Consider the following 144179-nt stretch of genomic DNA (forward strand, 5'->3'; position numbering starts at 1 on the left):
GAGGCGGTGAGCAGCGGGGCTTGCAGGGCAGGGGGGCCCTGCCTTCCTGTGCCATGAGCTGCCCCACACCTGCCATTCCCTCATCCAAAATCTGATGATCTGGATCCACATTCCTGCTCCCCCGTTACCAACACTGCGACTTGGGCACTTTCTTAACCCCAAGCGCTCGCTGTCCCCATGTGCACAGCAGAGCCGGACACTAAGGGCACCTGCTGCACGGGGTGGCTGTGCCGATGAATGAGGTGGAACAGAGAGGAAGTTGGGCCTTTGGTGCAGGAGGGAGCTCACTGAAGTGCTGCCAGGTCCTTGGGCCGATCACGCGTGTGCCCAGGGGGCCTTCAAATCCTCAGCACACATCAGGCATGTGATGTGTACTGACTCCAGCGGAGACAATCACACAAAGCCAGTGCTTCTCCCTGCCTCGGGGGAATGTGCATGGGAATGGGGAGTGGGACCCGAGGGGGACTGTGATGGGTGGAAGATGTCCCTTGGGGTGGGCCGGTGAGGGCTGTTTTCCGGAGCCTGGAGGAAGTGAGATGGGGCTGGGAGCAAATGCCCTCCCTTCTGCACAGCACTGTGTCCCAGGTCATCTTGTGCTGACACCTTCAGTGGATACAGATAAAACCCAGGGAATCCCACACACCTCAGAGATCACATCCTCTGATTCCTGAGCTCCCGCTCTGTCCTCAACCCGCCTGGGACTGTGGAGGACCATGGAAGCCGACCTGGGGTGAGGCAGTGCTGGCTACACTCTGAATCTTCTTCAGGAGCTGTTCAAGAAATTAGTGCCTGCCCACTGCCTGGGCTCCATCTGGTCCCAGCGAGACCGCAGGGACCACAAGTACCTGGCACCCACCATCCGTGACACTGTGGCACACACGAACACCTTGGCCAACAGTGTCATCGCTACGTGCCTCGGGGCCCTGGGCATGACAGCGCAGGACAGGGCCAGGATGGTGAAGCTGTGGATTCATGTGGCCAAGGTAAGTCATGGGAGGCCCATGGAGGCCCTGTCTGGAGTCATGGGAATTGCCTCTTGTTTCTCAGCTGTCGATATTGAAGTCTGTGGTCTGAGTCCCTGCACTGGCCCTAGACACTCCTGCCAGGGCCACACTGACCTTGACTTGAGGTCCTGGTGGTGGCAAGCTCACTTCCTTCCTGTGCTCCTTCCTTATGTTCAGCTAAAAATCCTTGTGCCTGGCAGTGTTACTCCTCAGGTCCCAGGTGTGCCTTCCCTGGGTTTCCTGGGCATCTGTCTCATCAGGACAGGAGAAGTCCATGAGGGGACAGAATCCAGAGCTGGAGAGCTCCAGCCCCCACTCACAGCTCAATCTCTTCCCTTCCCTAGGGGTGTCTAGGCCTCAGAAATTTAGCATCCTTCCACACGATCCTTTCTGCTCTGCAGAGCCCTGCCATTAAGCGTCTCAAAGACACCTGGGGACAAGTGTCCAGGTGGGTAGGCTGCTCTCCATCCAAGCACCACGAGGGTGGGTGGACCCTGCACCCGGCATTGGGTGGCCATGGCCCCCGCAGTCAGCTGAGACCACCTGGGAGACAGTGAATGCCTGGGACACGGACTGATCTGGTTCCTGGGTCTCTGAGCCTCTCAGGGCCCTTAGGCCAGCGATTCTGCCCAGGAACTCATTTCCTTCAATATCAGATCCTGACTTGAGCCCAGTTGGAGATTCTCAAGTGTTTCCTTTGCAGCAACAGAAATCTCCATCCAACTGAAACCAAGAGTGTTCCAAACAGATCTGTGTGGTAGATATGGGAATGGAGGCCCCAGGTGACAACAGGAGAGGCCCCTCCCCAGTCCCATGGGGACCTTGGGGCTCAGAGCAACCCAGTGAAATCCCTCATCCAGGCCCCAGGCTGTTTGGGTCTTCTGGGATCTCAAACAAATGGGATTTGCCCTTCAACCACCCCATAATCTTTCTTTCTTTCTTTCTTTCCCCACTCCCCCAGGGAGAGATCCTACACCTTTAAGAAGTGGTGCAGGGGACAGCAGCACGTGAGCAAGAGACTGTTCCTGAAGGTAACCTGGGGCTGGAGATCTGGGAGGAGGGGTGGGCGAGGGGGCCGGGAACATCCTGAGGGCATCCTAGGAAGTGAGGCTATGGTAAGGCCATCCTGGGGTTCAGAGACCCCTGTCGGTGGGGCAGGAAGGAGATGCCACACGGCCACCACCAACACCCTCTGCCCTCTCCCTCCATGTCTCAGTTTGGCTATTGTTGGGACACACTGTGGGAGTGCAGAGGTCAGGACCATGGTCAGTGGTGGGGCAGGGCGAGGGGTGAAGGCAGCGGGGACAGGGACTCTGGCTGGGACAGAGAGTGGACTCTCTTCAGTGGGTCCTTGAGCAAGTCTCTGCCCCTCTGTGGGCCTCGGTCTCCTCCTCTGGGAAATGGAGGGAGATGACGTGGTGCAGGCCTCACGGTGGGGTGATACCGTCCAAGGGCGGACAGGAATGGGAGGAGATTTGTGCTGGCTCCTCCGCGAGAGCTGAGGGGAGAGCAGTGATGACAGTCAGATGACAGGGAGTCCTCAGGAGAGCCCTGGAGGCAGGTGGAGTTCTCCCCACTGTTTCCTGATGAGGAAAGAGTCTCAGGGAGGCCTGGGCAGGCCCAAGGTCACACAAGAGTGAGTCCTGGAGCCAGGACTGGTCTAGAATCAGAGCACCCTGGAGGTGGGAACAGCATGGGCAGCAGGGGACTGGAGCCAGATGGCCAGGGTCTGAGGTCAGGGGCCTTGGGGGACATGTGGAATGGAGCAGGGCCTCTCTGACCCTGTCCTTGGCACTGACAGGAGGCGACCTCCGTGTTGGCCACTGCACAGAGGGGCCGTCATAGAGCCCGGGAGAGGCGGCGGCAGCAGGTGAGGGTGCCTGGGGGGGAGGTGCCCAGGAGTCAGAGGCGAGGGTGCTCCCCCTCCCAGCTAGAGGCCTGCCCCAGGAGAGGGGCCTTCCTCCTCCAGCGCATCTGCTGTGGCTGCCGAGCCTGAAGTGCCTGCACTGGCAGTGAGCAGGAGGAGGCCTGGAAGGGCTGGGAGCAGGATGGTTTTGGGGTGGGGAGGGGAAGGGGCCACACCCCCTGGGATTGGCCCACAGCCAGCCCTGGGACGTGACTGGGGGAGTTTGGTGTTCCTGGAGGGGAGGGGAGGAGGGCATTGTGTGTGGTGGGTGCTCCTGAGGGTCCTAGGCTACTGTATGTAGGAGCCAGGGGTGGGCAGGTGGCTGGGGTAAGGGGTTTCAGGGGAGGGTTCATGGGGGCACCTGAGTGCTGGAACTCATCACCATCCCCACCTTGATGGAGCAGGGTGTCATCCCCTCCCTGGAGATGATCTTCAGTTACCTGGAGCTGCTGCATGATGAGACGGATTATTATGTGGAGGTGAGTGAGCCTGGAGGTGGGGCCCTGGGATCAGGCTCCTGAGGGTTTGGGAGGAGAGAGTCCTGCTTGAGACCTGAGCTCTCACACTTGGAAAGGTCCTCTGCAGAGCCTCCCAGCCTCCTGTGGAAGCCAGGGCATCAGGCCCATCTCAGCAATGAGTGATGGGAGGCTCTGCCTAGGCCGCCATCCAGGCTCCCTGGGCTGCTGAGGCTCAGAGCTGCCTGGCTGTGTGGCCACAGGAGGTGGTGTCTGAGCTGGACTCAGCGTCTCCCTCTGGCCCTGCCCATGAGGGAAGAGAAGTCGGGCCCCTCCCAGTCAGGAAGCACATCAGTGGCTGAGCTGTTCCTTCCTGCCTGAGGCCTCAGTCTCCCCATGTGTCATCAGAGAGCATTAGATTACAAGGTCTCAGCTCCTCTGCCCCAAGGTCTGGAGCCCAGAGCCTGGCCCAGGTCCAAGTCCGGTCTCTGGAAGGGCCTGCCCACAGGCAGCAGTGCAACACTGGAAGGGGTGGGATGGGGGCTAGTTCTGGGCTAAGGGGGCTGTTTCTGATGGACTTCGGCTGTCTGTCTTCCAGGGGAAGGTGCTCAGCTGTCGGAATGAGGTAAGGAGCTGTGGCCTCACTGTGGTGAGTGTGGGTGTGTGGGAATCAGAGAGCCCCCCTTTCATAACAAGCCCTCTAGCTCAATCCCTGGGGTCGGACATTTATTTGCAGAGTTTGATATACAGAGCTGGGGTCCTATGGCGTTGGCGGGTAGGGGAAGGGCTGGCATCAATGACCCCTTCCTGGTACAGGATCTATTTCAGGCCAACTGTGAGAACAGGCACGTCCTGACTGGATTTGCAGGGAAGGAGAGTTCCCAAGTTGGCAAAGGCCCCACACTGGCTCCTTGTCCCCCTCCTCACCCCCTCCAAGAGCCCTGCAGGGTCCCCCACCCAGGCCATGTCTCCATCCTGTCCTTCCTCTGTCCCAGGAATTCAAATTCATCAAGGACATCGAGCTGGTCCAGAAGGCTGCAAATCTGTACACTGTGCAGCCCGATGAGCACTTTGGGGCCTGGTTCCAGGCCGTGGAGCCCCTGAGTGAGGAGGCGAGGTGAGGCGGGGCAGGAGTTGGGTGAGGGCAGGGCAGACTCTCTCTGCAGACCAGCTCCAGTGTCCATGGCCGTGGCTCCATGGTCAGCCTCAGATCTGGCTGCATGGTGACCTCTGGGGCCCTGGGACTCCAGCTGCTGAGAGGCTCTGGGAGGCACAGCTCAGGTGTGGCTCCTGGGAGCCAACAACTCCACTCTGTCCTGTAGCTACAGCCTGTCCTGTCAGCTGGAGCCACAATACCAGTGGACCAGAAAGATTCGACTCTTCTTCAAAGACAAGAAGAGCCACTCATCTTCCCGCCCAGGGCTGAGTGAGTGTCTGGACTGGCAGTGGCTGAATCCAGGGGCTCAGTACAGATTCAGGCCAAGTCTGGGCCAGGGGAGTCGGACAGCTGTGGTGCTGGGGCCCCAGCTCCACCGCTGAGCAGTCCTGTCACGGGTGATTCCCCTCGCATTTCTGGGACTGGTTTGTTCCTCTGTGAAGTGGGTGACACTAAATATCAGCCCCTGTGTCGGGGACAGATGGGGTGCGTTGGCTGACTGAGCACTCAGCACTGGGGCTGGGGCACAGGGTACAGTGGGTGCGGGGAGGGGGGAGAGTATGCTGCGTTTCTGGGGGAGGCCCCCTAGGAAATTCCTCTCTCTATCCAGACACCAGGTCCCCAAAAAAGAGCCCAGTCGTGGTGGCAGATGACGCTCCTGAGACCAGCTGAACTACAGCAGGGACACAGCGGGGACACTCAGGTGCATGGGGCCACCTCTCAGATGCTGATGTGCATGAAAACTTTGTGATCCATTTCCTGGGGTCCCTGAAGGCAACAAGGGAGTGGATGATACCCCCATCTCCCTCACACATTTTCCCCAGCGCCTATTTCCCTCTTTGGAGGGGCCATGTTTTTGTTGTCAATGATAAATGCTAAGTTTGGGTATTCTATTAAATTTCTGTTTTTTTCTCAGCCTGGGAGTGGACATGTGGTTCTTTCGCTCTCTGTGGTCATGAAAATGATATCCAGAATCTCACATTCCTCCTTGAATTCAGAAACCTCGCAGAGTCCTCAGCTCAGGGCATGTGGTGAAGAGAGAAGTGCCAGTGTCGTCCCTGGCTGCTGAAGGACAGTCCCGTGTTCCCCTCACTCAGAGGACAGGATCATTGCAGTGTGGTTCACCTGGTCCTGGAGCAGAAGCGGCCTCTCCGATCTCCCGGGGCTGAGACGTTGGAGGGATTTTCTCTGGCAGAACAACAGTCACGGAAACAGGGGTGTCCTTAAAAGTAGCACTTGCTTGGGGCCAGCCCAGTGGCGCAGCGGTTCAGTTCCCATGGTCCCCTTTGGCCGCTTGAGGTACGCTGGTACAGATCCCCAGTGCAGACCTAAGCATCCCTTGTCCAGCCACGCTGTGGCAGGTATCCTGCATATAAAGTAGAGGAAGATGGGCACGGATGTTAGCTCAGGGTCAGTCTTCCTCAGCAAAAATAGGAGGATTGGCTGCAGATGTTAGCTCAGACCTAACCTTCCTCAACAGCCAAAAAGCTGCCCTGGCCTGTGCCTAGCACAATTCCTGCCCAGGACCGTGGCTGCCTTGCTGCACTTGGAGGACGAGGGAACATTTTCCCAGTTCCTCTTGCCCAAATGAGGAACTTGTTTTCTGATTCAGCCCCTGGAATTGCATCCACTGTAAGTGGGGAAAATCCTGTAAAACCTCAAAATGTGCACGTGGAGAGGGCGAGGCTGGAGGAAGGTCCTGTGCAAAGGGACTAAGGGTAGGCAGGACTTTCCCTCTCTGGGCCCCTCTAGGGTCTCCCTGTTCACCTTTGACCTGGGCTTGGTCCTCCTGGGATTCGGGTCCTTGACTCTGATTCCCACTTCCTGCTTCTTTTCTCTCCAAGGGGAAAGATTGGGGAGGCAGCTTTTAGCGCCACTGCCGGGTCTCCCTCCACGAACCTGGTGCTCCCTGTGAACTAGGATTTTCAGCATCCCTGCACTTCCACATGCAATTCTTTCTTAGGGCAGAAATTCCCTAGATGCCCCTAGCCTTTCTGTCAGGTCCATCGTGGCCACTCCTTCCAGGCTGGACCTGATGGATCCCAGGGGAGCTCTGGTTTTCCAGGATAACAGACCATCATCCTGACCAGGAATGACCCCACAGTGTTCCTTGCTGCCCAGGGTGACCTCTGGGCCTGTGTGGTTCTCAGGTCCATGGTCTTGGACAATCACCAGTTTACACACTCTGGTGTAATTTGACTGGCTTTTCCTAAAGTGGTAGCTGGGCCCAAGCCCATGAAGCACATAGCCCCTGGGGTGACTGGGGTCTTTTCCACAGTCTTGTGCGGTGGTTCTGTCATCAAGGTGTGAAACTTTCCTGTTGGGAAGTTGGAAAGATGAGGCCTAAGAAGGGTGTGAGTTAGGGGTCCTGCGGGCAATGCCACCAAACTAATGTTCTGTGGATGTGCATGGACACAGCCTCACCAAGTATAATGTGGAAATGCTCCCCGTGTGGGTGTCCAACAGATACTGGTCTGGCTCAACCGGAGAACCCGCCTGAGAACCAACAGCTAAAGGGTGACCACCCGGCCTTTTGAGCCTCATCCCCAGGAAACACCATGTAAACAAGGACTAGATGAATCGCTTGTCACTTCTGAGTTATCCCCTCCTTCCTGATCACTGCAAGTGTCACTCAGACACTCTGCAGGCCGGACTTTGCCAGGGAGGCCGTCTCTGGACAGCCAGAAGCTGAGGATAAATCCTGGTTCCCGGCAGCACAGGCCCTTGCTGATGCAGCACAGCCACCCAGGAAAGAGACTTGCCAGAGGAAGGTGGGGAAGGCTGTGCTGTCCCTCCAGGGAGAAAGAGTCGTGGCAGGTCCCAGGGCTAGTCCAGGGCCAGGATGAAGGCACGGGTGTCCCACGAGTGTCTCCTCCAGGACTGGGATGCTCCTGAGAGCCTACCCGGCAGGTAGCAACATTCAGTAAGTCACGTAGGTACAGCTGTGACAGAGAAGGGACAATTTATCCCATCTTTGGGTTTCCAAATTGGAGATTGTTTGCTGAAGTCCATGAGTAAAGCAGTTAGAAAATCTGGATGACAGGTTTATTTTTGAAGGAAAGTATGAGTTACCAAAACTGGCTTCCTCAGAGCTAAGTAAAGGGAAGAGAAAATAACAATGTGAATCTCTTGAAATCCCTCAGGTGCATATAGTGTCAGAGAGAAATTGTCAGAATATTTGAGGAACTGGAAAGCTGGGTTCTGTTTAAACTGTTGCTGGTGTAAGGTGGGGATGGGTGCTTGCATCTCGTCTTCCAGTGTAAGTGAAAACAAGATCACATTAGGAGTGAACTCAGTCTTTCCAAAGTGGTGTAAGACATGGGTGTACTCCTCACTCACGTCCCTCAAGAGTATCTTGCCACGTGGTCCATTCATTGAAGCATCTTCCATTTACAGGAGCTAACAAAAAATCTGCCCCATTGACAGCCATACCATCCAGCTAAGTTCCACCTCACCCCACTCACAGTGCCCCGCAAGCCTCTCTTGGTGATCTGTCTCATCACAGTGAGGGATTCATGCCAGAGTATTCCAGAACCCTGGGAACCATATTCATACCACCTCCAATTGCCAAGACAGGAGGGTCTCTGAATGGGAAATCTGACTCTCAAACACTGCCTTTCCCTTGAATGACATGATTGGCCCATTCACCCGACTGCTGCCCCCTCGGTTTTGGTGGCTCTGGAAGAGGTACCAAGATGTACTGGCCTTTCCTTCACCATTGAGGAGACCAATGAGAACCCTTCTTGACTCCTCAACCTGCCCTTAGGTTTTGATGTGTACACTGCCTGTCCCAGTGACCACAAGACCTTGGAGACCACTCTGAGTCTCCTTAGGGAATTGAACTCTCTCTAACTACAACCACCAGACTAGAGCAAAACTGGGGCCACTGTTTTAGGAATAACTTCAGCATTTGCAGCTAAGGTTGGAACACTTCTGGAGATCTACCAAAGCCCCTGGGTAAGGGGTCTGGATCCTGGAGAGAGAGATTCCGGTCTTCACCAATCAGTTCTCTCATCCAATCATAGGGAAAGGCAGAAGCTCTACGTATGTCATCCCAAGGACTTCTCAGTTTGTCAGATTATTAACTGGGTTGGGAAGGAATATAATGGCGAAGGAGAAGTGCCATGGAAACATTGAGACTCAGCCCAGGGTCATGCTCAAGGCCAATGCATCCACCACACTGCTCCTGGGAACATTGGCTGAGGACAGCTCACAGCTCTTTCCCTCACAGGACATGCCCACAGCATAGGGAACCACCTAACCTTAGGACACAGCCCTCTCGAGGGACAGCCAGAGGCCCATGTCTGACTGATAAGGGAATAAGAAGCCTGGTCTCAATTTGGGACAACACCAAAGGGCTGTCCCAGCTCCAGAGATCCTTGAGAGTTGGCAGAGACTCAGTGGCAACTGTCTTGGCCTTCAGCTTCTCCTTCAACTATCCCCGCCTTGCTAACTTCCCATAGGGATATCTCCCCAGAACGCTTCCCTAAACCTTCCACATGGAATCCTCCCCCTCACAGTCTCTTTCCAGGGCCCCATCTGTGTCAGGCAGCAATCGGGAGACATTAATGCTGAACACAGCTGCATGAGATTCGGCAAATACTGTTCTGGAAGAATGATCTGTTAGACAATCTGAGAGGGTAGGTCATTGTAATCTCCAGGATAACTTAGGTAATGCTCTGGTAATAAATGCAACAATTGAGAAATTCATGACTAAAGATGTATTTCTCCTCAGATTTACATCATACATTGATAGTTGAGGTGAAGGGACCCCTGGTTCCTAAGTCACGTGGGGCAAGGCTGATGGAGGCCCCACGATCTTGTTGGTACACCATCTGAAACTGATGCCTTCTTCAGTTGCCACCAAAGGACAGAAAGAGCACCTAGTGTCTTACACCTCCTCTTTTATTCTCTGGCTTAAAAGTGATGCCATTGGTTGGAAGGTGCCACACATCCTTTCCAAAACCAAGAGGTCTAGGAAACATAGTCTTCTGTGTGCGAGAGTGAAAGCAAAAGTGGATGCTGGCACCACACTCTCTTTCTTTTCACCAAAGGATATGATTGCTTTCCCTCTCACATAGAGAATTCACTCACCCTCTTTCCCAAGGAGGACATCTGAAGACCCGGTAGACTCAGAAACCCTAGCTGACCCTTGGGCTAATGGGACAAAGACTTCAGGGACCACACATGACAAAGAATACAGAACTCGCAGGAGTGGATCAGAAAATTCACTAAAGAAATGAACAAGGACTATTGTAATAAGCAGAAACAAGAAACGCTGGGGATGGGGAGAACCTGACATCCTCAATTGTCACATCATCCTATTCCAAATACTCAGTCTCCTGCAAGAAGTTGCAGGGCATACAAAGGGACAAAGAAGGATGGCTCATACAGAGGAAAACTTCATGATTAGAAGGGGCCCTTGAGGAAGCACTGAGGGGTTACTGCAGAAAATCTTGTCTGCTTGTTGCTATTCACATTCCTGTGCTGAGCCTATGTCTTCATAAGCTTGTCGCGGGGATGCTGAACAGCTCTGTTTCAGGGTAAGACAGAGTCAGAGGTCATGGATACCAGCACCTGATTTGTCTATTCTCTTCTGTCTTTCTCCATGACTATATCTACTGTCTCATCTTGCTTTACAAGCAAAACCTGGAAAACCTACCAAAGCAATTGTTTTTGGGTTTTTCTACCAATAGTACAGAAAATATGGCTGTTACTTTTGGTGCTGAAACTCAATTTTGTGGAGCAAATTTCAACCTGAATTTGAAGTTTGTTTAAAATATTTAAACATAGAATAACCATATGACCTGACCCTTCCACTCCTAGATATTTACCCCCTAAAATCGAACACAGGTATACAACCAACAATTTGTCTAGGAATATTCACATCAGCCCTGTGCGTAATAGTCCAAGGTGCAAGGTCCATCAACTGATGAAGGGAGAAACAAAAATGGGGACATCCATGCAATGGGATATGAATCAGCCATGGAAAGAAGTGAACTGCTGATGTGTGTATAATCTTTAAAAACATTATGCTAGTGAAAGAAGGCAGGCACAAAAGGAGAAATCTTTATGTTTCTATAGATACGAAAAGCCCAGAAAAGGCAGATCAATAGATAGAATGTCCCTTCCTGGTTGCCAGAGGCTGGGCGTAGGGTGGAATGGGGAGCGACTGCTTAATTTGTATGGGGTTTCCTTTAGGATGATGAAATCTTGTGGTCCAGATAGCAGTGATGATTGCACAGCACTGGGAATGTCCTAAACCCCACTGAATTGTGGGTCATTCACCTTTTCACAGTGAATTTTACGTGACGTGAATTTTACCTTAATTTAAGAAAACAATACAGAGTTCATTAGCTCCCACAACAGAATGTCAAGAGCCCCTGTGGCTCAAGGATGAAAGGGCTCTATCAACAACCTCATGACTACTCCAGGAGTGGTAGATTTTCATTTTCTCTCATAGTGAGAGTGTTCTGTCCATTGTCACAAGACTATTCTATTCTTGGCCCCAAATGTCCAAAGACAGTGAGAGAAAATATGCCCTGTCATACCCCTTTTCACTAGACAGGGCTTTCCTTCCAGAAGCCCCAAGGGAACTTTCTGGGTCAGTGTTGCAATCCAGCCCATCACTAAGCTACACTTTGAGCAGTGACAGGATTGCATTCAATTCCTTCCCCACTGTTCTCAGGTAAGAAGAAAAGGTCATGTTTCCTGAGTCCATGAGATGGGAAACACCCAAACCAAACTTAGGTTCTAGCAAGGAGAAAGCCATCAGTACACAAATAACTCCCTGTTCTAGGATTTAATTTTCTTATTAATAGACTTTACTTTTTAGAATAATTTTAAGTTTACAGAAAAATTCAGCATGGGGCTGGCTCAGTGGCATAGTGGTTAAGTTTGTATGTTCCAGTTTGGTGGCCCGGGTGTCCCAGGGTTGATCCCGGGTGCAGACCTATGTACCACTGATGAAGCCATGCTGTGCTGGTGTGCCACATACAAAATATAGGAAGATTGGCACAGATGTTAGCTCAGCAGCAGTCTTCCTCAAGCAAAAAGAGGAAGATTAGCAATACATGTTAGCCCAGGGCCAATCTTCCCCAGCAAAATATATATATATATATATATATATATATATATATATATGTATATATATATATATATATACAGCAGACAGCGCAAGTTCCAATATTCTCCCTCATACCCCAGTTCACACACACTTTCCCTTGTCATCAATATCTTGCATTTGTGAGATACATTGGTTATATTTGGTGACTGATACAATATAAAGTAAACAACTTATATTAGGGTTCACTCTGTGTGTTTTATCTTTAATGGGCTTTGAAGAATGTATAAGGACATCTATCCACTGTTACAGTATCATACACCATAATTTCTCTGCTCTAAAATTCCTCTGTGCTCCTCCTATTCATTCCTCCCTCCCTCTGCCCAAGTCCCAGTAACGACTGAAGTTTTTACCATCTCCTTGGTTTTGCCTTCTCCAAAATGGCACATAATTGGAATCATACAGTGTGCAGCCTTTTCCAATTGGCTTCTTTTACTAAGAAATGTGCATTTAAGATTCCTCCATGTTTTTTTCTTGGCTTGATAATTCATTTCTTTTCTATTGCTGAATAATATTCCATTGTTTGAATAGACAACAGTTTGTTTATCCATTTACCTCTTGGAGGGCATCTTGTTTAGTTGCCATCTTTTCCAATAATGAATAAAGCTGACATAAACATTCAACTGTAGGTTTTGTGTGGATATATGTTTTCAATTCATTCAAGTATGTACCAAGGAGTGAAATTGCTGGATCTTAGGGCAAGAATGTCTAGCTTTGTAAGACACTTCCAAACTCTCCTCCAAAGTGGCCGCACTGTCTTGCATTCCCAACAGCGATGGATGAAGTTTCCTGTTGCTCCATGTCCACCTCAGCATTTGCAGTTGTTAGTGTTCTGGGTTTTGGCCGTTCTAATAGGCCTGTACTTGCATCTGATTGTTATTTCTAATTTGCATTTCCCTGATGGCAAGGATGTTGAGCATCTTTCTGTGTGCTCATTTGCCATCTGTGTATGAAAGGGCAGAAACAGAATGGACTGCAGGAAAAGAGATGGCTGGGATGACAGGAAGGTGGAGGCAGAGATGATCTTCAGGGCTGACTAGGCACTGACTATGCCCTCTGTCAGATAAATTGTGGTCTACCTAACATTGAGTTTTGAGTGAAAACTCCATAGTATCTGGTTGTGCACACATATATCTTATTGAGGCTTGAGTTTTTATATATGTTTTCACTGAAAGATGCCGTAAGCCCTATGTATAAACAGGTTGCTGTACAGCAGGTGATGACGGTGTCAGAGATGATGAGAGTCTATCTTGAGTGGATGGTGTCTGCCATGCAAGCGGCATGTGTTGCCTATCACCAGAGGCAGAAACCCAAACACTTCTGCCACTGCGTCTTAGTATTGGAGTCTCCAAGGAAAACACAACGCAGCCAAGCACTGGGTGGAACAATGCTTTACTCACATAGAGGAGACAGAGCAAGATCAGCTTCAGTGGTAGGCATTGGTCCCCCATGGCCAGCGGGTTCCTCCTGGCAGCTGAGGCAGGGCAGCTGGCCTGCACACACCCCTCTCATGCCGTAGAAGAAAGAACCTGACCCCCTCTGCAAGGGACAAGTATAGCAGTGGAGTTGGCCAGCTGCCATGTGACGCCCAAGCTTAAGCAGAACGAAGGAGAACACATTGAGTCTGGAATGGGAAAAGATAGTCCCACAAGAGGTGACAAGTCCAGCACAGGCTGTGCAGACTCCTTACCTCTTGGTGAGGAAGTGTTCCCCACCCAAGACTCCTTCCTAAGTGGCCCAGTGAGGGTCCACAGACCACAGGCGCTGGATTGCCTCTCCCGGCAGTGTCAGTGGCAGCCAATGCCTCTCCCATTACGCATTTTCATTTTGCATTTGCCACCAGAGAGAGCCCTGAGAGGAGCTACATCTGTTTTATCTCTTGGAGGACACTTCATTCCTGAGAAGTTTCCGTATTCTTGGCTACATTGGGTTCATAATCTAATCATTTTTATATTTGTGTATGTAGCATGCGCAGTATCCCCTCTCTAATGTTCAGTTCACTTGCAACACTGGAGGCGCTTACTATTATATTTCTATTTTAGTGCTGAAGATTCTGAGGTCAGAAGAGACTACATAACATCTACGAAGTTATCACGTTTACTAAGTGCTGAAGCCATGTTACCAGGTCAGACAAGCTTCCTTCAGAGCTGACCTTTTAACCTCTAATGACTTCTTGTAGAAAAGAGAAGAGTAAATGCAAGTGCTTTCTCAAGATCATTGATTGCAGGAGTTCTTTGAAGAGAAAACAAAAAGCAATGCCTTCGTGTTAGGAGAAAACCTTACAGTTCTCCTTTACGCAGTGTCTCATCTTAATTTTCACACGGAACACCTCACTTCACCAAATCTGTGTGGGTTTTCCCCACACCAAGCAATTCCGTGGACACCAGCTGGGCGTTCTACAGTTTAACCTAATTCTGACACTCTGTAGCTGGAGATAGCGTCAGATCCCACTGGTTGAGGGCTCAGTCCCATGACACTGCCCCCACTTCAGATGCCAATGGCAAGTGGTAGGTCCCCAGGTTACCCACATTTTCTGTCCAATTTAGCTACAAATCAGAGGTTACCACAACTTCCTCCTCAGGTTCGATTAATTTTCTAGAGCAGTTCACAGAACTCAGGGAAACATTTATATATGTTTACCAGTTTATTGAAGGATATGATGAACGATACAGATGAACAGCCTAATGAAGAGACACACAGGGTGAGGTTGGGGAGGGTCCCGAACATGAGAGCATTTGTCCCTGTGGAGTCGGGATGGATCACCCCCACTGTAGGCAGATGCGTTCACCAACCTGGAGGCACCCCAAAGCCCATAGTATTGGGATTTCATGGAGGCTCCCTCACATAAGCATGACCGATTATTAACTCCACTTCCAGCCCCTCCTCTCTCTCTGGAGAAGTTGGAGGAGAAAGGGGGGATGGAAATCCCAAGCTTCTAATCACAGCCTGGTCTTTCTGGTGTCCAGCCTGCATCCAAAAGCCACACAGGAGCCCACCCAGAGTTGCCTAGTTAGAACAAAAGAAGCTTCTATTGCTCTTGGCACTTAGGAATTTACCAGTGTTCCAGGAGCGCTGTCAGGAACTGTGGGCAGAGACCTATCTATATTTCCTATTAGCTCACAACGTTTTTTCCATTTCACATTACTGTCTCCAGATACTGACTGTAGATACAGCACATGTTTGCACCCTTCTCTGCTGTATTAAGCCTGGGTGGGCTTGACTGCTCCCAGAGGCCGCAGACGGGGAAGCGTCCGTAATCTGTAATGCCTGTTCATGAGTATCTGACTACAAATGCTATGCCCCTCAGGCATATGCAGACATGGATAAACTGCAGCCAGAGGCTCAAAATCCGGAAAGAAGGGGCTATTAGAAGCTGAATCCCTACATAGGATGGGGGGAAGAATTTTCACTCTAATCTTCTTGGTTCTTCTGGTTGTTCTAAGAGTTAAATTGACATAAGACAGAAAAAAGGAGAAAAAGAAAACAAAGTTTAATAACATGTATGCATGGGAGAAACCTAGGAAAACTGAGTAACTCACCAAAATGGCTGAAGCCACCACCTTAATTACCAACTCAAGCTGAAGACATAGGGGATGTTGGCGGTGGGGGTTTGGGACTTCCAGGGGCAATTCATGTGGAGATGGAAAAGCAAATGTTTGGTAAATAATTGTTTGCCGTACCTGGCACAGACTTTGGATACAGAGAGGACTGTGATCCACCGGGCCTTTCTAGGTTCCTCGCTGTCTGTCACACCTCGTTCATATCACACTGTAGTTTCCATGGTAAGAGTTCCCTCCTGGAACAGGCCTTCCATCTAGAATTCTTTTAGGCAGTTATGGGGAAGGTCAAAGTCTTTGGCTCTTAAAATTGATCAAGCCAAAGAGACACATCTTGGGGTAGCAAATTCTGCTCCACTACAGTAGTTAGATTCATGAGGAACTGGAGCAAATGGGAAATGTAAAGTTCTCCTCAAAGGAGGCCCACATTTTAGTTATCAGCATTATTATATATTTAAGTATGTATTGCATACATAGCACAACCGTTCAAAAGGCAAACTTTCCTTCCAAGTGCTCAGACACACAGTAGTTCACTTCAGAGAGAACAGAGCTTTAATTTTGGTGTGTATCCTTGCAGAGAAGTTACTTTCATATACAAATAGGCAGATGCTGAAAATACACACACCTACCTATATGCGTATATAAATATATAGGTCTATACTATGTTAATATGCAATCTCAAATACATATATGCATTTCTAAGTATTTATCTATTTCTTCACACACATGTGGTTCCAAATCAGTACATTAGACGTGTCGTCATTTCCCACAGCTTCAAGTTAGGTCACAGTATGTGTGGCTGCACCCTAGGCTAAATAACCCGTCTTCTAGTAACACGCGTTAAGGATTTCCCTGTATTCTTACAAGCAGCGCTCCAATTATTAAACCTGCATAAACTACAGTTTGCATCTATGTAGGCTTACACGTAAGTTAAATTTTCAAAAGTGTATTTTCTGTGTGCATTTTCACTTGTGATGAATTTTCACTTGAGTGTCTTTTCACTTGAAAAATTTCTCACGGTGACTGTACCATTTTGCGTTTTCACAGCAATGTGAGTGTCTGTTTCCCCAGCCCACAGTTCCTACTCTGATTCTCCATTCTTCTTGCGCTAATGCTCTACTTTCTCCTCACCTCAAATATCATTCAAAGAGACATTTTCCCTCTGTGTCAAGGCTCAGCGAGGATTCCACACTTGTCACTTTAGCCACATCTGTACTACAAACAGGAGAAGACTGCAATATTATTCTTTTTGTAGGTTCAGCAAAATAAAATCTCATTCACACACATATTTCTAAGATCACTTAGGGTATTTCAATCTCTGACAATGGATAAAAACTAGGCTGAGAACATGATCCAGTACCTCTATAAAGAGTTTAACTGTTTAAAAAAATGTTACATTTTGTGGACACTGAAAGCTCATGGAATAGGAGTAAACATGAGTTGGGAACTGTGAAATAATAAGAAATATATATATTGATGTCTTCCCCTGGTTCCTGACACAGAGCTCCTCAAACCCTTGTAAAAACCTAAGTGGTGAGAGCAGTAGGAGCATCTTTTGTCCCAACAGGTGACTCTGGTGGGCCCCCGGATGACTCCAGGATGGGAGCGGGTTACCAGAAAGACCAAGTCTTGACTAGAAGTTTGGAATTTTGAGCCCCATCCTTCATCCTCCAGAGAGGGAGAGGGGCTAGAAACGGAGTTAATAATTGATCATGCCCACGAGAGAAAGCCTCCAGAAAACCCCAACAGTACAGCGTCTGGGGAGTTTCTGGGTGAACACGTGGAGGTGCTGGGAGAGTAGCACGCCTGGAGAGTGCATGGATCTGTGCCGGTTCCCCATGCCTTGCCCTAGGCATCTCTTCCATTTCGTTGTTTCAGAGTTATATTCTTCTATGATAAACTGGTAATCTTAAAAGTAAAACATATCTCTGAGTTCTTTGAGCTGCTGTAGCAAATTAAATTGAACCCAAGGAGGAGGTTGTGGGAACGTCTGATCTATAGCCTGTCGGTCAGAAGTGTAAGTGACAACCGGGGCTTGGGATTGGAATCTGAGGTTGGGGGGGAACAGTCTGGTAGGACTGAACCCTCAACCTGTGGAATCTGATGCTGTCTCCAGGTAAACAGTGTCAGAATTTGGGTGAATTGAGTTGCATTGTAGGACAGCCAGCTGGTCCAGGGTCCTGGGTCCAGGAACCTCAAAGAGGAACAGAGAAGGAAGTGACATGAAATAGCTGTTCTTTAATAATTCTATTATAAGAATTAATAATATTATCTGAGGAAATGTGGAAATCACACAAGCCAGGAAAGGAGAGACAAATGGCCATAAGATGCTTGTACAATAAAAAGAAATGTGAAAATTTGTTTGTGTGCTATAGAATTTTGCGTGTGTGTGTGCATTTTAAAGTATTAAACTTAATATACAATTATAACCCAGTTTCAGCTATCAGTATCATAACAAAATAATTTCCCCATACAAAAAAATAAACACTTAAACATTTTAACAGCTACAAAATTATATTGAGCGTGTTTCATTACTTACTTAACCATCTCAATCTTTGGGAAATTTAGTTGTTTTCCATAATATGCGATTATAAATGATGCTGGTATTAATCATACTAAAACATTCTGTATATTTTTTATTTTCTTACGCTAGACGTATAAGAGAGCATGAACTGAGAAAAATTTTAATTGCTCCTAATTTATATTTCCACCAGCACTACATAAAGTTTCTTACCTCAACAGCGTTACCATAAGGGATTAGTATTTCTTTAAACAATAATTTTGGAAAGGGAGCCTTGGAATGCAATCACAAAGGTAGGCATTGTAGGACAGGAATTCTGAGTTTCCTTCCTATACAGATTTTAAGAACTCTGCCTAAAGCCAAAGAGAAGCCCGATCTTCTTTTCTTTATTTTTTTATTTTTCCCAAGGATTGGCACCTGGGCTAACAACTGTTGCCAATCTTTTTTTTTTCTGCTTTTATCTCCCCAAACCCCCCCTGTATAGTTGTATATCTTAGTTGCACGTCCTTCTAGTTGTGGGATGTGGGACACCGCCTCAATGTGGCCTGAGGAGCAGTGTCATGTCCGCGCCCAGGATCCGAACCCTGGGCCGCCACAGCGGAGTGCACGAACTTAACCATTCGGCCATGGAGCTGGTCCCTGGATCTTCTTTTATTTTATATGAATTTTATTTTCTTTTTTACCCCTTTTACAAAAGAAAGATCCAACATCAAGTGATGGAGCCATTGGCCTCCCCAAAGATGTTCACAGATCGCTGCATCCTTTGTCTCTCTTTTCTGGGAGGGGTACATATGATCAGGCTGTGTTAAACAACTTGATCACGAATATCATGTTGAGCTAGCTGATTTAATTACTCCTTCCCTGAGACTCCAGTGCCACAGGGACTGCTGGATTTGGAAAAAATGACCCAAGACCAAAAGGGGATATTGGGTAGGTTCCAGAACTTTTTAAAAATCTCTACTGCAGCAGAATGAATGACAACAGAGAGAAACTTTATTAAGCTGGATTTCAGGGTCTCTCAGCCTAGGCTTCCACTATAGGGATAACGTCCTGAGCAGAGAAATTTTTCTGTTAACCCTAGATCACTTAGAAGAACTATTACTTACTTTTGGAGTGTCAGAACTGACATGTTGAAATAGGACATTGGAAGAGGGAAGAGTTAACAGTGGATGTCTGTGGAGTGTGCTGAGGAAAACTTTGTCTTGCCATGTCTCCTTAATGGACACAAGAAGGTTCATACGTATAAGGGAACTCCATTTTCCTGTGAATATGTCCTTGCCTCATTGAAATACAGGAATTTTCTATAATTCAAAGGATGGAATGTATCTTCAAGAAAATTCTGAATGAGAATCAAAGCAAACAATGCTTTATTTTGATAAAAAACAACAATAATAACAAAAACACTGAAGCAGTTATGCAGGTGCCATATCCCTCTGGTGTGCTGGGTTCCCTGCCCTGGTCTGAAGAGGAGAGTCCTCGCTACGACCTCACACAGCATTCCCTTCTGTATGTCTATGACATCTTCCATGTGTTTACTCCTGGAACACAAGGAGAGATCTCCAACTCAGTGACACCACGCCAGTTGATGCACGCGGGCCATCTGGCCACTGAGGGCTCTGACAGTCTTCGTTGATGATCATGACCTCATGATGCATGGCACAGAACAATCTTCTCCACTTTGCCAAGTTTTAATATCCTCCACGATTACAGTGTTTAGCCAATGAGTTACATGCTTATACGTTACAGTAGCTGGGAGAGGTTTCCTTCCAACTTCTGGTATTGGAGGGAAAGAAAGGACAACTTTGGGAGTCAGTCAAACCATAGGAGACACACAAAGGCTGTTCACATTGTAGGAAATAATCAGATCTATTCTTTCTTTCAAAATAAGTCTGTTGAATGTTGAAGTCATTCTCTCCAATGTTTTGTCACTTGCAGAAATTCTTGTATGAATTCATTATAGGAGAAACTGAGTTTCTTCTGTCTTTCTTATTATAATTAGAAACAGTGAGATGAAGGTGCTTAATAGGATTACTCCAGGGCAAGAGGGGTCCCTCTCTGAAGGGTCCTGTAGATGTGGATTTCCTACATACAATAAGTAGAATGATGGGATTTCATCTTTAGTTTGAGAAGAGGTCTTTTCATTAAACATTGTTCTTGGAAACAAGAGGGCGAGATGTTGGCAGTAGCGGGGATAATGAAACTATTTTGAAATAAGCAGAACTTCAAACTGAGGAAACCTAGGGGATTGTTCCAGTGGCAATGAGGAAAGCGGGAACTGGAGAGACTATGCCACCAGGTTGGGGTAACAGGAACCTCACAGCTCCAATGGTGATCTGTCAGCATGAAGGAGGGTTAAGTGGTCTGAATCATCAGAATATGAAGAAAAGGACAAAAAGAAGACACCACAAGTCAACTCAGACCTAGGAAGAGACCCAGAGGTTTCACTTTGGGATCCTCCACGGTTAATAAACCTGTGTTCTTTCATAATTGTGAAAGGAGGCTCGCCTCCCCCAACAGTCACATTCAATTTCCATTATTAAGTTGACAAAATTAAGAATTTTCTTCTTTCTTCTCCAAAGCATACTGACAAATAAATACTAGATTTGCTGAGGCAGGATTCCTGTTTTGAGATCCACAGAAAAAAGAGCCTGAGTGAATTGTAGCTCTGTGAAAATAATCTTTGAAAATGTCCAGTTAAGCTTATTTTAAGTACTGAGGCAATCAGATTGTAACCTACGGACTCAGAGGTCAGTGTGAGCTGGTCATTGACGTGAAATACATTTACAAAGAACAGTTACACTTGTCCTGAAAACAGTGTTTGTGCTTTCACTTTTTTAGAATCTGAATTTGGAGAAGAACCTGATTGACCAAAATTATAACTTTAAGAACTTCATGAATAGAGAAATTTCTTTCTTTTCACCTTCCTTTCTTCTATTTCATTTTCATGGTGAAATATACAAACACAAAAATGGATACATAGTAGACAAGGAGAACTGATCGTTGGTTACCAGGGGAAAGGGGGGGTGGGGAGAGGGCCACAAAGGGTGAAGTGGTGTACCCACAACATGACCAACAATAATGTACAACTGAAATCTCACAAGGTTGTAAACTATCATAATCTTAACAAAAAAATGGATACATATAGATGGTTATTAAATAAACAACTGTGTGACATCAACCCAGGTCAAGAAATAGAGTACTACTACCACCAGTAGGTCTCCTGCATGCCCCCTACTGTTGCTAGACTCCACTTGCCCCCAGGATATCGAATATCCAAATTAGCATAATAACCCTCCCTTGTCTTTCTTTATACTCGTATCCTGTCTATTTCTATGCCAAAATCATAGTCTGATTTTTGCCTGTTTTTTTTCCCTTGTGTAATTAGGGTAACATATATATATACTGTTGCATCTGATTTCTTTCATTCAATATTAAGTATTTAAGATTCATACTCAGTGTTGCAAGTTAATCCTATTAATATACCATTTTGTTTATTCCTTCGATTGTTGATGGAGGTCTGGATTGTGTTCACTTTTGGCAGTTACAAATGATGCTTCTGAGATGATTCTTCTGTGTGTGTGTATATATATATATACACATATATATATATCTGGTTACCATTCACATGGATTTACTTATGGTATTAAGCAGGGATCATAGGGTAACCATATCTTCAGTTTTACTGGGGATATTGTCTTTTTTTCCTTCAAAGTCAACAAACCAATTGATAGTCCCACACTGTAATTCCCATATCTTCACATTCTTGCTGACACTTAATACTGTCCAGATTTTAATTTGAGGCTTCTGGTGGGTGTGTGGTGATGACTGTGGTGTAAATTTACTCAGCCTTTTCTTTTCTGTAATTCTGTCCCTGGTCAAGATTTGTGTGTGGGGGACAGGGTAGGAGGGAACCCGGGATTCCTACATCATCCTACGTGAAAATGTTTGTGGGGCACTGATATCAGTTATTTCTTTTACTTTACTTGGTATTTCAAGTGCACTGTCCAGTAGTGTGGCCAGGACACAGAGTCATTTCTCAAGGACCCCACGGAGTCTAAATATTAGACTCTAAATATTAGGTCTTCTTGTTTCCCTTTGAAATAGCTTCTTTTGTCCATCTGATAAAACAACCTCGAGTACTCTTTTTAAAAACAATAATTAAGATATAATTGACACATTATATTAGTTTCAGGTGTACAACATAGCGATTCAATATCTGTGTATATTGTGAAATGGTCACCACAATAAGTCTAGTTAACATCCACCACTATACATAATTACATATTGTTTTCTTCTGATGAGAAATTTTAAGATCTACTCAGCCACTTTCAAATATACAATATAGCGTTATTAACTATAGTTAATATAAATATAAATAGAGTCAACAAGTGCGTTACATCCCCAAGACATTTATTTATAGCTGGAAGTTTGTTATTCAACCCTCTTCATCCCTTTCACCCCCCATCCCGACCCCCCACCTCAATTACTCTTGAGGGAGCATAAAATCCTCATACTGACTAATCTGGGTACTTCCAAATTATTTGTCGGCTTCCACTCAGATCTTGCATTGAAAATCTCAAAGAGAGAGTTTAGATTTTCTTTCCTTCTCACTGCCTGACCTGACCAAAATGTCATGCATCGCTACTGGCCTATTGCTACATCCAGGAGAGTCACTTGAGGAATAGACAAAACTGGAAGAAAAAACACATCGATAATTTATCATTACATTGTCATCAAAAGCATGGAATTCACCAATGATGCCTAGGAAGAAATTGGGATCATTTATGGAATAGTGTAAAGAGAATGTAGGAGATGTCTCAGCTGAAGAGAAAGAAGCTACAAAAAACAATTATGAAAAAGATGGAGCAATAAAATGCATCAGGAGATTCAGGAGCATAAACAGAGTTAAGGGAAAAAAATGACCCATATTTTCTTAGTTACTCATTATGGAGAGCAGGATCAATTCCTAAAAGGTCAAGTAATTCTGATTCTGATGTATTTGATGATAATGTTTATTACTAATGGTAATTTGTATTTTCAACTATCATCATGTAATGCTGATAATTTGCATATATAATTTATATTTCTATAGTTATTGCTACTCTCCTCTTAGACTAGTGACCATTATTTTGAGCGACAAAAACACAGTGCCTTGAGATTATCTGTCTGTTCATTATATGAGTCAAGTTATTGAATTTTTGTCTTGCATCAATTTTTATTTCATTGATTGATTGTCATTTAGATGATTCGGATGTTCACACATAATTATCAAGTCAAATCTCAGTATTTATTTAGCATTTCTCTCTTCAGTTATGGTTGGAAAATCTGTCCCTAACTTAATATTACAAAAACATATGCAGGTGTATCTCCAGATCGCTTTTACATTTAATTATTCATTCCATTTTGACTATTATAGCTTAGCCTAGAGAATTAAGTAAATGTGTATTACTTCACTCCTACACACCATTTAAACGGATCAAGAGTTGCTTGCCCCTTATGCTGTCCCCAGGCTGCAGCCGCCTGAGGGGACTCGCCCGGGGCCCCGCCCTCAGAGCTCACACCCGCCGTGCGCTCTCGCCCCGGGGCCGCCCCGCCGATCCTCCCCCGCGGCTCTGCGCGCACAGGCCGGACGCTCGGAGCGGCGCCGGGCTGCCCTGCTCGTCCTCCTGGGCGCAGCGGCACCTCTGGACCGAGCACGCGCACCAGCGGCCTCCTCGCAGGCTCCGTGCCCGCGCACGCGCCCTCGCGTCGCGCTCCTGGCGGAGAGACCTGCGCTCGGGCCGGGCTCCGGGCGGTTCTCGCGCTGCCGTTCTCGCGGGACTTCCGCGCTTCGGCGGCCTTTCTGACAAGCCGCCGCGCCCAGGGATGTTCAGGTTGGAGCGACACTTCCCAGAGGGCAGCGGTCACGCCAGATCTTCGGCTTCCATTCCGTTTTCGCGCGCTTCTCCCTCTTTGCAGGGTGAGTGGAGCTCATTTGTGGATGTATTAGCACAGGATGCGGGAATCCTGTGAAGCGAGTCACTTCAGAGCCCGACGTGAACCAGGAGGGGTGACGGCGGAAGCGCTCACAGTGTGGCGGCCCGTAGTAGGGACACCAGTCCTCACGGGACTCTCGGGCCTGAACGGCAGAGGACGGTGTGTGTCTGTGGGGACAGACGGGCAGCGTGTGGCGGGGTGTGTGTGAGAGACGCGAGTGAGTGGTGGGATGCGCCTCCGTGCCGTGGGTGTGGCTGCGAGGCTGTGACAGGTGCGTGGCTGTGCTGGGGTGACGGGGATTTGGTTGCATGTCCTTTACCTGTGCAGGTGTGATGGCTGTGGCTCTGTGGCGTCACTGTCTGGTGGCTCTGGGCTGCCTGGCGCTTCCTCCTCTTCTCTCCTCACAGCCGCTTGGCTGCAAGAGGGAAGTAGGACATTGAGCCCTAAAGGAAGATTTCCAGCCAGGGGGCACCGAGGTTAGTTTGGGAAAGCCTGGGGAGTTCTCTACTTGGGAGCTCTGAGGGGCAGCTACTGTCTCAGAGCCTCGGGGTTCCCAGAGCTCGGACCCCAGGAACGTGCTGTAAACCTATACCCGTAGTCCAGGCTCTGTCGTCTTTTCCATCTGTTTATGTGTATGAGCAGGGCGGGTGTGGACCTGGAGAGTGTCGTGTAAGGGAGTCATTCTGTGCCCCAAGAAAAGCCTGGTGCCTCGTGACTTCCTCCTCAGTCCTGCCATACCCCAAAGAAGAACCTTGGGGAGGGGAAAGAATTGTTTTACACACAAAAGTCAACATTGAGGATGGTTGATTTTCTTTCATAAAATCATTGATTTTAAATTATTGATATAAGAAAAATTTAACAAAACTTAGCAATAATATCTGATTTTTAGTTGTCTTCCCAAAAACATGTCCAAATACTAAATGAAATAGAAGAAAATAAGGAATCATTTTATTTACCCACATGCCTTTTGTTGCTGCTTAAGGGCACTGTCAGTCTTACTAATGTTCTCACTTTATGAGACGCTTGATCACATCGGATTTTTTGAGCAGGTTATGATTCACAAATGTCTCTTTGTTTCTGCTCCATTTCGGTGGGAGGGAAATTTCTTCTTTTCTAGAAACTCTTGATTTATAAATTAAAAATGCAATCTCAAGTAAAAGTCCTGATTCCCCCCCTTTTTTTTTGTGAGCATTATCAGAGCAGGGCTGATAAGCACAATTTTATAGTAAAAAGGCAAATTGTTTCTTTTATAATACCCAGTTAGGGGACATGCAATGTTCTTCAATAAAAATAGCTAACATATTTATACAGGATTACAACATATTATTAAGTTTTTATGTAGATTATATTTCTCTAAGATATTCATGCTTAAGAAGTGATCTTCATGCTCCTGCCTCTACTGATGAAAAACCCAAGACACTAAAATGTCATGAACTCCAAGAGCAGTTACATTTAGAAAATCTGAGAACAGAATCTATGTCTTAAGTTTCAACTGGATACCTTTCCCCAGTTATGAGTGCGTACTTCACACTGGGACCAGTATCATCGTGATTAATAATCCTGTACATGCCATCACATAGCAGGACCAAATTAATTAACCTGTTCCCTGTTAGATTTTTGTGTTTCTGGTTTTGGTTGTCAAAAACTGCGTATTGAAGATACTCGTATCTCTTCTAGCCCAGTCTCTTCTAGCCAGTGTTTACGTATTCACTGACCAGATTATTCTCTCCTATGTGCTCAACTTAGTAATATTAAGAGCTATAATGGAGGAAGGAAGAAATTAAGTCCTATAAAGAAATGACTTGAGCTTCCCATGTCAGGACTGTAGTTGGATGAGAGATGGAGATCCCATTTGGCCAAGCAGGGAAAGACTGACATTCTCACAGACATGAGTTTTCTAGATACATGTGATAAAGCCCAGCAATGAACGGTCTCTGGAGGCTGAGATCCAATGCTCTGTGAGGTTTTTGGAATTGAATAGCAATATGAATTAGTGATTGTAATATATGGATCATGGTTCTTGGTAAGGAATTTCTGAATGATGAGTACAATGAATATTTTATTATTGACTAGGATGTGCTGAAATTGAATGACCTTGGTATAATTCTGCATCATCATACATCGAGTATTCTCTAAATCAGGAACCGCAAAAATGTTCAGTGAAGGATTGTTAATGGCCATAAAAGAGAATAAAAACATAAGCTGTTTAAGTTATCAGAGATGAAGAACAGAAAAGACCTTAGATATGTTGTCCAACCTAGTGTATAGAAACCTAGTCATCTGGAGATGATTACATCTGTTATAACTGTAAGTTTGAGTGCTATGCAGCCATTCAAAATATTTGTTAAAATAAGAAAACTATGTGGCATAGGATTTAACATAAAGAACTTGAGGATTGAAGACATCCCTTAGTTTATCAAACCCTCTTATTTTTCTGTCCCTTGTGACAATGTCTTTCTTTCATTTGGAGTGTTTAGCCCATTTACATTTAATGTAATCATTGATACAGTTAGATTAAGGTCACCCATTTTATTATTTTCTGTCTTTTCCATCTGGCTTTTGTTCCCATATTGCTCTATTTTGTCTTCTTGGGTTAATTAAGTATTTATTTAAAATTCCATGTTAATTTGCTTCTTTGCTATACTTTGTGATCATTTTTAGTGGTCACGGTCTGTATTATAATATATATTCTTAACTATTCAGAATCTACTTAGAGTTAATATTGAACTCTGCTCTTACTCGTCAAGTGTAAGAACCTTGCAATTTATAGCCCCATCTTCTATATTGCAGCTGTCATATATATTACATCTATCTTTATATAAAACTATAATACCATGTTTTTAATAACATCTGTATTGATATAGAACACAGCACATATTTAAAGTATACACTTGGATTCGTTTATTTAAAATTTTGATATAATAGACATATAACATTGAAGGAGATCTGGCCTAAGAACATGAATGTGCTTGCATACAGGACATTTCATGGAGCTGAGTTGCGGCTGAGCTGGCTTGCAAACAGGATGTTCTGCCCATTCCTCTTATGGCCCTTCCGGGGAGAACATTGCCTGCAAACAGGAGTGTTCTCAGATCCTGGAATTCAGCCTAGGGCTGGGAAACAAACACAGCATTGTAAGCACGTGAGCGTGCTTGCATAGAAGCATGTATGATGAGTCACCGCCTTTGGCTAGTTGCCGGCTTTGTCTAGGGGGATATAAATATAAACAGCCCGTGCCAGACGGGGCTTTTTTTCTTCCACTGTCGACACCGGTGTCCGTCTCTTTTTTGGGGCCCCAACTTTCTTCATTTCGTCAGCAACATCACATTATATTAGTTTCAGGTGTACAACATATTGATTCAATATTTGTATATATTGAGAACTGATCACACTAAGTCAACAGTATATTTACCTTTCGCCTGCCTATCCTTTGGATTATTTTCATCATAAGCTCACTTCTGCCTATAATGTACATCATACAATGCATCATTATTATTTTTGCTTTATGCATTTAGTCCTTTTTTAAAGAAATTTTAAAAATTCATTCTTCCACCACTTCCCCTCCAAAATTCTTACACCTGGCAGACACAAACTCAGGAGATCTCTGAGAGCTTTTTATCTATTAATTTAAACCAAGGGGTAAGAGAATTTGATTGGAATACAGCCACACCCATTCGTTTATATATTGTCGATGGCTGCTTTCCAGCTACAACAGCAGAGCTGAGTAACTACAAAAATATTTATTATCTGGCCCTTTATGAAAAAAACTGCTGATCCTCAGTTAACGGCAGTAGAGGAATTCCTGAATGAATGTCACTCAGGGGGATGCACTGCGGTGGTGCTCGAGGCTCTCTGCCTTGGGCTTCTTCCCTCCCCCTTGGCTTTCACTCACCAAGTGGACACAAAGTAGAGAGCAGCTTTGGTCTTCCTAAATATACGTTAGTGACAAGGTAGCTGGCATATTTAGGGGATTAAGAATTCCTTAATAACCAGACACCGAATAGCCAGACAGCTGAGGAGGACCGTGCAATAAAACCGCATATAACAATGAATAAAACCGCATATAACACTTGAGGCAGAGTATAACATGCTTGGCCATGGCATATTATTCTCTTGAAAAACTGCTCAGTTTTTCTTGTGAATATTTTATTCATAAGTTTTGTACAAATATTCAAAATTGGTATTAATATTGATTTCATACATTAATACTCAAAATTAAGAATTTAATAGTCTTAAATTTTTGTTATCGCCATTACATGTCCATTAAAAGTTAGAGGTGCAGGCCTGGTGGTTAAGCTTGCATGCTCCACTTTTGTGGCCCAGAATTCACAGGTTCAGATCCTGGGTATGGACCTATACACTGCTCATCACAGCATGCTGTGGTGAGCATCCCACATACAAAATAGAGGAAGATTGGCACAGGTATTCACTCAGCAACAAACTTCCTCAAGCAGAAAGAGGAAGATTGGCAACAGATGATAGCTCAGGGCCAATCTTCCTCACCAAAAAATAAAAAAAAAAAAACGTTCAACTTGATTGCAAACCCATATGGCTCTGTTTTTTCATTTCATTTCCTTTCTTGCGATTTTAATATTAGAGTGTTAACCACTTTCCCAAATTCATCTGACAGACTAGTGTTTCCATTTCTACTTTGTTTGAAGCCAACAGATTACCTGGGTACCTGCCCCAGCCCAATTCCTTTGAGCACTTCTCATCCTGGTAGTACCGCTGGGTCCCACATAAAAGGAGCATCTCTAAATGAGCCCCTCAGTGAAAATCAGGTATCATGTGTTCTTGGCCAATAGTATGCTGGAGCTCAGGGCCAGTCTACGAGAGTATAAAATGCCATGTGGCTACTTAGCCGTGTTTCGATACTTACCAGCAAACTTAACAATAGTGCAGATTCTTTAATGTGTGAAGGTTTTAAAGCAGGGTGAGAAATATCCACTAATGGTTTTATTTGTTTAATGTATCATGCCTAAAGTTATAATTTGTCAAATAATTGTCATTTCATTAAACTATCAACATCCCTCTAGATTTGCACTGTCAGATACAATAGCCACTAGCTACTTGTGGCTATTTAAATTTAATTGATTAAAATTAAATAAAATTAAAAATTGAATCCTTCACGGGTACTAGCCATAACAAAGTGTTCACTAGCCATGTGTATCGGACTTTACAGATAAAGAAGTTTTCTATCATCATAAAACTTTCTATCACATAGGAATATTCTGAATACCTACATTTTACATAAATAAAGAGAATTTTATGGATTTAACTAATTAAATACTGCCACACATTTAATCATTTGCAAAATTAATTGAGTACTGTAAAGCATATGGTTAAAATCATAAATCTTTGTCAGATATTTGAAAGCATCTTAATTCTTGTCTAGTAGAAACAATATGCAAAAATATTGTTTAAAAATAGTAAGTTGGAAAAATGTTGACTTACATTTTGTTATTACCATTTTTATGTTTATACTTACTCATATTCTCATTTCTTACCGTATTTCCCCTGTGATTATGATAACTGGATGATTTTAGATAATTCCTGCAGTTTCCATGTTTTTGCCTGACACACACACACAAAGTGTAATCACAAAAAGTGAATGTTTTGGATCTAGCTTATCAACCAAATATTTCTCAGTCAGGGCCTAGGTGTTGGTGACCTTGCGATGGAGGCCCCTAAATATCTTTCCTTTATTTCCTTCTTACAAATACGTGATTGAGATGGGTTAAGTTATAGTTTCAGACCCTTCCTCCCCTATGATAGAGTAACAAGGATAGCAGGCACTCTTTCACCTCAAACAACTTAAAAATATAAAAATATGTGTGAAATGACAGTGTTCAGACATTAGTCAACTGCTCAAGACTAAGATCCCTGACTGCATAAACAGTCAAGGTGAACCCTATTATTTCTCCAAACGTAATGAACCAATAGCCACAGTGGAAAAACTCCATAATATATGGAATATTGGGTAAAGTACGCAAAAGGAGACTGGCTTAATAGAGAGGAAAAATTAGACCTATGACATAAAAAAGCCCTTAACTTTTTAAAAGCTATTCTGGTCTTGCCTAACAAAGCTTCAAAATGCACCTTGAAAGGATCAAACACTTTCCAAGTTATACCACCTGCAAAGAAGCAGGAAAATGTGATACACAATCAGGAGAAAAATCAATATTCAAAACTGACTCAGATATAGAATTAGTAGACAGGTTATTAAAATAGTTATACCTATGTTTCATATGGTGACAAAGGTAGAGCAAAATATGAGCATGTTAAGAGAGTCATGGGAGATTTTTAAAAACCCAAATTAAACATATGGAAATGAAAACTACAATGCCTGAAATGTAAACTACATTGGGGAAATTAACAACTGATTAGGTACTGCAGAGGAAAGATTATTGAGGTTGAAGGTATACTAATCAAAAAGAAACAGAATGAAAAGACTGTAAACTTATCAGTGAGCTGTGAGACAACTTTAAGTGAACTAATATTGTCATTAAAGCTCCCAAAGAATGAAGAAAGAGGAGGGGACTGAAAAATTATTTGAAGAATATGGTAAACAATTTTCCAAAATTGATGAAAATTATAGACCTAAAATTAAAACTCAGTGAACTGTAATCATAGGAATGTAGAAATATAAACCAAGGCTGATCATAACCCATGATTTTGAAACAGTGATGAAGTAAAGAGGAAGTCAGCAGAGAAAGGAGACTCATTATATAAAGAACAAAAACAAGAATAAAATCAGATTTCTATTTGGAAACAAGAAGGTAGAAGGCAATTGAGCAAACTCCTTCTGCAGTGCTGAAAAGAAAAATATTTCCTTGAATTCTATGTAAAGTAAAATATTTTCGTAAAAAAGTAAAAATTAGTGTATGTCCAATTTTCTCACAGACATAAGAAATGAAAGAATTGATTTAACAGCATACCTGCACTATAAAAATGTTAAAGTCCCCCAGACAGATAGAAAATAAAATCAGATGAAAACTTAGATCTACACAAGACATGATAAAAATGTGTGTAAGTATATTTCTTTCTTATTTTTTAAATTAGTAAAAAGATAACTGAGTGGGACCCTCAGAATGGTGTAATGAGGAGCTTGGCAATTTTCCCCACAAAGCAACGATGAAACTGAATAACGTTATTAAAACAATTACTTTCACTCTGTGGAAATTGAGCAAACACATAAATGAATCAAGAAGCATTTATTCAAGCAAAACTACTGAACTCCAGGAAGGGACAATGGGAGTGTCCAGAGTTTTAGCCTAGGGATGCTCCCATCTGCCTCTGGCTTTGTTTTACCAGAGTTGAACAAGCTCTGAAAACCAGCAGCATTGAGCTCTGGGAGACTGACATGAGTTGGAATGGAGTCTGGAAAAACCCCATGCCTGGAGGTGTTGTGCAAAAGGAGTGTGAACCTCAGTGCAAACAACTGGGGATGGATAGCCAACACAGACGGTCTGAGGGTGCAATATCATGAGACTAACCAGAGGTTAAGACAATTCTGGAAATGAGAAAGCCAGAGAAGTTCTTAATAAGATTTGACATATTCGTGGTGGTCCGGAAGGTTGGTTTATGCATAAAGTTGTGAGAACCCTAGCCATCTGTTCATCTCTGGCTGAATATGAGGCCTTGAGTATGCAAAGAGGTGACAGGAGAAGGCCCTGCAGAAAGTAAAAAGCCAAGGATTTGTTTGTTTTATTTTATTGAGGTCATAATAATTTATATCATTGTGAAATGTCAGTTGTACATTATTGTTTGTCAGTCACTATATAAATGTGCCCCTTCATCCCTTGTCCCTACCCCCCAACACCCTTCGCCTCTGGTAACACTAAACTGTTCTCTTTGTGTGTTAGTTTATCTTCCACTTATGAGTGAAATCATATGGTGTTTGTCTTTTTCTGTCTGGTAAAAGCCAGGGATTTTAATGTGTTTCCCAACCAACACTCAGAGCCATTGCCAAGGGGTAGAAGGCTCACCTAATCAAGGGGCTTATGGACAACATCTGAGCATTCATTGGCTGACCACTAAGCTATGCTGACCCAGAAGTGACGCTGTGAAGCCAGGCTTAAAGGAAAAAAAGAATTTAAAAAATAACAATAAAGTGGTTGGAGACATCAGCATCTCCACGTTGCAAAGGAGACAGATTACAGAATTAGCCAAGTCAGTACACAAAAAACAATATCAGTTCCTGGGGGAGTAGTAGATCTAAATCCAGAGTTGGTGCAATATATTATCTAACATGTCCAGTTGTCAACAATAAAAAATGGGAACTGCAAAGAAATGGGAAAGTGTGAACCATACATGGGGAAAAGTCAACAGAAACTGTTTCTGGGGGAGGTGAAGATAGTGGACTCAGGAAAAAAATACTTAAAAGGAGCTACTACAAATATATTCAAAGATCGAAATGAAACCATATTTGATGAACTAAAATAATGTGTACAATGGCTCATCAAATAGAGAATCAATAAAGAGAGATTACTTTTTAAAAACATAATAGAAATTCAAGATATAAAGTGTTGAATATCTCAAATGAAAAGTTCCAAAGAGAAGCTCAACAGCAAATTGAGTTGTCAGAAGGAAGATTTTGTGAACCTGCTGATAGGTCAATGGAGATTATCCAGTCTGAAGAAACAAAGATAAAAGGAATAAAAATTAACAGAATGTCACAACCTGCTGGGAAAACAATCAAGCATAGCAAGCATACACGACAGAAGTTCCAGGAGTATAATAGTTACTTTGAAGGAGAGTAGAGAAAAGGACAGAAGAGTTCTTTGAAGAAATAATGGCCCCACATTTCCCCAAATGAGGAAAAACCAATCTACAAATCCAAGAAGGTCAACAAACTTCAAGTAGGATAAACAAAAGGAAATTCACATATAAACACATCATAGTCAAGCTACTGAATGCCAAAGACAAGTAGAAAATCTTGCAAGAAGCAAGAGAAAGAGGACTCATTATGTACAAGGGAACCACAAGCAACTGACAGCTGACTTCTCTTCAGAAACAATGCAGGCCAGATGACATTGAAAATGCATTTTTCTCTTTCTTTCAACTGATTGTAAAGATGATTGCACAAAACGATGAAAAAACTGTAATATTGGACCTATATAAATATGTAATATATGAAAATTGCACAAAGACAGGGAAGAATGGAGCTATATCGAAACAGTTTCTAAACCTTACTGGAAGTAAATATTAATCTGAAGAGTATTATGTTAAGATGTATATTGTCTTCCCTTGAGTAACTACTAAGAAAATAATTCAGGCTATTAAGACAACCAGTAAAATGTTTCTCTAGAAAAAAATATATTTGATATGAAAAAGCAGTAAAAAAGGCACAAAAACACATAAGACATAGGAAACAGCAAAATGGGAGATAAAAAGTTAACAATATCAATAATTGAATTAAATTTGAAATGTATGAAGTACTCCAATTGAAAGCTGAGATGGTTGGGGCCAGCTCTGTGGCACAGTGGTTAAGTTCATGTGCTCTGCTTCGGTCACCCAAGGTTTGCAGGTTCTGATCTCAGGTGGGAGCTATCAGCTCTCATCAGGCCACACTGCAGCAGCATTCCCACTAAAGCAGAGCAAGATTGGCACAGATGTTAGCTCAGCAACAATCTTCTTCAAGCAAAAAGAGGAAGATTGGCAACAGATGTTAGCTCAGGGCCAATCGTCCTCGGGGTAAAAAAAAAAAGCAAAGATTGTCAGTCTCAAAACAAAACAATATACAACTGTATGCTGTTTACAAGAGACAAACTTTAAATTCAAATAGACAAATAGGTTCAAAGTAAATCATAGTAAAGTACACCATGCAAATAGTAACAAAATAGCTGGAGTGGCTATATCAATATCAGGCAAAATACTGTTTGATGCAAAAAATGTCACTAGAGACAAAAAGGAATATTTTATAAGGAGGAAAAGGGAAACTTACATAAATATTTAACAATTATAGACATAAACATATTTGACAGCTGAGCAACAAAATATATGAAGCAAGTCTGGCAGAATTAAAGAAGATATAAACAAATTGTCAACAATAGCTGGGGTCTTTAATATGCCATTCTCAGTCTGGGTCCAATGAAGGAAGAGAAACCTCACAGTAATTTGAACAGGAAACTGTTAATATAAATGACTAACTATTAATTAATACTTACATAAGGGGATTAGAATAATGAGAGATTAGCAAGTAAGTAAACAGTACGCTACAGAGTATAAGACTACAGATATAAGGAACACTAAACAGGGGTGAGATTGAGAGCCCATGGGAGATCCACTTGACAGGACTGAGATCCAGACCTTGTGGGAGAGGGCAAGGCCTTTACTTACTGAAAGGACTCTGCGAGTAAGCCATGGTAATGGATCTTCAAGAAGCCCACCTCCTAGTGTGCTGTGTAAAGCTGTCCGTGGGGCATCTCACCAGAGATACTTAAGTGCGAACCTGTGCAATGGAGGACACACATGGAAACTGCTGATTACTGTGAGCTGCTGGCACCAGGCACTGGAGATGCTCTGAGTGACACAGGAGCCAAGGGGATACTCTGCCATAAAATAACCCAAGGATGAGTGTGTGATTAAAGAGCACAGATGTATTTACAGAGCAGCCAGAATGAATGAAACTATAGCTGAGTCAATAATTTTTTAACTGTCACACAGCATTCCCAATAATGGAGAGAAAAACTAGATTAAAAAATGAATATGAACAATCTTATCTGCCAATTTGATTGACATCACATGTGTAGAATAGAGGCAGAGACCATATGCTAGGCTATAAAATGACTCAATATATTTAAAAGAACTGAAATAATGTAAAGTTCTCCTATCACAACATAATTGAATTAAAAAGCAACAGAAAGAAATGTGGGAAAAATCTCAAAGTTTGGAAATTAAACTACATGCTTCTAAACCGCCCATATGTCAAAGAAGAAATCACAATGGAAACTAAAAATAATTTGAATGAATGAAACAAAAACAACATCTCACAACAGATTAGAAGTAAACGAGGATGCAGAGGAAAATTTATAGCTTTAACACCTATATTAGAAAAAATTATTTTAAATAAATACCTAATTGTTCTAATTGAAGGTAGAAAAGAGGAGCAAACAAAACCAAAAGCAAGCAGAAGGAAGGAAATGATCAAGAATAGAGCAGAGATGGAAGTCTATTAGAAATAATAAAAAATTACAGCAAAGATACAGGGTACAAAACCAACTTACAAAGATCAGTTGCATTTCTATACTCTAATAATGAACTAAGAGAATTCAAGAATACCATCCCATTTACAATTGCAACAAAAAGAATAAAATATCTAGCAGTAAATTTAATCAAGGAGGTAAAAGACCTATACAATGAAAACTATAAGACATTACTGGAAGAAATTGATGATGACATAAAGAAATGGAAAGATATTCCATGAACTTGGATTGGAAGGATAAACATAGTTAGAATGTCCATACTACCTAAAGTGAGCTACAGATTCAATGCAATCCCAATCAGAATCCCAATGACATTCTTCACGGAAATAGAACAAAGAATCCTAAAATTCATATGGGGGAACAAAAGAACCCAAGTAGCTAAAGCAATTCTGAGGAAAAAAAAAAAAAAACAAAGCTGGAGGCATCACAATCCCTGACTTCAAAATATACTACAAAAATATAGTAATCAAAACAGCATGGTACTGGTAAGAAAACAGGCACACAGATCAGTGGAACAGAAGAGAAAGCCCAGAAATAAAACCACACATCTACAGACAGCTAATCTTTGACAAGGGGGCTAAGAACATACAATGTAGAAAGGAAAGACTCTTCAATAAATGACATTGGGAAAACTGGACAACCATATGCAAAAGAATGAAAGTAGACCATTATCTTTCACCATAAACAAAAATTAACTCAAAATGGATCAACTACTTGAAGGTAAGACATGAAACTATAAAACTGTTAGAACAAAATATAGGCAGTAGACTCTTTGACATGGGTCTTACAAAGATCTTTTTGAATACCATGTCTCTTCAGGCAAGGGAAAAAAAGAAATAACTGGGACTTCATCAGACTAAAGAGCTTCTGCAAGGAAAAGGGAACAAGGATCAAAATGAAAAGACAACCAGGGCTGGCCCGGTGGTGCAGTGGTTAAGTTTGCATGTTCCATTTTGGCGGCCCAGGTTTCACTGGTTCGGATTCAAGGTGTGGATCTGGCACCACGTGGCAAGCCATGCTGTGGCAGGTGTCCCACATATAAAGTAGAGGAAGATGGTCACCGATGTTAGCTCAGGGCAAGTCTTCCTTAGCAAAAAGAGGAGGATTGGCAGTAGTTAGCTCAGGGCTAGTCTTCCTCAAAAAAAAAAAAAAAAGAAAAGAAAATATACTAAGGCAGCAAGGCAGAAGAAAATAACTTGCAAAGGAACCCCATCAGGCTTTCAGTGGATTTCTCAGCAGAAACCTGACAGTCTAGGAGAGAGTGGAATGATCTATTCAAAATCCTGAATGACAAAACTTCCAGCCAAGAATACTCTATCCAATGAAAATCTCCTTCAGATATGACAGAGAAAAACTTTCCCAGATAAACAAAAGCTAAGGGAGTTCATTGCCACAAGTGCCCCCCTACAAGAAATCCTCAAGCAGGCCCTCATATCTGAAAAAAGAAATAGGAAAGGCGCTACAAAGCCCTGAGCAAGGAGATGATAGGCAGGCAATAATCAAGAAGTGGCAGATCTCTATCAGATAAGGTTAGTAAACAATTCTAACGTCAAGGATAATATAAACAGAAAATACCAAAACAAAAATGACCTCATCTTTTTATCCATAGATGCACAACACAGGTTGGAAAAAGATATGACAAAATAACTTAGAAGGGAAATAGTAAAGGGATGGAATCAGTATAGTCTAAGGAAGTAGGAGGCTGTCAGAAAATGGACTATCTCAACTATGAGATTGTTTATATGAACTTAAGGGTAACCAATAACAAATAATCAGAACAGACATCTTTACAATAAACGAGGAGGAAAAGAAGAAAAACAACAGAGAAAACTACCTAATCAAATTGGTAGTCCAAAATACATAGGAAGGAAACAAAGGAAATGCAGAAGAACCAGGAAATGTGTGAGAAGATGGGAGTGTTAAGCCCTATATATCAATAGTCTCTCTAAATGTAAATGGATTGAATTCTCCAATCAAAAGATACAGAGTGGCAAGATGGATTAAAGAACAAATGCCAACAATATGCTGCCTCCAGGAAACATATCTCAGCTCTAGAGACAAACATAGGCTCAGAGTGAAGAGATAGAAGACAATACTTCAAGTTGATGGCAAACCAAAGAAAGCAGGTGATGCCATACTTATATCAGACAAAGTAGACTTCAAGATAAAACTGATAAAGAGAGACAGAAAGGGGCAGTGTATAATAATAAAGGGGACTCACCACCAAGAAGACATAACACTTATAAACATGTCTGCACCCAACAGGAGCACCAAAGTACATAAAGCAACTATTAACAAAGCTAAAAGGAGATATTACCAACAACACAATAATAGTAGGGGACCACAATACTCCACTTACATCAGTGGATGGATCATCTAGACAAAAAGCCAACAAACAGATACTGGACTTAAATGAAAAACTAGATGAGATGAACATAGTAGACATATATAGAGTCCTCCATCCCAAAACAGCAGAATACACATTCTTCTCAAGAACGCATAGAACATTCTCAGGGATAGAGCAAATATTGGGAAACAAGGCAAACCTTAATAAATTTAGGTAGATTGAAATGATATCTACTATCGTTTCTGACCATAATGCCGTGAAACTAGAAATCAACTACAAGAAAAAAGCTGGGAGAGGAACCAAAAATGTGGAGACTAGACAACATGCTACTGAACAACCAAAGGGTCATCAAAAAAATAAAGGAAGAGATCAAAAGATATTCAGAGGCAAACAAAAATGGAAACACCATGTTGACTCTTATGAGATGCAGTAAAAGCAGTCCTAAGAGGGAAGTTTATAGCAACACAGCACCACGTTAACAAACAAGAAAAAGCTCAAATAAACTATCTTAATCTACACCTAACACAATTAGAAAAAGAAGAAGAAACAAAGCCCAAGCTCAGGAGAAGCAGGGAAATAATAAAAATTAAGTGCAGAAATAAATGAAATAGAAACAAAAAAGACTGTGAAAGGATCAATGAAACAAGGAGCTGGTTCTTTGAGAGGATGAACAAAATTGACAAACCCTTAGTGAGACTAAGAAAAAAAGAAAGAAGGCTCAAATAAATAAAATTAGAAATGAAAGAGCAGAAATTTCAATGGATAGCACAGAAATACAAAAGATTATGAGAATACTATGAAAAACTATATGCTAACACACTGGACAACCTAGAAGAAATGGATAAATTCTTAGACTCTTACAACCTCCCAAAACCGAATCAAGAATAAACAGAGAATCTGAATAGACCAATCACAAGTAAAGAGATTGAAACAGTAATCAAAAACCTCTCCAAAAATAAAAGTCCAGGACCAGACGGCTTCTCAGGAGAATCCTGCCAAACATTCAAAGACAATTTATTACCTATTCTTCTCAAACTATTCCAAAAAGTTGAGGAAGATGGAAATTCCCCTAACACATTCTATGAGGCCAACATCACCCTGATCCCACCACCAGACAAGAACAATACAAAGAAGGAAAATTACAGGTCAATATCGCTGATGAACATAGATGCAAAAATCCTCAACAAAATATTGGCAAACTGAATACAGTAATACATTAAAAAGATCATACACCATGATTAAGTAGTATTCATACCAGGGACACAGGGATGTTTCAACATCCACAAATCAGTAAATGTGATATAACATATAAACACAAAAGGAGGAAGAAAAACCACATGATCATCTCTGTAGAAGCAGAGAAAGCATTTGACAAGATCCAGCATCCATTCATGATAAAAATTCTCAATCAAATGGGTATAGAAGGAAAATATCCCCACACAATAAAGGTCATATATGACAAACCCACAGCCAACATCATACTCAGTGGGGGAAACTGAAAGCCATCCCACTGATAACAGGAACAAGACAAGGATGCCCACTCTCTCCACTCTTATTCAACATAGTACCAGAGGTTTTGGCCAGAGCAATTAGGCAGGAAAAAGAAATAAAAAGAATCCAAATAGGCACTGAAGAAGTGAAACTTTCACTCTTTGCAGACGACATGATTTCTATACATAAAATGTATAGAAAACTCTAAAGAATCCATTGGAAAACTCTTAGAAATAATCAACAACTACAGCAAAGTTGTAGCATACAAAGTCAACGTACAAAAATCAGTGGCATTTCTCTACTCTAATAATGAACTAATAGAGCAAGAACTCAAGAATACAACCCAATTTACAATTTCAACAAAAAGATTAAAATATCTAGGAATAAATTTAACCAAAGATGTGTAAAACCTATACAAGGAAAACTATAGGACATTACTGAAAGAAATCGATAATGACATAAAGAAATGGAAAGATAGTCCATGTACACGGATTGGAAAAATAAACATAGTTAAAATGGCCATACTACCTAAAGCAATCCACAGATTCAATGCAATCACAATCAGAATCCCAATGACAATCTTCACAGAAATAGAACAAAGAATCTTAAAATTCGTATGGGGCAACAAAAAACCCAGAATAGCCAAAGCAGTCCTGAGAAACAAGAAAACTGATGGCATCGAAATCCCGGATTTCAAAACATATTACAGAACTGTAGTAATCAGAACAGCATGGTACCAGTACAAAAACAGGCACACAGGTCAGTGAAACAGAACTGAAAGCCCTGAAATAAAACCACACATACATGGACAGCTAATCCTCAATAAAGGAAGCAAGAGGGGCTGGCCTGGTGGTGCTGTGGCTAAGTTTGCACATTCCTCTTTGGTGGCCCAGGGTTGGCCAGTTTGGATCCTGGGTGTGCACATGGCACCACTTGGCAAGCCATGCTGTGGTAGGCATCCCACATATAAAGTAGAGCAGGATGGGCACAGACGTTAGCTCAGGGCCAGCCTTCCTCAGCAAAAAGAGGAGAATTGGCAGCAGACATTAGCTCAGGGCTAATTTTCCTCAAAAACAAATAAATAAATAAATAATAAAGGAACCAAGAACATAGAATGGAGTAAGGAAAGCCACTTCAATAAGTGGTGCTGAGAAAACTAAAGAGCCAAATCTAAAATAATGAAAGTAGACCATTATCCTTCTCCATAGACAAAAATAGACCCAAAATGGATCAAAGACTTGAATGTAAGACCAGAAACTATAAAACTTCTGGAAGAAAATATAGGCAGTACACTCTTTGTCATCAGCCTTAAAAGGATCTTTACAAACATAGTGTCCACTCAGACAAGGGAAACAAAAGAAACAATAAACAAGCGGGACTTCCTCAGACTAAAGAGCTTCTGGAAGGCAGAAGAAACCAAGATCTAAATGAGAAAACAACTCAGGAACTGAGAGAAAATATTTGCAAATCATATATATGATAAGGGATTAATCTCTGCAATATATAAAGAGCTCACGCAACTGAACTATGAAAGAATAAATGACCCAATCAATAAGTGGGCAGAGGATATGAAGAGACATTTTTCCAAAGAAGATATACAGATGGTCAATAGGCAGATGAAAAGGTGCTAAACATCACTAATCATGAGGGAGATACAAATCAATGCTACAGTTAGATATCATCTTATGCCTGTTAGAACAGTTACAATCACCAAGACAAAAAAATAACAAATGTTGGAAAGGTTGTGCAGAAAAGGGAACCCTCATCTACTGGTGGTGGGAACGCAAACTTGTGCAGCCACTTTGGAAAACAGTATGGAGATTTCTCAAAAGGTTAAAAATAGAATTACCATATGACCAGGCTATCCCACTACTGGGTATTTATCCAAAGATCTTGAAATCAACAATAAGAGATGTATGCACCTCTAAGTTCATTGCAGCATTATTCACAATAGCCAAGATGTGGAAGCAACCCAAGTGCCCAACGACTGATGATTGGATAAAGATGATGTGGTATATATATACAATGGAATACTACTCCACCATAAAAAGCACATAATCGTCCCATTCACAACCACATTGGTGGAACTTGAGGGCATCATGTTGAGAGAAATAAGCCACACAGAGAGAGAAAAGAACATATGATTTCACTCATATGTGGAATATAAACAAACTTATGGACAAAGAGAACAATTTAGTGGTTACTGTGGCAGCAGGAGAGTGGGTACAAGGGGTGAGGTGGCATATCGATATGGTGTTTGATAAATACTGATGTACAACTGAAATTTCACAATGTTATAAACTAGTTAGACCACAATAATTTTTTTTAAACTGGTTTTTTGGAAAGTTCAAAAAAGGTGAGACAACATGAGTGACATCAGCCTCATGGTGGAATTTTCCCCCTTGTCACTCCCCTCTAAGTTACAGCCAAATGGACATGCACTGACCAAGAGAGGATTTCCTATACAGCACTAGAGGATGCCTAAGAGATCCATGCGTCTATACATCTGAAGGTGGGTGGACTCAACCCCCAGTAAGCAGTGGAACTAGGGGAGAAGCCCCCACCACCCTCCCTGAGTGGCAGCAATCCAGGTTGTGGATCCTCACACAGTGGCTTGCACAAGTGGTGAGGACAGCCCAGCCTGGCCTGTGTGACTGCTGGCACAGTGGAGGTGGCCTGGCCCACACAACTGTGAGCAAACGGGGTGGGGGCAGAAGAAATAGCCCCTTTGCCCCAGCAGTGGCAGGTGGAACCTGTGACCAGAGGCTTCAGGAAACACAGCAGATCTGGTGACCTAGCCCCCACTGGTGGCACCCCCCAACACCAGCTCAGCAGCAGCAGGAGATACATATAGTTCTCCAGGTCCCTGGCAGGGATAGTGACACCTGTGAACCCAGCACCCCTGGCAGCAGTGCAGTGAGCACCTTCAGACAACCCAGGACAAGCATCACCGGTCATGATGGGGCAGCAGCATCCAAGCCTATGGGAGCCAACAGAAAGCCAGGGGGGTCTCAAATAGACCAGCCTCACTATACCTGGAAGACCTAGAAAAAGAATAAACAAAGCCCAACATCAGGAAAAGGAAGGAAATAATGAAATCAGAGCAGAAATAAATGAAACAGGAAGTAGAAAAACAATAGAAAGGATCAATGAAACTAAGAAGTGGTTCTCTGAGAAGATAAACAAAATTGACAATATCTCAGCCAGATTCAGAAAAAAAGAGAGAAGACTCGAATAAATACAATCAGAAATTACAGAGCAGTAACTACAATGGACACTGCAGAAACACATTGGATTACAGAAGAATACTATGAAACACTATATGTCAACAGACTGAATAGCCTGGAAGAAATGGATAAATTCTTAGAACCATATGACCTCTGAAAACTGAATCATGAAGAAATAAAGAATCTGAATACACCAATCACAAGCAGAGATTGAAACTGTTATCAAAAGCCTCCCAAAGAAAAAGTCCAGGACCATACAGCTTCTCTGGTGAATTCTAACAAACATTCAAAGAAGATTTAATTCCTATGCTTCTCAAACTATTCTGAAAAATTGGGAGGATGGGACACTTCTGCATTCATTTTCTGAGGCAAACATTATCCTGATATGAAAACCAGACAAGGATGACACAAAAAAGGAAAATTACAGGCCAATATCAGTGATGAACATAGACGCAAAAGTACTCAACAAAATATTAGGAAATTGAATACAACAATACATTAATTGGATCATAGACCACAATCAGGTGGGATTTACTGTAGGGGTGCTGAAATGGTTCAACATTAGCATATCCATCAATGTGATGTACCACATTAACAAAATGAAGAATGAAAATCACATGATCATATCAATAGATGGAGAGAAAACATCTGACAATTTCCAATATCCATTTATGATAAAAACTCTCAATAAAATGGGTATAGAGGGAAAGTACCTCAACATTACAAAGGCCATATATGACCAACCCACCGCCAACATCACACACAATGGTCAAAAAGTGAAAGCCATTCCTCTGAGAACAGGAACAAGACAAGGGTGCCCACTCTTGCCACTCTTCTTCAACATAGTACTGGGAATTTTAGCCAAACAAGTAAGGCAAGAAAAAGAAATAATAGGTATCCAAAAAGGAAAGGAAGAATTAAAACTGTCACTATTTGTGGTTGACATGATTCTATATACAGAAAACTGTAAAGAATCCAACAAAAAACTATTAGAAATAATCAATGAATACAGTAAAGCTGCAGAGTACAAAATCAACATTCAAAAATCATTTGCGTTTCACTCCATAACGGGGGCCTGCAGTTTGCCAGTTGGGATCCTGGGCGTGGACCTACACACCGCTCATCAGGCCATGCTGTGGTGGCATCCCAAATAGAAGAACTAGAACTATTTACAACTAGGATATACAACTATGTACTGGGGCTTTGGGGAGAAAATAAAAGAGGAAGATTGGCAAAATACGTTATCTCAAGGCCAGTCTTCCTCACACACACAAAATCAGTTGCATTCCTATACACTAGTAATGGACCACCAGAAAGAGAAGTCAAGACTATAATCCCATTTACAACTGCAACAAAAAAGAATAAAATACTTGGAATAAATTTAACCAAGGAGGTGAATGCCATATACTCCAAAAACTATGACATTAATGAAATAACTCAAAGAAGACAAAGAAATGGAAAGATATTCCATTCCCACGCATTGGAAGAATAAACACAGTTAAAATGTCCATATTACCTAAATCAATCTACAGATTGATCTACAGATCAACCTACAGACTTAATGCAAACCCGAATGGAATACCAATGACATTCTTCATGAAAAGAGAAAAAAGAATCTTAAAATTTATATGGAAAAACAAATGACACTGAATAGCCAAAGCAATTCTGAGGGGGGAAAAAAGAAACAATATTTGGATGTATCATGCTCCCTGAACTCAAAATATACTACAAAGCTGTAGTAGTCAAAACAGCATGGTACTGGCATAAAAAACCCGGATATACAGATCAATGGAACAGAATTGAAAGCCCAGAAGTAAAACCACACATCAAGGGACAGCTAATCTTCAACAAAGGAGGCAAGAACACACAATGAAGAAAGGAAAATCTCTTCAATTAATAGTGTTGGGAAAATTGGACAGCCACATGCAAAAGAATGAATGTAGACCATTGTCTCACATGATACACAAAAATTAACTCTAAATTGATTAAAGACTTGAACGTAAGACCTGAAACCATAAAACTCTTAGAAGAACATATAGGCAGTACAGATTTGACGTAGGTCTTAGTAGTATCTTTCTGAATACCATGTCTCTACAGGCAAGGGAATCAAAAGACAAAATAAAGAAATGGGATTACATCAGACTAAAGAGCTTCTGCAATGCAAAGGAAACCATCAGCAAAACGAAAAGACAACCTACCAATGGGAAGAAAACATTTGCAAATCATACATCTGACAAGGCGTTACTTTCCAAAATATATAAAGAGCTCATACAACTCATTAACAAGAAAAAAGAATAATCCAATAAAAAAATGGGCAGAGGATACGAACAGACATTTTTCAAAGACGATATCCAGATGGCCAACAGGCACACGAAAAGATGTTCGACATCACTAATCATCAGGGAAATGCAAATCAAAACGACAATGAGATATCACCTCAGACCAGTCAAATGGCTATAATTACCAAGACAAAAAATAACAAACGTTGGAGAGGATGTGGAGTAAAGGGAATGCTCATAAACTGGTGGTGGGAATGCAAACCGGTGTGACCACTATGGAAAACAGTATGCAAATTTCTCAAAAACTTAAAAACGGAAATACTGTATGATCCAGCCATTCTGCTACTGGGTATTTATCAAAAGAACATGAAATCACTAATTCAAAAAGATATATGCACCCGTATGCTCACCACAGCATTATTCACAATAGGCAAGATGTGGAAGCAACCTAGGTGCCCATCAAGAGACAAATGGATAAGAAGGTGTTGTATATATATACAATGGAATACTAATCACCCATAAAAACAGACAAACTCCTCCCATGTGAGACAACATGGATGGATCTTGAGCAAAATAAGTCAGACAGAGAAAGAAATACTGTATGATTTCACTCCTATGTGGAATATAAGCAAACACATAAATGAGAATAGATTAGTGGTTACCAGAGGAAAAAGGGATGAGGGAGGATGAAATGGTAAAGCCACATATGTATGGTGATGGATAAAAACTGAATTATTGGTGATGAACACAATGCAGTCTAAAGAGAAACTGAAATATAATGATAGACACTTGAAATGTATACAAGGTTGAAAGCCAATATGACCCAATAAAATAATTATATATATATAAATACATATATATACATATATATATATTTAAATACAGACACTGACCACTAAAAATAGGCACATATAGAAAAAGCAAGTTAAAATGGAATTTTAAATAAATATTATTAACCCCAAAGAAGAAAAAAAGAGAAAGGGGAACAAAAGCCAAACGGAAAAAAAGAAAACATATAGTAAAACGGATGACCTAAATCTAACTGTCAATAATTACATTAAATGTAAAAGGATAAAATTCTCCAATTGAAACTTAGAGTTTGTCATAACAGATAGAAAAACAGCATTTAAAAAGAAACAAAAGAATATCTTAAATACTCAAATTCTTTGTTAAATTCTATCATATGTAGTTTCATTATTTTGACAAATATTTTGAATGGCTGCATAGCACTCTAACTTATGGTATAATAGAATTAATCATGTTTAGATGATTATGATTTTATACATTAAGTTGGACAACATATCTAAGGTCTTTTCTGCTCTTGCTCTCTGTTAATTTAAGACATGATTTTACTCTCTCTTATGGCCACTAGCAATCCGACTTAGTACTTCTGTGGTTCATGAGTTAGAGGATACTAATGTAGGATGATCCAGAATTATATCAAAGTCATTAAAATTCATCGCATCCTAGTCAGCAATAAAATAGTCATATTTATCATTCAGGAATCCCTTACCAAGGACCATGATCCATATATTTTCAAGTCTTAAATCATATTGCTATTCAATTCCAAAAACCTCACAGAGCATTGGATCTCAGCCTCCAGAGATCGTTCATTGCTGGGCTTTATCACGTGTATCTAGAAAACTCACGTCTGTGAGAATGTCAGAGTCTTTCCCTGCTTGGCCAAATGGGATCTCCATCTCTCATGCAACTACAGTCCTGACACGGGAAGCTCAAATCATTTCTTGACAGGACTTAATTTCTTCATTCCTCCATTATAGCTCTTAATATTACTAAGTTGAACATATAGGAGAGAATAATCTGGTCAGTGAATACATAAACACTGGCTAGAAGAGACTCGGCCACATAAGGAGGACTAGGTTATTTGGAACCATTGTTCAGTTCACTGGAATGGGAGGAACTGGGAAGCACATAATAACATGGGGTTCTTTTGGGTAGGAAGCTTCAGAACAATTAATGAAAACATTTACGTCCCACTATTTCAATGAGAAGGAAACACTAACTTACACATACCATGGTTGTGCACCTGCCAAAACGGATCAGTCCTCCTTGGGATTCCTCTACTGGGAAAGAACAAAGAGAATCCAGAGCTGGGAAAGGAAAAAGAGACCATGAGAGCAAGCATAATTTAGGGTTACCATGAGAGGAAGTAACATTTGGCTCCTCCATTCCATTTTGCATAATACCTCTAACTGTACAAACATAACAATATGAAAAAATTAGAAGGACTGTAGATAAACCCAAACTCTTCCCCTAATGCCCAGGAAACCCAAACACTTCAGCAGACAGTTTTCTGGCCAGACCTCCACTTTGGGGAAGCTGCTCTGCACCTGAGACTAGGCTGCTCAGCCCAGCCCTGAACAGGTCCTCCTCCCTCCATTCACACCTTCCAGGACTGAAAAGGAGCCACGCCATCCAGGCACACCTAACCTCATGGCCTTGGGGTCAGGTGAGGTTGAAGAGGTTAGAAAAGACATAGAACTGGTCAGGAAATATTCAGTATTCCAATTCCAGAAAAACTGACTGTGATTAAACACATTACAACATATCCACGTAATAAACGTGAAGTCAGGAAAAATATCGTGAACATGGAAAGCATTCCGGAAACACTGTCAGTAGAAAAATCAGGTTATAAAACTATAGGTACAATATGATACCATTTGAAGAACATATGTGTATCTCAATATCAAACGACTGAAAAATCATCAGACTTCAATAGACAGAAAAAATCTAGAAAGTTTTACATTTACATGTTGACAGTGCTTATCTTTTGCCCCTGATGGGGGATTTTGTTTGTTGAGTATATCTTAACTTGCTGATTGAATGTTCATTTGTTAAAATATCTATGCATGTGAAGATTTGTTGTGTGTTAAGTGGAAGCTGTTTTCCAAAATGTGGAAAGTTCATTCTTCTAAACAGAGTTTAGTTGGTCTTGGGGAAATGTACTAAATTTGGGTTGTTTTATTAAATGGTTTTTGTTTCCTTCAGTTATCAGTGACACAATCTCCTCTCAGGTTTCTAGGCATGCTCACTGTTGGATTACTGTCTAGACAGATGGCTGAAGTCCCTGAGTATAGCTAATATGTATTGTTGCTGGTCTCGGGGCTACATCCTTTTGCAAGTTCTCTTCATGGAACCCTTTCCCATCCTGTTAGCCACGTCCTCCAGAAAGCTGCTCAATTATCTTATCCCATCAGTCTCACTCAGCAACCATCATCATCAGAAAAAAAATGTAAAGTAGGAGTTACCATGTGACCCAGCACTTCTGCCCTTAGGTATATACTGAAGAGAATGGAAATATGCATTCACACAAAAACTAGTACACAAATGTTCACATTTGTCACAGCCAAAAAGTGGAAGCAATACAAATGTCCATCAACAGATGGATGAAGAAAATGCCATTTATGGATATAAGGGAATATTACGCAGCCAGAAAAATAAGGCTATTTTGATACCGACTCCTCATGGATGACCTTGAGGACACTGCACTAAGTAAAATGAGCTAGTCACGAAAGTATAAATTTTGCACGATTGCTCTACTATGAGGGTCCTAGAGAAGTCAAATTCATAGACACAGAAAGGAGAATGGTGGTTGCCAGGACTGGGAGGAGAGGGGAATGGGGAGTTAGTGTTTAATGGGACAGAGTTTCAGTTGAAGATGAAAAAGTCCTGGAAGTGGGTGGTGCTGATGGTTGTACAACAGTGTGAATGTACTTACTGTCACAGAACTGTACACTGAAAAGTGGTTAAAATAGCAAATGTAATGCCGTGTATACTTTCCAAAATAAAGTAAAAGAATGATGTGCTTATCTACCACATGGACGAACTTTGAAAACCTCAGGCTAAGTGAAAGGAGCTAGACATAAAAGGACACATACTGCATGATTCCATGTAGACTGAATTTCAAGACTCAGCAAATCCATGGAGACAGACGACGTGTTAGTGGTTTCCAGAGTATGGGAGGACGAGGGATAGGAAGTGACAGCTGACAAGGACAGGGTTTCTTACTAAGGTGATCAAATATTTTGGAATTAGATAGTGGTACTGATTTGTACAACCTTGTGAATATAGTAAAAAGTTTTCTTTTGAGTACATTTTTACAAGGTGAATTTGGGGCTGGCCCAGTGGCGTAGTGGTCAAGTTCAGCACATTTTGCTTTGGTGGCCCGGGTTCACAGGTTTGGGTCCCAGGCATGGACCTACACCACTCATCATGCCATGCTGTGGTGGCACCCCACATACACAACAGAGGAAGACGGGCACAGATGTTAGCTCGGGGCCACTCTTCCTCAAGCAAAAAGAGGAAGATTAGCCACAGGTGTTAGCACAGGGCCAAACTACCTCACCAAAAAAAAAAAAAGGGGGGGAATTTTATGATCATGTATATATCTCAACTGAAAAAGTAAGGTAAAAATTTACAACATAAATTCCTTACCATCATGGTGCTCTCATAGGTCATCATAGTTTGATCGCAACCCGACAGTGGTGGCTGCAGTCAGAATGACATCACTGCCTTATCAAACACCAAGTCACATTATCTGAATCTCCCTAGTGGCCTTCAATGCATCTATTCCTATTCAGGGTTTACTTTACCTACCAGAAGGAACATAAGAGTATCAACAGTGTCATTTGAGTCTTTTTATCACCCCAAATACTAAGATGGCATGGTCTGGCATATGATAAGCATTTACTAAAAATCTGATTATTTTACCCCAAATTCTAGTTCTAGACATTTCTTAAGAAAATATTGAGATAAAGAAATGCATGTACGAGTATCTTCAATACAGAGTTTTTGACAGCCAAAAACTAGAAACACAAAAATCTAACAGGGAACAGGTTAACTAATTTGGTTCTGCTGTGTGATGGCATGTACAGGATTATTAATCAGGATGATACTGGTCCCAGTGTAAAGTACACACTCATAACCGGGGAATGGTATCCAGTTGAAACTTAAGACATAGATTCTGTTCTCAGATTTTCTAAATGTAACTGCTCTTAGAGTTCATGACATTTTAGTGTCTTGGGTTTTTCATCAGTAAAGGCAAGAGTACGAAGATCACTTACTTAGCATGAATATGTTGGAGAAATATGATCTACATTCAAACTTAGTAATATGTTGTAATCCCATATAAATATAAATATGTTAGCTATTTTTATTGAAGAACATTGCATGTCCCCTAATTGGGTATTATAAAAGAAACGATTCTCCTTCCTAGAGTAAAATTGTGCTTATCAGCCCTGCTCTGATAATGCTCACAAAAATAATGGGCAAAATTAGATCTTTTGCTTGAGAATGCATTTTTAATTCATACATCAAGAGTTTCTAGAAAAGAGGAGGAGGAAATTTCCCTCCCGCCGAAATGCAGCAGAAACAAAGAGACATTTGTGAATCACAACCTGCGCAAAGAAGCTGATGTGATCAAGCGTCTCATAAAGTGAGAACATCAGTAAGACTCTCAGTGCCCTGAAGCAGCAACAAAAGGCATGTGGGTGAATAAAATGATTCCTTATTTTCTTGTATTTCAATCAGTATTTGGAAATCTTTTTGGGAAGACAACTAAAAATCAGATATTATTGCAAAGTTTTGTTAAATTTTTCTTATATCAATAATTTAAAATCAGTGAATTTATGAAAGAAAGAAACAACTATCCTCAATGTTGATTTTTGCATGAAAACAATTCTTTCCCCTCCCCAAGGTTCTTCTTTGGGGGATGGCAGGACTGAGGAGGAAGTCACCAGGCACCAGGCTGTTCTTGGGGCACAGAATGACTCCCTTACACGACACTCTCCAGGTCCACACCCGCCCTGCTCATACACATAAACAGATGGAAAAGACGACAGAGCCTGGACTACGGGTATAGGTTTACAGCACGTTCCTGGGGTCCGAGCTCTGGGAACCCCGAGGCTCTGAGACAGTAGCTGCCCCTCAGAGCTCCCAAGTAGAGAACTCCCCAGGCTTTCCCAAACTAACCTCGGTGCCCCCTGGCTGGAAATCTTCCTTTAGGGCTCAATGTCCTACTTCCCTCTTGCAGCCAAGTGGCTGTGAGGAGAGAAGAGGAGGAAGCGCCAGGCAGCCCAGAGCCACCAGACAGTGACGCCACAGAGCCACAGCCATCACACCTGCACAGGTAAAGGACATGCAACCAAATCCCCGTCACCCCAGCACAGCCACGCACCTGTCACAGCCTCGCAGCCACACCCACGGCACGGAGGCGCATCCCACCACTCACTCGCGTCTCTCACACACACCCCGCCACACGCTGCCCGTCTGTCCCCACAGACACACACCGTCCTCTGCCTTTCAGGCCCGAGAGTCCCCTGAGGACTGGCGTCCTTACTATGGGCCTCCACCCTGTGAGCGCTTCTGCCGCCACCCCACCTGGTTCACGTCGGGCTCCGAATTGACTCGCTTCACAGGATTCCCGCATCCTGTGCTAACACATCCACAAATGAGCTCAACTCACCTTGCAAAGTGGGAGAAGCGCGCGAAAACGGAATGGAAGACAAAGATCTGGCGTGACCGCTGCCCTCTGGGAAGTGTCGCTCCAACCTGAACCTCTCTGGGCGCGGCGGCTCGTCAGACAGGCCGCCGAAGCGCGGAAGTCCCGGTGGAACTGCAGCGGCGAGAACCGCCCGGAGCCCGGCCCCGGAGCGCGCGATGCGAGGGCACGTGCACGGGCAAACGCCGCTGCGCCCAGGAGGCCGAGCAGGGCAGCCCGGCGCTGGTTCTGAGCCTCTGGCCTGTGCACGCAGAGTCGCACTGGAGTGTCGGGGGGCGGCCCCTGGGGCGCGAGCGCAAGGCGGGTGTGAGCTCTGAGGGCGGGGCCCCGGGCGAGTCCCCTCAGGCGGCTGCAGCCTGGCGACAGCATATGCGGAACCTAACTCCTGATACCGCCGGGGGCGGGCTGGTTTATTCAGAAAGCCTGTTAGCTGCGTTTAAACGGTGTGTAGGAGTGAAGTAACACATGTTTACTTAATTCTCTAGGCTAAGCTATAATAATAAAAATGGAATGAATATTTAATTGTAAAGGTGCTGTGGTGAATATTTTGTATATACTTTGCAATATTGATTTAGGGACAGATTTTCCAAGCATACCCAAAGAGAGGAATCTTAGTAAAATTCTAAGAGTTCACTGGATAATTATTGTAATCATCCTAATCACTTGAATGCAAATCAATTAATAAAAGTAAATCCTAGACAAAGATTTGATAGATTTATTTTAACAAATATAATGAGACTGCATTACAGCCCGCTGAATTAGAATCTCTGGAAAGCTTTTGTTTATGTCTGTGGAGGATTTTGACACAGCCAATGCATGGACTAAGATTTGAGAGTCAGTGCCTAATAACAAGTATAATAATGCAAATAATAACTAATGTATACTTAATCCATGCCATGAGCCATGCACCAGGCCAAGCACTTCAGATTATCTCCTTTAACATTCATAACAACCCAATGGTGTAGGTACTGTTACTATTCCTGTTTTATATGTGAGGGAATGGACGTTTAGAGGGGTCAAGTTACCTGCTTAAGGTCACATGGTAGGACTTGAGCTCATGAAACAGACAAACAGCTTTTCAGCCTCTAGCTGTAACCATCAATTATATACAGAGGGCCAAGGAACATGTTAAATGGCACCATGGGGATTCAATCAGAAAACTCCAGAATGTGGGAAATTCCATGACATAAATGACTTGGGTTTTTTTTGACAATCAAAATGGATGAAACAGAGAGGGAAGAGAGACTTGTAGATCAGCACTGTCCTATAACACTTTGTGCAATCGTGGAAATGTTCCGTATCTGCACTTTCCATGCGACTATTTGGCACTTGAAATGTGGCTGTTGCAATGGAGGAACTGAATTTTTAATTTTATTTAATTTGAATTAATTTGTGTTTAAATTTAAATGGATACATGTGGCTAGTAGCTGCCATGTTGAACAGTGCAGTTATAGATCAGACTAAAGAGACAGGTCAGTCAAATGCTATGTGTAGACCTTATTTAAATCCTGAGTCAAACAAAATAATTCTAAAAAGATTTTATGAGACAACTGGGAAATGGCCACTGACTAGGTATGTGTTAAAATTTTTAAGTAGCATAATGGCTTTATAGTTAGGCTTTTAAAAAAGAGACTTTACCTTTTAGAGATACACACTAAAATATGTAAGCATGGGGATGATATGACATCTGGAACTTGCTGTATAAGATTCCTTTGGGGGCAAGAGAGAGTACTGGTTGGAGTATAGATGAACATCACTGACCGTGAATGGATGATTGTTGAAGCTGGGTGATGGGCACATGAGGGTACAACTGTCTTCTCTCAACCTTAGAATAGGTTTGAAATTTTCAACAATTAAAAATGTAAAAAGATATTTGCGTAGTGCTTTTCCATGTATTATCTCATTTAATCATCAGAACTTAGGAAGCAACTGGAACGACTGTTTACAGATGGAGAATCCGAGGCTCAGAGAGATTAGGTAACGTGCCTGAGGTCACACAGCTAGTTGAAGGCCTAGACTCAAATCCAAGCAATCTACCTCCAAATGTTGTGATTCCATCTCCTCATACTCTGTGTGACAACCTGTGTCATTGTCACGGGTTGCTTAACGGTGAATGAAGCAGGAAGGGTGAGGGAAACAGAGTAAACACCATGGCTCTCATTCAGAATGATGGCTCTGCAGCACGTGCTCCTCTAATTAGGAAGAGATGACCGTCAGCCACCAGCTGCATGAGCTGATTAGTGAGCACAGAGAGAGAATGCTGCTGAACAGGATTAATTTGTAAGTTCCAGCTGTGAAAGAGGCTTTATTAACCTTTTTCTATATACCACCAATGATGATAATAAAAGCCATTTAAGACATTAAGTCCATTGATTGCAATTGCTCTTCTCAGGACTCAAAGGTTATATTATGCTCCTTTTCCTTCAAAATATAGTCAATATGTGCTGAGGAAAATTTTCTCAGGGTAGTATCTGAAACAAAAGACAAGTAACTTGTATTTGATCTTGTTAATGCATCTATTCTCAAATTAAATGATTTTGGTCTTTAATTTCTTATACCTTCCTCAAAGGCCTTGGTTCCTATCGGCATATGATGACACGTTAACGTTTCCTACATAAAAGATTTCACAGCAGAGGCACAGCTCGGCCAATGCTTTTAGGCAATATTTTCACTCCTTGACAATTATGATACAGTGAAGTATCTTTCTTAAGCTAATAAATTAACCACTTAGTATCTGTGGGAACTACAAACAAGAGAGATGAATATACTAATTATTACCCTTCGTATCCGGACCTTTGTCTAGGCTTCACTGCTTACTGGTTGTAGCCTATGATAGTAGTCACTCAGCACTTGAGTGAAGAGTCACATGTAGCTTCATCTCTAAAAATATTTGCAAATATTTGCCTGGATCTGTTGGAATGTAATAAAAGGGACAAAAAAATAATGGCCTAATAATGACAGGATGCAGGAAAAAGGGCTATGAATTGAATCTTGAAGCAATTAAACTGTGTCCCGTAGAATTTTATTCCTGGGCTGAGAGTAACGGCCTTGAAGCACTGAGCCTTCTTGCTCAGAACAACTGCCTGCTTCCCAAGCAGCTGCTCTGAATCCAACATCTCCATCATCTCAAGCAGCCGTCACTCCCTCCTCAGGTCTGAGCTGACCCATCTCACCTGAGAGCTGGAGTTGCAGGAAGGCACGAGGCAGGAATTGGAGTTAGAAGGCAAATGGCAAGCGCAGATTTATGGAATGGTGAGTTCCAATAATTAAGTAACCAAAATGTCATACAGAAATGAGATGTGCCACACAAATTGTAACCATGAGTGCCTTAGAGTTTGCTGAGGAGAGAATAGGATTACGAAGACTTTACCCTAATGGTCTAAGAAGGCTTTGAAAACTACGGATGTCTTTCCACGTGCTTTGAGTCAAGACTTGTTTTCTTCACGTTCTTATTAAAAAATCCACCTCTAGCCAAAAGGGTTTAAAGACATTACCACCTTCTAAAGATCATGAAAATTGAAAATCAAAATGACTTTGCTTATGTAGGATCCAAACTTTTCTGAAGTATTTGAGTTCTCTTCAAAGGAAATTTCACACATAATTTGGAGGAATGCACGTGTTGAGGTAAAGATTCTTTTAGGGACATTTAGATGGTGAAAGAAAGTAAGCCCTACCCTCACCCCCACAGATAGTGCAATAAACCATTATTAGATCTTATACTGTTATTAAATAATATGTTTTACAAAAAAGATTGAACACATAAAATAAGAACATACCTCTGATTGTTCCAGAAGTAAAAATATCATCATTTTGTGTCAAAAAGCTCTTCCTGATTGACCACACCTGCTATGTTCCTTGTTCACTGTGTAGTTTATTGCTTATTTCTACAGGCCGGCTCTGCAGATGTCACGTCTGGTTATGCGACAGGTTTGGAGTTTTAGTTTATTTTTGGCTGGGATGGCGTGACAAAGTTTAATGTCTTGCATAAGCTTAACATTTCAAAAATTTTTAGCCTGAACTTTGTTACATCTAGGACTTTCCTGAAACTTTGACCTGATAATGAGGAGAAAGTGAACATTATTCAAAAGATGTAGGACAAGGAAGATAGGGAGAAAGGAGCATCAGTACTGAACCCTCCAGATCAATCTTCGCCCTCGACCTGATACAGTTATCAATGCTGCATTAGACAACCCGGCTCTGGGCAGTGAGCAGAAGCCTTTCAACGAAGACGTCTGGCTACTACATACAGTGTTTAGCATGGTTTCCCAATTGAAGGTTTCTGAATTTAATTTAACCTCACCGTTAGCCTCCCTTAATATCTGGCAGGCAAAGTGTTGCACAGTCTGGATAGAATCCTGCTGCAGGATTACCAGATTTCTGGACTATTAGTACTATTCTCTTTTAATGTCATCGTTGTGAAACAAAATGAACAACCTGAAAACTATATTTGCAAGTTAAGCTGCAGTAACCATTTACTGCCAAAACTAAACGTGACCAAAAACCTCTAAACATGACAAAACACACGCACACCACCCTACACCACACACACACACACACACACACACACACACACACACGGGCCAGGAGCCATAAGGCAATAGTTTGATAAATTATACTACTATCAAAATCATACAACTCCCAAACACAGAGGATACACACAAGAGACAGAAAGGATGTGGGTAAGAGGAATCCTCACTTACTACTAGGGAAAAGTATGAACTCTAGGAGACAACCACGCTGAAGAACACTTTACAATAGCCAGTAAGGAGGGTGCAGGACTCACAAACCAACAGCCTCCCTTGTAGACAGACACACTAGGGAAATCCTTGGACACGTGCACAAGGAGATATGTCAATGCAGCATTGTTTTTACTAAAGGAAAAAGGAATAATCTAAATGTTTATTAATTTTAAAATAGAAAAATATATTCATAAAAGGGACTACTATTCGGTAGTTAAAAGGAATAATCTCAATCTATATGCATCCACATGGATAAATTTTGAAGTCATAGTGAATAACCATGCTGAATTGCAGAATGATATGCACAGTCTGGTGCAATTTATAGAAACTTTATAATTTTAAAAAATTATATATATACATTTTTTAAAGAAACAGATCTGTGAAAAAGTATAAAACCATGGGAGTGTATTGTTTAAGGTGTTGTCAAAATCACAGGTGACTCCCTTGTTTAGGCCAAGCCCAATTTGGGTTCTTTTAAAAATAAGCAATGAGGTAGAAGTTTCAGAATATCCAAAGACTAGAGAGTATTCAGAAGTTTCTTTTACCGTCCTTTAATTCTTTCTGCAAAAACGTTCAGACATGAGCACATTGGTTCCATCAGCCTCCTCAGGAAATGTCTTCATTTTTCATGTGCCCGAGCAGATAGGAACGCCCCAGGCCCCCTGCCTGCAACCTTTCATAGAGGCAGACGTTAGAGCTTTGACCCCAGCTAAAATCTGCTCCAAAGTGGGCAGAAAGAGGTATTATGGCCTTTTTCAAATGAACCTCTCCTAGGGTCAAAATAAATTATTGTATAATATATAATATATCCAATCGCAACTCAACGACCTCCCTTGAGGCAAGTTTGACGGGCAGATTCTTCTCTGTTCTTTATTAGCAACATCAGTCAGAAGGTGGCACAGTTTGTGAACAGCTTCTCACGGGAACTTTGCGAGCCTCACTGTTGCAACGATGTGAACCTGGTCTCTCTTGGAAAGATGCTTGCAGATCCCGGGAAGGCTTACTTGAGAACAACTGTCCACAGACAATTCATTATTGCTGTCTTTTTTTCTTCTAAAAGACACAGGAAAATATTTAAACCTTTGGTGCATGTGAGGGGGTTTTCAGGTGTACAAAGGGTCTCCACAAATGATGCACGTCACCTTCGAGGTGGTGGTCACCTGTGGGGAGACGTGGAGAAGAATGGCATCAGTGAGAGTGGAAGAGAAGCTTCAGCTGTACCTGTAACATTTTATTCTTTAAAAAACAAAGGTGAAGCAAATATTGCAAAATCACGGTAACATTTTAAAACTGGATGGTGGACATATAGGTGCTATTATATAATTCTCTCCTGCTTTCTGTACACTTGAAATGTTATACTTAAAAAAATGATAAAGAAACAAAGCAATGCTGAAGGGTGAACAACAAACTTGGAAAAATATATTCAGAACATGTATGGGTGTGGGCCCTGTGGCCGAGAGGTTAAGTTCATGTGCTCATCTTTGGCAGCCTGGGGTTTGCTGGTTCGGATCCTGGGTGTGGACCTACACACTGCTCACCAGGCCATGCTGCGGTAGCATCCCACATAGAAGAACTAGAATGACTTGGAACTAGGATATACAATTACGAACTGGGGCTTTGGGGAGAAAAAAAATACAGGAAAATTGGTAACAGGTGTTAGCTTAGGGCCACTCTTGCTCACCAAAAAAAAAGGAAAAGCATACTTAAAAAAAAAGGAACATGTATGAGAAAAGGGTCTATTTTCCTGATATGTAAAGACAAATCAATAAGGACAAGATAAATGACCCAAGAGAAAAATCTGTGGAGGATATGAATGGGGAATTTATAGAAAAATAGCTAATGAATTTATAAAATATATAGCCTAAATATATATGAATCTCTCTCCATGTGTGTCTATGTGTGTGTATACACTCATCAAACAAATGCAAATTGAGAAAACAATACTGCTTTTCACTATCATATTGGCAAAATTTCTTATATTTGGCAAAACACAGTGTTACTAATGGTGGAGAAGAAACATTCTCATGTGTTTTTGAGAAGACTGTATTGGTATAATCATTCTGGAAGGCAACATTTTTTACATTCCCTTTGAAAGACCAATTCCATTTCTAGGGTTTTTTCCCTTTGGATATAATTGCATGAATGCACACAGATATATGTATAAAGGTATTGTTTATCATAGTAAAAAATTGAAGAGAAAATAAATTTTCACCAGTGGAAGACAGATCAAATTGATGATGATACATCCAATTGCCGAATAGTCTGTATCAACAAATGAAGATCTCCACAATACAACATAAGTTTAGAATGAGCAAGTGGTGGAACCATGTATACAATACAATTCGATTTGCATGAAAGGCATGCGTTATACATACGTGTGCACCCAAATGTCTGAACGCAGCATCACAGTGATTACCTCCGGGGCATGAAACTGGAGGTTGGGAACAGGCAAGAAACCTTTTCTTTCCTCTTAGACTTTTATTGCATCAGTTAGGACTCTATGCTGCAAATGACGGAAAACGGAAACTCAACCTGCTCTAAGAAGTGGGTGGATTTGTTGGCTTAATGTAACTGAAAAATCTGGGGGGAGTTTCAGTTCATCTTGAATCACGGCTCTGCAATGTCACCAGGATGCTTTTCCTGGGTCATGACTTCATCTTTTGCGTATGTGAATGGTGTCCTCTAGGGGTGTGTACCTGATGGCCCTGATCATCTGGATAGCTCCCCTATCCATTACCAAAGGCAAGGGGGAATGCTTCCCTTTTCCAGAAGCCTCTACTTACTGGCTCTCAAGGGTTCATCAGTTCTAATTGGATTGTATACCAATCTTTGAATCAAACATCATCAATCGTGGCAACGGGCTTGTGGATCAATTCCAGGCAAACAAATTAACATAAAATGGAGTCTGGATGGTTTCCCAAAAGAAAGAGGGATGCTGGGCAGCAAAGAGCAAATATCCACTATTGCTAGATAATGTTTTCCCAAGGGCATGTAATTATCTGTCTGTCTATCTATCTATCTATCTATCTTTCTATCTATCTATCTATCTATCTATCTATTTTATAGTCCACTAGGGCCTAGACTCTGAGCTCCACAGGAAGGGACTATGTTTGTGTCACTCATTATCTGTCCTTTGGGTCTAAGACGGGTTCCTGGAACATGATAGGTGGTCAGATAATATTTGTAGAATAAAAACAAGATGAAACAACCTACATTGCAACCTGACTCCTAATCACTGTCTACAGATTAAGAAAACTTAGTCACAGAATGAGCATCCTCAAGGCTATCTTTCACAATATTTTCATCCCAAGTGATCAGAAGAGAGGCTGATGTAGTGAGAGAGACACAATTTTTAGGAGAAACACTGATGGCTCTTTTAAACATTTGCTGATACTGCTTTTTGTTGATAGAAATTATTTGATACATTGTGTGAATTCATTACTCCTGAACTATTGCAATAGTGGATGAACTCAGCTAATTCACTTACTCTATTGTTCAAATAGCTTAGGGTCAGGCTAATTTAAGACTTTTCTTCTTCTTTCTCTTCCCTTTCCTTGGCCCTCCTTTGGGTACTCCCCTCACCGGGCCACCGAGAACTGCTTCTGCCTGTGCAGCTTGCCACATATTTACGGTTGCCAGATAAAATACAGGATGCTCAGTAATGTGTGAATTTCAGATAAACAGCGCATTATTTTTCAGTACGTGTATGTCCCAGATATTGCATGGGACCAGATATTACATGGGGTATGCTTATCTAAAAGATTATTCATTGTTTATCAGAGTTCACATGTAACTGAGCATCCAGTGTTTTTATTTGCAGTAATTTCTTATTTTTATTTGCTAAATCTGGCAACTCTACACATAATGCCGGCTACCTGCAACTACTTTCAGTTTCCCAAAGGGTAAACCCCTGGGCTTTCTGGACCATGAAATAGCTGATTATTGGATTTTTACTTGTTAGTATGGCTCTTTTATACTTAAAGAGCAATCCTAAAGTAAACCCGTGTGTAACCACCCCCCAGGTGAAGAAACATAGCAGAACGATGCCAGTACCTTAGCGCCATCTGTGGTTCTTTCCTATATCAGCATCCTCCTCCCTCCCTTGAGGGGTAACGACTGGCTTTTTTCATCATTCTCTGGCATCTCTTTAGGTTTGCCACCTGTGTAAGCATGCATAACGATATAGCTCCTTTTGACTACCTTTGATAGCTTCTTTGTGACTTGTTTCTTTCACCCAACCTTGCACTTGTGAGGTTTATCCATGTTTATGAGTGCCGCTGTGCTTCCTTACTTGTCATTGCTGCACAGTGTTCCAAAATGTGATCATACCCATGATTATCCATCCATTGTACTGTTGTGTGGTTGATGGTACAGTTTTAACTTAAGTTGAAAATTTTAGAATGTTTTAAATTTATTGCAGGAAACTAAAATAACTACCATAAAATAGTTTCATACCGTTTAGGGAAATTTCTAATACTTAGTACTCCTCTGAAAATTTCTGTTGCTATATTCAATAATTGGGCAAAGTTTAGAGGCTTATATAAATTGGTTCTCATTTATATTCACAAATTGTTTTTTATTGTGGAATAACAGACATATAGTAAAATGCACAAATCTTAAATATATATCTTGATGAATTTTTACATATGTATATACCTGTGTAACCATCACCCAGATCAAGATCTAGAACGTTTCCAGCATCCTTTTACTATGACTGTCTTGCAGCTCTTTTATTTCCTGTTGCTACCTACAAGATAGCTGTCTGTCTAAATTTTTGGACATGCCCAATACAAGTCTGTATGATGATGGGTTTTGGGCTTTCAGGTGCACCACATGGTGAGTCTGCACAATGCTAAGTGGTTCCTTTAGAGAAGGGCTCAAGCCATTCGATTTCCAAAAGGAAAAGTGATAATACAGATGCTGATGGGGCTAACAAAGTAGATGAACTAATGTTTCTATTAAATAAAAAAATATTTATCTTCCAAAAGGAGGATTTAAGATCAGGCAGATAGTAACATCACATGTCTTTATAGTTAAATTGAACATATAACTCTCTGCTTGTGTATTTATCATATAAAGAAAAAACTGACTTATTGCAAATATTATCACCCACTAGCTGTAAAATGCCTTGAACCTGGTGATGTGTAGAAAGTATAAGGATAAAGTTACATGCAAGCAATTTATTCAAAACTTTGAACTTATTGATATATTTTTTATTACTATAATGTATTCTGTATACTGCTCTGTATTCTGACCACAAATTGCTGTGATTCCCCTCAGAATTATGCCACTCTCTAATGGCTACATAACAGCAATGTCTCTTAAAATATACCCAGTGGCACAGTGGTTAAGTTTGCACCCTCCACTTCAGCGGCCCAGGGTTCACCTGTTCGGATCCCGGGTCCAGACAAGGCACCACTTGGCAAGCCATGCTGCGGGAGGCATCCCACATATAAAGTAGAGGAAGATGGGCATGAATGTTAGCTTAGGGCCAGTCTTCCTCAGCAAAAAGAGGGGGATTGGCTCAGGGCTAATCTGCCTAAAAAAAAATATATATATATATATATACACTCTGAAATTTATTTATTTATTTATATTTTAATTGCAGTAACATTGGATTATAACATTATATAGCTTTTGGATGTACAGCATAATATATTTCGAATTCTGTGTAGATTACATCCTGTTCACCACCCCAAAATTAATTATAGTCCATCCCCTCACATGTCAGCCTAATCACCCCTTTTGCCCTCCCCTCCTTTCCCTATGGCAACCACCAATCCAATCTCCATTGCTATGTGTTTGTTTGTCATTGCTTTTATCTTCTACTTATGAGTGAGGTCATACGGTATTTGACTTTCTCGCTCTGACTAATTTCACTCAGCAGAATACCCTCAAGGACCATCCCTGTTGTCAGAAATGGCCATGTTTCATCATTTCTTATGGCTGAGTAGTATTCCATTGTGTATAAATACCACATCTTGTTTATCCATTCATCCCTTGATGGGCACCTAGGTTGCTCCCAAGTCTTGGCTATTGTGTATAATGCTGCAATGAACATAGGGGTGCATGCATCTTTATGCTTTTGTATTTTCAAGTTCTTTGGATAAATGCCCTGCAGCAGAATAGCTGGATCATATGGTAGATCTATTCTTAATTTTCTGAGGATACTCCATACTGCTTTCCATAGTGGCTGCACCAGTTTGCACTCCCACCAGCAGTGTACAAGGGTTCCCTTCTCTCCACATACTCTCCAACATTTGTTGTTTCCTGTCTTGTTAATTATAGCCATTCTGACCAGAGGGAGGTGATACCTCATTGTAATTTTGATTTGCATGTCCCTGATAACTAATGATGTTGAGAACATTTTCATATGCCTGTTTGCCATCTGTGTATCTTCTTTAGAGAAATCTCTGTTCAGATCTTTTGCCCATTTTTTAATTGGATTGTTGGTTTTCTTGTTGAGCTGTATGAGTTCTTTGTATATTTTGGATACCAGCCCCTTATCTGGTATATGGTTTGCAAATATCTTCTCAATAAAGGAATACAGTCAAGTCGCAGGAAACAAAATCAATGTACAAAAATTAGTTGCGTTTGTACATACTAACAATGAAGCAGAAGAAAGAGAAATTAAGAATGCAATCCCACTTGCAATTGCAATCAAAAGAATAAAATACCTAGGAATAAACTTAACCAAAGAGGTGAAAGATCTGTACACCGAAAACTATAAAACATTGATGAAAGAACCCAAAGAAGACACATAGAAATGGAAAGATATTCCATGCTCTTGGATTTGAAGAATCAACATCATTAAAATGTCCATACTCCTTAAAGCAATCTGTAGATTCAATGCAATCCCTATCAAAGTTCCAACAAAATTTTTCAAAGAAATAGAACAAAGAATCCTAAAATTTACATGGAACAACAAAAGACCCTGAATAGCCAAAGAACACCTGAGAAAAAAGAACAAAGCTGGAGGTATCACACTTCCTGATTTCAAAATATACTACAAAGCTACAGTAACCAAAACAGCATGGTACTGGCACAAAAACAGACACACACATCAAGGGAACAGAATCGAGAGCCCAGAAATAAGCCCACACATTTATGGACAGCTAATATTCGACAAGGGAGCCAAGAGCATACCATGGAGAAAAGAGAGTCTCTTCAATAAATGGTGTTGGGAAAACTGGACAGCCACATGCAAAAGAATGAAAGATCATTCCCTTACACCATGCGCAAAAATCAACTCAAAATGGATTAAAGGCTTGAATGTAAGACCTGAAACCATGAAACTCCTGGAAGAAAACATAGGCAGTACGATCTTTGACGTCGGTCCTAGCAGCATATTTTCAAGTCACACGTCTGTCCGGGCAAGGGAAACTAAAGAAAAAATGAACAAGTGGGACTACATCAGACTAAAAAGCTTCTGCACAGCAAAGGAAACCATGTGAAATTTCTGAATGCTCACTAGAGATACGTTGTTCAGACAGATCTCTCCAGTATTTTACATTTTCAGCATGGGAAGGAAAGAGAACTCAAGCACTGAGAGTTTTAGTGAATCTTAAGGAAAAGTATTCACGTGTTAAATGAAATGATTTTGTGTGCACATGCAATACATGTTGAAGAGGAAGAGAGGGAAGAAGAAAGTGGATGGGCACTGAACAATGTTTTATTTCTATAAATGTGGAGCTTACAATTGAGAATCTCTTGCAGGAAAGATTCCAGGTCAAGATGTACGCTGTGACACATGATTAATCCCCACTCTCTCATCTCCCACTGAAATTCCAACACAGATACTTTTCAAAATCACAGAACTATATCTGTAGAAAACGATTACAGTCTCGTCAGTGTGCCAGAAATTTTGAGGACTACCTGGAAAATAGAAAGCAAATGGGTTGAAATTTCCTGTAAAAATCAAAAGAGAAGAAATTGCATCTCAGGACACCAAAGCCAAGCCAGGTTCTTTCTAGGAAGCCTCAGATAAGCTCTAGGCTCAGCATCAGCGGATTCAAAGGGAGGAGCTGGCTGTGGAGCAAACATCAGTGGAGTTCCCTCAAGATGCTTCCTCGTGAGAGTATTTGGGCCTGAGAGAAAAACCAAAGCCAGACTTGTAGTAATGTCAGAATTTAGACCCAAAAAAGCATTAAAACAAGATACTTTATAATATTAAAGGGGGAATTTGCAATGAAGGTATAAAATCTCTGCACCAAATAACATAGCATCAATATCGATCAAGCAACAACTGTAGGAGATGCAAGGAGAAATAGAAACCCACTAGAGATGGAGCCTTCAGTTCACCTCTCTCGATCTATTTTAGAGCAAGTAGACAAAAGTAAGAAAATAGAAGAAAGTGCAGTAATGTCTTCAAAGGTCTAGGGAAAGACTTTTTGAATTTAGCCTTATTGTTAATTAAGCATCAGGATAAAATGAAGACATCTGGAAATTAAAAAGTTACCATTCAGTGTCCCCACGAGAAAACAATTACTTGAAGTTCTTCAGGCCAAAAATGGGAAACCAAGACATCAGATTGTACATAATGGTGGCAACTAAGTACAACCAGAAAAAATAAAAGAAAAATTTAAGCAGCAAACTTTTAATGTCGTAGCCTTCAGTTTCCTTCTAAATTAGTTCAATCGCAATGTTTGGTTTGCGGTGAATAATACTTATGTAATCTTAATATTGTACATGCCGTGTATTGGTTTTCACTTTTGGGTGTCAAACAATGTCAAAAGCACAGAAGATTTAATAATTATATTACAGAACAGCAAGTAAATCTCATAAATCTTGGCAATTTAAAGATTACGTGGCAGGGTATCTCAGCCAACAAATTCAAGTGTATAAGAAATATCACTTTATTTTCTACATTTCAGTTTAATTTCCACCTCTGGGAAATATTCTCTTTCTCCCTCTACCTCTCTCATAAGACCTGCTTGATGGGAAATGTAACCACAGACATTCCTGGGCTTTCTCTGCCCTCCTGGGGTCCCACCAAGGTATGCAGTTGCCAAATATTCAGAGAGAAGGGCGCCCCCCAGGCTTCAGTGATCTGCACACCCGGGTAACCGGGAGCCTCCATGAATGACTCTTTGCAGCGCAGCAGATCTCTGCTCCTTTGGGGCTCCACGCGCGGCATGGGAGTCTCAGCTGAGGTTGGAACCCTGTGCTAGGGTCCTGCTTTCCCCAAATAGCTGACACCACTACCTTTTCTGAGGTTTGCCCCTCCTAGGGCTCCACCATGGAGCAGTGTTTGTTTCCCACGTAGCTTCTCAGCACCGCTCCGGCCCTCGCGGACCTCCGACGGGGGAGCCTCTCCTGCCCCTGCTCCTCCAGGGCCCCTGCGTCCTCCTGAACGTCGTGTGCTCCTCGCTGAGCTCAGGTGTGTGGACAAGTAAAACAGGCAAACATTTGACTGGCTAACTCTGCCCTCCTCCCTGCCCTGTGCCTCTCCTGAGGCAATAAAATTCACAGCACGTTACTGCTTGAATGGAAAAATGGAAAAGGGGAAACATGAATTAAGATCACACAGTATTTTTCAGACAATATTAACATAACTGAGAACAATAGGGAGGTAACTAGAGAGAAGAGGAGTAGAAGGGTAGTGTTCTTGCCTTTCATTGTGGATACTGAATCCATAGTAAATTTGATAAATCAAGAATTAAACATTTATATATGCTATTTAGAGTAAATAAGGCAATGACTAGAAAATAAAAATATAAACAATATAATCCAGAGGTGGAAGGGGAGTTAAATCATGATAAATTCTTAGTCCCTCAGAGTGGAATATCAATAGATTCTGTATAAACTTGATAAAACTTGAAGAAATATGATATAAAACTAAACTAAAAACTATTAACAGAGGTGATTTCTGGGAAATGAGTTAGGGCCTAGGGAGAAGAGGAGAAAACTGGGAAGAGGAGGGAGACTTTGTTATTTTCATTTTAAGCTTTTTTATTTTAATTTTTTTAATGATGCAATCCTTTTCTAACAAAAATTAGGTTAGTTAAAAATAAATGACTATTTTAACACACTGCCTCATCAACATTTATAAGACATACTTAATAAAGAATTCACACATTAAAATGTGCCTATGGGCACTAGGCCTTTACTTTAAAAATTCACTATTAAATTCCTTCCCATATTAGGAAGAGCTGCTAAAAAATCCACACCGAAAAACAAACCCCCTTAGCTTTATATAGATAAACAAATAATTTAGCCAAAAAGAAATACTTGAGAAACGACTAGAAGGAAACACTAACAAAAATTAGCAAGAGTGACAAGGCAATGGTAATGAGCACGCCGTCTTTCAAAAGAAGAAATCATTCAAAATATTTCTTTATCAGAGTCGCAAAAAAAATCATGTCCTCTGGTACAGTAAAACCACTTTAAAGATATATTCCAGCACCCTGCTAAATTCCATCAAAGTTCCTGTATGTAATCTCTATCAGTGCACACTACACTATATATTTACTCCTGAGATCTAAACTTCATGTAAAACTACACATCATCCTGAATAAGAGAGAGTGCAAGATGGCACAGGCAAGCACACAGACTCAGTGCCCTCTTCACAGTCTACTTTCCTTCAGAAGGTGGGCAAGTTCCTTTACCTCCAGCTCTTGTTTTTCTCCTCTGCCAATATGGAACTTCCAAATCGAGGTCTTATGAGGCTTTCCACATATGCCAAGAAGTAACCCAGCTACCAGGCAAAGAAGTCCAAGAGAGACCAAATGGAGAATCTGCTGGGGAAGGAAAGCCTAACCAAAGGGAGAGAATGGCCCCACTTGATAGTCAGCAACTGGGTCCACAAAGATGAGCGAGACGGCCGTGGATTCTCTCACTCTAGTGGGAGAATGAGAAGAGAGAATTAGAAAGGGGATCAATACCCATCCCAGCCAGTGCCTGGCCCTTTGAGCCAACCCAGCTGAGAACACAGACATGAAACACAGATGACTTGTTCCACTGAGGTCTGCCCAAATTCCTGACCCACTGAATCAAGAGCAAATAAAATGGTGGTTGTTTTATGCTGCACATTTTGGGGTAATCTGCTACAAAGGAATAAGTAACGCATATAGTCCCCTTTGTGTATTCTCATTCATGATACTGTTTGTGTCTTCTTTTTTTGATCAATCTTGCTAGAGTTTTATCTATTTTAATTTTTTCAAAGAATGAAGTTTTAACTTTGTCGATTTTCTTATTGTATCTTTACTTTCTATTTCACTGGTTTGTGTACTTTCTTTTACTATCTTTCTATTTTCTTTGACTTTACTCAGTTATTATTTTTCTAATTTCTTAAGAGGGACACATATTAATTTTAAGATTTTCTTCTTTTCTAATATAAGCATTTAAAATTTCTTTCAAAATTCCTTTCAAAGCACCTAATCCCACTAGTCTTGATTTGCTTCTTCATTATCTTTTGGTTTTAGACATTTACATTTTCCATCATAAGTTTCATCTTAAACCCAGAAGTTACTACACAGGGATTTTAAATTTATTTTTCGCTTTTAATTTCTAACTTTCTTGAGTCTATGCAGTTTGTTGAAGTTTTCTTCATGGCCTAGTGTGTGATCATTTGTAACTCCTCCATACGTGCTCAAGGAAAATATGTGTTCTCTGATTATTGAATGTCCATTCGGTCAAGTTGGTTAATGCTTTTGTTGAGATCTTCTTTATATCGTTGCTGAATTGTGTCTGTTTGGTCAATCAGTGCTGAGAGAGGTGTGTTGAATCACTCACGATAACGGCGGATTCATCATTTTTTCTCTGTAGTTCTGTAGATTTTTGCTTCATCAATAGTGAGCCTATTTTATTAGCTCCATACATGTTTAAAATTGCTCTAGCTTGGCGAATAGAATGTTTTATCATTGCACCATGACCCTCTCTGTTCCTAACAATGTGCCAGCTTTCTTTTGGAAAACTGCTTGGCAATTTCTTATAAAGTTAAGCATACCCAGAATGACCCAGAAATACCACATCTATATTTCCCCAAGAGAAATAAAACATGCCCACAAAAAAGACTTGTACAAGAATGTTTATAGCAACTGTTGACCTTAAACAGACAGTCAGTTATTTCTCCAGCAAAAATGGGTTTATGGGGGACCAGGAAAGAATTGCAGTTCAAAGTCTGAAACCATCTCGAGCCAGGTGCAAGTCGCTAGCAGCATGGAGGAGAAACTCTATTCTGGGAGGAAGAGCAAGTTGGGACGGCCATTGTAAACATGGAGTCCAGAGGTATAGCAGCGTTTCACTAGCTGAGTTGTGATAGTCTCTCATTGGCTGAGCTTCTTGGTCAAGAAGAAGTCTGTCTTCTTCCTGTTGGGCTCTGCTAGAAGGTAGGGTGTGAGAGCTCCGCCTTTGGGCCCCAAGACTCCAATTTAATGAAGTTTCTATTTATTAATTTCCACACAACTTTATTCATAATCGCTAAAAACGGAAACAATCCAGATGTCCAGCAATGGGTGAATGGGTAGACAAAGTATTCGATGGAATACTTTTCAGCAATAAAATCCAACTCCTGATCACGCAACAGTAGGGATGGATCTGGAAAGCATGGTTAGAGAAAGAAGGCCCACCTGGGAGAGGACCTACCCCCTTTATGTGTGTGGTGATGGAAATCAGAGCAGAGGTTGGCTGCCTAACAGTGGGCGCCTGGAAAGGGGATGAGGGAACTCTCAGTGATGGAAATACTCTGTATCCCGATTGGGTGGTGCTTACACAGCTGTTTACGTTTAGCAAAACTCATCAAATCACACACTAAAAGATCAATCCTTTCCACGGTATTTAAATTTTACCTCAATAAAAAGCGGATGGGAAAAAAAAAGCCTGGCGATGTTGGAAAGTAACGCTAAGCGATGTAAGGAGAAATCTGCGGTAGTAAACCCTTTTTAAAAAATATTAAGTGAAGAAAACGTTCCAATAAGCTGTGCTGTATTTGTGTGACTAAATAAGGACGTTAAAAAGCCCTGCAAACAGTGAATCCCTTCTGCTCCGAGGAGCGCTTTCATTTTTCCTCGGATGCTGGGGCCCTGGAGCTCCGGTCGGATTAGGGACCCTAACGCCTCACCTGCGCCCCGGCCCCGCCCCTCAGGCATAATCCCGTCGTACCCGCCCATCCTTTGAACCGTGCGTTCACCTTTCAATCAGTTCGAATAGCACAGGGAGAGAACCAATCGCAAGCCTCGTGGGAGAGAAGGGGCGGGCCCCTTTCCCGCAGGGGTTGCTCAAAGGCCCTCCAATCAGAGGCTGGGTGTGGGAAGTTCGGATTCTGGGCGGCTGAGGTGTAGGCGGCACTGCTCCGAGGCGGCGGCGGCGGCTCTCCAGACAGGGAGCGTTCCTTTCCTTTTGGTTTGACTGAGGTTTCACGCGACAGGCTGCCTGAGGAAGGTGAGTGCTGGGAGCTGGAGGAAGGGCGCTGGCTCGCCTCCTCCTAGAAGGTCTGGAAGGGTCTGAGGTGGGCAGTGGCGAGCTGGACGCCGCTTGGGGGAGGCTCCTCTAGGACCACTTACCTGTCCTTCCCGCAGCCGATGGCTCCGTCCTCCAGAAGAGTAAGTATTTGTTGCCATAATCTATGCAGCAGTCAGCGTTTCACCACTGGGCCGTGATTGGCCTCTGGGGCGGGACGATGCTTAGCATCCTTGGCCCCGACCTTCAATTCCAGTAGCTGCTCCCAGAGCCAGCGACAACTAAACCCGCCCTGGTTGGGAACCTCTAGGCAAGCAAGACGAAGGCATTCTAGACTTTCAAGCTGGAAGAAACTCCACTCAGCCAAGAGGGGAACTTAGATGTCCTATATGTGAAGAGCCAGGCTGCGGGGCTTGAGATCCCAGCTCCAGCGCCTGTTGGCAGTTCTCTCCCTCACCTGTGTAACAGCGATGACACTAACCACCTGTGCTGGTTTAGGTGACAATTAAACACGCCTTTACTATTAACTCGAGCTTTTGCACACACCCTGTCTCTCTTTGTGGAGCATAGTCCTATGCAGTATTTTAAAATAACTAATGGTTTATTGTTTAACATTTAGCACATTAATACTTGCAGGAGGTGGCAAGTCAAATAGTAGAGGAGCATGCTTACTGAAAAGTAGAGTCCTTTGTCACTTCCCCTGGGCTCTTACAGGAGAATGTTATTAGCATCCAGGTCAGAAGAATTCTCATTTTTTATATACTCTGTTGATTGCTTAAAATCATGTAACATTTTAATGGGTTGCATTTCTTGTGCAGATTTTTCTTTTATCTGGAGTTTTCTAGTGGACTGTCTCAGTTATTCTTGTTGTTGAAGAGTATAGTGTGCTTAGAACTTTTCTATCTTCCTATTGCAGACCTTCCCCTTTTTCTTTCTTTTTTTTTCTTTTGAGCCAGCAACACTTGTGGAGAATCAGTCATCTTTCTCCCATTGGGCTTGGTTCTTTTCTATACCAGCTGCATAGGTGACTCCCTTAGACTTTCCACTTTCCTTTATTCTTTTCCTCATTTGAATGAAGGATTTCCTGGAACACATGGCATCCTGTTTCTTGTCCTTCTCCCTTGTTTTGCTTGAACACGTTCTCAAGAATCTTTCTAAGAAAAGAGTATGGGCCAGGTAAACAATATGATTTTTCACATGGCCGAAAATAATTTCATTATGCCCTCAAATGGCAAACTATGGTTATCCTTCTGTATCACCATGGTAGTTCTTCTAAAATCCCATCTTTTGCTCAATCTTGTATATCCAACTGCCTGCTTATCATCCCTGTCTGTCTAATAGGCATCTCGTGTGTTTGTTTTGTTTTGTTTTTTGGCTTGAGAAAAAATGCCAGGCTGCCTGCCTTCATCACAGGGAAAGGTTAGGAAACGATTCTGTATACTGTCCTTCACTTACTTTCCCTATTCTCTCCTTTCCTTCACTCTTGTCACTTTGTAATGCTGTGCGGTGAGCCTAGAGCCTCTTGTTTGTGTTATGGCCCACAGCTTCCTGGGCTTCACTTCATCTGTCAAGCAAGGCCCTATGTAGAAGCCCAAAATAGATCGTACTATCTTTTGATAACTTTCTTCCCACTCTGCAGTGTCGTATATTTATTCCATTTTGTACTGAAAATTTTTTATTTCAGAATGCTCTGAGGTGGGGCAGGAGGTGAACTGGAATCTTAATTTTTTAAATAATATGAAAATCTATATAAGTTGTCTACCTTTCTTTTCCCTGGCAGGATGGCTGCATCACATTTTGCCAGTCAACTGAGAAAGGATTTAAGTATTGAGATGATTAGAACTAAAATTGCTGAGGAGAGTTTTCTCTCTCAGAAAGCAGACAGATATGATAAATATGAACGAAAAAGACACTCTGGTTTGACGGATGTCAACCTTCCAACCTTGGAAGGTAGAAATCTTGAATTAGAGGAGACATCTCAAGAGCCTATTCCAGAAGAGATGAGTGTGAGGCAAAGTAAGTAAAGAGCTATTGTAATTTTAACTGCTTTGAAGAGGGGAAAAAAGTTGGTTTAATACCTGAGGTTAAAAAATCCTTGACCAGGGGCCAGCTGGGTGGTGTGGTGGTTAGGTTCACATACTCTGCTTCTGCGGCCCGAGGTTTGTGGGTTCGGATCCTGGGCGTGGACCTACATACTGCTCCTCAAGCCTGTGGCAGCATCCAGCAAACAAAATAGAGGAAGCTTTGGCAACAGATGTTACCTCAGGGACAATCTTCCACATCAAAAAAAAAAAAAAAACTTACCAGAAGAATGGAGTTTTGAAATACCATTCTAAATAACTTGATATTTTCTATGACTAAATACTTCCTATTTAAGGTAAAGGCTGTGAAAGTTCCATTCGCTTGTGGAGTGTTGTAAGTTCTGACTTCTGGAGTTTGAATAAGATAAGTGTTGACAAGATTAATTGATAAGGGACATTAAAATAGAAGTTTTGTAGCTAAATCAGGTCTCAAGTTGTTTAAATGTTCACTGCTTCAATTTTGTCATTTTCCAGGACCAGTGAAATATGCAGCCCAAGGGCCTTCTTTACAGGGAGACCAGCTTTACTCTGAGTGACATGAGAAGCCATTATTGGATTAGTGTGTTTATAATCTGCTTTATGTTTTAAAGCATCACTTACGGATGGTAGGGTGACCAGCATGGCCTCCAGAAGACCAGCTGGGAGATAACTGCAATAATTTAGCTCATGGTTGACCACAGTGGGAACGGCAACCCTGGGTGGTTTCATTCTGGTTACATTTTGAAGTTTGAACCAATAGGATTTCCTAATAGAGTGGATGTAGGTTGATAAAGAAAAGTCAGGATGGTTCTAAGGGTTTTGGCCTGAGCAACTAAAAAAATGGAGTGGCCATTTACTAAGTTGTAAAATACTGAGAGAAGAACTTGCCATCTATAGATGGCAAGTCAGGGTGCTGTCTAGTATGGTCTGATGATGTGAAATATAAAGCTGGGCTGTTTTAGTGAAGAGGAAGAAATAATTGAGAAACAGCAATGAGGGACCACCCCCCACCCCGGCCCGCTTCAGGCCCAGTGATATGACCTTTGTGGGAGAAGAAAACAGTCAACCACTTGAGAGGACAACTAGGGGAGCGTTGTCTTCAGGGGAGAGCCAGGTTACGGTTAGATCAAGAGATGAAGGGAAGAGGAACTTCAGGGAAGTTGAGGATATAGGGGTTTCATCGATGATTAACCACTTCATCATCTGAGCTTTCGCATCTTCTGTTCTCTGCCTGGATTATTTCTTTTAAACAACTTTATTGAGGTAGAATTTGCATACCATAAAATTCACCCATTTAAGTAAATGCCTTTTGTTTAGTAAATTTACTGAGTTGTGCAGTCATCTCCCTGGATTATTTTAAACCCTCACCCAGTGGGCAAACGCACTCTCATTCTTCAGAAACCTTCTCGGGTATTCTCTCTTCTGACAAGCCTTTCCTGACCTCCCCAGACAGGTTTATACTGATTCTCGATTGTGCATTCTCGTAGTCTTCATTCCATGCTAAACCAAATTGAAACTGTGCTCATCTCCCCCACGATACTGTGAGCCCTTCAGGGGCAGAAATTCTCTTATTCTTACTTCCTAAAAATGTCTGGTACATAGTAGCCACTCACATTTTTCAAACAAGTTTAAATAAACATGAGAATACATAGTAGAAACCTGAGTTGAGAATCACAGGTGGGAGATAAGGAATCTGACAGGTCAAGGTGTCATCCAGGGATGCCTCTGAAGCTTGACTGAGGCTGGAGGAGCTGTTTCCAAGATGACTCACTCACATGACTGGCAAGTCGATGCTGGCTTTTGGCAGGAGGCCTTAGTTCTTCGTCATGTGGTGTCTCCATAGGGCTGCCTGAATCTCCTTAAGGCTTCACATGGCCACTGACTTCCCCAGCGCAAGTGATCTGAGAGAGAGCAGGGCCAAGCTGCACTGTCTTTAATGATACAGTCTTGGAAGCCACACTCCATCATTCCCACACTTTTCTTGGTGACACAGCTCAGCCCTATTCTGTGTGGAGGGGACAACACAAGGGCATGACTACCAGGAGGTGAGAATTGTTGGAGGTCAGCTTGGAGGTGGGTGATCATAGAAGTTAATTAATTTAAAAGTGAAGTAATGGATGCCTAGGGGATGGCAAGCAGTTAATTTGTGAACAAGAGAAGGCAAAAGGGAGAGAAATTTTGAAAGAACAGGGGTTGAAATGACTTGTGTGGTTAGCGTGCTAAGGAATCAATACGAAGTTACTGAAAGTATTGCTTAGCAGCTGTTGAAGTTAGATAATGGTATTTTAGACATTTGGATAACTTTTTATTTGAATGTTTTATATGCTATTTTCCCCCCTGCTTAGGATCAGCAAAGTCTCTTCTAAGTGATCAACGAAGACAAATGTTCCAGAAATACGTAGAGGAAAAGCGACTGAAAAAATTGAGAAACCTTCAGCGATGACCATTTATAGTGTGTGTTTATAGACATGATAAGACTATTTTTCTTTCATGAATACCAGCACACCAACCAAAAAAGGTAAATTTAGTATCATAACTTGATATTCAGGAATAGTTCTTAACCAGACTTTTCTTTAAGAGATTATACTTGATCTTAGCCAAGAGGCCAAGAAGCGATTATTTGAGAGTTTAAATGACTAAAACAACCCTTTCCCTGTAGTCCCTTTATTCACTTAGCTAGTTGGCAGGAGCTGGGAGTGACATCCTAATAGTTCAGAAGATGGAGATGAGGTCTCTCGGTGCAGCCATAGGTAGGTTGACACGGGATAAAACTAGCAAAGCAGTCAGAGCCAGGCTGGACGGGCAAGGCCGGGCGAAGGATCTGGCGTCCACCCTGTCGGATGCGGAGAGTCAAGAGAGGCTTATACATGAGCTTGTACCATGATCAGATTAATAATTCAGGAAGATTACCCTAGGCTGGAAGATCGTAGTCTGGAAGGGGAAGAACTTATAGGTAGGAAGACTGTAGTGAGACTGTCGTGATGGAATAGATGAGACAGGATAAGGGGACTGGGGCAGTGGGCTTAAAGGAAGAAACAGGTGTGAGACATCTCAGGAGATAAATTTGACGGGGACCAAGCAGATGGTGAGGGGTGAAGGAAATTGAAGAGTCGGAGATAAGATGATTCTGAAGATAAATTAGTTTGAGCAACCATATAAATTGTGCTGCAGCTAAAAGAGGGGTGGAAGCCAGGAAAAGGAACATGCCTAAGTGGGTGCATATTGATAATGCTTTTCCTGCTTTTTCTGCAGCTCATTTGGGCCATCTGGATAACAGGCAGTTGGGAATAAAAATTTGAAAATCAGGACGGAGATCCATGCTGAGTGGTGGATTTAGGATATGATATTGGGAGTATGGATGGGGGTTTAAGCTGTAGGGCTAAATGAGACCACTCCAGTAAAGATATACACATTGTGAAAGAGTGAGGTCTAGAGAGCACCTTCAAGTGGGCAGAAGTCAGGTACCAGTGATAGGTCAGATTGGCAGGAGAGCTAAAACAGGACAGAAGCTGGAGGAGGGGTGATCTAAAGAAGAGAATGATCCATGAGTTAAGGGGGATGAAGTTTGAACACAGGCAGCTGGATTTGTAAATTAGGTAGTCACTGGTGATTTGCTCTTTTCAAGGTCGTCTCTTGTTGGCTGTGTATTCATTCCTGATTTAAATAAGAATTGAATAATATAAAAGCTCAAGATATCGCCTGTTTTTGTTTGCTTCAGGAATGTCATTGATTTGAGAGACCTTTGATTACTCTGCATGTGACCTTAGGATAAGGTGGAAGTGACCAAAATTAGTAGAATGTAGCTCAAGGTGGAAAGATACAGAAAAATATGGTGTGTATGTGTTCGAGGAGGGCGAGATTGTTTCTGTTTGGAGGAACATCAGAGAAGACCTCTTGGAAGGGGCTGAATTTAATCTGGCTTCTCAAGAGTATGTAAGGCACCAGTCATTGGTCTAAACTGTAAACAGCTATTTACAAAGTGTTATATGTAGGGGGAAAAAGACACACATTGTTGTGTTAAATAATACGATTCACCAGTAGTTTTTTATTCTACTTAGACAATAGCCATCGCTGAATATTGTTTACTTTGTGCCTCGTTTCTTCAGCACTAGATCTTCCCTGAGATTTGGAGAAGCAAGTGGCTTCTAATCTACAGAAGAAGTCTGATTGTGCTTCTTCAGGAATTTTAGAGTTGATAAATAACTTATCACTTTTAATCAATCCTTCTCTTGCTGGATTTCTTCCTTGCTTTGTGATCAGGTCTCCATTTTCTTATGGACAGAGGACAAGTGCACAATCATTGGATTTGAAGGCAAACTGTCAAAGCTAAGAAAGTAAGCTGTGCAGTATCTTTTCATAAACAGGAGAGAAGAGATCTTAATACTCTAGTTTCTTCATTGACCCCTTCCAAATATTTCCAGTTCATCATATTAACAAGGATTCTAATACCTGGAAAATATAGTATGAAATTTCTCCTTTGTGCTCACTGAGAAATATGAGTAAGTTTTGAGGCTTTTAAGCATAATTTAAATCAAACCAGAACCAGAAAAGAGAGTAATTTAAGTTAGCAAGTATCTTTTTGCCATAAATGATTAAGGGTTGGATGACTAAGGGTAAAATTTAACTTTAAAATGGAGACTTTATTTTGTAATGAGACATGGAAGTAAATTATGGCAGTTCATTTTTTTTAACTTTGTCTGCTTTTGATTGTTTTAATGCTGTTCCATCTTGTATGGATTGCCAGGTCAAAGGCCAAAGCCCAAATGGAGCTGACTAGGGTGAAGTTGATAGTAGATAATTGTTACTAAAATGATGAATCGTGCTCCTTTTCTCAGAGTAAGTAAATTCATTTTAAATCTATTATCAGCTTCAATCAGAGTGATTATTTTACTAGAGTTAACAGTACCAAACTCCCTGTTATTGGCATGGTGACATAGAGCAGTTTTGGCTAGATGCTAAGGAAGTACTCACTTGAAATATTCATTGCCAAACATCCCTTATGAGATCTATACCAACTCTGTGTGTCACTCTGTTTGTTTACTGGGCTCTATTATGCATCCATGTCACTATAAAATGCAGATAGGGATATAAAGCACGTAGGGTGGGGGATAAACTTACGGGTCTTCAGAACACCATTATGGACAAAGTTAATAGGACGATTACTAAAATAAAGTGAAGTGGGCAAGGAGGTAAATAGCATGTCTCTTTATCAGGTGAGAAGGCTCCGTTTCACGTATTCAATAAATTGAGTCACTGCCATGTTCCTCTAGGCTCTAGGATATAGTAATGAATAAAGCAACATTCCCTGTTTTCATGGAGCTTACATGTGAGATAGGCAATGAAAAGAAAAATATATAGTATGTGATGGTCCTAAGTATTATGCGGGAAATAAAAAAAAAAAAAGAAGGCAGATGGGGAGTATTGAAGCTGGTACAGGGTGAGCTTCCGATGGGGCCTCACTGAGACGGTGGCGCTTTGAATGCAGTCTCCAAGGAAGTTGCAGAGTGCACTGTGGGAAGAGTTTTCTATCCAGGAGAAGATTTTTCCAGACAAAATTCAAAAGTTTTGAAGCGAAAACATGCTGGTATGTTTAAGGACTCTCAGAAGATTATAGTCAGCTATTTAGAATAGCTTAGGCTATTAGCATTTTCAAAATTCTAGGATTCTACAAAAAGTTTGTAAGGAAATCTATATAATGGAAAACTTTTTTCATCTCATCTTATTTGGGGTGGTGGATTTTTTGCTGGGTCATTTACAATAGATTTCAGATGAGGGGTCAAAATACCGATTGAAAATGTGGTAATTTGATTCATCAAGCAATTAAATCACATACCACCTAATCTTTTCAATAGATCATTAATAGGAGTGATGTTCGAGCAACACGATCTGGTCAAAGACAAACCTCTGAAAAGAAAGTGTCCAACGAGAAAAAGGTAGCTTATTATTATAAGCTCTGACGTTGCCGCAACAATGCTTTAGTAATTACCGAAAGCATTTAATTTCATGGTTCCCGCAGCAGGGCAGCCTGCAATGCCCACGTGCGTGAGAACCACTCGGTCGATGACTCAAAGAGCGAAGCAGACCTCGGGGGCAGGCACCGCCAGTGTAGCCTCTGCGGGAGCAGCCTTGGCTGTGCCGGCCACGCGAGCGGCACGTGGTGAGAACTGTTCCTTCATCAGTGGCTGAAGTAGAATGCTCTGGTCCCTGAGGTTTTTCGTGTTCAGTTTTTAAAGTCATCGTGTACTTCTTTGAGTAGGCGAGGAGGAAACGGGAGATTCCAGGTCCCGAAGACAGGTTCAGTGCCCCACCATCCAGTTAGCACACAGTGGGCGCTCAAGCGGTGAAGCATGTGCACCGGTGGGCAGCGCCACAAAGTGAAGATTAATGGCCCCAGTAAATTACAGCCCATTTGTTTGGTGGAATACAGTGTAGCGTTTAAGAACGATCCTGTGAAAGACACTTCATGACATGGTCCAGGATGTATTAAGTGGGCAAAGAAAACAGGTCCAATTCTGAACAGTGTGATCACAATTCTAAAATATGTATGTGAATATGTGAACATAGGAAAAAAACTGGAAAAGCATACCCTGAATTGTCAGCAGTGATGATTTCTGAATAAGGTCATCTTGAGTGATTTTTATTTATTTATTTTTTGAGGAAGATTAGCCCTGAGCTAACATCTGCCGCTAATCCTCCTCTTTCTTGCTGAGGAAGAGTGGCTCGGAGCTAACATCCGTGCCCATCTTCCTCTGCTTTATATGTGGGACACCCACCACAGCATGTTTTCGACAGGCAGTGGGTGGGTCCGCACCCGGGATCTGAGCACCTGGGCTGCCAAAGCAGAAGCGTGAACTTACCTGCTGCGCAGCGGGGCCAGCCCCTCTGGGGTGATGTTTTTTGCGCTTTGCTTTTCCTGATTTTCTATAATAAATATGCATTTGATAGTCAGAGGCAAAAGGTAAAATACTTTAGCACCTTTGGTTTTGTAAACAGATATCCTATACTTGGCAGGAAGTTTTATCTGTATTTATCGTATTTAAATAGGGTATTTTAAATAGGATATTTTAAAATGACTTTTAATCATAAAATCCATTAAGGCATAGATTCATATTGTTGCCTTTTTTCTTTCCCAAATTACCTAGTACTTTTTAATTTTTTTCGAGGAAGATTGGCCTTGAGCTAACATCTGTGCCCATCTTCCTCTAGTTTATATGTGGGACAGCTGCCACAGCATGGCTTGATAAGCAGTGCATAGGTCCATGCCCAGGATCTGAACCAGCAAACCCCGGGCCACCAAAGTGGAGTGTATGAACTCAGCTGCTATGCCACTGGACCGGCTCCTTACCTAGCATTTTTAATGCAGAATTTTCTATCTAGTCAAAATGGATCTGTTATGTCATTTTTATTTTAGATAATATAACAGAAAGAAAAGTACCAGATCAAGGAAGGCCTGCCAAAAAGATCGAAGAAGAACCAGGCAAGGTAGAGTATAAGTATCTGTTTATTTCTAGACATTTGGAAAATCTCATTTTTATTTTCATGAAGCTGAAATTAAGCTTACAAAACTGCTTCAAGAGGTTAACCTCCACGTGTGTGAAAACCTCTTGAAGCACAAGGAAGCGTCAAGAGGGTTTACTGTTATGGTTTGTGAGGTGTCTCATCTTTAAAACCTTATAGGTAGAGAATGTGTAGTTTGGTTAACAGAAGAGAGAAAATAAAAACACAGCTGACGGAAACCTTCATGTGAGCATCGGCTAGGAGATGGGTGCAGTGGGTGAAATGCGTTGACTCTGGATTCAGCTAGGCCTGAGTTTGCCTATTGTCTCGCTTCCAATTGGCTATATAATCTTGGGGAAGCTATGAGTTTGTTCTCCCAGCTGTAACATGTAATATCTACACAGAGTAGTTTCAAGAATGAAATCACCTGACGTTTCTGACAGCATCTAGCATAGTGCCTGGTAGAGTCTTCAAAAAGAGCCACCATTTCGAGGACCCAATCCCTTAATTTATAATCCATGCTATAATTCCTTAGCCTTAAAAAAAAAAAAAAAAGTTATGCCAAAGTGTAAGAAACCTGGCTAGGTTCTTACCAAAAATCAGACATAGATCCTCCAAGGAAGGCAGTACAGGGTGATCTTCACAGGCGAGCAGCTGGACCTCACAGCTCCTCCCTCAAGGTTGGTTTTCTCCTTAAGGATTATCGCTAGTGTCTACCTTTGCAGCCACACAGGCCTCAAGCACAGTGTTACCCTTAACCTCTAGTCCGGGTAGAAATACGTATCTCATTAAAACTCAGAAACGTAGAAACCTCTAAAAATTATGTTGAAATGAGTGGATTAAATTGGCAAAGGTGGTTGAAAGGTACAAACTTCCAGTTATAAAATAGGTAAGTAGAGAATGTAATGTACTGCATGGTGACTACAGTTAATAATATTGTATATTTGAAAGTTGCTAAGAGTAGATCTTAAAAGTTCTCATCACAAGAAAACAAAATTTGTAACTGTGCATGGTGATGGATGTTAACTAGACTAACTGGGGTGATCATTGCACAATATACAAATATTGAATCATGTTGTATACCTGAAACTAATGTAATGTTGTATGCCAATTATATTACAGTAAAAAAAAAAACTACCAAATAACAAATTGACTTGAAAAAGAAAATACGCTTCACATTTTATATGGTTAATCTTACTGTGCCACATTGAAAAATAGTTTTGCTCATATGATAAACTTATTTATAATAATCCAAAGTTATTAAAAAAGATTTTGTCCTTGACAATACTGGTAATCCAATAAACATTGGATTTCTGATTCTCAAACCTTTGTAATTATCAACATAATTTAAGTAAAAAGATACGTATTTGTTAGGTGAGTGAATTTTTCCACCTTAGTTTTCATATATTTTAATTTTTGGTAATACCTAAAACCTATTACATAGTTTTTTTAATATGGATTGGTTCTCCCTCTTTCTGGACCATAGCAATGGTTTATGTAGCTGGTCTTCTGACTCCATGTAAACATTTAATTGTATTTGTTTTTGTTTCTTAAATTATGTACGTGGGATATATCTCTTAACTTTCACATTTTCGGGCCTAAAAAATTGGTGGAATATATCCCAAGAAGAGAGACTCTCACTCTATTCTGTTTATTCACATCCAGGTCATGTCTTTTAAAGTTGATAGCGAAGTAAATACTTTGGAATCACAAACCAGTGTGACAAACGGAAGGGATCCAGATGGAGTCTTATCCAAAGTGGAAAAGTTACCTGAGACAAATCCTGCAGAAGTGAAAGGGAGGCCATCCTTCGCACCAGTAGATTTTCTGTTTCGGCCACCAGATGGTCTGAAGAGCTATGACGTAACACCTAGACTCCAACAAGCACCGCTACTTTGACAGCCAGTGACAGAATGAGATGTTATGAATGAATTCCTTGCTGACATGGAGAACGAATGCCTTTCTTAAATTTGGCCTGTGCTTTTTAAGTTATTTAGTTAGTAAACTATGTTCATTACAAATCATGAAAATTTGACCTCTCCAAAAAATTTTTCAGAAGGATACAATAATGTATTTGACAGATTTGATATTTTCTGTGCATTATTATTTTCACGATTCAATTTGCTTTTTTTTGCTTTTAAGAAGTGACTTAATTGCAACACTTAGAAATAAATTTTTAGAAAGAAGAAATTGCTATACTGCAGCTCAGACATGGTTTGGATTTTTTTGTTTGTGTTTTTTTTACTGAGTACTACTTTATAAAAGCTATCTCAAAAGACAAAATGATTAACTTGTAAAGTGGGGAGAAAAAATCAGTTTGAATCTTTACAAGAAATGGCAAGGTTGCTTTCCAAAGGCTGGCTGGCGGCAGATTGACCGAGAACTGCTCTGCGGCATCTGAGACTCCTAAGTGTGTATGTCCGGTTGAGAGGGCTTTGCATCTGTGGATCTCATCACAGGGGGCAGAGACGGGCCTTCCCGCTGGAGGTGTTTACGGTTTTTCCCTCTAGATTAGACATGTTTTAAAAAACAGAAACATATTTCTATTTTATCCCATGTTTTTAAAAAACAACATAATTTTGAAATCCTTCAGTGAGATGTATGGGTTCATGTTTTACGAAGTGTATTTTTGCTCTTGCTTAGTGATGAGGCTCCAGAAGTAACAAAAGAAATGTTGGCACACAAAAGTGAAACTTCAGTACATCAAGATTCCGACGAATTACGCCGTCCTTTGAGTTCTCTGACAGTTGGGAGCACAGGTATGGTATTTTCATGAATTTTTTACTTGTTTCTCTGGGTTATGGTTTATCAGAGATCGTTTAGAGTCTTTTCCACCATGTGTCTCACCATGTAGCTCAGGGTGTGATCTCAGGGTCAGAAGAGACGGAAAAGCATGGGGAGGGCTATCTGGAAACAGAGCTGGAATGAGGACTGCAGACTGAGAGGAGGACCGAAATGTAAATTTCAAGAGATGAAGAACATTGAGAGACACTGTAAAAGGAGATCTGATGAATGAAATCTTTGAGGCAGAAATAAAATTTTATTTAAATTTTAAATTTATTTACAATTTTAAATTTCAATGTTGAAAAAATTGAAGGATTTAAGAAATTTGTCTTGTGGGGGATGTCGTTATAGGAGTTGCTGCTTTGAAATGTATATGTAATGTTTTCTTTAATCTATAGATCGTGTCTTAAATAAAAATGAAACTACTACTGAAAATTTACATGGCTTTCCAATAAAAGAAGTCCCATCACTTGAAATAAAGGAGGATCAGACATCTCAGCAGCGACATGTGCTGCATTTCAGGTCTGTGCGTTTGTTCCCAGTGTAAGCATTTTGTATTAATGTCTAGACATTTAAAACCAAAATTAAACTATTTTAACCTTAATATAATACGTAGATGAATTAGGAGGAAACTGACCTTGAGTGATTTTTATTTATCTTTTAAATTAAAAATCTTTTTCAATGGCTAGTATATTCATGTGGTTGCTAACTTAAAAGATAGAAAGAGGTACAAGTGAGAAGCCTTTTTTCCAACTCTGCTCCCAACCCTACAGTTCGAACCTTCCACAGAGGCAAGTGTTATTCATTTCTTGTGAATTCTTCCAGAGATACATAATGCATATGTAGATAAACTTTTTTTAAATGTAAACAGTAGCATACTATTCTGTTTTCATTTAATGTTAAATGTAGGAGATATTCCATTTTAGTCCTTTAAGAACTTTCTCATGCTGTTTTTGTGTGTGTTTTAATGGCCGCATGGTATCCAATTGTATGGCTACACCACGATTTACTTAGTAGGTCCCTGTTGCTGGTTGTTTCCATTGAGTTCAGTCTGGTAGTATTACTGTCAAGCCTGCAAAAAACAAGCCTGGATGCTTTTCAATCCTCTCCTGTGCAAATAAATAAAGACCTCAATTTACATTCCCTCAGCAAAATATGGGAGTTCCTATTTTATCATACCTTTTTTTCAAACAAAGAAACTAAGTTAATGTTTATTTTACAAAAGAAGGATAGAGGGAGATGATGGTAGGCTCCTTGGCCCACTAAATCATAAGATAGGATTATGTTTCTCCAACTATGAAGACTGAAAATTAGAGTTCCTGTTTGGGAACCTAAAAGCCATGTCACCTAAATGCCTTGGACACAGATCAGAGGACTGCATCTGGAGAAAGGCCCCAACGCTCCACATCACACAGGAAATGATGACATACTATGTTCTTGAGTGAATGTAGCAAGGAGATTCTCACATCTTTTCCAATACAGTACTAACCACTTTTTTGGGCTTTGACAATCAAATAGAGGAGAAATATTATCTTCCTATACTTTTAATACTCATTTGTTCTATTATGAATGAGTATATTTCAGAGCCACTTCAGCTGTTTGTAGAACGTAAGGTTTTATGATTGTAAGGGATTTTAGAGATGAGCTAGTCCACCGTGTTGTTGGACTGAGACATTGAGATAATAAGCAATTTACCCAACTAAATAATGTCGGATCTAAGACAAGTCTCCTTTCTCATTAATTAAGTTTTCATTAGATATAAACAGCTAATTTTTTCTTCTAAGAAAAAAAACTATCCTCAGTTTCTCCTGCTAAGATGCTTTTTATAAAGAGACAGAGTCAATTTATCTTGGGCCGGGGTTTCTCAACTTGCACTACTGACATTTCAGATTGGATAATTCTTGTTGTGGGGCCGTCCTCTGCATCGCAGGATGTTGTGTAACGTCCCAGACCAGTAGCACTCCTCTGGTTTGTGACAAAGGTGCTCTAGACACTGCCAGATGTCCCCTGGGGGGCAAAATTGACCAGTGTTGAGAACTACCGCCCTTGGACAAGCAAAGCCTACTAATTAGAATCTGTGAGGCCCTGACACTGTAATTCCAGTCTTACAGGGTTTAGCTTCAACTTACTCTGGGCAGTTGGGTTGGTCTCAGTTCCATGGGCAATACCAGAAGTAAAGACAGAACTCAGGCATGTCTGGTTCTTTCTGTTTCATCTCTGATAAATGAGAACGGAAAGAACTAGAAATATTAGCTTGGAAAGTTGCTCTTGGCATTAACCATCCACGTAAGTTTTAGGTGTAGAAAGATGGACATGTATAGGATATCAACTTGTATTTATGGATTTTAATATATCACAGTTCATAAAATAAGCATCAGCTCTGGAAAATCGCTATTGTATAAGTGTCATATTGCTAATACTTAGATATTAGTATGAGAAACATTTGTAAAGCTGAAACATGTCATAATTTTAGAAAGATTCTCTGATATGAAAGAGAGGAATTAATATTGACCGACTGCCTTGAGTGGGAAAGGAAGCTTGAAGTATAGATTCCAAACAAAGGGGAGGGAACATTTATGTTTTTTGTCTTAGCTTTGTTTATTTTATTTTATTTATGTATTTATTCTTTTTAGGAAGATCGGCCCTGAGCTAACATCTGTTGCCAGTCTTCCTCCTTTTTTTCCCTCTCCCCAAAGCCCTGACATATAGCTGTATATCCTAGTTGTAGGTCATTCTAGTTCTTCTGCGTGGGATGCCAGCACAGCATGGCCTGATGAGCGGTGTGTAGGTCTGGGCCCAGGATCTGAACCAGTGAACCCTGGGCTGCTGCAGGTGAGTGCATGGACCCAACCACTTGGCCACCAGGGTGGCTCTGCATTGTTTATTTTAATATGTCTACATTTATCTGAAACAAAAATCTAGTGTTGCCGAACTTTATAGTTTTGTTAATCAAAATAGCAAGACTTTTCATTTCTCAACATACGTTCACTAGTATCTCTGTGCTAAAATGGTAGATGACTTATAAGGTGTAAGTAATTAGAATGTTAGCAATCATTCCTGGGAGTTAAACGTTTGCCTATTTTATTATTAGATTTTTTATGACTTTTTGAGTGACATCTATATCTAGTATTGTTTAATTATGCAAAATATTTTCTGAATGAAAATGACCTAAATAAATATGGAACAAATTTTCTGATATTTCCTTAATCTTATTTGGAGAAGCTTTTTAGAAAAAATCATTTGTGTGCTGTGTGAAGTCCTTAGATGCTGATGTACAGTGAGTTGTTTGAGGTTGAATTCTTGTAAAATACAAGGTGAGCAGAATGCTGTTTACTATGTAGCAACATATATGAGAATGAATATTGCTACGTTTTAGTGGGAACAGAAGCAGACAGTTAATGCTCAGTATTGGTATGACAAAGTTTTGTAGTCGATGTTTTTTTGTTTTGCTTTAAGGTAAGAGTTTGATTCTGGAAGCCCCAGGATATTTGGGGTGAGGTCGTCTTATCAGCTGGCTGACTTGCAATCAAGGTCCTGTTTTGTTCTCTAGCTTTTAAAAATCTCATCTTTTCCTTAGCAGAAGATCTTATTCCCCTCGCAGTTGGTCAAAAAAGACTCCTTAAGGCAGAAATATTCAAACGGCTTGAAGAACTGGTGGACAATTTGGAATACAAATGAGGCAAAAAGGATACCACCTGTGCAGACCTGGATGGGTTCTGGAACATGGCCAGCCTTCAGGTATGTGGCCAGGATTTGGAATGGCTTAACTTTCGAGTCGCATGTTTTTGGAAGTGAGGTAACAGTAGTAAAATGGGAGTAGTAGAGGCTGCTTAGGTATCTGTAATATTAAAGGAGATATTAGCCCCTTTACAAACTGTAAAGCACTGTCTAAATTTTATGGCTGCTGTCCCCTCCTCCTGCATACTGTCAGGGTAATTTCTATATGGGTTGGAAATTGAGATTCTATTCAGCTGTTGCCTAGTCTGTGATGATTCCATGTGTGCGAAAATGAGGACGAGTCTTCAGTAGCTGGGTCCATCGAGCAGTTATTGTCCCTGCTGTGTGTCAGGCGTTGTATGAGGAGCTGACAAATAGGCACATTCTCTACCCCAGAGGAGTTTATAGTTTTATCAGAGTCAGACATAGCCCTCATACCAATCTGGTGTAGAAAGCGCTGATAGAGGCCGTTACTAGGAAAATCAGTGAAGGTAGGGAGATGACAATTTCTAGCTTTTTGAGCTTATTTTAGAAATAAGCATATAAAATACTAATTCAAGAACCAGTGGCCAAGAACCATGAGACATTTGCAGACAGCCCGAAACCTGGAAGAAGGGGCCGCAGCAGCACAGGAAGGAAGCTGTCTGGATGAGGCCGTGGGCTGATCCAGGAGAAAGAACTTTAAAAGCAAGTGTTAATATGCTCAAAGAGACCAGGCATTTTTTCTGCCAAATGAGAACAGCTATGCAAAAAAGAACATTCAGAGAACGACAACAAGAGCTCTTTGAAGTTAAAAACTATATGAGCAGAAATGTAAGATTCACTAGAAAGATGGAATATGAAGCTGAGATCTCCCATAAATTAGAGCAAAAAGAGAGAGATAAAAGAGGAGAGACTAGATAAGAATATTAAGGGGACCAGTCTAGGAAGTATAATATCCAAATAACAGGGATTCCAGAAAAAGAGAACAGAAAAAATAGTGGAGAGGAAATGATCAATGAAATAGTTTGACATTTTCCTGGAACTGGAGGACCTGAATTCCAGATTGAAGGAGCCCATTGAGTGCCTAGCACTGTATGTCAGTGTAGACACACACCAATGCACAATGAAATATAATTGTACAACTCTTGGGATGAGGAGAAACATCTAGAAACTTCCAGAGAGCAAAAACAAGTTTCATACAAAAGGTCAAAAATCAGAATATCCCTAGATTTCTCAACAGCGACATCGAAAGCTGGGAGAACAAGGCCCTCGAACTTCTCGGGGAAAATAACACTCAGCCTGGTGTTGTATACCCAGCCAGTCACGCTTGAGGGTGGAAAGGCATGTTTCAGACACACACAGTCTGAAATTTTACCTCCCAGGCACCCTTTCTCAGGAAACTGAGAACGGCCCTCACAAAAATGAGGGAGTAAGCCAAGAAAGGGGAAGGAGCTGGGACAGATCCCCAAAAAGTCTAAGGGAATTGTGGCTGAGGTGAGTAAAGAGGGTGAGCAGCAGGCTTAGGAAGCAGCTGTTCAGACTGGAGCAGGAGGCTGGGGCTCGGCGAGATACTGTCTCTGAGGCTGAACGGAACAGAATACCCGAGTGGTTTGCTTTTCTAGTTGTATTAAGAGGGAATTTATACATACTGTGCAGACTTTAGAGGCAAATTGATGATAGATACATTAAAAAACTAAGCAAACAAAAAGCAAAGCAATGATGAAGTCTAGAGAAAAATGTGAAGAAACACAATATTCTGGTAATTATATGGCGCAGAAGTGAATAGTGTTTATGGAGTCACTTTATGACCAGTTGACATAATAATGAGTTGGTTCACTAGCATCCTTCAATGGTGACCAATTAATTTTGTCTTTCTTAGTATCATAATTATTTTATGGATTTAAAAGTATTTGTGTTGGCATCTTTTACAGTCATTATCTTTAGTGATGCTCATTTCCCAGTTTTGGCCAGTGGGAGCCTCTTCAAGTTGGCTCCTGGGGCTTTTATTTATTTTAAAGAGCTATACTGAGGATAAACAATCTACATATGATAAAATCTGCCCATTCTAAGTGTAAAAGTCAATGATGTTTAGTAAATTTACAGAGTTGTGCAACCGTCGCTGCAATCCAAACTTAGAACGTTTTCCTCACCGCAGAAAGATGCCTCTTGCCTGTTTTCAGTCAGTTCCCATTGCCACTCCCAGTCCCAAGCAACCACGAGTCTCCTTACTGTCTCTGTAGATTTGCTTTTTCTGAACGTTTCATTCTAAGAATCACCCAATATGTGGTCTTTTGTATGTGGCTTCTTTCCCTCGGCGTGGTGTCTCTGGGGTTCCTCCATGTTGCAGCACATGCCTGTACTTTGTTCCTTTCATGGCTGAGTAGCGGTTCATGGAGACATCAGTCTGTATCGTCCAGTTGATGGACATTTCCACTATTTGACGATTACGAATAATCTATGAATATTCACTTACAAATCTTCATGTGGGCATGTTTTCTTTCACTTGGGTAGATATGGCTGGATCATGTGGTAAATTTCTGTTTAACTATTTAAGAAACTGCCAAACTGCTTTCCAAATTGATTACACCCTTTCACGTGCCCGCCAGCAGTGTGTGAGAGCTCCTGTTGCTCCGCATCCTCACCAGTGCTTGCTCCTGTCTCTCTTAGTATTGGCCATCCTGTGGGGTGTGAACTGTCATATTGTAGATTTGATTTGCATTTCCCTAATGAGTAATGATGATCAGCATCTTTTCATGTGCTTATTATTAGACATTTGTATGTCGTCTTCGGTGAAATATCTATTCAAATCTTTTTGCCCATTTTTAATTGGGTCTGTCTTTTTATTATTGAGTTGTAAGTGTTCTTTGTATATTCTGGATACAAGTCCTTTATCAGAAATATTTGCAAATATTTCCTCCCAGTTTGTGGCTTGTTCTTTAATTTTCTTAATGGTATCTTTTGGAACACAGCTGTTTTTAATTTTGATGAAGTTCAGTTTATCAATTTTTTTAATGTTGTGATTTTGGCATTATTTCCAAGAACTCTTTTTGCCTAACCATAGGTCACAAAGATTTTATCTTATGTTTACTTCTAAAAGCTTTATCTCTTTCACTTAGGTCTGTGAACATTTGGAGTTCATTTTTTAAAAAAATTAAGTTGTGATTAATTATTTTTTGCTAGGAAAGATTTGCCCTGAGCAAATCTGTTGCCAGTCTTCCTCTCTTTTTTTTCCTCCCCAAAGCCCTGGTATATAATTGTGTATTCTAGTTGTAAGTCCTACTAGTTCTTCTGTGTGAGCTGCCACCACAGCATGGCTACTGCTAGACAAGTCATGTGGTTCCACACCCAGGAACTGAACTTGGGCTGTCAAAGCACAGCATACTGAACTTTGACCACTAGGTTATCAGGGCTGGCTCTGGAGTTCATTTTTGTGTATGGTGTAGGAAAGAGCCCAAATTCATATTTTTTCTTGCAGATATCCACTTTTCTCAGTCCTGTTTGTTGGAAAAAACTATCTTTTCCTCACTGAATTGCATTGGCACTTTTGTTGAAAATCAATTGGTCATAAGTGTAATCCTGAGTCTTTTTGACATTTAAATTTTTTTGAGAAAGGGAGATTGAGAGTACCTATTTGTATAAATGCAAATAGAGTACCTATTTGTATAAACAGAGACTCAAAGCATATTTACCCAACTGTTGACAGTGGTTACCACTTTGAGGAGATTGGAAATACCAGAAGGATGGGATCATACATTCCCATCCTGCTAGTATGTATATTATTTGAATCCTTTAAAATGAGATTGTGCCAGGGTCAGCCCAGTGGTATAGTGGTTAAATTTGGCACACTCCACTTCATTGCCCCAGGGTTTGCGGGTTCTGATCCCAGGCATGGACCTACACCACTCATCAAGCCATGTTGTGGTGGTGACCCACGTACAAAATAGAGGAAGACTGGCACAGATGTTAGCTCAGGGCCAGTCTTCCTCAAGCGAAAAAAGAAGAGGATTGGTAACAGATGTTAGGGCCGATCTTCCTCACCAAAACAATAAAAATGAAAATAAAATGAGATTATGTCAAGAGAAAGAGAAGGCAAGCTACAGACTAGGGGAAACTTTTGCAAAAGACCTATCTGATAAAGGACTGTTTTCTAAAATATACAAAGAACTCTTAAAACTCAACAATGATAAAACAAGCAACCTGATTTAAAAATGGACAAAAGAACTGAACAGACAGACACTTGATCAAAGAAGACAGATGGATGGTAAGTAAGTGTATGAAAAGATAAGATGCTCAACATCATATGCCCTTAGAGAATTGCCAGTTAAAAGTAAAATGAGACACTAGTACACACTTATTAGAATGGCAAAGATCCAAACCGCTGACAGCACCGGATGTTGGTGAGGATGTGGAGCAACAGGAGCACTCATTCATAGCTGGTGGGGGTGCAAAATGGTGCAGCCACTTTGGAAGACAGTTTGGCAGTTTCTTACAAAACTAAACAGAGTCTTACCATACGATGCTGCAGTCACGCTCCTTGGTGTTTGCCCAAATGAGCTGAAAACCTGTGTCCAGACAAACATGTGCACAGATGTTTATAGCAGCATTGTTCATAATTGCCAAGACTTGGAAGCAATGGATATGCTCCTCAGTAGGAGAAGGGATAAATAAACTGTAAAAAAAAAACAAAAAAACAAAAAAAAAACGGAGAGATTGTGTTCACACTGTATAATTTAGGATATCTCTCCTACCATTTTAGTCATCAAAATAGTTTGGGAGTTATTCACATATGACATCCTTTATGTAGATTTTTAACATAAAATAACAATGAACAATTTTACCATAAGAATTCATTTGAATACAAAATTGACAATGACAGTCTAATTTTATGTCACCAGTCCAAGTCGTTGTCAATTTGTTTGAAGCTTTTGGGCATTAATTTGTAAATTTAATATGGTTAGCATTAATCTGATAAACTTGTGCTTCATTTATTAACAGATACAGGATCTACGCCAGAAATTCAACAATCTGACCATACTTGAGGAGTGTGGATGGGAGAAAGCCAGCAATACGAGCAAAGATGTGTTTCAGGTAAATTTGTGGATTTCTAATATAGACTTTTACTTTAATGAATTTAAGCTTTAGAAACATTTAGCTTCAGGTTTTTCATTTCACAAAACGTGTCATCTATTACAATGTCCTGATTGTCTTGAAGAGTGAGGAAAGGTCAACACAAAATTCAGGATGGTTATTTCTGGCGGGGGAGGTGGGGCTGAGATTGGATTTGGTCCTCCTGAGAGCTTCTGAGTTGCTAAGTAACGGTATGTACCAGTGTGTTTTATTCTTTAAACTGTACCTATACATTGTTTTGCAGTAATAATAGCAGTAGTACATAATTTATATAATGTGCCAACTATGCTTCCCAGGCCCTCACACACATTGACTCAGTTAATCCTCACAACAGTCCTGTGAGGTGGGTGCCGTTATCCCCGGGTGGGGAATCTGAGGCCAGGAAGACTCGAGCACGTGCCCAGGGTGGAGCTGGGTTTCTCATTCCAGAACCCATGTTCTTAACCCACAGGTTATGCCATCTCTGCTTTCTATACTCTTGTGTGTGATATATTTCAAAATGAAAGAACTTTTTAAGTAGAAAAGAGGAACAATGACTCTTAGACTCTCTCTCTTCTTCCCAAATTTTATCATGTAAAATTTCCTATTTTCTCTGTAAAATTGGCTTTGTTGACATGATAGATTCCATTCTTATCTATTTGTACTAATTTTTTTCCCAAAATATTTTAACTCCAAGCTTTTGGTTCAGAATTGCTACTTCTCAAGCCAGCTTGGAGCCCTGCCACTTTTTCTTTTAGATTTTAGAAAAATGCCTCTGGTTGTAAAATCAGGTTTCTAAACTGGTACTTTATTATGCTGTGTAATCCAAATAAAAACTCTGTTTTGAATTCTGTCTTAGGAGTTTAAGATGTTAGAGTATTAAAGGATTATTGTAGGATTGTTTTACTAATGAAGTCTCCTTATTTTACTAATGAAGTAATGTCTTAGTAAGACGTTAGTAATGTCTTACTAATGACAAAGGCCCTGAGGACAGTGACGAGATTGATTGAATGAATTTCAAGTCTGTTAAACAGGAAGGATGCTGGGACATTTGGACCTGCCGTGCGCATTTCTTATCGGGTGCTTAGTCCTGGGGACATAACACCATCAGTGACGCAGATAACGGCTGTGTCAAGACAGCATTATGTCGGAGCCTTGTAATTCTGCCCCTTACCACCAGTGTTTCTCTCCTACATTATTTTATAGGCCACCGTTAAGACTACTGAACAGTTAAAATCAAACTAATCTTTTATCTATACTTTGGAACCATTCCCCCAGATCTCTTATTCATTGACCTCTCATCCCATCAGTTAGCCTTGTTCTCTCTTTTCCATCAGTTTTTAGACATGTTGAAGGGTCCTATCTTTGTTTACATTAAACGACAACCACAACTAACTCCTTGAGGGCAGGAACTTTGTCCTTTACCTTTGACCCCCAGCATGTTTAGCACATACTAGGAACTTGATAAGCATAAGATGGATGTGTGAAATATTTTAGGCATGCTTTATTCATTTTTCTTATAAGATGGTAATGAGTTGCTTTAGTAAATGTCATAATTTCTCTTTGTAGGAAAAAGTTGTCTCGGGTATAGCGAGTGAACCAAAACATGATGATGCTGGGATCGCAGATGGGGGTCGCCTCGCTGCTGTGAAGAAGGCAATGAGAGAGAGGATGCAGCCGGGAGAGCGTGCTGAGGCCGTGGGCTCTGCGGTGCCAAAGGAAGTTGATCATAAAGCGTTTGACACTGGATCTTTTAGAATTGAAAGTCCCGTTAAATCATTCTCAGGTTAGTTTTTCTGTTGAGACTACTTAAGAAACGTACTTGGGTTGGATGGGAGCTTGTACAGGAGGTGAAAAAGTTTTCACAGGAAGCAATATAAGCTGTCTGTGATTTCTGGAAAATAGACCACATCCTCACCACCAAACACTTGCAGATTTTGTTTGATGGATGGGATTAGATTACCTGAAGTGACATATCTCCTAAAGTTGCTTTTCTGTGTTTTCTAAGTGACTTCACTTCCATTATTAGCCCCTAACCCCACGGTCCTGGGAGGAAGGTCCCAGGTCCCAAGAGGGAAGGGCGATGAGCATGAGGAGTGAGGTGATTTCCTTCAGGTTGGTGCCAGGCTGGATGAGAATTTCAGCAGGAAAGGAAGCTTAGGCACCAAACCATCACACTTCTCTGGCTGTTCTTAAAAAATGACGCTTAGGGAAGGTGGGTTTGGTTTTATTTTCATTTGTATCAAAACTTTTGCCCAGATCTTTTTGAAACACAACAGGCCAATCCACAGACAGAAAGGGGACTCATGGTTGCCAGGGGCTGGGCGTGGGGAATGGGGAGTGACTGCTACAGAACCCGGGATTCCCTTGTAGGGGGATGTGAATGTTCGGGAACCAGACAGTGGTAATGGTTGTGCAACACTGTCTATGAAATAAAGGCCCCTGAATTGTACATCTTAAAATGGTTAAAATGCTGGTGGAACTTTATGTGAATTTTACCACCATAAAAAGAATGAAAGTATCTGCAGTATGATTTAGTTTATGTACAATTCTAGAAATCCCTAATCAATAGTGACCACAGGGAGCCTGGGGCTGGGGGTGGGAGGGATGAGAATGAAGCAGAGTTTAGGGGCCAGTGGAGACGCTCATCATGCTGACTGTGCTGACGGCTTGACAGGCCCACTGGAGCTCACCAAACTGTCCACAGCAGACACCCACTGCTTCTCGCCCAGCAACCGTGCCCGGAGAAAGCCGCCAAAGAAGTAGAAAAGCTACACAGGTTTCAGCTCGTGGGGTCACTTTCATGCTCCCACACGAACATGCAAAGCGAGGACCACCTCGCCAATGGGGAGTGATCGCCACCCATAATGTTCAGAGAGAACACACCCAAGCATAGAACAGCGTGCTACTTCTCATCCAAGAAAGGGAAGAAATTAAATATGTGTGTACATACACAGATGTATATTTGTAGGTATTTGCTCATATTAAAAAATAAAGGATAAGCCAAATTTATGAAAACTGTTACTTATGGGGGAGGAAGAGAGCAGAGTTGAACAGACAGGGGTAGACTCTGGACTTATGGGAATATATCTGGTTTGTGAGTTTTGACCTTGGAACCATGTACGTTTTTACATACTTATAAAACAAAATTTAAAAACATACTTTAAAAAGGCGATCTCTAACAGAAGAGAAGGGGACACTTCCGATCTTCCTCTTGGACCAGTGTTACCCTAATACCAAAACCAGACACAGGAATCACAGGAAAACTGCCAGCCAGTATCTCTTCTGGATACGGACACAAAAACCATCCACAGAATACCAGCCAGTGAAATCCAGCCACGCAGAAAAAGGACCACACACGATGGCCAAGTGGGATTTGCTCCAGAACGCAAGGTTGGTTTAACATTGGAAAAACCAACTCACGTAATGCACCTCATCCATAGAATAAAGAACCAAACCACACGGGCCTCTCAACAGACACAGGAAAAACATCCGACCAAGCTAACATCTTTTCTTGATAAAAACGCTGACCAAACCAGGAATGGAAAGGAAGGTCCCCAACCCGATAAAGGGTATCTGTGAAAACCCACGCTCACAGCATGCTTAGCGGTGAAGGACTGGATGCTTTTCCCAAGGGCAGGATCAAGAACCTCCACTCTCGGACATCAACACCACACCACGCTACAGGTTCTTCCCAGAGCAGTCGGGCGCGACGAGGAAATAACAGATCCACACCGGGAAGGAAGAAGCGAAACTATTTCTAGCCGCAGGTAACATGATCATGTACACACAAAATCCTAAGGAATACGCTAAAACACTATTAGAACGAATAAATGAGTTCAGAGGACTGCAGGATACAAGATCAGTACACAGGAATTAATTGCATTTTTATACACTTGCAATGAACAAGCTGAAAATAAAATTCAGAGAAGCATTCCAGTTATAATAGCATCAAAAAGAATAAAATGCTTCAGAACAAATTTAACAGAAGATGTGCAAAACTTATACTTGAAAACTACAAAACATCTTCGAAAGAAACTAAGACCTAAATGAGTGGAAGACGTCCTATGTACACGGATGAGAAGACAGTAGTAAGACGGCCATACTCCCCACACCGATCTACAGAGTCAACGCGAGCCCAGCAGAACCCCAGCTGGCGTCTCTGCAGAAACTGACAAGCTGACCCTAAAATCCATAAGGAGTTGCAAGGGTCCACGGAGAGCCAAAACAAGCTTGAGAAGGGACTCACACGTCCCATTTCAAAACCGACTACAAAGCAGCAGTAATCAAGACAGGGTGGAACTGGCATAAAGACACAAGGACAGGTCAAGGGCTAGAATCAGAATCCAGTACTAAACCCTCATATTTATGGGGAACTGATTTTCAACAAGGGGGCCAGGGCCGCTGGACGGGGAAAGAATGGTCTCTTCAGCCTTGGTGCTGAGACAACTGGATTTCCAGACGTAAAAAATGGAGTTTGACCGCTGCATCACTATATTCAAAAATTAACTCAAAATGGATCAAAGACCTAGACGTAAAGGCCGAAACTAGAAACTCTCAGGAAAAAACAAAAGCAAATCTTCATGACCTTGCATCTGGCAATGATTTCTTGGATATGACGGCAAAAGTACGGGCAACAAATGAAAAAACAGATAAAGTGAACTTTATCAAACAAACAAAAACTTTTTGGCATCATGGAAGACTATCAAAAACTGAAAAAAGGGGTCAGCCTGGTGGTACAGTAGTTAAGTTTGCACACTCTGCTTCAGTGGCCCAGTGTTGGTGGGTTCAGATCCTGGGCACAGACTTACACACCGCTCAACAAGCCATGCTGTTGCAGCAGCCCACATCCAAAATAGAGGAAGACTGGCACAGATGTTAGCTCAGGTCCAGTCTTCCTCAGCAAAAAAGAAAAGGTTAAAAAAGACTCAGGTCAATTCTCAGTTTTTCAGGTGCTGAGTACATATAATTAAAAAAAAGAAAAAACAACTCAGAGAATGGGAAAAAATGCACACCAAGTATTGGATAAGGGACTTGAATCTAGAATATATAAAGAACTCTTACAATTGGACAATAAAGTGACAATCCAGTTAAAGAACGGGCACAGGATCTAAACAAACATTTCTACAAAGAAGATGCACAAATAGCCAATAAGCAGATGAAAAGCTGCTCAACATGACAGTCTTCAGGGAAATGCGAGTCAAAACCACCAGGAGACACTTCGTGCCCCCTAGGACACGCTGTCTACAATCAGCAAGACACAAGTGCTGGCGAGGGTGTGAGAGATCGGAACCCTCCTACGCTGCCGGTGGGAATGCAAAATGGGGCAGCTGCTTTGGGAAATGGTCTTGTGGCTCCTCAAAGCGTTAAACATGGTGTCGCCATGTGTCCCAGCAATTCCACTCCTAGGTGTGTATATCTGAGAGAACCCTACACCTGCACACCAAGACTCGCACACGCGTGTTCCAGCAGCCCTGTGCACCACAGCCCAAAGGTGGGCCAACCCAGACGTCCATCAGTTGATGAATGGATAAATGCACAACGGGACGCTGAAAGGACGTGCCACTGACACACGCCCCAATACAGACGAACCTTGAAAACACAGGCTCGCTTGTATTTTTGCTTTATTTTGCAATAAAGCACTTCCTTTATTGCTCCTCGCTTTACCGCGCTTTGCTTTATTGCGTTTTTCACCAGATGCTCCACCAGCAAAGAGAAGATGACTTGCTGAAGGCTCAGGTGCTGGTTAGCATTTTTTAGCAATATGGTATTTTTTAATTAGGGTATGCACTTTTCTTTAGTCATAATGCTATCACCCACTTAGACTACAGCATAGCATAAACCTAACTTTTATCTGCACTCGGAAACCAAACAATTCGTGTGACTTGCTTTATGGTGACATTCACTTTGTTGTGGGGGCCTGGAGCCGAGCCCCCAGTGTCGCCCGGGTCTGGCTGTGTGCTGAGGGAAAGAAGGCAGACACAAAAAGCCACACATGGTATGGATCTGTTTACATAAGATGTCCAGGATACTCGAACCTACAGAGACAGGAAGTGGATTAGTTGGGGGTGGGGGAGGGGGGATGACAGCTAAAGGGTACAGGGTTTCTTTTAGGGGGTGACAAAAATGTCCTCCAGTTGACTACGATGATGGCTGCACAACTCCGGGCATACACTGCATTGTGCTGAGTTGTACGTTTTAAATGGGTGAACTGTGGTCCGAGAGTTATATCTCAATAAAGCAGTTCCAACAAGAAAAGAGGACAAGCCCTAAAAACTGCAAGCAAAAGGAAGCACGTGAACCATTCAGCAGGTGGAACAGAACCTGCTCACAACACACATGGACGGAGGGTCAGCATCCAGAATAGGAAGAGACATTCCAGAGGGGAGGGTGGGGATGAAGAAAGAGAGAGAAAGCACCCCGGAAGCACAGGGGCAAAGGGGAAGCACAAGCACCCCAATGCGGCCTGAAGGCGGAGCTCAGGAGCACAGCCCAAGGCAGCCCGATCCATGGGGGAGCGGGACGCGTCAACGCCAGCACCCAGGAGGGGCCGTGCCAGCCGCCGGCTACACGGGAGCCTTCCCACGCGGCTGAGGCGATGTGGGAAACCACGATTGTGCTCGTCTACGTGTGTCTACACATGTCAACATGGATGGCCTGGAGACATGCCACCGAATTTCAAAACCAAATGGTGAGACAATGCACGGGGGATCATGTGTTAGGCTAAGTTCAAAATCGACATGTTGCTGCGCATGGACTGTGGGTCCACTAGCACCCACCCTACACAGGGAGAGACACGGGGCAGGAGGGCGGAGAGGAAGGCCCAGGCTGGACCTCAGGGGATCAGTTGCTTAAAAAATGCAAAGGTGAACGCTGCTCCATCTGGGAGGGCAACAACGCACAGGCATGTCTGTCTTCAATATTTGGCACAACCGTTAATACAGAGTCTCCACTGTGTTTCAGATCCTGAAAACAGAACACAAGCACCAACCCGTGAACGTGGTGCTGCCCAGAGGCAGCACGCAGGGCACCCACCTTGGCCACCTTGCCCATGTCCTCCATGGTGGCTCTCTCGTGCGGAAACTGGGCGAAGGTCCGCTCAATCTTGGCGATGACGGCATCGACGTCCACTGTCCCCTGCGGACGGCCTCGGGGGAAGTAGAAGGTGGGGATGCTCTGGCTGCTGGCTGGTGGCAGGGGCTCCTCCTTTGTCTGGACCTGAGAAATGAGACAGGTGGTGAGGACTTGGGAACAGGAAACATCGTCCTCACATGAACCCGTAACAGACAGGGGCGGCACCGTTCTCAAAGTGAGCGCACGGGGCCACGGAACCCCAATGTGCACAGAACGCCAGACAATCCTGGGGGCCAACTCCAGCCATGAGGCCACCCGCATCCGAAAGGTCACACACCACAAGAGAGCGTCACATACCACTGATCCACACTGCTGAGCCTCCCCCAGCCCTGCCTCAGTGTGACCCCGCAACAGTGACAGCTGACGGCCCAGGCTGCCAGGGAGGCTGGCACAGGTCCTTGTGGGGAGCCTGCCCCGCAGTCCTCCTGGGGTCAGGGTCCTCCAGGCGGGCCGTCAATGGCGCTCGCTCACAGCCAGGACAGGTGTGGCCTCTCTTTGGGGCCCACACCTGCAGTCGCTGGTTCCCACGTGTGCCTCCCGGAGAATGGGACGTACGTCTGTCACCTGACCTGGGATGGCCCTCCGGGAAAGGATCTGGCCCTGCAGCCTCTTTCTCGCCAGAAGGCAGAACGGCAGCTGAGCCACCCCAAGTGAAGCCAGCACCTTCAGCAGCAACTACTTCGGAGAAGTTTGACCTCCTGACATGCTTTCCAAGACACAGTGGTGTCGGGACGTGCCCTCGGGGATTCAGGGAGCTGACCTGCTGTGGGGCTGTCGTTACAGGCGGAAGGGGGGACTCTGTATATAAAACACGGTTGTTTAAAATGCCCCCAAGCAGAAAGAGCTGTTCAGTGGACCCGGTTAAGGAATGACTGCCGAAAGTTGGCCCCAGGCCGGGTCTGCAGCACCGAGGGGGGAGAGGCTCTGAATCTCCTCTGAGGCCGAGCCCATGAGGCTCGCTGTTCCCACTACGGTGGGCACGGTCGCCCAGCAGGACTCAGCAGCATCTCCCTGCTGACTCAGGAGAGGCCTTCTGGGGCCAGAAACAGCTCCTGGGAGCCGGGTCGTAGACGGCCGCCGAGGACCAGGCACCCGGTCGGCCTCGACGGGCAGTGACGGGGAGGCACAGTCTGGCCCATGGACGCATCTCCGGTCTACACCCTACATTCTCTAGGGCTGGGGACACGAGGCCACAGTCTCAGGAGGCAGGAACAGCCCAGCGTCCTACTGGGGAAGGACTGGACTGAGCAGCAAAAACCCAATGCCTGAGGCCACGGGGGCTGATGGGGCCGGGAGTGGGCAGATGGTCAGGAGAGTGCACTGTGAGGGTCCCCAACTCAACAAGGTCTGGGGAACCCAATGCACACGGGACACCACGGGACCACATAGGACCTGCAGACCCTGAGCGTGCAGGAGACACACACACAACACAGCAGGCCGAGGAAACACCACAGAGGGTTCAGGGCCGGCCCAGTGACCGGGCACAGCGTGGTTCTTACCCAGAGGAATGGCACCGCCAGCAGGCCCGAACGCCCAGGTGGGGGGTCCCCTCCATGCGCCACGGGGCACTCACATGTCAGCCACCCTCCCCAAGGCCGAGTGACAGAGCACAGCTCATGCAGCCACCGCCTCATGCCACAGGGACCAGGGGCTGGAACACCAGACACCAACAGCACTACCAATTTGCCACCAGGATACACAGTCAACACGGCTCCCCACTGAAACCTGCGGGTGTCCTACACATCTCGTCCTGCAACGGGGGCCTCTTCACCACCCAGCTGCAGCCTCTGGGACCGGCTAGTGTCCTCCTCAGTCCATCAGTCCATCTCAGGGACGGCCCATGTTCTCTCAGTCACGTCTCGGGATGGCCCCACGTCCCCCTCACTCATGTCTTGGGGTGGCCCCCCACGTCCCCTCAGTCACGTCTCAGGATGGCCCCACGTCCCCCTCAGTCACGTCTCAGAACGGCCCTGCATCCCCTCACTCACGTCCCGGGACGGTCCCTCGTCCCCCTCACTCACGTCTCGGGAGGGGCCCATGTCCCCCTCAGTCATGTCTCAGGGTTGCCCCGCATCCCCTCAGTCACGTCTCAGCATGGCCCCATGTCCCCTTCAGTCACATCTCGGGACGGCCTCGCGTCCCCTCAGTCATGTCCCGGGACGCCCTGTGTCACCTGTCTGTTTTCCCTCCAGCACTAGGAGGAGGAGTCACTTGTAAACGCTTTCTGTCCTGCCCCACTGACGTGACCCACAGACGACAGCAACACGTCCAGAGGTGTTGCTGTCCTGAGTCTGCTGTACTGGGGGGCTATGGGGAGAGCCTGCAGACGCACGACAATGAGCCCTGTGATCACAACAGGGCAAATAAAACAGTCAGGGGTTTGACGCAGGGTCACCTCAGTGCTGAGAGCCGAGAGGCAGATGTGGACGGCACGGTGATCAGAAAGGAGAGGCTGCAAAGGGCGGCCCTGAGGTTCCGGCACCTATTGCAGGCCGGCTGTGCTGAGCGAGGTGGATCTGCCATGGACGGTGGGAAGCACGAGGACCACACTGTGGACTAAGCCTCAGAGCAGAGCAAAGGCTGGACGATGACCTCGGGCCCACCCTTCACGAGACTCGGCCCGAGTCAGCACCCAGGGACACAGGCTGATCCCCCTCCTCCCAGCCCGGGATGTCCTGTTCCACGGGGATTGGGTTACAGTGTCAGAATCACTGAGTCCTGATGTGACAGCCCTGCACAGCAGCACTGAGCCAAAACCACACCCACCGTGGCCCAGGGACAGGCGGGAGGGGAAGCCACACCCAGAGCTGCCTCCTTGGAAGGAGAGGGTTCGGTTCAACAGATCTGCTGGGGGTGCCCACGATTCGCTTTGAGGAAGATAACTTTTCCCCTCGATTTCTGGAACAAAGACTGAGGGCCATTTTTCATTTTTTTAATTTTTTGTGAGGAAGACTGTTACTGAGCTAACATCTGTCCCAATCGTCTACTACTTCATATGAAGGAGGCCGCCTCAGCGTGACTTGACGAGCGGTGCTAGGTCTGCGCCTGGGATCCGAACCCGCGAACCCCAGGCCACCGAAGCGGAGCCTGTAAACTTAACTGCTGTGCCCCCGGGGCAGGCCCCTGAGTGCCTGTTTCCTTGCCTTGTGGCGGTGGTTCCGTTTTCCCGTCTTTCTCTTTTCTTCTCTCCCGCGAGGCGGAATGAATTGCGAGCCCAATGCCCTGAGCTGTCGGCCACAGTCGCTGCCCTTGTACCTTTGTGCAATACGGTGTTGGTGTTTCCTGAGCACCGACCACATCTTCCCATGAGCCATCTCACTCAACTGCCGCGTTCAGGACAATCTGTGACTGACGTGCCCCCAGCATCCTGTATTCACGGTGGGAAAACTGAGGCACAAGGAGTCTGGCGCTCCAGGCAGAGGGCAGGGCACCTACACTGTGGGGTGGCTGCCCCTGGGCTGGTTCTGGAGCCGTTGTCAACCATGTGCCTTCTCCCCAGTCCATGGCTGGGCTGACACAGACCCCTGGGCTGCTAAGTCACAGGGACGTCGTTCGCTGCTGGTCAGCGCTAGGAGGCCGCGCACCTGGTCACCTGGGAAAGGACAAGGAAGAGGGATGACAGCGCTGCTACGCCTCCATGCAGACACACTGCTCGGCCTCTCGCCTACGACCAGGTGTGATTCCTGAAAACGAGGTTGCTGTCACCGTGTCAGCCGGCTTCTGCCAGACCCGTTACACAGTTAATACTCAGGCCGGTCCTGAGAAATGGACTTTGACAAAATGGACAGAACGTGACAAAGAACTTAAATCAAATCTTCCTGCGGCTGTCAGTGCACAGCAATCCACCACGAGGCTCACCCTCGCCCCCCTGGCTGGCCCGAGCGTCCCCATGGGTGCCCTCCTCCCCCTGGATGGCCACAGGCACACTCCAGCTGGCGACGGCGTGATGCTGACTCCACCACACGAAGCCCTGAAAGCAGCGGGGTGGGCTCACTGGGGCATCCTGGACATGTGGTGTCAGGCCCTGTGTCGCTCACGCCCACTATCTGTGCCCCCCTCCTGTGGAGACATAGGGACATTTCCTGCCCAAGGGCTGCCAAGCGACAGCTCTGGAACCTCGCTGGACACTCACGAGGAAGTCTGTCTTCATCTGCACAAGTCACGCGTGGCGACCAGACCTCCTCATGAATCCGCAGTCTACGCAGATGCGAATCCAGGCTGGGATCCGCGAGCAAGGCTTTGCCCTGGGGTCCTGGCGGCTCTGCCTGGGGAAGTAACGTGGCCTTTGTGCCCTGGTGACCTCGCGGTGACCCGGCCGCCACCACACGTGAGGGGAGGGCGGGAGGCCAGCATGCCCCTTTGTGGAGCAGCAGCAGCAGCAGCGAGTGCTCGTGGCTCCTGTCCTAGGCGTGAGGATACATGCAAGCACCTCCTGAGGGGGCTTTGGGGGCCTGGTGTCCCTGGTGCTGGTGTCTGCACACACCACAGTCCTAAAGGTGGGCGGTCCCCACCACGGGCTAGGCGCCTGTCCTGCGTTGTTTAAAGGTGAGCGAGTGCAAGAAGCTTACAAAGGCCCCAATCTGAATGGGAGCACAGGGAGGCAGCCGGCACGGCCTCAGCACCGCAAGAGTGTGGCTCGTCCACGTGCTCCTGCGGGAGGAGCTCCGGGGGCCACCACCATCTCCGACACCGCATTCCCTCCTGCCCCGTCAGCAGAGGGCGCTGTCAAACTGAGGTTCCGCCGTCTGGGGGAACTAAGACACCACACAGGCATCATGCTCCACCCCCACCGTACTCTGAACCAGGTGGAGCATCTCCTCATTTGTCTAAAAGGCAAGGACACCATCTTCCCTGCCCCTTCTCTACTCCACGCTGTGCCGTCATTTCTGTTCCTCCTCTGACCATTCCCAGGGCGGCACGTGTCTTCGGCTTTGTGAGTTTTGTCCTCCGTCCCCAGGCCCCACGTCTTTTTATTTACTTTGTGACGTCTGTCACCACACGGGAGTTTTTAGATCACGTTTGTAGTCGGCTTCATTCTCTCGTTGGTCTAACAGATGGTCCAAGGCAGCACTGGGAGCTACTTTATGACATCTGAGCACGTGCCCTGTGCTCACGAACTCAGAACGACCGGCACCACGGGGACAACGTCTGAGGTCTGTACAGTGGCCCATCGACCCTCCCATGGCCCTGCTGGGCGGGGAGGCCTCGGACAACAGGAGAGGCCAGAGGTATAGAGAAGGACATGGGGGGCCAGTTCCAAGGAGGATGGACACCGGGCCCCCGTGATGCAGGCTCGGCCGCAGTCCGAGAGGGAGAAGCTGATGGGCCACCCGGGCAGAGGGGCCAGCCTGGGCCAAGGGCACGGGGAGCCCCAGGTCCTGTGTGGGCCTCGCAAGGGGCAGAAACCACGCGTCAGGAGCAAGTTCACCAAACCTCTGTGGGTGGAGACGCGCCAACGTGTCTTCCGAAGCTGCAAAGACTGAGCACTCTAGGAGGCAGTATTCACACTGCACGGGATGAACCACATCTGACGGTTTCTACCCGCTTCCTGAGCACATGGCGCAGAGATTCCCACGACAGCGATGGCACCGGCTCAGTCACCTGTTCCTCCTTCTCCATCCCCCACCGTCTGCTGGTCCGCTTGTCTCCAGGGGCAGGAACAGGAAGGGGATGGGGCCCAACAGCCAAATGGGCCTCCCAGTCAGGACTGGCGGGGAAGGGCCTGCTGGTCGCGATGGAGACACACACACAGACGCACACACACGCATGAGGCCTCCACGCCCAGGGCTGCCACGCGAGGGCCTGTCTCTGCCTCAGCTCGTGTGTCTGTTCCTGGGGGTGGACACACAGCTCGCTGATCTCCAGGAACCCCTCGCCTCGTGCGGCAGCCCGGGTCCTTCTGACCCTGGAACACAGCAGAGCTCCTGTCTTCCTCTGCTCCGGGCCCTGAGGCCTGGCCCCGAGGACACACGCATAGCTCCATGAGACATGACCTTCTGGACAGCGGCACAGGACGAGCAGAGTGGGACACGAGCGAGCTTACTGCCTGGGGAGCTTGACCATGGTGGAGGGAGGACGCCCACATGGGCTGCGCAGTGAGAGACGGCCCCTGTGGTCAGAGCCATGCGGACGGGGGGAATTTGGGGGGAATTTGGCAGATGGAGGGAGGGAGGAAGGGAGACAGCTACAAACTTAGGGGCAAAGACACAACCACAGGTCTTTGGTGCTCTTGACAGCGCCCTGCAGACACCCCGCATGGCCACACTGGCTGCTGCCAGCAGGAGGGCTTCCCTTGAGGGTGCCACACGTCCCTTCCACCAACACGCTGGTACAGGAGGACGGTCCCCTGGGTCAGGAGTTTGAGAACCACTGCACCACAGCTCCCTGGGGCACAGCGGGTGTGTGGAGGCGCTAATGACTGCCCCTGTCACTGCCCACCTCAGGGCCTTTGTGCCTACTGTTCCCAGGCGCCCCACAAACACTGCCTTACCTCATCTAAGACCATGATCAGATCCCACCTGCCACTAGCATGTCATCAATAGACAACACAACACCCCCCGCCTGAGCCCACTCCCACCTGCCGTCCCCTCACACCAACCATCACCCCAGGTCACAAGGTCATCCCTGACACACCACACATCCCACCCCACCTGCCGCCCCCTCATAGTAACCGTTACCCCAGGTCACAAGGTCATCCCTGACAGGACAAACATCCCACCCTACCTGCTGCCCCTTCACAGGAGCCATCACCCCAGGTCACAAGGTCATCCTACACACCACACATCCCACCTCACCTGCAGCCCCCTCATAGGAACCATCACCCCAGGTCACGAGGTCATCCCTGACAGAACACACATCCCACCCCACCTGCCGCCCCTTCACAGGAACCTCACCCCAGGTCACAAGGTCATCCCTGACAGAACACACATCCCACCCCACCTGCCGCCCCCTCATAGTAACCGTTACCCCAGGTCACGAGGTCATCCCTGACAGAACACTCATCCCACCCCACCTGCTGCCCCCTCACAGGAACCATCATCCCAGGTTACAAGGTCATCCCTGACAGAACACACATCCCACCCCATCTGCTGCCCCCTCACAGGAACCGTCACCCCGGGTCACAAGGTCATCCCTGACAGAACACACATCCCACCCCATCTGCTGCCCCCTCACAGAATACATCACCGCAGGTCACAAGGTCATCCCTGACAGAACACACATCCCACCCCACCTGCCGCCCCTTCACAGGTACTGTCATCCCAGTCAGGCTCTGTAGGCTTTTCTGTCATCCCAACTAGAAGGTGCAGCTACCCTCCAGTGCCTGGCACAGAGCAGGCCCCCAGCAATATGCAGTGATGGAACGCACATCCCAAAGAGCTCCCCTGAAAGGAAAACACCTTTCGCTGTGTTCGGAAAGCTGCTACCTCAGAGAACTTGGCCACATGACTCTGTTTCCCTCTGTCCACAGTGAGTCTCTCCCAGCCTGGAACCTTCCATGTCTCTCACACTCATGGGGAAGCAAGCGTCTCCCACCAACTCACTCCCTGAGGCACAGCGCAACACTGGATGACCCAGTTCTGGTGCTGGACTTGCAGGATCGACTCAGGGAGAAGTAAATGCTAACATGTGTGCTCTTTCTGCGGCCCTGTCAAGACCCAGGTACCCGGACCAGCCCTTCTGAGGAAGGCAGCTGGAAATGCTGGGGAGAGCACTTGACAAACATCTTCCTGAGTGCCTCACGGACTGGCAAGAGAGGAAGGACTCTCAGGGCACGGACGCTGGGAAGGGGCACCCAGCGAGGCCAGGAGAGGCTGGACAGGCGCTGCCTTCAGGGAGTGCACTCAAGGGGGTGAAGTGACCGTCACCTCACAGTGTTGCAGAGCTCGGGGACAGGAGGCAACATCCAGCATCCTCGACGGAGGCTGCCCCCTGAGCGGGATCCTGGGGGCTGCCCCTGCAGCGAGAAGAATGAAGTGGAAATAAATCCCCACCAACCTCTGACCCCAGGAAGGAAAGGACAATCATAGGCCTGAAAGCTGGTGCTGCATCAAGGGGCTGCGGGCAGGGGTGGTGGCAAAGCTCCCGAGAGCTCACAGCAGACTCCCAGTCAAGTGTGCAAACCAAATGTACATCCTGTGCCTGGTCCCCAAACCCTCCAGCCGACGACGTCAGGCTGCCACAGATCAGCAGTGCCCGGAAGCAGCAAGATGTGCTGAGGTGAACCATCCTCAACTCGGGACTCAGAAAACGCCCCAAGTTCCAAGGAAAGTGAGGCGTTCATGATCAAAATGCACAAACACACATGAAAGGAAGGCACCATGAGGGAGAGCCGGCAAGCAGGGAGCAGCTGGGCTGGCGAAGACTCCGGACTCTGACGTTGTTGAGAATGAGAGCCGACACGCTTCATATATCAAGACAGGGAGAGGCTTGAAGATGCAAGAGTGAGGAGACTTAAGACAGCCCCAAATAAAACGTCCAGAAGAACAGGAAACACACTTGCTTTCTGGGTTGGAGAGCAGAGCAGCACAGCTGGGAGGGACTCGTGCCCCGGGAGGGAGGAGACGCAGGTGCTGAGCCTGCAGCTGCAGAGCTGGAGACACATCCTGAGACCCGAGGCCCAAGGAACCCCAAGCAGGAGTCCTTGGAGCGACCCACACTGCACACCGGACGACGAGACGGGACAACACCCAAGACAGCGGCAGATCCTCAGAACCTGCCACAAGGAGACGGAACGGAACAGAAAAGGGGACCATCTCCAAAGGAGCGACCCAGGAGCCCTGCAGCCAGCTTCTCGACAGAAATGCAGGGGCCAGAGCTGGAGGAGAGCGGCTGCCCTTTCGCCCAAACGCCACCTCCCGGGAGGTGTCTGCCACACAAAACCAACATGGAGACAGTTTGAGACCAAAACGGAAGAAAAGCAAAAGCGAGCCGGCCACTGTCAGCAGACGCTGGTCCAGGATGTGCGGGGGACCGTGCGTCAGGCAGAAGCCAAGTGCTCCTGACGCAGGTCGGAGATGCAGGAAAGGGGCGTATGGGGGGCAAATCTCAACACGCTGACTGTGTGAATCATCATAAGGCGGCGATTTTATTTCTTTTTAAAAACCCTCCGAAGGCAACAACAGCAGTATAAAATGAATGGGGTCATGGAATGGAAGTGTCTGAGAGTTTTGTTTTTTTTTGTTGAAGAAGATTAGCCCTGAGCATCTGCCGATCCTCCTCTTTTTGCTGAGGAAGACTGGGCCTGAGCTAACATCCGTGCCCATCTTCCTCTACTTTATATGTGGGACGCCTACCACAGCATGGCTTGCCAAGTGGTGCCATGTCTGCACCTGGGATCCGAACTGGTGAACCCCGGGCCGCTGAAGCAGAACATGCTCACTTAACTGCTGCGCCACTGGGCCAGCCCCCATCTGAGTGTTTTGAGCTGGAAGGCAAAGGTATTAATTTTTCACCTGGAAAAATCCAGTAGTGGCCATTTCTAGGATGAGCAGTCAGCTAGGAGCAAGGGAATACTCCAAAGTAGGAGAGGAAAAGAGAAAGAGGAGGCAAGAAAGGACAGGACGAAAATAAACCAAGATGGACGAACAGTCATAACACGTGGAAACAGACAAACGGCACAGTTAAAAGATGAAGATCAGAAGGAAAAAGAGAATCGTGTCTATTCACAAGAGACACACATAAGACGTAAGGGTGCAGAGGGTGAACATCTTCTCAAAAGACGGAAAAGGGTAGAGGGGCCGTGGGGTGGCTGGACTGACGTGCACACAAGAGGTGGAGGTGTGGACAGTACTAGAGAGAGACAGGGACCGCGTCAGGGCAGGCGACCAGGGGAAACGACATGCCTCAGAGCTGGCCGATGCCGGCCCCAGGAGCCCCACACGGACACGGCAGACGCTGCAGGGAAAAGCAGAGGTCCAGCCCCCAGGGAGGCCGGGCCCAGCTCCCCGGAGCGATGACGGAGCTGACCGGACAACGAGAAACAAACAGCCTGCTGCAGACACGGGAGATTTACAAGTTTAATCTCCGGGACAGAAATAGATGCGGCCCCAGCACAGCTGCAGCTCTCACATTCTTTTCCAACACACAGGACGCCGTTGGGGGCTGGCCACCTCCTGGGCCGCAAAACAGGTCTCAGCAGGTCCTGCAGGGACCGTGGGGCGCATTCCCCGACCTCCAGGGGACGCGGCCAGATGACTGGAATGAACAAAAGTGGCAAAAACACACACGTGTGTGTGTGAAAGGAGAGTCCTAAAGTACGGCTCAGGCCTCTTAAAAAATGGCAACCAGCCGACCAAGGGGCATTCGGGTCCCCAAGCCTCTTGCCTGGGCTCCCACCCGCCCCGCCCCACGCAGGCCCCCTGCAGCCCCGATCAAGGGGCACGGCCTCACGGAGAGCTACTTCTGTAGAGGGCCCCAGCCGCCTGCTCCCTGACTCGACCCCACTCCTGGGACCTCAGACTCGCCCATGGGCCTCCCAGAACACACAGTGGGGCGGAGCGGTGCCCCCACGACCAAAATCCAAGCCCTGGGATAAAGCAAAGGCATCTCTTCTCCCGCAGAAGGGTGTGGGGGAGCCCAGCAGAAATCCGTCCAGCTGTGTCTCTGGGGTCACACCTCCCAACACCAGCCTCGGACGGTCAGGTCCCAGAGGGGTCAGACGGCACGTGCTGGGACATCAGATGGGTCCCTCCGACTCCAACGGGCCAGGACAGGGCACAGGTGGCAGAATGAGAGCAGGCCAGGCAGGGACGCTGGGCCGGAGCGGCCAAGCCCAGCAGCGTCCTGGGCGGCCCCGTCTGAGACCGGATGCAGCAGCAAGGCCGGGACGGGGCCCTGGACGGGGCCAGGGAGCTCAGGGGGACAGCCTGTGGATTCCAGGTGAGCCCAGGCCCCAAAGATGCTGCACCCAACAGGAGGCCCCTGTGGGCCGCGAGCTTTCTCCTCGGCTCCCGTGGACCCTCCACACCAGCTGGCAGGAGGTGCGCCAACTAAACGCGTGAACGACACTCCACGCTGACAGATGGGAGCCAGAGGTCAAAGTTTAACACAGGGGAGCCAAAGACAACAACGGGGGAGCCAGGCCCTGCACACGGGTTCGTGCGAAGGATCTCCCTCCAGCACAGGAGGGGCCGGGCTCACTGTGGAGGCTGCTGGGCCAGCCGCGTTCACAGGAGGGAGCAGAGCTGTGTTCCCAACACTGACACAGACGGGGGAGCCCGGCTGAGCGGGGTCCCCGGCCTGGACACTGTCAGCCTGGCTCTGCACCTGCCCCACAGGACGGGCTCCCAAGGGGGCGTGTGTGTGGCTCTGGAGTGGCCTGTGAGGGGAACCTGCATCCACAGCCGAGTGGACAGAGGGGCCGCTTCCAGCTGCCAGGGTCCTGGGAATGTGGATCAAAGGGGGTATTCATGACCCTTCCTGCAGGGTACTGTGACCCCACCCAGACTAGGACCCCAGACTGTGGCCCACTTGCCATCTGGGACAGGCAGAGCTGGGAGGCCACGCTGTCACCCCAGGGAGGGGAGGTCAGCTCAGAGTCCAGGACTGTCCCCAGGGGGTGGCCACACTGGGGTCTGGAATGACGCTCAGCGGGGTCTGTGTGCCCTGAAGGACCCTGCAGGGAGGCTGGACAGCGTGTCCGGGCCCACAGCAAGGTGACAGAGTGGAGGAGCAGAGGCGCCCGTCAACTGTGCCTGAGCCTGTTTGTGGAGAGTGGGTGATGGGACCCCCGGGGTACAGGACGCTCAGGACCCCTTCCAGCGGGGTGAGCCGAGCATGTCCTGGGCCTGAGAGAGCCTGCAGTGACCACCGGGAGTTGGCGCTGCTCGGCGCCCAGAAGGCCCAAGAATCCCTGGGCAGGGTGGGCGGGTGGACATGGGAGGCGGGAGCAGGGATGGCTCCACTGTGGACGGCACAGCCGTGCCCCAGGGTCCTCTGCTCCGGGCCAGGGGGGCCCACTGAGCGGGTGGCGTGGCCGTCAGGCTGAAGCACCACCTCCCTCCCTCCACCCCCAGCCTCTCCCTCTACCCCCAGCCTCTCCCAAAGATGTTTGCTGACCCCCCCAAGGCTGTGTCCCGAATCCGCCCTCCAACATCTTGGGATGAAAGGAGCCAGGAGAACTCTCCTTCTGCTCCTCCCACAACCCCCATGAGAAAGACCCACTGGTCCACCGCCTGCAGCCCAGGGAGCACTCACGTTACGCAATGCACATCGTCACGGCTGAGAAGCAAGGTTGAGACATGTTTTCTGTGACAAGAAACAACTTCCCATGAAATGAATTCATAAAGTTTGATTCCCAAAAAGTGATTTTCATTTGATAAGCAGCAGCCCTAAAGCAATGCAGACTTTCCTGCATGGGCTCTGTGGGGAGCCGGGCCCCCAGGCACGACCATCCTGGGCGAGGCTGGAGGGATTTCCGGGTCTCCCACACAGCCCAGTGGACCATCAGGAGAAACCCTAACTGCCCCACATCTGTTTTCCTATCGTCAAAGCAGGACCCGCGTGGGGCAGATTCCACTCCTGGGTCTCCAAATGCAGGCACTTTCCTTAAAATCTAGGGACAGACTCACACCTTCCCCAGCTGCAGACAAAACTTCAGAAGTTGGAAGACACAAGACAGGAAAAATTCCCAAGCTGTGTAAAAGCTGAGATATGATCCCAGAAAAACTCCCATTAAAATATCAGCAGAAGGCAGGTCTTTTTTTCCCCCAGATGGCCCGGTCTGATTGGATGTCATTTTTTTTGGCCACAACAGGACGTTAAGTCCTGGCCTACAGAAAAAGTGCGGGTGTCTAACTGCAAGAGGTGAGGCGTTCAGGAGCAGGAGCCCCGGCCCCAAGCCCTGTGGCCCTGCCCCCAGCACCGGCCCAGAGCTGAGGCGAGGACAAGATATGCCACGGAGAGACCCCTCGAGTCACAGACAGACTCTGGGGATCACGGGCTGTCTGATGCTTCCAAACGACTGGGTCCCTCAAACTAACTCGTAACACGTCCAAGGTGTAGACACAGCAGGTCTTACTCCTCTGAGCACACACAACCATGGAGAGGGTGTCTACACGCCAACTACTCACTATCAGCACCGAGCCATCCACTTGCCCGGCCCATGTGTGCAGATCCCCACAGCCCAGTAAACACCATGTGGCCGAGAAGGCCAGGCGTCCCACAGGGCCGTGTCATCACGGAGATGGCCGTGACCATGGGCCAGGCTTCCCACCGGGACCACAGGGTCAGGTCCCCACCCGAGCCAGAACCTGTCCACGCGCTGGGGGCTTGCATCCTGGCCACACCGCGGCACCTGCCGCCAAAACTCCAGCAACGGGCGAGCTCTTAGGAGCTCTCCCAGCGACTTCACGCGGGACCCACGCTCCCTGCACGGGTGGGTGCGAGCAGCCCCCGCCCCCCCCACACCAGGGAGGGACTCGGGAGGGACCCGGGTGGGCCGGGGGGGTGACATGCGGCAGACCTGGACCTGCTGGAAGGCCTTGAGCCTCTTCTTGAAGCGGGAGGGCAGCACGAAGTCGCAGCCGCGGGCCAGTGAGGCCAGCTCCTGCCTCAGGCTGGGGTCCTGGCACAGCGACGGCTCGTGGAGCCGCATGTCGGCTCGCGTGGGCCGCCAGGGCCCGGGCCAGGCACCTCGCTCTGGCTCTTGCTCTCGGGGCTGGGCCTGGCTGGGGCCGCTGGGCTCGGGGCGGCAGCTGCGCCCGGCAGGACGGTTGGGGTGGCTGGGCTCAGCGCACTCCGTGCGTCGCTGGCCAGGCGCTGTGGGGGCCGGCCCAGGCGGCGCGCGTTCCACAGGCTGAGGAGGGCACATGGCTGGAGGAGGGGTGGCAGGCCACCCCTCCCGCGGGCAGGCGGGCCGGCGGCTGTGCAGGCGGGAGGGGACAGCTGGCGCGCCCTGACCGAGCAGCTCTCTGCGCGACTGCTGAGGGTGCGGGAGGCCTTGCAGGGGGCGGTGTCTGCAGGGACCCCGGCTGTGGCTCAGTGTGGACGCACAGGGCACAAACAGGTCAGCAAGGACAGCCGATCTGGGGCAGATCTGGGGCCGCCTGCCAGCGCTCGCACAGCGGGGAGGTGGCGCTCTCCCCAGAAGCAAAGCCTGCCCGCCCGCCCACAACTAAAGGGGACCTGCCACAGGCTCCTCGCGGAGGAGCGGGTTCTACGCTGAGGCCCCAGCCTGGGACCCAGATGCAGCCAAGCAGCTGTTCCCTCCCTGAAAACGCACTGGGAACAAAGGGGTCTGCCCGCCCCAGCTTCCCCTGCTCGTTAGAGGCTGAGAAAACATACTGAAGCTGCAGAGGACACCGGAAAGTTTTCTCTTCAAAAATCGGGTGAGGGGGTGAGTATTCTGGCTTCTGTAGTCTTGGTGCCGGTTCCACACGACAAAACGTAGAATGTCAGGACAGGGCAGAAAGTACCACAACATACAAGGTAACAATATGGAACGACAGTGTGGAACGTCACGACAAAGTACCAAGTAACCAGAACGTCCAAAATAACGACAGTGCACAAAGTACCAACAGGGCAGAACGTAACCACAATGCAGGATGTAGCGCTAACGCACACCATAAGGTAGGAGCCAGTCACATAAACGTCAACAGGGCAGCAGACAGCAGGTGCACTGAGGATGCGGCCAGCGGACACACGGACACCCGGCACCTCCGCCCGCTCCCGCAGGAAGGACCAAGGCTGCAGTGGGGGCCGAGTCGCCTGGGCCCACGCAACTCAACAACAAAACATCAAACAACCCAATCAAAAAATGGGCTGGAGACATGAACAGACATTTCTCCAAAGAAGATATACTGATGGCCAATAGGCACAGGAACAGATGCTTATCATCGCTGATCATCAGGGAAATGCAAATCAAAACTACACTAACATATCACCTTACACCCGTTAGAATGACAAAAATATCTAAAACTAATACTAACAAATGTTGGAGAGGTTGTGGAGAAAAAGGAACCCTCATACACTGCTGGTGGGAAGGCAAACTGGTGCAGCCACTATGGAAAACAGTATGGAGATTCCTCAAAAAATTAAAAATAGAACTACCATACAATCCAGCCATCCCACTACTGGGTATTTATCCAAAGAGCTTGAAGTCAGCAATCCCAAAAGTCCTATGCACCCCAATGTTTATTGCAGCACTATTTACAATAGCCAAGATGTGGAAGCAACCTAAGTGCCCAGCAACAGATGAATGGATAAAGAAGATGTGGTACATATATACAATGGAATACTACTCAGCTGTAAAACAGAACAAAATCATTCCATTTGCAATAACATGGATGGACCTTGAGGGAATTATGTTAAGTGAAATAAGCCAGCAAGAGAAGGATAATCTGTGTATGACCCCACTCATATGAGGAATTTAAAATTATGGACTAAGAACAGTTTAGCGGATACCAGGGGAAAGGTGGGGTGGGGGGTGGGCACAAAGGGTGAAGTGGTGCACCTACAACACGACTGACAAACATTAATGTACAACTGAAATTTCACAAGATTGTAACCTATCATTAACTCCATAAAAAAGTGTTAAATGTATATCTTTTTTTACTTATCAAATACTTAAGGGAAAAAAAGACTACCCATTGTAGGACAACTTACTCTGAAGTAGACACTCTCACATATGGACAGTGGTAATAAAAGGATTTAGAAAACAACTTGGCAATAAGCCTTTGATCTCTTGAGTAATTCTGCTTCTTTTTATCTATACAAAGAAAATAATTCTTAATAAATAACTTTACTCACAAAAGATACTGATCTATGAGTTATTTACAACAGCGAAAACACTGTAAATAATTAAAATGTATAATAATGGCTAAATAAACAGGTATGCATAAAAGTCATACAATATCATACCATCCATTAAAAATAATTCAAAAAAGTTCAATTATAATATGGAAAATAGTTCACACTACAATGCTAACCAAAAATAGCAGGCTATAAGTTGTAGACAAAATATGATCACAACTATGTTTAAAAGCACATGAGGTAAGCCCTGTGGGATAGTGGTTAAGTTCACGTGCTCCACTTTAGCGGCCCAGGGTTCATGGGTTCAGATCCCAGTCTCAGACCTACACACCACTTATCAAGCCATGCTGTGGCGGTGTTCCACATACAAAATAGAGGAAGACTGGCACAGACGTTAGCTCAGCAACAATCTTCCTCAAGCAAAAAGAAGATAAGCAACAGATGTTAACTCAGGGCCAATCTTCCTCAACAAAAAAAAATACAATAGGGGGCCAGCCTGGTGGCATAGTGTCGTTAAGTTGGCAGCAGCCTGGGGTTCACAGGTTCAGATCCTGAGCACAGACCTAGCACCACTGTCAAACCACGCTGTGGCGGCATCTCACATAAAATAGACGAAGATTGACACAGATGTTAGCTCAGCAACAATCTTCCTCAAGCAAAAAGAGGAAGATTGGCAACAGATGTTAGCTAGGGCCAATCTTGCTCACACACACCAAAAAAAAAAGGAAATAAAATAAAATAAAATAAAACTATTACAGTAAGATACTGTCAGAAATATTAATAGTAGGTGTTATCTAGATGATAATATTATAGGTGATCTTTTTCTACCTTTTCATATTATAAATTTATCGCTTTTATGCTGTAAAAGTTCTGTTTTCTTTTTTAATTCATGTAATTTTCTTTTATAGTTCATAAATGAAGATTGGAGATGTATGAGGTAAACTAAACTTAAAAGTTGAAAACTTAATTTTCCTAAGATTTTGCAAGGTAATCCACTCCCATTCAAGAAATTACTCATATGTGCATGTGTTTTTAGTTTTAAAATTATTGTATCTATTTACAATGCATTATAAAATATACAGCTCATTTATTTGTTAGTATCCATAATAACTTCAGTTATAAATCAAACAGTATTTGATAGTTAGCTTTTCACACCTCCTTTATTTACAAGTTTACTCCTTGCTTTAGTGTTAGAAATCTTATGTCCTTATTCAAGTAAAATTATAAGAAATTCTATCAAAATCTTCCAAGTATTAATTACATAAGCATATAAAATAAAGTCTAATTGTCTATAAACTTTTTATGCCTTGATTTTAGTCGCAAATGTGATACAGGCCCATACAGGTTTCCACTACGCTGCTGAATACTTAACCACTGCTTCCGGTTGTTAGGGTAAATGGTGGAATTTTTCTCAGTGGGTCCACGTGTCTTGGGTTTCCTTACAAAAACTTACCAAATTTTAACATGTGCATTTTATGCACACTGACCTGATTTAAACCTCATGAGAACTTTATTACAGGAACCTGAGGCTCAGAAAGGCACTTATTTGCTGAATGCAATAAGGGAGTTAAATAATTTGCACTTACAGCTACTAAGTGGAAAATTAGGAATTCTATCTCCAACCAAAGCCTACGCTATACTGCACCCCTTAGGGGAACTCCAGGCACAGTGACAAATATAATTTAATGAATAGAAAAAGTAGTTACCCTAAAAGATAATCCTCAAAAAACTCAAAATCTGAAGTACAGTTTCTACTGAATGTGTATCGCTTTTGCACCATTGTAAAGTCAAAAAATCGTTGTTGAACCACCATTAAGTTGGGAACCGTCTGTACTTAAAAGGACTATGGACAAACTAAGACGTCCATGAAAGTGCTTTCAGTTACTAGAGCATACTTTTCCAAAGTTTTTCATCTTTGTTCATTGCTATCTTTATTGTTTTATATACGCTCATTGATTTAATTTACTTTTTTAATAAGACACTTTATGGACACATGAAATTACCCGAGTTCTCTGGCTTTACTGCTCATGCTTAAGCCACTGTGCTTACCACACTATTTTCACTTGGACATAGCAGCAACTAAAGATAAGTCACTAACAATAAGAAAAGTAAATCATTTTAAAATCAATTCCTAAAACTTCCAACTAAAACTGGAACCGATCCTCACAAAGACCAAGACTTGACAGGCGTTACAAAAGTATTTCAAGCAAAGGACAGTACGAAAACTAAAGCCACAGACAGCTATGGCATTTCACATAGGACCATTTAAAAAAAAAACAAAAAACACTAACCAGTCAGCTACAGCCCATAAGGAGCTTATAAGTCCTCACTCCTATGCTCACAACAAGAAAAAAGATAAAGGAAACTGTAAATCAATAACATCTTAGAAAACTGAGGTCACAGGGCAAATCACCACTGAAAACACTGGAGACAGGCAGATACAGAGAATCACAGCTTATCTGGAGTGGGAACACTTCAACAGTAACTGACAAACTGTAGGAGACCAAGTATGGATCAGCCTGAGAGTTAAAATATCTTGGGGTCCCAGTTTTGGAGGGGGGCCCCACACTTTCCTGGGTTTTACGTCCAGGAACCCTAGGAGGTTTTCAGGTTTTCACAATGAAGATCTGAGGAAAATCCTCTTCTGCTTTGAGCAGGAGAAGGGGAAAGTAACCATACTGAAATATGCCCAGAACATTCTCTTCTTAACAAAGTCACACCCTGAAGATAAAGTACTTTAGCAGAGCATCATCTACCTGGAGGAAGAGCAATTAGGCAACCTCAGCCTCCACCAGCCTTCTTGTCTCACCGAAGCTGGGGGAGGGAGGGAGGGCTAAAAGACACTTTTGAAGGTCACAGTCCAGGGACTCAGGACCACTAGAAAAAAATGAGATTTAATCGTAAGATTACAGAACACTTTCCCTCCCCAACTGCTTATCACCCCATCAACAGGGATCCACCATAACAACAGTGAATTACAAGTGAGAATACAGCAAGATAACAGACTCTGTTTAAGAAGGAGTTTTTACTTAGGGAAATCCAAAGAAAACAGGAAGAAAAAAATTAAAACAAGGAAACTAGAAGAAAATGAAGCCTCTGTCACCTACGGGTACAGCAAATATTAAACACAACCCAGTTCCTAGTGAGATCAACATAAAAGCTCACACTAAAAGCCTGATTACCTCAGTTCCTATCACCAGAAATATCATATTTGGCTTTCAAAAAAAATTGCAAGTCATGCTAAAAGGCAAGAAAAAACACAATCTTAAGAGACAAAGACTGCATTAGAACCAGACTCAGATAAGACACAGGTTTTTGGAATTATAAGACAGGGGAATTAAAAATAACTGTGACTAGTATGATGAGGTCTCCAATAAAAAAAAGCAGGTAACGTGCAAGAATAGATGGGTAATATAAGCAGAGAGATGGAAACTCTATTAAATAAAACAAAAGGAAATGCTATAAATCTAAAACACTGTAAAAGAAATAAAGATGCTTTTGATGGGCTCATCAATAGACTGGACACAGGCAAGGAAAGAATCAATGAGCTCGAAGAGGAAAGAACCAGTCAGGTTGATGATACGTCAACAGAAATTTTCCAAACTGAAATGCAAAAGAGAAAAGAGAGAAAAAAAAGAAAACAGAAAAACTAGTAACTATAGGACAATTACAAAAGTTGTAACATACACATAATGGAATAAGAAAGAGAGAGAAAAGAGCAGAAGAAATGTTTGAAATAATGGTGGGTGGAAAATCTTCCAGAATTAATGATAGATACCACAGACGCAGGAAGCACAGAGAATATCAAGCAAGATAAATACCAAATATCTACACCGAGCTATATCATATGCAAACAGGCAAAAAAACAAAGACAGAGAAGAATTTTAAGAAGGCAGAAGAAAGACACCTTATCTAAAGAGAAACAAGGATAAGCATTCCATCTGACATGTGGTCAGAAACCATGCAAGCAGGAGGAGCACGGAATAAAATATTTAAAGTGTTTAAAGGAAATAAAAAAACCACCAAGCAGGAACAATGTATCCAGCAAAATGATCCTTTGAAAGCGAAAGAAAAATAAAGGCTTTCTCAAACAAATGAAAACTTAAAGAATCTGTTGCCAGGAGACTTGCCTTGCAAGAAATGTTAAAAGAAGTTTTTCAAAGAGAAAGAAAATTATATAGGTCAGAAACACACATCTGATAAAGAAAGGAAGAGCATTAGAGAAGGAATAAATGAAGGGAAAATAACATCTTTTATGTTTCTTATTCTTAACTTACCTAATAGCAAAAATGTATCGGGTGAGTGTGATCCCCTTACAGATAAGAGGAAGAATTGGGAACGCTCTATTATCAGGTACCTACACTATTTGTGAATGGTATGGTTTTATTTGAAAGTAGACTCAGACTAGTTATAAATGTATATTGCAAACTGTAAGACAACCAATAAAAATTGTTTTAAAGAAGTATAATTTATAAGTTAAAAGAGGAAAGAAAATGAAATCATATAAAATGTTTAAAACCAAAGGCAAAATGGGGAAGATAAAAAGAAAACAAAGAACAAGTGCAATGAATAAACAACAGCTACAAACATGGCAGATATTAATCCAAATATATAAAAATTAACTTTAAATGTAAATGATCTAAATACATCAACTAAGAGTCAGAATGTGTCAGAGTGTCAGTGTGGATACAATCAGGTGTCAGAATGAATTAAAAAACAAGACTCAATTATATGTTGTCTACAAGAAACCCACTTGAAACATAACAATATTGGGGCTGGCCCGGTGGCACAGCAGTTAAGTTCGCATGTTCCGTTTTGGTGGCCCAGGGTTCGCCAGTTTGGATCCCAGGTGCAGACACGGCACCGCTTGGCAAGCCATGCTGTGGTAGGCGTCCCACATATAAAGTAGAGGAAGATGGGCATGGATGTTAGCTCAGGGCCAGTCTTCCTCAGCAAAAAGAGGAGGATTGGCAGCAGTTACCTCAGAGCTAATCTTCCTCAATAAATAAATAAATGAATAAATAAGTAAATAAAAATAAACATAACCATAGTGATTTTAAGTAAAGGGATGATGGGGGAAATGGGGACTTGTTGTTTAATGGGTATAAAGTTTCAGTTTTGCAAGAAGAGAAAGTCCTGAAGATTGGTTGCACAACAATGTAAATGTACTTAACACTATTGAAATGTACATTTAAAGGTTAAAATGGGGGCCAGCCCAGGTGGCCCAGTGGTTAAGTTTGGCACGCTCCACTTCGGCAGCCTGGGTTCAGTTACCAGGCACAGACCTCTGTCAGTGGTCACGCTGTGGTGGTGGCGCACATACAAAAAGAGGAAGATTGGCAACAGATGTTGCCAGGGTGAATCTACCTCAACAACAACAACAACAACAAAAGGTTAAAATGGTAAATATTATGTTATGTATGGGTAGTTCACCACAATATTTTTTTAAAAAGTAAAGGGATGTATATTCAAGTCCTTTGCCATTTTTTAATTGAGTTGTTTGTCTTTTTGTCACTGAGTTGTAAGAGTTTTTTATATATTCTAGATAGTAAACCCTTATCAGATATATGATTTGCAAATATTTTTTCCCATTCTGTAGATTATCTTTACACTCTCTTAACAGTGCCCTTTGATGTGAAAAAAGGTTTTAATTTTAAGGAAATCCAAACTATTTTTTCTTTTGTTGTTTGTGTTTTGTGCATCTTATTTAAGACACCACTGGCAAATCCAAGGTCATGAAGATTAGCCCCTATGATTTCTCCTGAGAGTTTTATAGTTTTAGGTCTTTAATTTAGGTATTTGATCCATTGTGAGTTGTGGTATAAAGTATAAGGTAAGGATCCAATCTTCATTCTTTTGCATGTGGATATCCAGTTGACCCAGCACCATTCACTGAAGAGACTATCAAGAAAGGTATACAGTTTTTGTCAGGGATGATAAAAGAGCTCTGAGTATAGATGGTGGTGATTGTTACATACTGTGAATGCATTTAATGTCACTGAATTGCACATTTACAAATGGCTAAAATTATAAATATTGTGTTAGATATATTTTACCACAATAAAAATAAATGTGAGATACTACTTCACATCCACTAGAATGGGTATAATAAAAAAAGATGGACAATAGGATGTGTTGGTAAGGATGTGGAAAAATTGGAACCATGATACAATGCTGATATGAATGTCAAATAGTATCGTCACTTTGAAAAACAGTTCTGAAAGTTCCTCAAAAAGATAAACAGAGTTACCACATGACCCAACAATTCCACTCCTAAGTATATACCAAAGAGAAGAGAAAATATATGCCCAGACAAAAATTTATACACACTCATAATTCGATTCATAATAACCAAAAAGTAGAAACAAACCAAATATCTGTCAAATGATGAATGGGATATTATTCAACAATAAAAAGAAATGAAGTTTTAAGTCATGCTACAACGTGGATGTACCTTGAAAACATTATGTTAAAATGAATGTAGCTGGTCACAAAAGACCACATGTTGTATGATTCCTTTTATATAAAATATTCAGAATACACAAATACATAGAGATAGAAAGTAAAAGAGTGGTTGTTAGGATCCAGGGTAGAAGTTGTGAGGGGCAATGAGGCATGCCCACTAATTGGTATGGGGATTCTTGTTGGAGTGATAAATATTGTGGTGACTATACTAAAACCACTGAAATGTACTCTTTAAATGGGTAAACTGTGTGGAATGTGATTTATTTTAATAAAGCTGTTATTTTAAAAAAATGACGCACATTAACTGAATTGCTGATAGATCTTTTGACAGTAATTGCACTGGAATTTTGTCCTTTAATACAATTTCTAGCCCAAAGAAGAACGAGGGAGGAAAAACCTAACTCAAACTAAAAGATTTAACATGATCTGAAAATATTATTTGAATCCTGAGCTTTAAAAGGAATAAATAGGAAGTAATCAATCTGTAATTGCTTGAATTTTTTGCTTCAGCAGAGATTATAAAATTATGGAATGGAAATAGAAATTAAAATAATCTGTTATAAATATACATATTTTTTAACTTATCTGTCAAGACAATTATTTTGTTGCCTTTTGAGGCCAAGCAGTAGTGAACATTGATTGACTATATTAAAAATGAGCAGAAGCAGCACAAGTTCCTTCCACCAAGGATATCTCACCCTAGGATATCAACTCTTTAATGAAGCTCTGCTTTCTGAAAAATTCCACATTCAGTATTAAGAAAAAAACCAAGTGTCCACACTTTATGTTCATCAAGGGCACAAGGTTTTTACAATGTGATTTTACAATTTCTGTTCTCTATAATAAGATTTTTTGGCCTTCAACTCTACTTGAATCTTATTATTGTATTACTTTCTATTTAACATTAATTGCTTAATATTAATTTTGTACTGGGACACAGAAAGGACCAAAGTACCAGACAGTCTGGCAGGAAGCTTGTGCCACAAATAAGGGAAGTCAAATGGTATCTTCCCTTTTTAATTCTTCAGAGATCTCTCTAGAGATCCTCTAAAAGACCTAGACTTTTTAAACCCACGTGCTTCTCTTGACCCTTGAGAAATATTAACATCTTAAACTTCAAAAATTTCTGGGACTATAACAAACTTTTGTTCCTTTTCAAAAAGAAAAAAAAGGAGGGGAAGAGAAAATACTGAAACAAGAAATAAACAAGACTGGTGTCTATTCTACATCATCTCAAAAAATCATTCAGGCCTCCCAGCCATCTAAGGATATAAAAATTAAGTATATGAGACAACAGGTCACACCAGCATGGGTAACACAGAATAGTCATCTTAGAAGATTAATTTTATTTTTCTAAAGACAGCGTCCAAAGTTTACCACAACCAACATGGCATTACTGAAACCTAAGACCTTCTCTTTGAGTCCTCACACAAGATACATTAAAAGGTAGTCCTTCATAAATAAGTATCCTGCATACAAAGAGCCACGGAAAATCTCTTGAATACCACTGAAGATTTCTCTAAAAACAAAAAGGAGGCGATCCTTTTTTTCACAAAACCTTGGATCTAACTCATTTGAGTAAAAACTCAGAATAGCGGTTCTACATTTTGTAGAAGCCATCTTAAGACTTTGCAGAAGTAAACGGAAGAATTCATAAGGAGTTGATCAGAAGCAAACTAATTCTGTACGCCGTGCCTAACCATTAAAGTTACATGAAGATTAGCATAAAGAGAGGACTCAACTAAGAAGAAACAAGAGAAAATCAGTAAGTTCTGCAATTCTGATAGATGAGGAGTAGAATACAACCCAACAAACCTGTCCAACATCAGCTCTAATCCTCCTACCTCAAGACAACTAGAGTTCCTAGTCTGTGTGTACTCATTCTGATAGTTGAGCATCTTGCCCTGTACGTAAAACCTAATTCTCGTCTTACCACCCAAAACTACAACTCATTCCTTGTCACTCTGGTTAAACTTCCTCATTCATTTCTTTTCAGCTGATGGCACCGATCTCAGAAAACTAAAATTAATACCACTCCCAGAATGCAAATAGCCTATCTTCTTTAACTATTAAATGGTTTTCTTATAATTCCATTATGATTAATAAAAGAGATTCAGAAATGGCCAAAGATCCTGAGTTTCGAATTTTCCAGTCTGGTTTAACACATGAAAAAGTCATATGGGTCTGTTTTAGCAGGCTGATGCCTCAGGGGAAAGATGAGTCATAATCTAGGAGTAACAATATAATAAGGAAACAAGACTAATAGATATAACTTTCTAATGGTTGATGCTTTTTTGAAAATCCTTTAAAGTAACCGTGTAGCATTAAAATTACAAAGCAAAGGCAATTCAGGTCACCTTCACAAATATCTGTTGCCTGGAAAACTTCCATTTAAACTCTTCCCGAATTGATAAGGGTTTTAACCCCAGTTAACCAGTCAGATTTCACGTCTTATTCATGAGGAGTTAGATTCACTTAGTCATTTTACAATATTTACCAAATGCTGAATCTATTCTGGACACTTGGTATTGGAATAAAAAATATATTAAGACCTCACCTCAAGGAACTCACAATCTAATAGTGAAAAAAGGCTGTTAAGTAGCCCAGGAGTAATCTAGGGAAGAAAGGGGGGTCCGTCCCTATAACTATGAATTACCTAATGCTTTTTAAATCTTTGACTACACCTAATTTTTATACAGCTTCCTTTAGGGTTAAAACTCTTTACCTTATTTCCAACAACTGCTAACCTCCATTTTAAGAACCAAAATTTGCTAGAGGGTCAGGAATTTCCTGAAAGAATACCTTGGAAAAGCAAACACTGAACCACAAATGTTTCCTGTATTAAAAGAGAAAGGTGTAATGGTTTAACATAAAGTCAAGGGAAAACGTAGATCACTTGAAGGTGGTAAATATTTGCAAAGCTTAGATTTACCATTCCATTCAAGGCAAATCTACCCAAATTCAATACATTCTATTCACTTTAACACAAAAAGTAAACAAGTATTACTGCCTTTATTTTCTACAAAAGCATACCTTTAGGAGGTTTTTAACAGGATGAACTTTATTTTAGCTCAAAGGGAATGAATTTAGATTTAAGTAAGTTAAAAGACAAACTACCCTCAAATGAAGCAGAAATACAATTTTACTTCTACTCATTGTAACAAAATCTATTTTCCTCTAGAACTTGATTCAGAGTGAATTTATATCCCTATATATTGTCATACAAAGAGTACTTAAACCCAGTTTAAATAAAAGCCTTATTTCTCTTTTGGTAAAGAAGAAAGTGGAGAAAACCAAAATCTAGATTTCCTGAGAGAAAACAAAAGTCACGTTCCTATTCTATAGCTAAATATTTAGTGTCATAACTAAGCCCATCCACAAGCTACTATGGTAACCATTTAATTTGTGGACTACTACTCAATTTTGAGAGAGTGCTAAAAAGCAAATCTCTCCAGATAAAAACAAAGCTTATTTCCCTAATCAATAAAAACTGAATCAGATAAAATCTGCAACACAAGTGGCTATCTAAACAGAGTTTTGAAAAATATTAATTAAGCTCTGAAATAATATTAAGTTTTTTACACAAGCAATAAAACCATCATGCCAGAGGCAAAAGATATATAAACACATTAGATCATCTTCGAAAAAACAGTGTTTAGCTCATCTTTAGAATGTAGTGAACTCGATACTCCAGGTGATAGACACCTGAGAAGGAAGGTATGAAAAATCAGAATCAACTTATATGGTAACTTCCATACTTTGGGATATGTACATCACAGCTATTCATAGCTCTTTTCATAGAATTCATACCTAATCAATTCTCTCTCCAACTGTTAAGTAAATCCACTCCAAAAAATAGAAAAGGAGCAAAAAAGGAAAGTCAAGGGGCTGGCCCCGTGGCCTAATGGTTAAGTTCACGGGCTCTGCTTTGGTGGCCCAGGGTTTTACTGGTTCGAATCTTGGGCACAGACATGGCACACTGCTCATCAAGCCATGCTGAGGCGGCATCCCACATGCCACGACTAGAAGGACCCACGAGTAAAAATACACAACTATGTACCAGGGAGCTTTGGGGAGAAAAAGGAAAAATAAAATCTTAAGAAAAAGAAAAGGGGGGGGCGGCCCATTGGCACAGCAGTTGAGTGTGCACATTCTGCTTCAGAGGCCTGGGGTTCACCGATTCGGATCCCAGGTGTAGACATGCATGGCACTGTTTGGCAAGACATGCTGTGGTAGACATCCCACATACAAAGTAGAGGAAGATGGGCACGGATGTTAGCTCAGGGCTAATCTTCCTCAAAAAAAAGAAAAGAAAGCTAGTCAATTTTGTTAAGAGCTTACACTATGCTAAACATCTTATAAAGATTTTCATTTAGGTGTTATTGTTTCCATTGCACAGATGAAAAACCAACTTTCCAAAGTCACCCAAAGTTACAAAGCAAGAGAATTGGATTTGAACCCAAATCTATCGCTATATCATGTAATTCCAAATGAAAGCAAGTTGAGAGTAGAGCTCAAACTATTTGAATTGTATTCCAAAGGATTGGAGATTAATCGATTTTCCTCTACTTCCTTTCCCCGAGAAGAGAAAATACCAAATGCAAATAGACCTCTTACTTAAGTTAAATGACAATCCCTAAATAATTTATGAGATATTCTTTGAAATATTCCTCTAATAATGGAAAAACAACCGGTAAACAATAATATAGCTTGGTTCCATTTGCATCTTAAGGAAAGCCTGATATTTAATAAAAGAAAAGCATTAATTCGTCTTTGAAAATGAAAACAATTACAGCTCATTTACTCACTTATCTTTTCTATAACAATAGTCCAGGTGTGGAAGTTTTAGCATATGGTTACTAAGGACTCTCCTCCACATCCTTCTTCCCTGATGATAAATCCACTACTGAAAGTAAAATATAAAGAAAAGTGTGAAGTACAAAATAGAATGTCATCTAAAATCCCACCATCCAGAGATAATCGTAGGGGAAAATGTTAACACACATTTGGTTTTAACAAAACTGAATGGTTACTCTACTGGTTTGTAACCTTTCCTGTCCATTAATATACTGTAAATATTTTCCTGCAACATTAAATATTCTTCTAAAACATAATTTTTAGTGGCAGCATAGTATTCCATCATGTAAAGATGCCATAAGATTTTTTTCCAGCTAACAGCACTTAAAGAGGGATATGCTTTCATTGTAAGAATTGCAGCTGCATACTAATAGGATATATAGCACAGCTGGTAAATTTTAAAATCAATTTTTATTTATTCAGATCATAAGTACCACAAAAAAAGGGCTACGTGTATTAACTATTACAAAAGTTTCGCTGAGAAAAATATGGTGACACTTATTTTATCTTCACTTAAAGAATTACCAATGCTTGTCTGCGCTGTTAAAAACTTCAGTGTTAAGTTATAGGTGTCTACAAAAACACACTGGCCACAATAAAGAACTGCAGAACAAGAAAATTCTCAAACTGCCAGTGGAAGTGTAAATTAATAAAGTCATTATGGAGAGCAATTTGGCAATTCTAATAAGAAACAAAGGAGTGACATCAGCATCATGGCAGAGTGAGGTCTTGCCTTACACTCTCCCCCCCTAAGATACAATGAAAAGGACACTCATAAACCAACAGAGGAAACTGACACAATACAAGAGATGTCTGAGAGATCCACACAGCCATATGTCTGAAGATGAAGGTGCTGGACCACACAGGAGGCAGCGGAAGGAGGTAAGGGGATCTCCTGTCCCCCCTCGAACGGCAGCAATCTAGAGCATAACACCATGCATGGCTCTGAGAGAAGAGAGGGGGAAAGGGCAGCCCTCCAGGGGAACGCATTCAATCTCAGAGTTGTCTCCCAGCCTGTGGCAACACTCCACACAGAGGAGGCTTAGCAATCACGGGGGCGTTTTCCCCAAGCTGAGCAGCCCAGAAGGGCAGAGAGTGAGTACAGAGCAGGAGCACCCCCAGGATCACGCAGCAAAAGAAAGCGGCCTTCCCCTGCCTGGCACATCAGCTCATCCAGAGCAAGGGACTCTCACCAGAGCGCCTGCACACCTATGTGTGTAAAGCAGCGGTGGCCAGTGGGCAAATGCAGATGGGCCCTGTCAGCACAACTTCCAAAGGACAAGCACACCTGCCAGGGATTGCAGTGGGCTCAGAATACACAGGTTCTGCCCGGCCCTCCTGTGGTGGGAAGAGGCAGCTGTGACTAGATACTACCACTATGCAACAGCACAAATCCACCCCATCAAATAGTATGAAGAGATATATTAACACTACAGACCAGAAAGTAAATGACCCAGAAATGAATCCTGAAGCCACAGAAAATTACAATCTAACTGACGGACAATTCAAAATAACTATCACAAAAAAACTCAATGAGATATAGAAAAAAAAAATCAGAAATGCTGGCAATGAAAAACACAATGAATAAGATAAAGAAAAATTTGGAGTCTTTAAACAGAGGTGATATTATGGAGGACAAAATTAGCAATTTAGAAGAAAGAAATATGCAAATGCTTCAGAAGGATGAGGAGATAGAAGTAAGACTACAAACAAATGAAAAAATATCCAACTCAATTACAAAATGTAACATAAGGATAATCGGTATTCCAGAGGGAGAAAGGAGCAGAGAGCTTGTTCAAAGAAATAATAGCTGAGAACTTCCCAAAGCCAGGGAAGGAGCTGGAATTACAAGTAAATGAAGTCAATAGAACTCTTAATTACATCAACATAAAAAGACCTTCTCCAAGGCATGTATTAGTAAAACTGGCAAAAATCAAAGACCAAAAGTATTAAGGGCAGCAAGGCAGAAGAAAATAACCTACAACAGAACCCCTATCAGGCTTTCAGATTTCTCAGCAGAAACCTTAGAGGCTAGGAGAGAGCAGAATGATATATTCAAAATTCTGAAAGACAAAAACTTTCAGCCGAGAATACTCTACCCAGCAAAAATATCCTTCAGATGTGCTGGAGAAATAAAAACTTTTCCAGATGAATAAAAGCTAAAGGAGTTCACTGCCACAAAACCTCCCATAAAAGAAATGATCACGAAGGCCCTCATACCTCAAAAAAAAGGGTTAACCAAGCCTTGAGCGAGGAGATAGACAAAAACAGAATATTACAACTCTCTATCACAACAGGTTAGCAAACAATTATAACGTTAAAGAAAAAGGGAAGGAAAACATCAAAAATAACTATAATCACTTCATTTTAACCAAAACTCACAAAACGGATTAAGTTGTGACAACAATAACTCAGGGAAGAAGGAAGAGATGGAACCTGCTCAGACTAAGAAAATAAGAGGCTATCAGAAAATGGACTATTTCATCTACAAGATCTTTTATACAAACCTCACGATAACTACTGAACAAAAACTCAGAACAGAGACACAAATGATAAATAAAGACAAAACTGAGAAAACCCTCATAGAGAGTCGCCAAACTTAATTCACAGTCAGAAATACACCGGATTGAGAAACAAGGGAAATACAGAACAACCAGAAAACAAGTGATAAAATGGCAGCATTAAGCCCTCATATGTCAATAATCATTATAAATGCAAGTGGAGTGAATTCTCCAATCAAAAAACACAGAGTGGCTGGATGGATTAAAAAAACAAGACCCAACAATATGCTGCCTCCAGGAAACATCTCAGCTCTAAACACAAATACGGGCTTAGAAGGGATGGAAGACAATACTCCAAGTTAAGGGAAAACAAAAGAAAGCAGGTCTTGCCATACCTGTATCAGACAAAGTAGACTTCAAGATAAAAAAGGCAATGAGAGACAACACAGGCAGTATATAATAATAAAAGGGACACTACACCAAGAGGATATAACACTTTTAAGTATATGCACCTAACACAGGAGCACCAAAGTACACAAAGTAACTACTGACTGACCTAAACAGAGATATTAACAGCAAAACAATAATAGTAGGGGCCCTTAACACCCCACTTACATCAATGGATAGATCATACAGAAAGTCACCAAGGAAACATGGGATATAAATGAAAAACTAGAGCAGAGGGACTTAACAGATATGTATAGAACATTCCATCCAAAAACTGCAGAATACACATTGTTCCCAAGTACACGTGGAACATTCTCAAAGACGGACCATATGTTGGGAAACAAGGCAAGCCTCAAGAACTTAAGACTGAAATCATATCAAGCATCTTTTTCAACTGTATTCTATGAAACTAGAAGTCAACTACAAGAAAAAAGCTGGGCAAGTCATGAATATGTGGACACTAAACAACATGCTACTGAACAACCAATGGATCACTGAAGAAATCAAAGGAAAAATCAAAAAATATCTGGAGACAAATGAAAATGAAAACACATCATACAAAGTCATATGGGATGCAGCAAAAGAGGTCCTGAGAGGGAAATTCACAGCAATCCAGGTCCACCATGGAAACAAGAAAAATCTCCAATAAGCAATCTTAAACTATGCCTAACAGAGAAAATGAAGAACAAAATCCAAAGTCAGCAGAAAGAAGAAAATAATAAAAACTAAGTTCAGAAAAAAATGAAACAAATCAAATAAACAGTAGAAAAGATCAATGAAACTAACAGCTGGTTCTTTGAGAAGATAAGCAAAATTCACAAACCCTTAGCCAGACTCACTAAGGAAAAAAGGAAAAAGGCTCAAGTAAATATAATTAGAAATGAAAGAAGAGAAATTACAACGAATACCACAGAAATGCAAAGGATTATAAGAGAAGACTGTGAAAAACAGTATGTCAACAAATGGGACAATCTAGAAGAAATGGATAAATTCTTAGACTCATACAACCTCCCAAAACTAAGTCAAGAAGAAACAGAGGATCTGAATAGACCAATCACAAGCAAAGAGACTAAAACAGTAATCAAAAGCCTCCCAGAAAACAAAAGTCCAGGACCAAATGGCTGCTCTGGAGAATTCTAGGAAACATTCAAAGAAGAGTCAGTGCCTATCCTTCTCAAACTTTTCCAAAAAATTCAAGAAGATGGAACACTTCCTAACACATTCTACAAGGCCACTGTCACCCTGATCCCAAAGCCAGATGAGGAAAACACAAAGAAGGAAAATTAGAGGCCAGTATCACTGATGAACATACATGCAAAAGTCCTCGACAAAACAGTGGCAACCTGAATGCAGCAATACATTAAAAGCATCATACACCATGATCAAATGGGATTTATACAGGGATGCACGGATGCTTCAGCATCTGCGAATCAATCAATGTGATAAACCACATTAACAACATGAGGAATAAAAACTATATGATCATCTCAACAGACACAGAGAAAGCATTTGACAAGATCCAACAGCCATTTATGATAAAAACTCTCAACAAAATGGGTACAGAAGTAAAGTGCCTCAACATAATAAAGGCCATATATGACAAACTGACAGCCAACATCATACTCAACAAGGAAAAACTGAAAACCATCCCTCTAAGACAAACAGGAAGAAGACAATCTCCACTAATATTCAATGCAGTAGTGGATATTTTGGCAAGAGCAATTAAGCAAGAGAAAGAAATAAAAGCAATCCAAGCTGGCAATGAAGAAGTGAAACTCTCAGTGTTTACAGATGACATGATTTTATATATAGAAAATCCTAAAGAATCCACTGGAAAACTACTAGAAATAATGAAGAACTACAGCAAAGCTGCAGGGTACAAAATCAACTTATAAAAATCAGTTGCATTTCTATACTCTAATAATGAACTAACAGAAAGAGAACTCAAGAATACAATCCCATTTACAAGTGCAACAAAAAGAATAAAATATCTAGGAATAAATTTGACCAAGGAGGTAAGACCTATACAATGAAAATTATAAGACATTATTGAAAGAAATCAATAATGACATTATAAAACGGAAAAATATTCCAGGCATATGGATTGGGAAGATAAACATAGTTAAAATGTCCATACTACCTAAAGAAATCTACAGATCCAATGTAATCCCAATCAGAATCCCAATGATATTCTTCAGGGAAAGAGAACTAAGAAGGCTAAAATTCATATGGGGCAACCAAAGACCCCAAACAGTGAAACCAATCCTGAGAAAAAAGAATGAAGCTGGAGGCATCACAATCCCTGACTTCAAAATATACTACAAAGCTATGGTAATCAAAACAGCATGGTACTGGTACACAAACAGACACATAGATCAATGGAACAGAACTGAAAGCCAGAAAGAAAACCACACATCTATGGACAGCTAATCCTCGACAAAGGAGCTAAGAACATACGATGGAGAAAGCAAAGTCTCTTCAATAAATGGTGCTGGGGAAACTGGGCAGCTACATGCACAAGAATGAAAGTAGACCATTATCTTTCTCGCCATACACAAAAATCAACTCAAAAGAGATTAAAGACCTGCAGATAAGACGTGAAACTATAAAACTCCTAGATGAAAATATAGGCAGTATACTCTTTGACATCGGTCTTAGCAGTACCTTTTCAAATACCATGTCTACTCTCGCAAGGGAAACAAAAGAAAAAATAAGCAAATGGGACTTCATCAGATTAAGGAGCTTCTGCAAGGCCAAGGAAACCAAGAACATAACAAAAAGACAACCCACCCACCAACTGGGAGAAAATATTTGCAAGTCATATATCCAACAAGGGGTTAATCTCCATACTATATAAAGAACTCATACAATTCAACAACAAAAAAACAAACAACCCAATCAAAAAATGGGCAGAGGAATGTGAGGACACAGGGAAAGGTGGCTGTCCACAAGGTAAGAAGAGAGGTCTCACCAGAAACCAATTCTGGTGGCACCTTCATCTCTGACTTACAGCCTCCTTATGAGAAAATAAACTTCTGCTGTTTGAGCCACCCAAAAAAAAAAAAAAAAAGGGCAGAGGATATGAACAGACATTTCTCCAAAGCAGATGGCCAACAGGCACACGAAAAGATGTTCAACATCACTAATCATCAGGAGAATGCAAATCAAAACTACACTAAGTATCACCTTACACCTGTCAGAATGGCTATAATCACCAAGACAAAAAAGAACAAATGTTGGAGAGGGTGTGGAGAAAAGGGAACCCTCATACACTGCTGGTGGGAATGCAAATTGGTGCAGTCACTATGGAAAACAGCATGGAGATTTCTCAAGAAATTAAAAATAAAACTACCATATGATCCAGCTATGCCACTGCTGGGTATTTATCCAAAGAACTTGAAATCAACAATTTAAATAGACCCATGAACCCCTATGTTCTTTGCAGCATTATTCACAATAGTCAAGATGTGGAAGCAACTCAAGTGCCCATCGACTGATGATTGAATAAAGATGATGTGGTAGTTATATACAATGAAATACTACTCAGCCATAACAAAAGACAAAACCTTCCCATTTGCAACAACATGGATGGAACTTGAGGATATTATGTTAAGCTAAATAAGCCAGACAGAAAAAGATGAACACCGTATGATTTCACTCATGTGGAAGATAAATACATGGACAGAGAACAGATTAGTGGTTACCTAAGGGTAGGAGGTTCGGGGGTGGGGATAAGGGCTAAAGGGGCACATATATATGGTGAGTGACAAATAATAATGTACAACTGGAATTTCACAATGTTATAAACTATTATGACCTAAGTAAAATTGATCTCCTGAAGAAACGCTAGCATATGTTCAAAGGAGACATGATGAAGAGTGTTTATGGAACCACATTTAATAGCACCAAATTAGAAAAAGATTCAAAAATCCACCAAGGGTAGATAAATTACAGTTTACTCATACAACTTAATACTAAACAGGAATGAAAAGTGAGCAATCTAGATTAGTGTTGTCCAAAAGAAATGTAATGTAAGCCACAAACATGAGCCACAAGTATAATGTAAAATTTTCTAGAAGCCAAGTTAAGGAAATTGAAAAGGCAGGTGAAATTAATTTTAATATCTTATTTAACCCAATATATCCAAATTATCACTTCAATATACAATATAAAGGAATTCGTAATGAGATTTTACATAATTTTTTCATTTTGTCTTAACCCATTGTGCAAATACATTTCCAGCACATCTCAATTCACACTAGCTACATTTCAAATACTCAATAGCCAGAGATAGTGGCTATTGTTTTGGATAGTGCTGATCTGAGGCTACTTCATACTCCCCAAAACAACACTAAACAAAAAAGCAAGCTGTAAAATAATATGTACTGTAGGGTGCAACTTAAACTTAGGAAACCAAAAGAATTCTAAATAATGTTTATGACTACGTAAAAACGTGTCCATTATATGTTCATATATGTAGACAATATTTTAAAATCCATGAGACCTCACGTCTACCTGTAATGTTTTACTTCTCTAAAAGAAATCTGAAGCAAATGTGACATAAGATTTCATAAGGCTGGGTAGTAGGTGGAAAGGTATTTATATTGTGTTCTTGTCTGGAATATTTCACAATTAAATAAATTCAGAGTGTGCATGTTCTAGAACTCTCATTACCTCTACCTTACAATAACTTAAGTCTGAAAATATGCTAACGAAGTATTTAGAATATAAACAACTTACTTCACTTTGTTCTACAGAGAATAAAAGTAGCCTTCTTTCCTTCATGTAAGTTTTAAGGGAAACGAAAACTTCAAAAAACAAAATAAAGATAAGAATTGATACATTTGCCTTACTTATTTACTCAATAAGCATTTACTACATGGCTATCATTAGCATTCAAGAAGCTCATGGTGTGGAGAACAGCTTTTTCTGTCACAAGTTACACAGTCATGTGGAGATCAAAGTATATTTAGGCACTTTACAGAATACCAAGATCCAAGAAAAAGAGCTACACACCAAAACAGCGACTTTTGGCCCTCAAAATAATCGTTAAATGGAAAAATTTAAAGGAGATTCCTAAAATAGCATATTAGTTTGCTGTATCACCCTGGGACACACAAGGACTTCCTAGAATAGTGTTTTTTAAAAGACCAGTGAAAACACACATGCAAAACCCTCATTATTCATTCTATTTAGTGTTGGCTAAATATGAATTACTGGGACATAAGCTAAATACTCTAAGAAAGGTTCCCAGTGTATGAAAGCAAAGTTCAAAATGAGAAGCACTGAAACCACAGAGAATGAGTTGTCACAACTCAGAACTTCAGATATAAACCATCATTCACAACAACAAATTTTATGCAGAACAAGAAATCTGATAAAATCTAGTTGAAAAGGCAACTTTAAAAATTAAACTTCAATTATCCTGATCTCTTCAATTTACTTTGAAATGAATAAGAAAACAAGATGGATTGTTACATCAATGGAGAGTTGGATAGATAGATAAATATGTGATGAAATAAGTACAGTAAAATACTAAAGGTAGACTCCAGTAAGTATATGTAAAATTTTTTCAATCTAGCTGTAAGTTTGAAAATTTTTCATAATAAAATGTTGAAATATTTATACTTCAATAATATGAGAGTAGGGGCTGGCCCCATGGCCGAGTGGTTAAGTTTGCGCGCTCCACTGCAGGCGGCCCAGTGTTTCGTTGGTTCGAATCCTGGGCACAGACATGGCACTGCTCATCAGACCACGCTGAGGCAGCATCCCACATGCCACAACTAGAAGGACTCACAACGAAGAACGTACAACTCTGTACTGGGGGGCTTTGGGAAGAAAAAGGAAAAAAATAAAAAATCTTTAAAAAAATAACATGAAGAGTACAATAACCTCTAAACTACAATTATGATGGACGCCAAACACCAAAGATACTACCACTTAAAGGAAATCAAGAATGCTACCTGTTTCTTGTATTGGCACCAAAAGAAAATAAAAAAAAATCAACTTGTCTTTTTGCAAATAGTTCATTTTAGGCAAACACTCTACGGCACAGTTTTTTTAAAAAACAAAAAAATTCAATATAATAATATGATGTCTGGAATTTGTTTCAAAATAATCCAGTGAGGGGGGACCTGGGTGGGTCTATATGAAATTCAACTAACCATGAGATGGTAATTGTTGAAGCTTGGTGACAGGTACTTGGCAGGGTTCTATTTTCTTCTTTTTGAATACACTTGTGATTTTCCAGAATAAGAAAGTTAAATATATAAAGAATATTATTTTAACACCTAGCTCAGTGTTCTATACCCTAGAATAAGTGGCCTATAAACAGTAGGTACTCAAATTTGTATAGATAAGCATTTATATAAGTAAGGAAATCTAGAATTTAAACTCACACACTTCTGATTATATTCAGTTAAACATGGATTAATGCTTATTTGTGAATTCATGACATAAAAACATACAAGTCATTCATTTCAAGCGTCCCCTGCCCTTACACCTCACTGGGTGTTCCTAGAGAAGATTCAACCGCCATAGGTAACATTTACTGGGTTAAGCACTGTTCTAAGTGCTTAACACGCATTATCTCAGGTAATCCTCAGAACTACCCTATAAGATAGGTACTATTATTATCTCCATTGTACGGATGAGAAAACTGAGGCACAGGGAGGTTAGGTAACTTGCCCGAAGTCACAATGTAAATAAATTGTGGAGCCAGAATCTAAATGTAGTTGATAACTCCCAAATCATACCTTAGCCAGATCTGAATTACAAAGTACTTAAGAAGTAGAGGTTTGCTTTCATTTAATATAGCAAGTAAAAAATGGGGAGAGATTTTTAAAGTACTCAGGAAAAAAAGAAAAAAAAGAAAGTACTCAGGAAAAACAATTCTTAGCAATGTTGTAATTAGATGGGGGCTTTAAACAAGTGAGTCCAATGTCCTGAATTTACAGCAAATCAAACACAGCTATAATTAAACATATTCTACTTGATTACATAAAAATTCCACAAATACATATGACACTAGAAAGAAACAGCTCTCTAGAGCCACAGGATAGTATGGACGTCACGACTGTATCCCCTAGTAAATAAACAGCCATTTAATAAGTATTTGCTGAATAAGCTGAATGGTTAAAACAATCCTTATCTTATTTGTATAGTTGGATGTTTTTTACTTTGCAGATAAAATAAGCTGTTTCAACTATTTATAGTATTAAAGGTGTAACTAATCCTGGCTCCCCATTAAACGATAATCTTGTAGAAAGATACTGATCCTTGTTTTTATGGACAATTAAGTTCTAAATCTTTTGGGTACCTCCATATTTCTTGATCTATTATTATAGTGTGCATTTAGGAAAGTAGTAAGAGAGTTACCAGGACTTGACATGAGTTCCATAAATCTGATCCAAGCTTCTGGACTTTCCCCACTCTGATCAAAGAATGTAAGGGAAGGGTAACTGTTCTTTGGCCAACTTCTAACTTATTCCACATTTTTCACCATAATAAAATCACATAGGTAATAAAGAAATGGAATTCCAAGTTCTAATATAAGACATACGATGGAAAGGTCAAATAAGGAATATTTTTTCACAGCAGAAAGATTAGTTTAAATTACTCAAATTTTATAGAAGACTAGAATTGGTTTACTCTCACTTTTTTTCTCCTATTCCAGACTTCCTCCTGCTATAGGTAGGCATCAAGACCTTTCCACCTAGCAAATGGAATTTATTCTGACCTCTAAAGGTCATACTGTTAAACTGGTTATGGAACTTAAAACAGAGTCAAAACTATGGAGCATGCAAATCCAAAGTAGAAACTGTACATCAGAACAAAGAACACATACAAACTACTTTGAGATTAGAAAAGGAAACTTTTCTGATCGAAAACAACTATGTCACTAATTGCACACTCCTAGAAAGTTCCCTTAGCTTCTGAGTTATGTTGTAGTGATTTCAGTAAATAATCACCTTATCTTAATTTAAATAGTAAGGAAACAACTCTGAAGCATATGAACAAAAACACAAGGAATCAAGAAGATTCTAAATAATCCACTGTCACAACAATAGAATTGTAGCTAATTTACTTCCTTGAGACTGTAGCAATGACACAAAACTGTAAAAATTACTTTAAGACATAACAAGTGTCCTTTGGTTTCTTGAACAAGAGTTCTGACATGACTTACAGAAAAATATTCTACATTCTTCATTGTTATAAAATACATACAAAAAATCCTAATGGGCTATTAAAAGCATAGTACTGCACCAAGAACCCTGATCTGGGAGTCAAATAATCTTGGTTCTAGTCCTAATTACTACTTAGAGTTATGACCTTAAGCAAACTGCAACCTCAGTAGAGCTCAATTTCCTCACTTGTAAAATGAGAGAACTTTACTAGATGACTGTTAAGATAACGTCCCAGCTATTAAATTTGCTTCTGAAAGGGATCATCAATCCAACTTTATATTTGACTTTCCAAGTGGTTAAGTTCACACACTCGCTTTGGCAGCACGGGTTTCCCCAGTTTGGATCCTGGGTGTAGACCTACACACTGCTCATCAAGCCACATTGTGGCAGCATCCCACATAACATAGAGGAAGGTTGGAACAGATGTTAGCTCAGCAACAATCTTCCTCAAGCAAAAGGAGGAAGATTGGCAACAGATGTCAGCTCAGGGCCAATCTTCCTCACACAAATAAAAAAGAAAGAAAGAAAGAATTGAGACCTAGGGACACACAAGTAATAGAAGACCCAGAACTAAGTTACAGAAAGCATGGTATTACTCCAGTGCTTTTTCAATATTTCATTCTATTAAAAACACTACCCATAACCTGATAATACCTTGACTTACTTTATATCACCCAAAGTTTCAAAGTTATTTCATTCCTTCACCAACTATTTAAGTCTAAGTGTAAATCAAGCTAGCTATCATCGCTGAACGGGAGCTGTGTCATATAATAAATCTACTTTGCCCATCATTCCACTGTTTATCATTGTTAACTAATTATCTTTTCAAAAGCAAGAGACTCAATAATCCTCACAGAGATCTGGCCCAAGAGTAAAAACAGACTTCCTCCCCCTACCATGTTTCCTAATTTTTAGAAAAGCACATGCAACAAATAACAAAGATTTATTACCTATCGTTACACAAATAAATGTTGGCTTTAACAATAACTTCGATGAAACAAATTTATGAATAAAAGGAAATGTTTTGAACTCCTCACTCTTTTATAACTGGATCACAACTAGGCCACACTACTCAAAACTAAGGAAATATGAACCATACCCTTGCTTCCTTAGAAGGATATCATTAAATATGTCTAGCGTCCACATGGAGGAAAAATCCTGTCCTCAGGTACTTTTCTTGAAAAACAGAAATACAGTAAATAAGAGGAAATAAATGTATCTACGCATATGGTCTTAGCCAGTTCTTAGAAAGCAAAAGACTAGCCATACCATTATAAGATTCAAAACCATGAAAATTTCACTTCTAAAATCGTTATTACATAAAAACTTGCAGAGCTCTCTTTTAGAGAAAGGAATAGCAAATTCAAATACAACACTAGAAATAAAACAAAAGTTAGAAAAATCCACTTAAATTATTAAAGATAAAGCAAACAGGAGCCAGACCGGTGGTGCAGCAGTTACGTTTGCACGTTCCTCTTTGGGGGCCCGGGGTTCACGGGTTCAGATCCTGGCTGCAGACATGGCACCGCTTGTCAAGCCATGCTGTGGCAGGCGTCCCACATATAAAGTAGAGGAAGAAGGGCACGGATGTGAGCTCAGGGCCAGTCTTCCTCAGCAAAAAGAGGACGACTGGCAGCAGATGTTAGCTCAGGGCTAATCTTCCTCAAAAAAAAAAAGGTAAAACAGTATAAACAGTATATTCTTAGACATGACTATGAACATGTTAAAAGAACATTTCCAGTCACATAAAAATTACTTCTGATTTTCACAGAATGCTATTCCCCATCCCTGCCAACTATAATCTGTTATGGTGAAAGACCTAAGCCAAGCCAAGTTATATTTGTAAGTTTCAAGACCGTAACAATTTAAATAAAAAGGAAAACAAGCCAAGAAAAATACCCCCAGAAATATGATGAAAAACTAACATCTATATTCTATTAAGATATCAAATACATTTTAAAAAATTTTGTCATCAAAGGAATAGACAAGGACATCAAGGACAAAGAATAGAACAATTCTCACAAAAGATGCAATTAGTAAAATGTGTTGAACTACCTTTAACCTCTTTATAGCAAGGTACCATTTTACACCCAACAACTGAAAATATAATGCCCAATGAAGGTACAGTGAAATGGGTACTCTCACACATTATGCTAACAGTGTAAATAAGTATAAACCCTTTAGAAAGCAATTGGTAAATTACAGAAGAATCATAAACGTCATAACCTTTGATTCACTAATCCCTCTCTTAGGAATATAAACTAAAGAAATCACCTTTTAAAACGCCTTATAAGAATGAATGAAGCCATTGTCACAGAGAATAATAGAGTAAATTACACTATAGCTAAATGGATTAAAAACAACTGAAAGAAACAGAAATCAGAACAGAAATTAACAGAGGATAGAGAGAGCAGGAACGGGGAATTACTGTTTAATGGATACACAGGTTCTCTTTGGGATGATGAAAAAGTTCTGCAAATAGACTGTGGCGATGGTTACACAATACTATGAATTTACTTAAAGACACTGAACTGTACACTTAAAAATGGTTAAAATGGTAAATTTTATGCTACGTATATTTTTACCACAATAAAAAAGATGGAAAAAATAACTACGTAAACTACATTTTTAAGTGAAAATACTGATTCTCAAATTTAATCAAAACTATTTCTAACTATGTGAACATTATACATGCACATGTCCAAGGAATTTTAAAGCACCACGGGAGCTGGAGCAAAACACCGCTGGAGGACAGCAGCTCTCTCTGGGGGCAATTTTGCCCCCAGGGTACATGTGACAATGTCTGGAGACTATTTTGGAGATCACAACAGCGGATGGGGTCATCACTGGCATATAGTGGGGAAGGGGCGAAGGATACTGCTAAACATCTTACGACGCACCCAAGAGTGCCCCCACGACAAACAATCATCTGGCCCAATGCATCAACAGTGATCCTGCTGAGAAATCCTGCTTTAACAAGATTTTTGGAGAGTTCTCTTTTATTTAATGTGTCTATATTGTTTTTAACGACTGCAGGGTAAATAAAAATTCATTAAAGGCTCAGCAGTTGGGGCTCTTTTTCTTTCCCCTACAAATCTCCCCCTCAATCCGTATTTTTTATTCTAGAGAAAGGTCGGGAACCAAAGGTCAAAAATGGGAAAAGCAGCAAATTGTTACACATGGGTTATTTTTCTGCAAACTGTTCTTAAACAAATTACAAGAAATAGAACAAATCTGGAATTGGCAGGCTTTTAACACAATTTCCATAGACCTATCCATATGTTGGCTTTGTATTATTTTCTATTATATTTTTTCTATGATTTTTCTTATTAAGATTATGATAGATTACAACCTTGTGAGGTTTCAGTTGTACATTATCGTTAGTAATGATGTGAGTACACCACTTCACCCTGTGTGCCCTCCCCCCACCCCCCCTTTTCCCTGGTAACCACCGATCAGTTTTCCTTGTCTATATGTTAACTTCCACCTATAAGTGGGGTCATATAGAGTTTGTCTTTCTCTGTCTGGCTTATTTTGCTTACCATAATACCCTCAAGGTCCATCCATGTTGATGCGAATGGAACAATTTGGTCCTTTTTTATGGCTGAGTAGTATTCCATTGTGTATATATACCATATCTTCTTTATCCAGTCGTCAGTTTCTGGGCATTTAGGTTGGTTCCATGTCTTGGCTATTGTAAATAATGCTGCGATGAACATAGGGGTGCATGGGATTCTTAGGATTGCTGATCCAAAACCACAAAAAGTGACAAATGTTGGAGAGGTTGTGGAGAAAAGGGAACCCTCATACACTGTTGGTGAGAATGCAAACTAGTGCAGCCACTATGGAAAACAGTATGGAGATTTCTCAAAAAGTTAAAAATAGAAATACCCTATGACCCAGCTATGCCACTACTGGGTATCTATCCTAAGAACCTGAAATCAGCAATCCCAAGAATCCCATGCACCCCTATTTTCTATTATATTTTATGACTCCACATTCTCATTTGTTTCATCATAGCAATTTATTTTCAAATTTGAGACCTATTACTGTTTTACACCATCGTTTCTCCACGATAAAATAACTTTTAAAAATGTTGTTCTTCAAATGCATCTTTGTAAATGCCAGTAAGCGTAAAATAAATGAAATCAATCACCACATTTTTTAAAAGTCATAGTAATAAATTAATGCTAAAACTAGTAAGTGAAAGTTTATTAAGGAATAAGATATTTACACAGTCTCAGTATCTCCCCACAAATTATTTAGTGGTTAAAAATGGGGAATAATTAACTTTACATAGAAAAATCTGGTGGATACCACTTTAACCAAGCGATCGAAATTATCATCACTAGTCTTGGGATCAATTGACATCATGTGTCTCCTATCAAGATGCACTAAAAAGAACACAGTATCACTTCTGTTGTATTTCTACCAAAAATGCATAACCTTAATCTAATCATAAGGAGGCATCACACAGACCCAAACTGAGGGACCTTATAAAAACATAACTGGCCTGTGCTCCTCAAAAATATCAAAGTTAAGAAAGACAATGAGAGGCAGAAGAACTGTTCCAAATTAAAAGACATCAGGGCAAGTGGAAACTCTGAATATGGATTTTGCATTAGATAAGAGTATTATACATATTTAAAGTTTCTGATTTGTTATTTGCATAAAAGAATATTCTTGTCCTTCCGAAATACTGAAGAATTCAGGGGAAAGGGAGCATGATGTCTGCAACTCACTCTCAAATGGTTCAGAAAAAAAATGAATATAAGAAGAGAAAATGCAACTAATTAAGTAGTTGGGACAAAATGTTAACAATGGAACTCTAGATAAAGGGTAAACAGGAGTTCTTTGTACTAGTCTTGTAATGCTTACGTAAGTGTGAAATAATATCACAATAAAAGTCACCAGAAAATATGTAGCATTTTAACTCTTCTTCAAGTATTTTCCTTTTCTCAGAGCACAGAACTATTATAGGAGCAGTTTCAGTTAATCCGACTACCGGTCCAATCCAAGAAAGCAGATAAGTTTACAATATATCACTCTAACAACTTGCTTGAAAAAACACAACTTTGCACATTTGCCAACTTTACTCCTGCTTTAAATACCAAGAATCATCATCAGTGTTGATAATATACAAGAATTTTCACAAATATAGGATGAAAAAAGTCTACACACAAGGTGATGTGATTTGAGAGCAACTTCTGACATGTAGTTTTAGTTTTACATAAATCTCCATCCCTTCCTATTTTCCTACTTTATAGGCTAGAGTTATCTTCTTGAGTTTAATATTAACCATCTGCTTTTTATCATTTCACTATATTACTGTTCCTTTAAAAAACTTGATCATATTACTCTAAAGACTTTTAAAGTATTTGTTAGTTTCCTATAATGAAAAGGCAAAAACTGAAACAGCATAAAAAGCCTTTTGAAATCTGACCCTGTTACACACAAAATTGGGGTTCTCTTGCCTGATGCACATACAGAGCCAATCATTACAGCTTCAGCTTTTGATAAAAGAACACAGCGTTACTGCAAGATCGACCTGCAAAGAGACAGAACGCATAAGCTCTCAGATCTGTCTCCCCAATCCAGGGCTTAGGGTAAAATGTATGGGACAGAGGGCAGGGTGGTCTCAAGTATGGAGACAGAGGATTGGAGGTGAGGATAAGTGAGGTAACTGATGATCTGTGCAAGTGTAGTCAAGCTTCAGGGCTCTTCACAGGACACGTGTTCTCAAACGCTTGTGGGAGTATGATCTGAGGGTGGAGTTTTCAGCCCTTGACGTCAAAAGGACACTTTTAGAGCATTTGCGGAGGCCCAGTTGATGGGCTGGTGGTCCCAACCGGCCTGAACTGGACAAGGGGGAACTCTCAGTTCCTGAAACACAACTCTTAATTACTCTGTTGATAAGATGGGGTCAGGTGAACCAGTCCTAGTAGACCCATGGTTACAACTCCAACTACCTTCCTTTTTTTCAACTCTACCTCACCTGTCCTCTCCAATCACACTCAATGCCTCACTGTTCTCAAGGCAGACAAGGGCCCTTCTACCAAGCCTCTAGACACGCCCTTTTCACCACCTAGAATATCCACCCTCCTAACCAACACCAACACCTTGCTTTATGACCCAACTCAAAATTGTCATCTCTCTCTTTGGAAAATACTTGCCATCCACTCTTCAAGGCAAATTTGTTGTTCTTCCACATTTCCTGGTTCATATCTTTGTAACTGTACTTAACCACATCACAGCGTACAGTAGTCTCCCTTTACCCGCATGGGATACATTCCAAGACCCCCAGTGGGTGCCTCAAACTGCAGATAGCACCAAACTCTAACTATACTATGTTTTCCTATACATACAGACCTACGATAAAGTTCAGTTTACAAGTTAGGCACGGTAAGAGGTTAACAACAATAATAAAGTAGAACAATTATAACAACATACTGTAATAAAAATTACCACAGATCTTAGCAACCTCAGCATATGTTTTTGTCCTTTCCTTATTAAGTTGAGAACTTTCACCTTTTCACTTAAAACACTTGATAGCTTCTCTTTGGCATATCCAAGTTGCCAGTATCACTAATCTTGCACTTTGGGGCCATTATTAAGTAAAATAAGGGTTACTTGTACACAAGCACTGTGATACCACAACAGGTGATGTGATAACCAAAATGGCAACTAAGTGACTAACGAGCACGTAGTGTATACTGTGTGGATATGCTGGACAAAGGGATGATTCACATCCTGGCAGGACAGAGCAGGACAGCATGAGATTTCATCACACTACTCATAATGGTGCATGACTCAAAACTTATGAATTCTTTATTTCTGGAATTTTGTTTAATATTTTCAGACCATGGTTGATCACATGAAACTGAAACCACAGAAAGCAACACTGTGAATAAGAGGAGACTACTGCATTTCAACTATTTATTTTTCTACTTAGCTCAGTATTATCTGTGAATCCTTATCATCTAAAACAATGGTTCTCAAACAGGAGGACTATGCCACCCTCATACATGACCCTACCACCCACAGGGACCATCTAACAATGTCTCTAAACATCTTCAGTTGTCACAACTGGGGGGAGGGGCACTACTGGTATCTACTGGGTAGAGGCCAGGAACACAATCCATACACAGGACACAATCCACAACAAAGAATTATCTGGACCAAAATGTCTATAATGCCAAGGTTAAGAAACCTTGATCCAAAACAATACTTGGCTCACGTTAAGCCTTTAAAGTGTTTATCAAAATAGAATAAAACATTTATCAAGGAACTTAGAAACATAAAAAGGAATACATAATATGGAACAGTACAGGCTCAAGATACACAATACAGTACAAAGAACAGTGTGGGCATTAACGCCCTAGCAGATACCAAGACTTCATAAAAAGTGATAGTTAAGAAAACGTGGCACTGGCATAGGGATTAAGACAAACACACCAGGAATGACATCATACACAAGAGTGGAGCAGGTAACTCCAAAACTCCATCCCTCCACTAAGGCAACAATTATGCTGGTAAAAATCATCAGAATCAACTTTTTTGAAACTCTACAAGCTAATCAAAAACTTACAATCGCCAGGAGAACACATAACAGAAAGAGGTGCTAAACTCTGGTATGAGAGCACTGTGGTGTTTTAACTTATGCACCTACCATACCCCACCCCCCATCTAGGTGGCAGCCATGAAGACAGTGGCCCACATACCTAGTGCAACCTGCACATGCAAAGAGGGAAATATCAACCTTATTATTAAAGAATTGTGGTTTTGACTTGTTTGGTCGTTATCTGACAGATTAGGGCAGGGGTTCTCCTTTTTTCACTCACCTCAGAACTTTCTCAGGAGAAGTTCCTGAGACAAGTGGGGTTTGTCTAAAGCATTTAAAGGCAAATATACCATTTACAGCCATGTGGGACAAGGGATAACAACTAGGCCAGGCACTAAACAGACATAAAAGAATGGGAAGAAAGAAGCTGAAGAAAGAGAACGTGAAGGAATAAGGGTTCCAAAAGGCTCCTGCACATACCAGGAAATTTGGAAGGCCACACATACGCCCAAGGCTGGAGACAAGCTCAGAAAAGACATGACAAGGCTACAAGCATTCACCTCTAGCTGACCTCTAGCCTCCACACAATCAAGAAGTAAGGGCTAGGGAAGAGTCTTAAATGAACTGGCTAAGCACTGCAAAGTGCCCCAACACTGAGTCAATCTGCAAAGACTGGGAGAGTTGATTTGTTTTTTGTTTTTGCTTCTAGGCATTTAAGGAAAGTTCTGTTAAACCACTAACAGACCAGTAAGCTACCAGAACAAACTCTTCAGTGTCCACACAAGACAAAAAATAGTCTTTATAAAAATAAGTTAGAAAGTTCACCAAGCAAAAACGACAACCCACAACAAGCAGCAGCAACAAACTCTGGGGAGGGAGAAGGATGTTTACCAGTTACCACATTACAATATTCAAAATGTCCATTTTCAACAAAAAGTTACAAGCATACAAAGAAACAAGAAAGTATGGCCCATTCACAGGAAAAGAAATTAACAGAACTGTCCCTAAGGAAGCCCAGACATTGGAATTAGTAGGCAAGGGCTTTAAATCAACTGTCTGAAATACACTCAAAGAGCTAAAGGAAACCATGAACAAAGAACTAAAGGAAACAAGGATATCTTACCAAGGTAAGAAAATCCGGAAAAATAAATTACATAAAGAAACCAAATAAAATTTGAGAGCTGAAAAGTGCAATAACAGAAGTGAAAACTTCATGGGGCTGGCCC

General features: G+C 42.4%; 1 protein-coding gene and 1 long non-coding RNA gene across 2 annotated transcripts; one reads left to right on the plus strand and one right to left on the minus strand.

Moving 5' to 3' along the window:
- Positions 1-56043: 56043 nt before the first annotated feature.
- On the minus strand, positions 56044-111123 carry LOC123283895 (serine/threonine-protein phosphatase 2A regulatory subunit B'' subunit beta-like). Its single transcript, XM_070503898.1, has 3 exons — positions 110649-111123; positions 97088-97270; positions 56044-56668 (listed from the first exon to the last, which is right to left on the minus strand). The coding sequence occupies exons 1-3, from the start codon at positions 110994-110996 to the stop codon at positions 56612-56614; spliced, it is 588 nt and encodes a 195-aa protein (XP_070359999.1). The 5' UTR covers positions 110997-111123; the 3' UTR covers positions 56044-56611.
- Positions 89939-93057, plus strand: LOC139044389 (uncharacterized). The gene is made up of 3 exons (XR_011501337.1): positions 89939-90034; positions 91622-91838; positions 92730-93057. It is a non-coding gene; the product is annotated as an uncharacterized lncRNA (long non-coding RNA).
- Positions 111124-144179: the final 33056 nt, after the last annotated feature.

Source organism: Equus asinus, unplaced genomic scaffold (genome assembly GCF_041296235.1).
Source record: "Equus asinus isolate D_3611 breed Donkey unplaced genomic scaffold, EquAss-T2T_v2 contig_803, whole genome shotgun sequence".
NCBI classification, from domain to species: Eukaryota; Metazoa; Chordata; class Mammalia; order Perissodactyla; family Equidae; genus Equus; species Equus asinus.

What these genes read in the sequence shown, in the direction of transcription:
- LOC123283895 (XM_070503898.1), bottom strand. Translation starts at nt 110,996, where the DNA reads ATGTGCCCTCCTCAGCCTGTGGAACGCGCGCCGCCTGGGCCGGCCCCC. An exon ending in AGGCCTTCCAGCAGGTCCAG is followed by an intron (nt 97,271 to 110,648) that starts GTCTGCCGCATG and finishes CTCATTTCTCAG; the next exon opens with GTCCAGACAAAGGAGGAGCC. An exon ending in ACATGGGCAAGGTGGCCAAG is followed by an intron (nt 56,669 to 97,087) that starts GTGGGTGCCCTG and finishes GTCTCCCCACAG; the next exon opens with GTGACCACCACCTCGAAGGT.